At 46.8% G+C, this 144,179-nt stretch overlaps 1 protein-coding gene across 1 annotated transcript; it reads left to right on the plus strand.

The window, feature by feature from the left end:
- Nucleotides 1–23,610: 23,610 nt before the first annotated feature.
- Nucleotides 23,611–117,298, plus strand: HHIPL2 (HHIP like 2). Its single transcript, XM_075337974.1, has 10 exons — nucleotides 23,611–23,922; nucleotides 49,300–49,949; nucleotides 50,162–50,305; nucleotides 57,555–57,886; nucleotides 81,697–81,823; nucleotides 85,945–86,090; nucleotides 88,731–88,812; nucleotides 98,404–98,486; nucleotides 115,585–115,958; nucleotides 116,355–117,298. The coding sequence occupies exons 1-10, from the start codon at nucleotides 23,611–23,613 to the stop codon at nucleotides 117,177–117,179; spliced, it is 3,075 nt and encodes a 1,024-aa protein (XP_075194089.1). The 3' UTR covers nucleotides 117,180–117,298.
- Nucleotides 117,299–144,179: the final 26,881 nt, after the last annotated feature.

Raw genomic sequence — 144,179 nt, forward strand, 5'->3', positions numbered from 1 at the left:
GCGTCGCTGCTGGCTGGGGGCTGGTCACTGGTGAGATCTGCTTGTGTGACAGCTCACCAGCAACCCGTGTAGCGATGCTCCAGCAATCCCTGCCAGGTCAGGTTGCTGGTGGGATCTCTGGAGCGTCCCTTAGTGTGACATCTCACCAGCGACCTCCTACCAACTTACCAGCGATCCCTATCAGGTTGTATCATTGTTGGGATCGCTGGTAAGTTGTTTAGTGTGACTGGGCCTTAATACATGGGGAGGAGCCTTACACAAGGGAGGAGCCTAATACATGGGGAGGAGCTTAATCCAGGGCAGGGGCCTAATATATGTGGAGGATCCTAACACATGGGAAAAGGCCTAACATATGGGGAGGAGCTTATTACATGGGGAGGGACCTAACACAGGGGTAGGGCTTAATACATGAGAAAGAGCCTAACACAGGAGGGGAGCTTCATACATGAGGAGGAGCCTGATATATGGGGTGGAGCCTAACACATGGGGAGAAGTCTAATATGTGGGGAGGAGCCTAACACATGAGGAGGGGCCTAACACATGGAGAGGGGCCTAACATGGGGAGGGGCCTAACACATGGGGAGGGGACTAATGCATGAAGAGGAGACTAACAAAAAGGTGAAGCCTAACACAAGGGTGGAGCCTAACATGGGAAGGAGCCTAATACATGAGTAACCTAACACAAGGGTGGAACCTAACATATGGGGAGGAACCTAATACGCAAGGCAGCGCCTAATACATGGGGAGGAGACTAATGCATGATGAGGAGCCTAACACAATGGTGAAGCCTAACACAAGGGTGGATCCTAATCATATGGGAAGGAGCCTAATATATGAGGAGTAGCCTAACACAAGGGTGGAACCTAACATATGGGGAGGAACCTAATACGCAAGACAGAGCCTAATACATGGGGAGGAGCCTAACACAGGGTGGAGACTAACACAAGGGAGTACTCTAATACATGGGGAGGAGCCTAGAACATGGGAGGAGCCTAATAGATAAAAGGTGTCTAAAACAGGGGAGGAGCCTAATACATTGGGAGGAGCCCAATGCAGAAAAATTAAGTCCCGTCCCTGTGTCATGACCATAATAGGAGATTGTTTTTACATTTCTCCCCCATGTAGTGAGTGGTTGATGATCACCAAGTTTCTCCATATATTTTTGTCAAAAAACAGAGAGCTCGATCCTTCATCTGCAGAGCTTTGGCCGGAGCGTCGCTGTATGTGCACTGATACTGTGGCTCTGGATAATATCTAGCAGCTGAGTCATTGTAAAACAGATGGAAGGTTTTTTATTTTCAGCTGATGGAACAGATTTCCTGTAATCAGAACAAATCCTATTATTACCATAATGCACAAATGATTAAAAGGGTTGTCTAGCCGTAAATACATGTAAATATGACTTAACTAGTAAGTTATGTAACTTTCTATCATAGTTCAGGTGCTCCGATCCTCTGGTAGTCGCTCCGGCCACGGCAGCTTTACTTCTGACCTTGACATTTCCTATGTTGGGATCATATGCATTAATTGCATTTCAAAAAGAATTGTTTTGGAAGTGCTCTCTTCCAGAATATCTGTGTCACATGGAGTTTCGCACAAACTTCATCGACTGTCATGACGGCATTGAGTGCTGTTCACATTGCAGATTCTGACACTCCACCCGATGGTTTCTCAGGTGTCTGGGATCAACACAGGAAACGTAGGCGCCGACCTGCTGTGTGCTGATTCATAGACAGGCTAGCAAGAGTTTAATCTCTGCTGGTCTGCTTACTCCTTTGGTCACATGTTGTGGGGAGACCTATCACATCTGCTCACCTCCTATTTATGCCGGTTGAAACCTTCCACCCATGCCAGCTATAGTTTGTTCTATGTTGGTCTATGAGGTGTGGTGTCCCAGACTTACTGGCGAAAGTTGTGCTCATTGCTTGGTGTGCTTGTGGAGTTTACGCTTGTTGTTTTGTAGCTTCCTTCCTTCTTTTGTTTTTCTCCTGAACCTCTCATTGTCTTTGCCTTTACCTTTGTGTGTGCACGCTGTGGGACAGAGTTTTGGTTTTGCCTTTCTGTCTTTATCGGTGGTTTTAATCACACTCCTGCCCTGTCCCTCTCTGGGGTGAGGATGAATTAGATCTGGACTGGTGAGGAATAGGGTCAGGAAAGAGACTCAGGCCTCTCCATCATCAGAATTATCCCTCAGATTAGGGATAGCATAGGAACCCCTAATTTGAGGTAAAGCTTAAGAGACCCGGTTCCCCACTATCCCGTAGTCATGATGACAGTCTGATAAGCTCCAAGAGTGCTCTGGAAGAGGTTTTATTCCAGGATATTTCTGTACTTGGCCGCATTCATTTTTCGTCCTTCAATTGCAACTAGTCGTCCTGTCCCTGCAGCTGAAAAACACCCCATAGCATGATGCTGCCTCCACCATGTTTCACTGTTTGGATTGTATTGGGCAGGTGATGAGCAGTGCCTGGTTTTCTCCACATATACCACTTAGAATTATCACCAAAAAGTTCTATCTTCATCTCATCAGACCAAAGAATCTTATTTCTCATAGTCTGGGAGTTCTTCTGAGGAGAGGCTTCTGTTGGGCCACTCTGCCACAAAGGCCCGACTGGTGGAGGCTGCAGTGATCGTTGACTTTGTGGAACTTTCTCCCATCTCCTTACTGCGTCTCTGGAGCTCAGCCACAGTGATCTTGGGTTCTTCTTTTCCTCTCTCACCAAGGTTCTTCTCCCACGATTGCTCAGTTTGGCTGGATGGCCAGGTCTAGGAAGAGATCTAATGGTCCCAAACGTCTTCCATTTAAGGATTATGGAGGCTACTGTGCTCATAGTAACTTTTACTACTGCAGAGATTCTTTTGTAACCTTGGCCAGATGTGTGCCTTGCCACAATTCTGTCTCTGAGCTCCTTGGGCAGTTCCTTTAACCTCATGATTCTCATTTGGTGTGACTTGCACTGTGAGCTGTGAGGTCTTATATAGACAGGTGTGCGCCTTTACAAATCAAGTCCTATCAGTTTAATTAAACACAGCTGGACTCCAATGAAGGAGTAGAACCATCTCAAGGAGGATCACAAGGAAATGGCTGTGACTTAAATATGAGTGTCTGAACAAAGGGTCTGAATACTTATGCCCATGTGATATTTTAGTTTTTCTTGTTAAATAAATTTGCAAAAACTTCTACATTTCCGTTTTTTTCTGTCAAAATGGGGGATAGGGTGCAGAGTGTACATTAATGATAAAACAATTAACTTTTGTGAATTTACGAAATGGCTGCAATGAAGTAAAGAGTGAAAAATATAAAGGTATCTGAATACTTTCCGTACCCACTGTACTTCACAGACACAGTGACTCTCCTGCTTCACAGACACAGTGACTCTCCTTCCGCACAGACACAGTGACTCTCCTGCTTCACAGACACAGTGACTCTCCTTCTTCAAAGGCACAGTGACTCTCCTTCCTCACAGACACAGTGACTCTCCTTCCTCACAGACACAGTGACTCTCCTTCCTCACACAGTGACTCTCCTTCCTCACAGACACAGTGACTCTCCTGCTTCACCGGCACAGTGAATCTCCTGCCTCAGTCACAGTGACTCTCCTTCCCCACAGACACAGTGACTCTCCTGCTTTACTGACACAGTGACTCTCCTTCCTTACAGACACAGTGACTCTCCTTCCTCATAGACACAGTGACTCTCCTTCCTCACAGACACAGTGACTCTCCTTCCCCACAGACACAGTGACTCTCCTGCTTTACTGACACAGTGACTCTCCTTCCTTACAGACACAGTGACTCTCCTTCCTCATAGACACAGTGACTCTCCTTCCTCACAGACACAGTGACTCTCCTTCCTCACCGACACAGTGAATCTCCTGCCTTAGTCACAGTGACACTCCTTCCCCACAGACACAGTGACTCTCCTTCCTTAAAAAAAATTTGTTTAAAAGAACAGAGAGTCCTCAGTGGTTGATACCTTTTAATGGCTAACTGAAAAGATGGTAATAATTGCAAGCTTTCGAGACTACTCAGGTCTCTTCATCAGGCATGGTATAACACATCTTATCTCTACTGGCTAACACGGTACAAAGATATATTCTCCTTCCTTACAGACACAGTGACTCTCCTTCCTCACAGACACAGTGACTCTCCTTCCTCACAGACACAGTGACTCTCCTTCCTCACAGACACAGTGACTCTCCTTCCTCACAGACACAGTGACTCTCCTGCTTCACCGACACAGTGAATCTCCTGCCTCAGTCACAGTGACTCTCCTTCCCCACAGACACAGTGACTCTCCTGCTTCACAGACACAGTGACTCTCTTTTCTCACAGACACAGTGACTCTCCTTCCTTACAGACACAGTGACTCTCCTTCCTCACAGACACAGTGACTCTCCTTCCTCACAGACACAGTGACTCTCCTTCCTCACAGACACAGTGACTCTCCTGCTTCACCGACACAGTGAATCTCCTGCCTCAGTCACAGTGACTCTCCTTCCCCACAGACACAGTGACTCTCCTGCTTCACAGACACAGTGACTCTCCTTTCTCACAGACACAGTGACTCTCCTTCCACACAGACACAGTGACTCTCCTTCCTCACAGACACAGTGACTCTTCTCCTGCCTCACAGACACAGTGACTCTCCTGCTTCACCGACACAGTGACTGTCCTTCCTCACAGTCCCAGTGACTCTCCTTCCTCACAGTCACAGTGACTCTTCTTCCTCACTAAGACAGTGACTCTCCTTCCTCACCAACACAGTGACTCTCCTTCCTCACAGTCACAGTGACTCTCCTTCCTCACAGACACAGTGACTCTCCTTCCTCACAGACACAGTGACTCTCCTGCTTCACAAAGTGACTTTCCTACTTCAGAAGAAAAAGTTACACTCTGCTTTTATACAGGCTATGATAGTCCCTCCTGATTGACTGTGTTATACCATGTGATGGAAAATAATTATGGGAAAGACTGAACCTGGAAGAACCCAAGGTTATATGACCCTAACTGATATAATATCTGCAATGTTTAAAATGGTTCTGGCCATCTTAACCCCTTAACCCCAGGGCCATTTTCTGGTTTTCGTTTTTCCTCCCTTTCTTTCAAGAGCCAGAACTTTTTTTATTTTTCCATCAATATTGCCATATGGCGGCTTTTTTTGCGGGACGAGTTGTACTTTTGAATTACACCATTAATTTTACCATATAGTGTACTGAAAAATGGAAACATTTTCAAAGTGCTCTGAAATTGCAAAAAAAGTGCAATTGAAAAATATATATACCGTATTTTTTGCTTTATAAGACACACTTTTCCTCCCAAAAATTTGGGAGGAAAATGGGGGGTGCGTCTTATAATCCGAATAGGTGCCTGTGGCTGCGTGCAAGCGGCCGGGTACCTGTGCTTGCGTGCGGTGGCAGCCAGGTACCCGTGGCTGTGTGCGGGCGGCAGCCGGGTGCTGTCTGCGGGCGGCAGCCGGGTGCTGTGTGCGGGCGGCAGCCGGGTGCTGTGTGCCGGCGGCAGTCGGGTGCACGTGTGGGCGGCAGGCGGCTGCCGCCCTCACACAGGCACCTGGTTGCTGCCCGCACGCAAGCACAGGTACCCTGCCGCTTGCACGCAGGGTGGACGGGTAGTCTGCTGGCGGGGCGGGCGGCTGTGCAGCAAGTTACCCAGTTTATCCGCGGTCCCACTTTCAAATGATGGTGCCGTGCGTGTACGCAGATGGAGCTCTTGGATGAGAGCTCCATCTGCGCACGCGCTGCTCCGGGAGTCAGCGCGTGCGCAGATGGAGCCCTGGGATGAGAGCTCCATCTGCGCATGCGCTGGCTCCGGGCGCCATCACTTGAATCGGGACCGTGGACACACTGGGAAAACACTGCATCGGTTTGCTCCACCACTGAGCCGTCACCGCCGCTGCCACCACTGAGCCGTCACCGCCGCTGCCACCACTGAGCCACCATTTGAACGGGGACCGCGGACACTCTTACTGCACCGGCCTGCTGCACGACTCACCCGCCGCCGCTGCTGCCGCCACCACGGACCCTGCGGGTCCTGCCACCACGGACGCCACCGCACCTGCCACCACGGACCCCGCGACTCCTGCCACCACGGACGCCACCACGCCTGCCACCACGGCACATGCCACCACTGACCCGCCGTGCCTGTCAGCACAACCTGTGCCTCCTGTGACCCGCTTCACCACCACAGCTGTCCCCCTCCGGTAAGAGAACATCGGAGTATAAGACGGACCCCATTTTCCTTTTTTTTACCTTTTTTTATGTCTAAATTTGGGGTGTGTCTTATAATCCGGTGCGTCTTATAAAGCGAAAAATACGGTATATTTTTTTTAATTGACCCTGTTCAGTAAGTGGTAAAACTAACCTAGATAGCAAACATAGATAGTTTTACTTTTATCTAAGTGGTGAAAAAAATCAGAAGTTTGAAAAAAAAAAAATTGCACTTTTGTCGCCATTTTCCAAGACCCTTAGCGTTCTCATTTTTTGGGATCTGGGGCTCAGTGATGGTTTATTTTTTGCATCCTGATTCCTGACCTGATGTTTTTAATTAAACTATTTTTTGCATACATGGGATGTTTTGATCGCCTGTTATAGCATTTTAAAGCAATGTTGCAGCAACCCAAAAAGCGAAATTTTAGCATTTGGAATGTTTTCTCGTGATGCCATGTACTGATCAGATTAAGTAATTTTATATTTTGATAGATCAGGCATTTCTGAATTTCATTATTTTTTTATTTTCAATGGGGCAAAAGTGGGTGATAAGATCTTTTAGTTTTTTTCTAATATTGTTTAAAACTCTTTTTTTTTTACTTTTTTTTTTATTGATTTTACTAGTTCACCTAAGGGACATTATGCCTGCATAGTTTGATCGCTTCTCCTGATCAGAGCAATGCTTCAGCACCGCTCTGATCAGAAGAAATGTTGATCTCCTGTGAGTGCCGGCACTCTGCCAGCACTCACAGGAACCACATCATGACAGCAACAGGGGTGATCGTCTGGTCCTACGTTGTTATGGAATAAATTGGTGCCCTGTGATCACATCATAGTGCCGCCGATGGTGGTGGGGAACAGCTGGAGCACTTTATATTGCGGTGTCAGATTTTGACAGTGCGATCTAAAGAGTTAAAAGGCATGGGATGATCTCTGAACCACCCTTGCTTGTTAGTCACCCTCCTCCGATCCACCCTCGCTTGTTAGCCACCCTCCTTCAATCTCTGATCCACCCTTGCTTGTTAGCCACCCTCCTCCAATCCACCCTAGCTTGTTAGCCACCCTCCTCCGATCTCCAATCCACCTTTGCTTGTTAACCACCCTCCTCTTATCCATCGCTTGTTAACCACCCTCCTCCGATCCACCCTCGCTTGTTAGTCACCCTCCTCCGATCCACCCTCGCTTGTTAGCCAACCTCCTCCGATCCACTCTCGCTTGTTAGTGTGATGCCTGGACTAGCCAGGTAGTCACAGACATGACACCACACACACCCCCTCCCCTGGATAGTTAACACCAGTCAAACAAAACCCTTGTTGCCTCCCTCCAGGGTCTGATGTCCACACCAGGTGGGGCGGAGCCAGGCGGGTTGGCCCCACCCACCGAGGAGTTCACAGGTCTGGAGGCGGGAAAAGAGACAGATTTGAGTAGACAGTCGAAGTGTGAGGAGGAGAAAACTGTCGGTGTCTGGGTAGGGGCCCAGACACAAACAGCAAGGTTGGCAGATGGTGGTGGCCATCTGCAGGAGTTAGTGGACCTCTGCGGAACCGTAGGACCGGGGTTGGGCGGTGGCCCGCCGGTACCGAACCGGGGAGTGGAGTGAAGCTAAGCACAAAGGCAGGGCCATCGGACCCCGACTAGGCTAGGAGCCGCCGACAACTGTCAAATCCGAGAGTGACCAGAACCCCAGGGGTTTCCTAACACCCAAGACCCGACAGAAGGCAACAGTCCACCCAGTGAGGATAAAAAGCCACCGCCATAGGCTAGAGATCCAAGGGCCAGCGCCTGCGGGCAAAGCGGGCTCCTTCGGTACCTATACGCCGGGGAGCGGACTACCGTTGGGAAACCATTGGAGTCAACACATTCTACACAGGTGCAGGGAAAGACAGCCACCATCAACCTGTCCGGGGAGAGCAAAGACACTGCAGCCGGCTGCGGGACCCGTCCATCCAGCCGTTTGGTTTACCAGAGACTCTGTGAATTTGTACCTGAGTGAGTACCACAGTGCCATCCGGCACCGCGCCGCGCTGCCCCTGCAACCCTGCACCCCAGCCATCCAGCCTCCCCGTACAACAACCGGGCCCCGGGATCACCAACCCCTACCCACGGAGGGGACAACATCCTAGCTGCTCCCTACCATCGCTCCCGGGATCCCCGTCACCAGCAGCGGTGGTGCCCATCATCACCACGACCCGTGGGTGGCGTTACGAACTATCTCCCAAAACAAACCACCCCCTTTTCACTTGTGGGCGAGGAGCGCTGCTCGAGTCCCTGGGTCCGGCCCACCGCTCGAGCCACCGAGCAGCAGCAGCAGAAGCCCCGGACCCGAGCGCGGCGAGCGTGGCCCCTCCGCCCGCGAAATTAGCCACCCTCCTTCGATCTCCAATCCACCCTCGCTTGTGAGCCATAACCAAGGATATGTATGTATATATATATATATATATATATATATATATATATTTATACTAGCTGTAGTACCCGGGCGTTGCCCGGGAAAGTAACTATGTAACTATCTCTGTCTATCTCCCAGTCTCTGTGTGTCTGTCTCTGTGTGTCTGTCTCCATCTGTTTGTCTCTCTGTCTGTCTCTGTCTGTCTCTGTGTGTCTGTCTCTCTGTCTGTCACTTTTCCTGTCTGTCTCTGTGTGTCTGTCTGTCTCTGTCTATCTGTGTGTCTGTCTCTATCCATGTGTGTCTGTCTGTGTCTATCTCTCTGTCTGTCTCTGTATCAGCATCTCTGTCTCTCTCTATCTCTGTCTCTCTCTATCTCTGTGTCTGTCTCTCTCTATCTCTGTGTCTGTCTGTGTCTGTCAGTCTCTTTCCCCGTCTGTCTCTTTTCCCGCCTATCTCTTTCCTCGTCTGTCTCTTTGCTCGTCTGTCTCTGTTTCTTTATCCATCTGTCTCTGTCTCTTTCCCCGTCTGTCTCTTTCCCCGTCTGTCTCTGTCTCTTTTTCCGTCTGTTTCCCCGTCTGTCTCTGTCTGTTTGCCCGTCTGTCTCTGTCTCTTTCCCTGTCTGTCATGTCTCTGTCTCTTTCCCTGTCTCTGCTCTCTTTCCCTGTCTATTTCCCTGTCTCTTTCCTTGTCTCTGTATCTTTCCCTTTTTTTGTACATCTGTGCGGCCGGCTGCAATCTTCCTGACTCACTGAGCTGTGAGCGGTGTTTCACCGCTTGTCACAGCCCATCTGCTCCCTGCTCCCTCCTGCCTCACAGCAGAACGCTGCAAGCAGGAGACGCGCTGTGCTGTGAGGGAGGAGGGAGCAGGGAGCAGATGGGATGTAACAAGTGGTGAAACACCGCTCACAGCTCAGTGAGTCAGGAAGATTGCAGCCGGCTGCACGGATGTGACGTGTGCGGAACATGACGTGATGTCACCGGAGCTCAATATAATATCGAACTAGACAATAAAAAATATGGGTGAACCACCCTTTTAAAGATTGACATAGGAGCTCAGGCATTTTTGTTTCTGCCCCTGCATGAGCCGGTGTGTGGCCCTCTCTGCTCTCTGCTTCTAGGAGCCTTTTCTTTTCTCTGGAGCCCATTGAAAGGGTGAAATAAAGAAATGGATTCAACATCAATAAATGTGTTTTCATTTCTGAAATTTAGCCCAAGTCTCGTCTTTGCTTCCAGTCTATAATCTCTTAATTCAAGACATGTGTAAAGTCGCTAAAATAACGTCTCTGATTCTCTGATGGCTTTCATTTAACCAAGTGTTTTTGGAGTTTGTTTTTGCGGCCAAATAAACTAATTCAATTTCCAATAAATTTTACATTTTTAATTTTTTTTTTTTAAATGCATTTATTTCCTTTTTCCAAAACAAATGTTGCTAAGCTAAAAATAAGTTCTCAGAAGATACAATTGCTGCCAGTTGTCACCCTTACGTAGATGAAAGTTTAGGTTTAATGCACGGCGAAGCTTTAATGCACAAGTGTCTTTAGTTATTCTCAGTGGTGTAACGACATCCATGTGTCCTCTATGAATAAACTCTCGTGTTTACATTGAGAGGTTAAGATCGCATTGGATCTAATTGCTGCTACTGTAGTTTTCTCATTGTAACGGATGCTTTCCACCATGGTGGAGAGTTTTGATATGTTTGCCAGACAGTGGGCACAGTTATTACCATATGGAGCAATTTAAAATGATTACGGTACTTGGCTCGTAGGCTATTTTTTTTTTAACATTGATTTTGAAACAAATCCTCCTAAGCATCCACATAAAAAATTATGTTTTTGCAGCAGATACTGAGCAAAAGCTCTCAAAACGCCTCAAAAACTTGGGAGTTTCCACTAATGTGGCTCCAAAAATGTAGCAAAAAAACTTAGGGTGGAATGGAATACCAGCGGAAGCTGCCTGAAAAAGTTGTTGTGTGTCTTGCGATGGTCGGCTCTGCACGCACTTGGTGGCACGGTGGCATCAGACGCTGTTCACACTACAAAGTCTAGCGAGCAGCCTGAATTATTCAGCCAGAGCCGGGTGTCGGCTGATTCAGGTTCACTGGTCTTCAGTCATGCTGGTATTAAGAGAGAGGGGAGCCAGCACGATCTGAATATGGCATGCGTCATATAAAAAGTGCAAATTCACAGATTTATTCCAACTGTACTGTAATATAAATGAGATTTTTAGAAAATAATTGATCAATTATTTGAGCCACCCCTGCCAACGTCACGGCAAATCTCAATAGGGGGGTACTACACTATATTCTGTATTTCATGGGCCATGCGGCCTCCTGGATAAAGTTAAAAGCAGAACCATAATGGAGCACACATACCTGTAACCTGTATATATAACTTCTATGTTGAGATTTGCCGTGACGTTGGCAGGGGTGGCTCAAAGAATTGATCAATTATTTGCTAAAAATCTCATTTTTTTTATTATAGTACAGTTGGAATAAATCTGTGAATTGGCACTTTTTATATGATGCATGCCAATTTCAGATCGTGCTGGCTCCTTTTTCTTTTTTATGCTGGTATTAAGGCCGAAGTCACACTTGCGAGTGCCTCGCGTGTAACTCGCATGAGTCTCTCATTGCATCACCCGACACGGCCGCACACTCTCCTGAAAGAAGCAGGTCGGTTGCATGTATCTCTATGCAGCTGAGACGCTCCTGTCCGGTGAGTGTTTGGCCATGACGGGTGATGCAATGAGAGACTCGCGCGAGTTACATACAAGGCACTCGCAAGTGTGACTCTGGCTTAATTCCTGCAGACTGGTGAGCAGAAACTAGGAGCTTAGGTTGCTAATTGCCTTGTGCAGCTGTCTCTTTCCTATTTAAGGCACGGCTTTCTTCCAGTATGCGCCGATTATAGCTTTAGCATATGCTCCAGCGATCCCAGTCGTTTTGGTGAACCTCACCACTTGTTTGCATTATTGATTACAATGTTTAGACTTTTGGACTGAATCAATCTTGGTTGTATACTGTTAATATGGTGATATTGGTCAACCTTTTGACACTTAAATGATGTATACCTGTATTTCATATTGGTTAATATATGTTTTGGTGAACCTGTTTATGGTGATCTTTGTTGTGATATTGAGTGCTGTGAGCATTCCCCTGTTGTGCATTACTTTCTCCCCTTTTCGCTTTTTCCTTGTACACATATTGTCTCTCCTGTGTGTTTTTAGTGCAGAGTGTACAAGTTTACGTTCTTCCTTGTCTGTCCTTTTTGTGGGGTTTTGTTATTGTGTTTTCTGGCCCACCCTAAGGGAGTAAATCAGGGGTCGGAAAAGAGTTAGGGTCACGTTGGGGGCTTGGACCTGGCTACCATCAAGCCTACCTCTGAGAAAAGGGACAGCACAAGGTCTCGAGTCTCGAAGACCAGCCTAGGGGTCCCTGTCCTGTCATTACATATCCTGTTACACCATGTGCATAAAGCCTTGGAAAGTCTTTGCTCTGAAAACTCAACAGAAAAACAAACTGTTAGGGACATACCTACAATGAGTTTTTCCTGTGTTTTTGTCTCAAAAGCACAACATTTTACAGTTGAGTTTTCTGTGCAGAATTTCTCCAGGTAAGATATAGATTGAAATAGATGTTGTTTCAAAAACAAAACACCTTTATTTATAAGCTATATCACCTGAGGAAGACTACATACTAGTTGTCGAAACGCATTGTGGCTATAACGGACCACCATTAAAAGGTTTGTTTTCTTTAAAAGAACCCTTGGGACTTGTTACGGGGGAACCGGCAGATTAGGACCAGGGGGTATATATCCCAATCGCCAGTCAGGGCCCACCATGCTCCAGATGGCAATGGAGCTGCTGGCACCCTGTGGGTTAGGCGAAGACTATAGAGCGGATGACTCAGAGATAACCCCGGAGACCTGGGAACTGGTCACGTGTGTGGGGACACGTCAAACTGGACGACAACCCAGTTAGCGTTTCGGTGGCGCGGGCGCTACTCCAACCCCGTGTGTAGGGAACACGTCAGGCCGGATGGTAACCAGTTAGCGTTGACCGAGAAGACCGCTGCGACAGTGTGTAAGACACGTCAGGCCGAGCGGTCCTTCGATTAGCGTTTCTGGTCACCACTCGACTGGCCACGTGTGTGAAGGACACGTCAGACCAAGTAGTCACACCAGTAGCATTTGACTGGGAAGCCGAGGAGAGAAATAGGGTTCACACACCCAATCCAGGAACACCCTGTTAACTCCACAGGGGTTCTGGAATACGCTGTCCGTGCGCGTAGAGAACACAACCGGACAAGTAACGCAACAGGTATGCTGTTCGTGTGCGTAGGAGGCACAAATGGACAGGTGGCACAGCAGCCGCAGTCCAGTTAACGCCACTGGACTGCTATAGCACAACTGGCAGCAAGGAAGCACGGTGCCTGACCCTGATGTGCTGAGCCACGAATCTTGGCATGACAGGCACCGTTCGCCTAGCCCTACCTACCGCTTCCAACAAAGCTTATGCCACCATGAACTCTAAATGAAGACTGCGCACCTCCATGTTGTCTCCAGCCTCTTTTATAACCTGGGTCCACCCCAAACCTAGGGTGGAACCACCAAGGTCCAATAGCAGAGTGCCATGTCAGCAGCGACGTCACCAGCGGCCTATCCGGAACCGCCACGTCATTGATGACCTCATGGCAGCCACGCCCCAAACACTTCACCAGTCATCGTCTGATGACCAATCGTGAGGTGCCAGATCATAGGGGCGGGCCTCTGCGAGCCAGTCCGGAGTGGCCACGTCATCAGGACACCTGACACCCTCTGCCCTATCAGGGCCTGCCACCTCACGGACATGCTCAGTGAGGTCCTTACCGGACCTAGCCTCTGATGGACTAAGTGCCTGAGCATGCTCAGTAGCCTGAACAACAGACTCAGAAATCAGACTGCCTGAGAATGCTCAGTAGGAACATCCCAGAAATTAGACCCAGCACGAAGTCCAAGTACCTGTGCAAAGAGGCTGTTAGGATTAATTGTAGGAGCATGCTCAGTAGCCTGAACTGAGGACTTAGTCTCAGAAATGACACAATCAGGCTGAGCATGCTCAGTAGGCAAAACACCAGACTTAGACTCTGCCTGGGGTAAATCGGCGCACGCATGCGCACTAGCCGCCTCTCCACACTTAGATGTGGTGGAAGGAGCAGCCAACTGGACGACCCGAGGCACGGCCAAGAACGGCAGCCGGCGCCTGGGCGCAACAGGAACCGCAGCAGGCTGCTTGCGGCTATGGCAGCGCTGGTTCGTAACAGGACTCTTATTCTCTTTATCAGCGCTCCATGAGACCGATCCCCCTTTTGTCCTTTATTTATAAGATGTCACTCCAAACAGAGACAAATGCGCAGCGTCAAAAATGAGAGAAAGACGCAGCGTCAAAAACACACAAAAATGCAATGAAAAAAAACACAAGTAAACTAAGGTGCGGAGATGGTGCAGAAATTCTGCAGCATCAAAAATCTTAACGGGTACAAATTGCGGGAACATGGCCTTAGTGCACCACTCCATTGGAGGTTTATCACCTCTGGAGTGGTGCATTAACTGTAAGTCCCTTACCCCCCATCCTATACCCAACCTCTGGTATCTTCATCTTCTATCGCCACCGCTGCGGTCAGTCTTCTGTGATTTGTACCTGGTGGAAGTTCCAGTGTTTCATGGAGCACGCCGAAAGTCACAACTCAATGTAAGTCTACGGGAGCCTCGTTCTGGCCTCCTTCTGGCTCTCTAGACTTGTATTGGGAGCTTGTAACCTAACTTCTGACTTTCGGCCAGTTAGAAGTTATGGGCACAAGATGGAGCAGCGCTGAAAAAGCATGAAAAAGCTGGAAGGAAAGTATAACACATGTGCAGGGAACTTGGAATTAAAGCACTAAGGGCAGAGGGGCCAGCTTTTATACAACAGGCGCAATGGGGATGAATGTTATACACCAGGAGCAATGGGGCCAGATGCTATACACTCGGCGGGGCAATGGGGCAATGGGGCTGGTTGTTATACACTAGGAGCAATAGCGCCAGATATTATACACTGGGAGTGATGAAGAGGCGAAACGTACGTTGGGGCGAGGGGGACACACAGAGCACAGCCTTTAGGTAAGCAATATTATAGAGATCCTAATATTGGCTACATTAGCAATACTGGATTATATCTAACTATATGGGTTATCATTAGGATCCCAATACTGGCTATATTGGATCAATTTAATGAGTCAGCATAGTTATTTATTGTTAGCACAAACACTTTATTGAAGACTGACTGATTGTTATTTATAGCGTGCATGTTTTGAAGCTGTTGATACTGTATTGCCCCCCCATGTTTTTATATTTTTATGTAGCACCGGCTATTAATTGATTAAATTGAATATATTTAAATTTTTATATATCTGATGGTTATTTTAAACCTTTTCAATAAATAAATAATATTTTATTGGGAGAATACTCGCTTTTTGGTTTATTTTATATAACCAGGTTTTTTGTGTTGATACTGGGAGTGATAAGGCTGGATGTTATACACCAGGAGCAATGGGACCAGATGTTATACACTGGGGCAACAGGGCCGAATGTTATACACCAGGACAACGGGGCCGGATGTCATACACCGGGACAATGGGGCCGAATGTTATACACCGGGGCAACGAGGCCGGATGTTATACACCAGGACAACGGGGCCGGAGGTTATACACTGGGACAATGAGGCCGGAGGTTATACACCGGGACAATGGTCCGGAGGTCATACACCGGGACAATGGGGTCGGATGTTATACACCGGGGCAACGGGGCTGGATGTTATACACCGGGACAACGGGGCCGGAGGTCATACACCGGGACAATGGGGCCGAATCTTATACACCGGGGCAACGGGGCCGGATGTTATGCACCGGAAGAACGGGGCCGGATGTTATACACCGGGACAACGGGGCCGGAGGTTATACACCGGGACAATGGGGCCGGAGGTTATACACCGGGACAATGGGGCCGGATGTTATATACCGAGGCAACGGGGCCGGATGTTATACACCGGGACAATGGGGCCGGAGGTCATACACCGGAACAATGGGGCCGGAGGTTATACACCGGGGCAACGGGGCCGGATGTTATACCCCGGGACAATGGTGCCAGAGGTTATACACCGGGACAATGGGGCCGAATGTTATACACCGGGACAATGGGGACGAATGTTATACACCGGGACAATGGGGCTGGATGTTATAGACCGGGGGGCAATGGGACCAGATGTTATACACCGGGGCAACAGGGGTGGATATTATACACTCTGAAAATGGGTCCGCAAGTTATACTCTATGGCAATGGGGCCAGAAGATATGCACTGAGGGCAATGTGGCCAGATGAGGAACTGGCATTCAATGATTAAGACGTGTCTCCTAATACTTTTCTCCATGCAGAGTATCTGTAGGTGTCTGTGTATGTATGTGCGTGTTTCTGTATCTGTGTCTCTTTATATACCTTTGTGTATATGATGTGTATGGCGCAGCACCTTAGCCCGTGGTTAGCACTGCCGTCCAGCTCTATTTAATTGCAGCTCGTGAATTCTTGTCCCACCAAGGACGACATCTGCGTGGAGTTTACACGTTCTCCCCGGGTTTGTGTGGGGTCTCTGCCTAGACGCCAAACACATACTGATAAATAGCTCGTATTCTGCGTAATGCTTAATCAATCAGTAAAGGTCACTGGAACACAATTTGTTTGAAAATCTAAGGAGGGGGCGCATAGACTTTCATCTTTCTCTGGTGCCAGGTTTCTGTAGAGTGATGTATCTGTCATCAGTTCAGGTCTATCTGTAGCCTCCAGATATTTGCTTATGTTGCATTCTCACCCTATGTTGGGGATCTCCATGTGCGGTCGTGGCCCCCGGTGAATTCTCTGAACCAATAAACGCCAGGTCTGGATTACGAGGATCGGTGTGTTGGCCTCCGTATATGTTTGCTGAGATGCCCTGATGAAGCTCTGAATTTTTAGGTATTATGTAGTATGGTAGAAGCAGGGATTATACTGGATTATTCGGAGCATGCGGAATGTGTATATTGGATGGAGATCACATGTATTTTGGGGCACTTGATTCAACTCTTTTCTTCTTCCATTTATCCATGTTGTATTGCCTTGGTCCGCCACATAGAACGATGAGTGAAAATTGATTTAGGCAGTTGTAATAGAGCTCATGGGAGCATCAGCCTATTTTTGGCATTCAGGATTCAAGTAAAGATGGGTGTTATGTCCCACCAGGTGAAATGAAATCTCCATTGCCTTGGTCCAAAAGAGTGGTTGATGCGCAGCTCGGACACATCACGCTGGTGCAGCAAGGTGGAAAGGCTGGAGCGATGGAGGTTGTAATAGCAACTGGATGTGTAGAATCCTAGACGACAAGGAAGCCAGACACTCAGGGATTGAATACATGGCACAGCAGAGAAGATTTAGTGAAGAGACAGAGCTGAGAAGATCAGGAGATTCACTGTAGTGATGTAGCAGAGCCAAATAATGTGGTAAAGTTGAGATCAAGAGACTCACTGCAGTGATGTAGCAGAGCCAAATTATGTAGTAAAGTGGGGAAGAGCGGGAGACTCACTGCAGTGATGTAGCAGAGCCAAATGATGTATTAAGGTTGAGAAGATCAGGAGACTAACTGAAGTTATGTAGCAGAGCCAAATGGTGTAATGTGACGCCCTGGGCAAGCCAGGGGTCACAGGTAATGACATCACCACACCCTACACCCCGGTTAGGCACACCTAAGCTAGACCAGAAATCCTTGTTGCCTTCCCCAGGGGCTGATGTCCACACCAGGGGGTGGAGCCAGGCGGTTGGTCTCCGCCCACCAAGGAGTTCACAGTCCTGGAGGAGGGAAAACACAGGCAGTTAGAGTGAAGCGAGGGAAGTGAGAGGAGGGAAAGTAGTGAAAGAGAAAAGTGACAGTTTGAAAGCCTAAAGTTGGTCCGGGTGTGTGCCCCGGACCGAGACAGCAAGGTTAGCAGACAGCGGTGACCGTCTGCAGTGGAGGCTGATCAGAGGTGCCGTAAGGACCGTGGACGGGTGGTGGCCCGGCGGTACCGGACCGGTACACAAGGAGAAGCCAGCACCATTGGCAGGGGCCTTTCGGATCCCGGCAAGGCTAGGAGTCGCCGTGAATTTGCCAAATCCGTCAGTGAAGGGGACCTCCGGGTCTCCAAACAACTAAGTCCCGATTGAAGGCAACAGTCCAACCGTATGAGAGAGACACCGCCATCGCCAAGGCACCAGTTTCTCAGGGTCAGCGCCTGCGGGCAAAGAGGGGCTCCTCCGGCCCATATCCAAGTCGGGGAGCGGGTAACCGGTGGGAACCCATCGCTACCAACATTACACAAGGTGTACAGAAAGAGACAGTCACCGTTAACTACCGGGGAAAAGCAACAGCAGCCTTCTGTGGGAACCGTCCTTCCAGCCGAGTGTTTTACCGAGAACTGTGTCACCGTCTCAGGCTGAGTGAGTACCACCGTGCCGTGAGGCACAGCGCTGCCCCCGCACCTCACCAGGCCCCGCATCTGGCCTGCCATCTCTCATCCTCCTCCCCATCACTGGGCCCCGGGACAACCAACCCCTACCCACGGAGGGGGGAACTAACAACTCTGCTGCTCCCTGTCACCGCTTCCGGGATCCCCATACAGAGCAGCGGTGGTGTCCACACAATCACCACAACCGTGGGTGGCGTCACGGACAATAAATCCCCAAAACTAATCCCCTTTTCACTCACGGGCAAGGAGCGCCGCTCGAGTCCCCGGGATCCAGCCCATCGCTCGAGGCACCGAGCAGCAGCGGCCGCAGCAGCAGAGGCAGCCGGACCCGAGCAGTGGGAGAGCGCAGCGTCCCCTCCTCCGCCCGCGACAGTAGTACTGTTGAGAAGATCAGGAAACTAACTGAAATTATGTAGCAGAGCCAAATGATGTAGTAAAGTTGACAAGATCAGGAGACTAACTGAAGTTATGTAGCAGAGCCAAATGATGTAGTAAAGTTAGGATCAGAAAACTCAATGTAGTGATGTAGCAGAGCCAAATGATGTAGTAAAGTTGAGAAGATCAGGAGACTCACTGTAGTGATGTACAGAGCCAAATGATGTAGCACAGCTGAGAAGATCAGTATACTCACTGTAGTGATGTAGCAGAGCCAAATGATGTAGCAAATTTGAGAAGATCAGGAGACTCACTGTAGTGATGTAGCAGTGATGTGTCCTACTGTTTGATGCATGTGAACAGATTTGCGTAAATCCCATTCACGTACAATGGATGCTGACTTTAGTAGAATATCAGGCAAATTTCAGCACAGAATTTGCATCCAATCTGTATTGCAATTGTGTAAATATGTCGCGGGCGGGGGACAGACCACAACCGGGGGGGGCACTCCGGGCGGTGGCTGTGGCTCGAGTGGCAGCCGGATCCAGGGCTTGCGCAGCCGTCCGTCGCCCACAAGTGAAAAGGGGTTATTTACAGGGGACAGAGTCTTTGTCAGTGACGCCACCCGTGGGTTGCGGTGAGGGATGGTGACACCGCCGATGTCTTGTATGCGGGCGCTCATGGCTGATGGAGCGGGGCAGTAAGGTGGGATCCCCTCCACAGGTAGGAGAGGTGTAGTCCCGGGGCCCAGAGGATGGTGAGGGATTGCAGAGAGCAGGCAACTCACAGTTTGTTGTCGTGGTGCTGGATGAGCTGGTGCTGATTTGGACGGTCAGTAAACACACACAGTTCGTATTGTAAACCAAGTTGCCAGTGACTGGTTGCCTCCTGCAGTTGCATTCGGATCCCACACACAGATATACAGCCAGGGGCCCTTTCTTCTGCACTTTGTCTGTCTCTCTCTTGTCTGGGCTAGTCCACTTGAAACGGCCTCCGGACCGGATCCACTCTCTCGGCACCGGCGGGCTACAACCCTGCCCCGGTCTACTTCAGGTTCCCCGCGACCGGATCTCCATCGCCTATGGCCCTCACTGCCACCTAGTCCGCGTAGCTAGTCCAGTAGTCCAGTGGTCCGGGGCTCCAACCCCTACTACCACCCTCTCCAGGGAGCTCCAACTCCCTCCTGTCAGCTCTTCACTGATTACAGCTCAAACTGCCACTCCACTCCTCTCTGTCACTTCCTGAACTCTTCTCCTCGATCCATCCCATTGTCCTGGGGGGAGGGTGTGACTAGGCCTGATTGGCTGGTGTATACCTGTGTGGGCACTGTGTTGGTGCCAAAGAGGAGATTAGCCTGCATTTTGGTGGATTTGTGCAGGCTCTGTGACAACCTGGTTTTCCCAGGGCGTCACAAATACATGGTAAGACGTAGTGTACTTGGTGCAGATAATGCTGTAACAACGTGCTGTACGATACATATACAATTTACAATCTGTTATGCATATGGAATGAAATAATCTGCAAGAGGTATAAATGCAAATATTTGCTTTGGATTTCTCCCTGTGCAATACAAACAGCGCAGTTTTGTGACCAAATCTTGGAACAAATCCATAAAACTTTAAGTATGCAAAGGATATCAGTAAATTTATCATGGAAATAGCTGTAGTACCCGGCATTGCCTCGGATAGTAACGAAGTCTCAATCTCTGTCTCTCTGCAGAGGTGTATCTAGGCTTTCTGGCACCCGGGGTAAGAATTTAGTTTGGCGCCCCCCCCTCGTTTTGGGTAGTCGACACGTGACCGCTCATCCATATATGATTTGCACACTTAGTCACGTGCAGACAAGCCGCTCTTCCTAACTCTCATTATTCAATGAAAAACAGAGAAGAAGAAAGAGAATCAAATTGTCACATGACTAAATATGAAAATTGCATGAGTGGAGCGGCCATGTGATGGCTGTTGGAACCAGAATGCAGAGCTGAATCCTGACAGGGAGTATATTACACACTATTAGGATTGGGCTTCAGTGCTTAATTTTATAGCTAAAGGGATTCTCCAGATTTATGATGAATGTCTGCAACCACTCTAGGTGAATTCTCACAACGCATGCTCTTCACACTTTTAAGATTCTCCTATGCCAGTGACGAGAGTGTACAGTCATGAGAGCACAAGTATGCAGGGTGCTGCTCATACGCCTCATTGATTTGAATATTATTATTATTTATTATTATAGCGCCATTTATTCCATGGCGCTTTACAAGTGAAAGAGGGTATACGTACAACAATCATAGGAGCAGATGTGCAGTACCCAGCCATGGCCACTATCAGAAGACAGAGCAGATCCGAAATTGAGCACTCCAGCCATCTGCTGCCATCACCGGTGCCTAGAACAGCCGATTGGCAGGAGGTCTGGACCCCATCAGATCAGACATTGATGACCTATCCTGTTCTGGGATAAGGAGGGCGTGCTGCTAGTCGACTACCTTCAAAAGGGTTCCACCATCAATGCAAGATATTACATTGAACTTTTGGACCAATTGAAGACAGCTCTAAAGGAAAAAAGGTGCGGCAAGCTGTCTAAAGGAATCTTATTCCTGCAAGACAACGCCTCCGCTCACACTGCACAAGCGACCACAGCAAAACTGGCAGAGCTAGGCTTCCAGCTGGTTGACCACCCACCTTATTCACCAGATCTAGTTCCCTCCGACTATCATCTGTTTCCAAACCTGAAGAAACACCTCAAGGGTACCAAATTCCACACAATTTCTGATGCCATGGCTGCTACGGATGCCTGGTTTGAGGCACAACCTTCTTTTTGCTAGGCTTACAGAACTTGGAATACAGATGTAAGAAGTGTGTGGACATCAGTGGAGAGTATGTGGAATAAATGTTAAGTTTCATCACCCTATATCGTTTCTTTCTGAGTAAAGCCAAAGACTTATCAACAGCCCCCTCGTATCCACCCCATACTGTGACCGCATTTATATTACTCCCCTCACCCTCCCCCCATACTGTGTCATAGACGATTCCCCCCTCACCCTCAATTGTTCCACTCTGGTGTTTTCAGCTCACACTGGAGCACTCACCACCACCGGTGTTTGCCACCTCTGCGGGCTGCGGCTCTGACGAGTGACGTCAGCAATGTGATCAGCTGACCTGATCACACTACTGTCGCACTGACCCGGAAGTGCCAACGGTCAGAGGGTTCAATTGCACTGGCATCTGAGAGACACAAGTACAATTGATCACAGGGAGCCGTGCACTGCACTTTCTGAGTCTGGCTGTCAGCTTAAGCGCCAGGACTCAGAGAATAGCCTGCTATTACTACGAAGGGCACCAAGACACAGCCGGTGTGGAGAATCTCAGAGCGTGGCATCAGGCGGTCCGATGGCGCCCCCTGGAACTGTGCTTGGGGCACATGCCCAGCCAGCCAACCCAGATACACATCTGCTCTCTCCCTCTCTACCACTCTATCTCGCTCCCACTCTACCTCTCTCCCACTCTGTCTTCTTTTCCCACTCTCCCTCTCTTTCCCACACTCACTCATTCCTTCTCCCTCTCAACCATTCTCCTTCTCTCCCACTCTCTCTGTCTCCCACTCTCCCTCTCTCCCACTTTCTCTCTCTGTCTCCATCTCTCACCCACCTTCCTACTCTCCCTCTCTCTCCCACTCTCTCTTTCTCCCACTCTTCCTCTCTCCCACTCTTCCTCTCCCCCACTCTCCAACCCACTCAATCTCCCTCTCTCCCACTTTCTCTCTCAGTCTCTCTCCTTCTCTCTCCCTCTCTCCTTATCACCACCAAAATCATATTAACTGACAAATAAGCTTCTTATACTAAGAATGTCCTTCGTTGCCTATAGCAACCAGTCAGACCTCCTATTAATGACCTGTAGCAAAATGGAAGCAGAGCTGTGATTGGTTGCTATAGGCCACATGATAAATATCCAGGGTAACTGTCAGAACAGCCAATATATTAAGTGTTATTTTTATGGTGAATAACTGTAAAGTGTGCGGTTAAAATTTCCCCTCCAAACAGTCTATGATGTTCCCTAAGTCAAGTGAGACGGCTGTACAAAATTTGGGACTGTAAATGCGACGGTCTGGATTCCTTTAGCGGACAAACACACACACACAAACACACACATACCACAAACAAACACACATACACACACGCATACTACAAACACACACACACACACACACGTACACACACGCATACCACAAACACACACACACACACACACACACACATACACACACGCATACTACAAACACACACACAGACACACACACACACACATACACACACGCATACCACAAACACACACACACACACACATACACACACACGCATACACACATGCATACCACAAACACACACACACACGTATACACATACACATACACACACACACACACATACACACACACACATATACACATACACACACACACACATATACACACACACACACACAGGTTTACATTAGATAAAGAAATAAATATAAACAAAATTGATTGAAAAAAACAATATAAAGCAGCAAGAAATGCGCCAAAACTAAGAGAAAATAAAAGCTAAAATAAAATATACATAAAAACTACAGAATAATACCTAGAAAAACAGCTCTTCCCTAGGAAATCCACTTGTTCCCCACCTCCCTCGGAGATTATATAATCTTCATTATCTAAAAGAGTTGCTTAACCCATAAATAAAGACACATGGCGAGAGCGCCCTCCAGCTGCTGTTTTGTGGTGTCTTTTCCCATATAGGAAATTGCCTGCAACAACTTAATTTCACAATTCTCTGCCTTCTTTGGAGGAGAAGCTGGTGATGAAGATATATCTGAATTGCTTCCTTCCAAACTTAATAGGGTTAAATTAGAAAGAACGTGAAGGAGGACAATGACCAAGGAGGTGGTAGAATAACTTGGAGTTTGGAAGGGGCTGGTCACAGAGAAACATGAAGGGAAAGGTGATAAAGATGCAGGGGTGGGGAGTGTATGGGGCTGGGATATATCTGAACACACAGGATTTAAGAGCCTGGAGTGCAGCATGTGAGCATCTCATCCTGGGGGGAGATGACTACATCACATCCAGTCTCAAGATGGTCCAGGGTGAAGGAAGAAGCGTTCCTCAGAATGTTCCTCACGGTTCCTGTCTTCTCCAGCATATTCCTGACAGGTGTTCTTGCTCACCCCCAATGCTTGGACTTTGGACCTCCTTTCAAGCCAACCATGCACTTGGAATTTTGCTCTCAGTATCAAGAATTTGGATGCTGCGACCAAGAAAAGGACAACATCATAGCCGAGAAATACTGGTCCATCATGGACCACTATGACTATAAGGAGCAAGAGCTGTGCGGGGGATACGTCAAGGATATTTTGTGCCAGGTAATTGATCATGCATAAGATTTATGGGGTTTAGGTGCCATTGTTTTCTATATGAGTGCTGCTCATCTTCGCTAATTTTTTGGCATTGCACTGTTATAATTTTTAGACTCGCAACCTTGTGATTTCACAAATTTTGCTTCGCTATAGTGTCTATAAAACCCCTATGTACCTCTAGTGGGCGATTTTAGATTTTACCTTGTTTGATGGGATTGAAGAGTAAACATGCAAGTGGTCCCAAAAGGACCAATCAGATTGTAGGAGCCTCCTGGGGAATAAACAAAACAATTATAGTATATATTATATTATAGTACCTTAAATATATACATGCCATATTTATATGTTTGTATGTCTCTATATGTGTGTGTTTATTTTTTTATATGTGTGTGTGTTTTTGTATGTCTATATGTGTTTGTTTTATTTCTATATATTTGTGTTTATTTCTATATACAGTATGTGTGTGTGTATGTGTGTGTGTATGTGTGTTTTTGTATGTTTATATGTGTGTGTTTATTTCTATATGTGTGTGTTTATTTTTTTATATGTGTGTGTGTTTTTGTATGTCTATATGTGTTTGTTTTATTTCTATATATTTGTGTTTATTTCTATATACAGTATGTGTGTGTGTATGTGTGTGTGTATGTGTGTTTTTGTATGTTTATATGTGTGTGTTTATTTCTATATGTGTGTGTTTTTATGTTTATATATATGTGTGTGTGTGTGTGTGTGTTTATGTATGTCTATATATATGTGTGTGTTTTGTGCCAGAATTTCTTCACCGTTTTCTCCGAATACCTATGGATGCCAGCCACTTTAATAGAACCATAGAATCATAGAATGGTGCACCTGTGGATCCATCGGACGTACAGAATGAGTGAGCTTTTGTTTTTTCCTCCTTATGTATTTTTATGTTTAAATACAGGTGCATCTCAATAAATTAGAATATCATCAAAAAGTTAATTTATTTCAGTAATTCAATACAAAAAGGGAAACACATATATTATATAGAGTCATCATTACACACAGAGGGATCTATTCCTATATATTATATTGAGTCACTACACACAGAGGGATCTACTCCTATATATTATATAGAGTCACTACACACAGAGGGATCTATTCCTATATATTATATAGTCATTACACACAGAGAGATCTATTCCTATATATTATATAGAGTCATTACACACAGAGAGATCTATTCCTATATATTATATAGAATCATTACATACAAAGAGATCTATTCCAATATATTATATAGAGTCATTACACACAGAGAGATTTATTCCTATAAATTATATAGAGTCATTACACACAGAGGAATCTATTCCTATATATTATATAGAGTCATTACACACAGAGGGATCTATTCCTATATATTATATAGAGTCATTACACACAGAGGGATCTATTCCTATATATTATATAGAGTAAATACACATAGAGTGATCTATTCCTATATATTATATAGAGTCATTACACACAGCGGGATCTATTCCTATACATTATATAGAGTCATTACATACAGAGGGAACTATTCCTATATATTATATAGAGTCATTACACACAGAGGGATCTATGCCTATATATTATATAGCGTCATTACATACAGAGGGATCTATTCCTATAAATTATATAGAGTCATTACACACAGAGGAATCTATTCCTATATATTATATAGAGTCATTACACACAGAGGGATCTATTCCTATATATTATATAGAGTCATTACACACAGAGGGATCTATTCCTATATATTATATAGAGTAAATACACATAGAGTGATCTATTCCTATATATTATATAGAGTCATTACACACAGAGGGATCTATTCCTATACATTATATAGAGTCATTACATACAGAGGGAACTATTCCTATATATTATATAGAGTCATTACACACAGAGGGATCTATGCCTATATATTATATAGCGTCATTACATACAGAGGGATCTATTCCTATAAATTATATAGAGTCATTACACACAGAGGAATCTATTCCTATATATTATATAGTCATTACACACAGAGGGATCTATGTCACGTTTTTATTATATATTATATAGAGTCATTACACACAGAGTGATCTATTTCAAGTGTTTATTTCTGTTAATGTTGATGATTATGGCTTACAGCCAATGAAAACCCAAAAGTCATTATCTCAGAAAATTAGAATAATTACCACAAAACACCTGCAAAGGCTTCTTAAGCATTTACAATGGTCCCTTAGTCTGGTTCAGTAGGCTTCACAAGGAAGGTAAGCCTCAAAAGGTCATTGCTAAGGAAGCTGGCTGCTCAGAGTGCTGTATCCAAGCATATTAATGGAAAATTGAGTGGAAGGAAAAAAGTGTGGCACAAAAAGGTGCACAAACAACCGGGATAACCGCAGCCTTGATAGGATTGTTAAAAAAAGGCTATTCGAAAATTTGAGGGCGATTCACAAGGAGTGGACTCTGCTGGAGTCAGTGCTTCAAGAGTCATCACACACAGACGTATCCAGGACATGGGCTACAAGTGTCACATTCCTTGTGTCAAGCCGCTCATGACCTATTCACAATGCCAGAAGCGTCTTACCTGGGCCAAGGAGGAAAATAACTGGACTGTTCTCAGTGGTCCAAGGTGTTGTTTTCAGATAAAAGTAAATTTTGCATTTCATTTGGAATTTGCGGTCCCAGAGTCTGGAGGAAGAGTGGAGGCCACAATCCAAGCTGCTGAGGTCTGGTGTGAAGTCTCCACAATCAGTGATGGTTTGGGGAGCCATGTCATCTGCGCGTGTAGCTCCACTGTGTTTTATCAAGACCAAAGTTAGCCCAGCCGTCTAAGAGGAAATTTTAAAGTACTTCATGCTTCCCTCTGTCAACAAGCTTTTTGGAGATGGAAATGTCATTTTCCAGCAGGACATGGCCCCTGTCCACACTGCCAAAAATACCAATACCTGGTTTACAGTATCACTGTGCTTGATTGACCTGCAAATTCGCATGACCTAAACCCCATAGAGAATCCATGAGAGACACCAGAGCCAACAATGCAGACGAGCTGAAGGCTGCTATCAAAGCAACCTGGGCTTCCATAACACCTCAGCAGTGCCACAGGCTGATCGCCTCCTGCCACATTGCCGCATTGCTGCAGGAATTCATGCAAAAGGAGCCGCGACCAAGTATTGAGGCATTTACTGTACAGACTTTTCAGGAGGCGCTAACATTTCTGAGATTAAAATATTTTTTCAGTTGGTCTTATATAATATTGTAATTTTCTGAGATGAAGACTTTTGGGTTTTCATTGGCTGTAAGCCATAATCATCAACATTACCAGAAATAAACACGTGAAATAGATCCCTCTGTGTGTAATGACTCTATATAATATATAGGAATAGATCCCTCTGTGTGTAATGACTCTATATAATATATAGGAATAGATCCCTCTGTGTGTAATGACTACATAATATATAGGAATAGATCCTTCTGTGTGTAATGACTCTATATAATATATAGGAATAGATCCCTCTGTGTGTAATAATGCTATATAATATATAGGAATAGATCCCTCTATGTGTAATAACTATATAATATAAAGGAATAGATCCCTCTGTGTGTAATGACTCTATATAATATATAATAAACACGTGAAATAAATCCCTCTGTGTGTAATGACTCTATATAATATAAAGGAATAGATCCTTCCGTGTGTAATGACTCTATATAATATATGTGTTTCCCTTTTTGTATTGAATTACTGTAATCACTGTAACTTTTTGATAATATTCTAATTTATTGAGATGCACCTTTATGTCTATATAAGTGTGTGTTTATGTATGTTATTTGTACATATTTCAGTGGTATAAAAAGATAAAATCTTGAGCCCACATATGGGCTCAAGATTTTACGTATTTATATCACTGGAAGATGTCCAAAAAAAATCAACTAAATTTTATGGATGATCGGAGTGCCGGAAATTCTTCACCTTTTTCTCTGAATATCTGTGAATGCCAGCCATTTTCATAGAATCATAGAATGGTGCACCTGTGGATCCATCGGACGTATTGGTGAGCCTTTGTCCATTCCCCCCTTCCTATTTTTGTGTTTATTATGTATGTCTATATATGTGTGTGCTGATGTATGTCTATATACAGTATGTGTATCTGTGTTATTTGTGTGTTTAGTTTATATATATATATATATATATATATATATATATATACACTGTATATGTATACAGGATGGTGTATATATACGAGGTGGTCCAAAAGTAGGTGGACAGTATGCGTACTAGGGTTATGAAGGGGGAGATTTATCAAACATGGTGTAAAGTGAAACTGACTCAGTTGCCCTTAGCAACCAATCAGATTCCACTTTTCATTCTTCACAGACTCTTTGGAAAATGAAAGGTGGAATCTGATTGGTTGCTAAGGGCAACTGAGTCAGTTTCACTTTACACCATGTTTGATAAATCTCCCCCTTCATAACCCTATTACACATACTGTCCACCTACTTTTGGACCACCCTGTAAATATATACAGTACAGACCAAAAGTTTGGACACACCTTCACATTCAAATAGTTTTCTTTATTTTCATGACTCTGAAAATTGTAGATTCACATTGAAGGCATCTAAACTATGAATTAACACATGTGGAATGAAATACTTAACAAAAAAGTGTGAAACAACTGAAAATATGTCTTATATTTTAGGTTCTTCAAAGTAGCCACCTTTTGCTTTGATTACTGCTTTGCACACTCTTGGCATTCTCTTGATGAGCTTCAAGAGGTAGTCACCGGAAATGGTCTTCCAACAGTCTTGAAGGAGTTCCCAGAGATGCTTAGCACTTGGCCCTTTTGCCTTCACTTTGCGGTCCAGCTCACCCCAAACCATCTCGATTGGGTTGAGGTCTGGTGACTGTGGAGGCCAGGTCATCTGGCATAGCACGCCATCACTCTCCTTCTTAGTCAAATAGCCCTTACACAGCCTGGAGGTGTGTTTGGGGTCATTGTCCTGTTGAAAAATAAATGATGGTTCAACTAAACGCAAACCGGATGGAATCGCATGCCGCTGCAAGATGCTGTGGTAGCCATGCTGGTTTGGTATGCCTTCAATTTTGAAGAAATCTCCAACAGTGTCACCAGCAAAGCACCCCCCCACACCATCACACCTCCTCCTCCATGCTTCACGGTAAGAACCAGGCATGTAGAGTCGATCCGTTCACCTTTTCTGCGTCGCACAGACATGGTGGTTGGATCCAAAGATCTCAAATTTGGACTCCTCAGACCAAAGCACAGATTTCCACTGGTCTAAAGTCCATTCCTTGGGTTCTTTAGCCCAAACAAGTCTCTTCTGCTTGTTGCCTCTCCTTAGCAGTGGTTTCTTAGCAGTTATTTTACTATGAAGGCCTGCTGCACAAAGTCTCCTCTTAACAGTTAATTTAGAGATGTGTCTGCTGCTAGAACTCTGTGTGGCATTGACCTGGTCTCTAATCTGAGCTGCTGTTAACCTGCGATTTCTGAGGCTAGTGACTCGGATAAACTTATCCTCAGCAGCAGAGGTGACTCTTGGTCTTCCTTTCCTGGGGCGGTCCTCATGTGAGCCAGTTTCTTTGTAGCATTTGATGGTTTTTGCCACTGCACTTGGGGACACTTTCAAAGTTTTCCCAATTTGTTCGGACTGACTGACCTTCATTCCTTAAAGTAATGATGGCCACTCGTTTTTCTTTACTTAGCTGCTTTTTTCTTGCCATAATACAAATTCTAACAGTCTATTGAGTAGGACTATCAGCTGTGTATCCACCAGACTTCTGCACAACACAACTGATGGTCCCAACCCCATTTATAAGGCAAGAAATCCCACACCTGTGAAGTGAAAACCATTTCCGGTGACTACCTCTTGAAGCTCATCAAGAGAATGCCAAGAGTGTGCGCAAGACCTGTCCATTAATATTGACAACGGACAAGATAAAGATTCCCAGATCACATCAGGACTACAAGATCCCAGGTACGTTCAGCTGCACCACAACCAATGTGGTGTACTTAATTATATGTACCAAATGTCCAACTGGGGGTCTGTATGTAGGGGAGACAGGACAACAGCTCAGGACAAGGATGAATTCTCACCGCCACACAATTAGAGAAAAAAGGATGGATCTACCTGTGGCCAAACATTTTTGTAACCCAGACCACAGCATCATGGACATGAAATTGCTGGTATTGAAAGGAAACTTCAAGTCCCAGAGAGACAGGAGACTATGGGAGTACAAACTTATGATGACCTTTGACACATTCAGAGAAGGAATGAATGTGTCTCATGGATTCATGTCTTTTTACATCAGTTAAAAGATGTGCTCCTCTGACCATCCGAGCGTGTCCCAGCCCTGGACCAGACCCTTATCAAAGGACAATAAAACTTTCACACTGAACTGCAGCAGTATTTATGGCTAGAACAGCTTGTCCCCCTGCCATAGAGATAGTTCTGTTTCATATAACTTGTTCTTTTTTTTTTTTTTTTTTTTTTTTTTTTTTTTACTGCACTATTCTAAGTCCTGTTGTGTATAAATACGTGACTCTTCAGATTTTGTGTTATACCATGCCTGATGAAGAGACCTGAGTAGTCTCGAAAGCTTGCAATTATTACCATCTTTTCAGTTAGCCATTAAAAGGTATCAACCACTGAGGACTCTCTGTTCTTTTAAACAATTTTTTTATCTCTACTGGCTAACACGGTACAAAGATATATTTTACTTGTATCAAAATGGAGGATACCAGAATGTACCGCATCTTTATGGAACTAAAGACACTTCTGAAGAAACGCGCACAACTGGACAGCGACATATTTTTCTTATCCAAATGCAAAAAGGAGAATCTGATCCCCAAAGGACTCTGGATTACAAACCCAATTCTACATACCTACAATACCCATTATGCACAAAACCTTTGTCACAGGACTTCTGAGAGACTAAGGAATCACCTTTTGCATGTCTTCTACAGCATCAAGAGTAAAATCCAGAGGGAATTTGAAACACAAAGGAAGACACTTCCAGAAAGCACAGAACAAGAAGTACAACAATACTACTACAGACTACGAACCCTTCTGATCCACAACAAGGAAAAGAAGCTATACAGACTGCGCCTCAATTCAGGACTTAATACAAACAGGTGGAGAACAAAGCCAAAACCTGACAACTTGGAAACCAAGTCCATTCAAGGCACAAAAGCATCTAACTGTGTTATCAATCTCTCGGATTACAAACCAAACAAAATGGAAGTTGCTGTGCTTTCTAGAGGACTCTCATTTTGTCCGACTAAAGCTCTAGACAAAATTGAACTCTGCAGCGACATGGAAGATTACTTCAGGAGACTACGTCTGAGGGAATATTTTAGCGATGCAGATGTTTCAGAATCCTCCCAGACTGAAGGAAGACGGATCTTGACAACCAGGAAAAGATCAGATTGGACACCTCCACCAGGACGCAACCCTCATCTGGATAACTATATAGACACTTTCAGACATTTGGTAAAATCCACTTTCCTAGACACACACAGGAGGCAACCATCCAACATCAGTGCCCAGGAGAGAAGGGCCATAAAATCTTTGAAAACCAACAAAGAAATCATCATTAAACCTGCAGACAAGGGGGGTGCAATAGTCATGATGAACAAATCAGACTACATGAAGGAAGCACACAGACAACTGATGGACACACGCTACTATAAGAAATTGGAGTCTGACCCTACACAGGACTATTACAAGGAACTTAACAAGTTGGCCTCTTGTCTGCCTGACATATCCATAAGAACTGATGAACTGATACCGGTGAGTCCAAGAATAGGCACATTCTACATGCTTCCCAAAATTCACAAATCTGGAAACCCAGGAAGACCCATCATTTCATGTGTGGGCACCCTCACTGAACAAGTCTCTGGATGGGTAGAGGGTATCCTTAAACCCTTGGTAAGGGATACAACCAGCTACATCCAGGACACTACTGACCTATTGAAAAAACTATCAGCAATAGGTCCTCTTCCAGAGGGAACCATCCTTGCCACCATGGATGTGGAATCCTTGTACTCGAATATTCCACACCAGGATGGATTAAATGCTTGCAAAATTTTCCTGGAAAATACAGGAACTGATGCCAATTCTGTGGTGAAGCTTACAAAATTTATCCTCACCCATAATTACTTTGAATTTGACAATGACATATATCTACAGGAGACTGGGACTGCAATGGGAAGCAAAATGGCACCACAATATGCAAATCTTTTCATGGCCAAGCTTGAGAGTGACTTTTTATCCTCTTGTCCTATCAGGCCTCTGGCCTACTACCGTTACATTGATGATATTTTAATCATCTGGACAGAGTCTGAGGAGCAGCTGAAGACCTTCCATGAACAATTTAATCAGTTTCATCCCACCATCAACCTAACACTCAACTACTCCTGCACGGAAATCAACTTCTTGGACACCATCATTAAACTACGGAACAATGAAATACAGACATCCCTGTACAAGAAGCCAATTGACCGTCCAACATACCTGAAATGGGACAGTTTTCATCCAAAACACATAAAAAACTCTATTGTATACAGCCAGGCTATCAGGTACAATCGGATATGTTCCAACAGTACAGATAGAGACAATCACCTTGAGGGCCTCAGAAAAACCTTTTTGAATCAAGGCTACCACCCAAGAACAATTGAAAACCAGATTATAAGAGCCACCAGAATATCAAGAAACCATCTTCTACATTATAAAACCAAAGAAGAGAACAACCGGGTCCCTCTTGTAGTCACCTACAATCCACATCTGGAGGTGTTTAGAGGAGCTGCACGGAAACTACAACCATTACTGCAAAAAGATGCCCGGTTAAAATCTATTTTTCCAGACCCCCCACTTCTGTGTTTTAGACAGCCCCCAAATCTAAGAAGCATCATTGTCAGAAGCTCCCTGTCCTCTCCAACACCAACAGGAACATTTCCCTGCAACCAGAAGAAATGCAAGACCTGTCCATTAATATTGACAACGGACAAGATAAAGATTCCCAGATCACATCAGGACTACAAGATCCCAGGTACGTTCAGCTGCACCACAACCAATGTGGTGTACTTAATTATATGTACCAAATGTCCAACTGGGGGTCTGTATGTAGGGGAGACAGGACAACAGCTCAGGACAAGGATGAATTCTCACCGCCACACAATTAGAGAAAAAAGGATGGATCTACCTGTGGCCAAACATTTTTGTAACCCAGACCACAGCATCATGGACATGAAATTGCTGGTATTGAAAGGAAACTTCAAGTCCCAGAGAGACAGGAGACTATGGGAGTACAAACTTATGATGACCTTTGACACATTCAGAGAAGGAATGAATGTGTCTCATGGATTCATGTCTTTTTACATCAGTTAAAAGATGTGCTCCTCTGACCATCCGAGCGTGTCCCAGCCCTGGACCAGACCCTTATCAAAGGACAATAAAACTTTCACACTGAACTGCAGCAGTATTTATGGCTAGAACAGCTTGTCCCCCTGCCATAGAGATAGTTCTGTTTCATATAACTTGTTCTTTTTTTTTTTTTTTTTTTTTTTTTTTTTTTTTTTTTTTACTGCACTATTCTAAGTCCTGTTGTGTATAAATACGTGACTCTTCAGATTTTGTGTTATACCATGCCTGATGAAGAGACCTGAGTAGTCTCGAAAGCTTGCAATTATTACCATCTTTTCAGTTAGCCATTAAAAGGTATCAACCACTGAGGACTCTCTGTTCTTTTAAACAATTTTTTTATCTCTACTGGCTAACACGGTACAAAGATATATTTTACTTGTATCAAGAGTGTGCAAAGCAGTAATCAAAGCAAAAGGTGGCTACTTTGAAGAACTTAGAATATAAGACATATTTTCAGTTGTTTCACACTTTTTTGTTAAGTATTTCATTCCACATGTGTTACTTCATAGTTTTGATGCCTTCAATGTGAATCTACAATTTTCAGAGTCATGAAAATAAAGAAAACTCTTTGAATGAGGTGTGTCCAAACTTTTGGTCTGTACTGTATATATATAATGTTTGTATGTGCATGTCAGAACCATTACTATACGGGTGTCTATATTTGGCAGTGGGGCATTTTCGTCCCCTCAAGCACCAGTGCATATGTATGTGTGACTGCTACCTTTGCATCACCTATGGCTACAGCCCCTATGCCCTAAGAGGTTTCTGTAAGCCACCTCCTGCTCTGACCTTGTGATGCTACTTTGCCCTTGCTATAATTGTTTTGTGTGTGGCTGACCTTACATATATGATGCACTGTGTAATACCATTTGTTAATGATCCCCACCCCAATGTGGTACATAACTATTTAGTGTCCAACTAGCCATACAGTGTCTAAATATCAGTGTCATACAGTGCTGTACCTTGAGTGGTACTGTTATTGAGCATTATAGGTGGTGCCACACTAAAGTATAGCATTGTTCTGTCTTTTCTTCAGCTCGATCTCGAGCCATGGCGACTTTATGGATGAACGCTCTTTTAGGAAGATTGATAGGTCCACCAGAGTCTTCTCCACCGGTATCTTGATAGTATCAAGCCATCGGGTTGCTGGTCTTCCTCTTCACCTTCTTTCTTCTATCTTACCAACCATGATCTCCTTCTCCAGTGATTACTTTCTTCATATGATGTGTCCAAAATAGGCAAGTCGTAGCCTGGTGATCTTTGTTTCGAGTGACATGTCTGGCTTCCTGCATAGGTTATTTAGGCAATGGGTAAGTATGATTTGGTGAAATTATGGCACTCTTATTTGGCCTCTGTGCAGCAGCTTCCACAACGACTTGACACAAGTAAGAATGTCATATGTGGCAGTACTGCCTAGAGCCAATGAGGAGCCAAGCTTGCTTAAAAGACAGGGGATTTACTGTAATTCCAGGGGTCTGCTTTGGAGTCTAAATATTGGGGTCTGGTCTGGGGTCTGAAATATTGGGGTTTGATTTGGGGTTTGAATATTGGAGTTTTATCTACAGTCTGAATATTGGAGTCTAAATACTGGGGTTTGGTCTGGGGTCTGAATATTGGGATCTGCAGTCTAAATATTGAAGTTTGGTCTGGGGTTTGAATATTGGGTTTTGGGGTCTGAAGATTGCAGAATAATTTAGGACATGAATATTGGGGTCTGAATATTTGTTTTTTTTCTGGTATCTGAATTTAGAAGTTTGTTCTGGGGTCTGAATATTGGGGCCTGATTTGGGAACTTAATACTGACGTTTGGCCTAAGGCCTGAATATTGAGTTCTGGGACCTGATCATTGTGGTCTCTTATTATGAGGTGAGAATAAAGGAGTTTTTTCCATGAGGTCTGGTTTGGGGTCTGAATAATAGGGTATGAATATTGATTTCTGGAGTCTGAATATTGTAGTCTATCTTGGGGCTGAATATTGGGGGCTGAATATTTGAGTCTTTTTTGGGGTCTGAATTAAGGAGTTTATTTTGGGGTCTGAATATTGGATCTTGATCTGAGGCCTGAATATTAAGTTCTTGGGCTTGAGTATTATGGTCTTTAATTATGGAGTCTGTTCTATGAGGTAATTTTTTTGAAGACTGAATAATAGGGCATGAATTTGGACTGTGTTTTTCATCTGAAATATTGTGTTTGGTCTGGACTGGAGTCTAAAAGATGGGGTCTATATTCTGGAATATATTCTAGCACCTAAATTATGTGCTTTGGTCTGGGATCTAAAACTGTAAGGTCTGGTCAGGATTTTTGAGACATTCAAGTCTACAAAAATGACCAACTAACCACAGGATAGGCAGCATAGGCGTTCTGGCAATATATCCTTTGATTCTCTCTTGTCCTCAAGACCACGGCCAGAAGAAATGGAGCGATAGGATGCATGGCAAACTAGCAGCCTGATTCAACTACTGCATGCCTTGTCTTGCAGCAGTGGCAGAACCAGGGGAGACGGGAGACTGAAGCCATATCAGGTCACACCACGATAAAACCATTGTCATGCGTCAGGATACAAACCCTTGACTTTCTGCTCGGTTTCTCTGTCCGCCGGATCCCGATAGATTCACCATTTCTTCAGCTGTTTAGTTTCTGTTAGCTTTGCTTTAGTTCTATTTATTTACTTGTTTGTCTGCCCAATCACCTTTAGGGTGTGGCTTTCAATACTTTCCTCCTGCTGGTAATATTCTCATTTTGAATTCCTGTTAGTTTCTGCCAGTCAGTGGAAGACCACCTAGGATTCTTCTCTGCTGCTTATGTTCTCCCCTCTGCACCTATCTTATGTTTGTTGTCAGTAAGTAGGCGGCGCATTCTTTAGCAACATTCACCCTCTCTGGCATTTTGCTGTTTGTGTTACTCACGCCGGGATCACTTTCTACTTCAACACCTTCCCTTCTGTAGGTATAATGCACTCTGCTCTGCTCTCCGATTCCTTTGGAGGAACGTGAAGCGCTCGACGGCCGTCAGGCAGCATAGACCCAAGGTGCTATAATTTAGTCTGTGGTGAGGGCTATTTCAATTTCCACCGGAATGACTAAGGACTGTGGGGTTTGGATCTCTAGTCTGTAGAGGAACTGGCAGGATCAGTTGCCGTTCTTTAGTGTGTTACCTTTATCCCTTGTCAGTTGCTATAAAAACATAACATTATCACCAGCCCACTCCATTTTTGTGTACTGAAAAGCCATCATGAATGCTGTGGATTCCTTGACTGCGCAATTACAGTCCTTGTAGCTGGAAAACATTAACCCATTCGAGAAATTGGACATACTGAGTACGTCCTGATGGTCAGTGTGTTCTCGACCAAGGACGTACACAGTATGTCCTGTCGATCGGGGGGCACAGGAGCTGTACCCATGTGATGGCCACCAGGGATTTGGCTTACCCAACAGCTGGGAGCCCGGGTCTCACAGCCAGGGATGGTGCTGTCCCGTCCCTGGCTCTTTAACCCCGCAAATGCGCTCACTCTCTTCTACGATTGGGTCTCCCGTGAGGCTCGATAGCTGCCGTGGTGATCTGAGGTCGTCAAGAAGACCTTTAGGTCACCAACGTATGGAAAGCCTTTTGCATCATGCCATGAGCATGATCCTAGGTTCTGTCAGTGCTGCACTGACAGCTATAGTGTATTGCAGTGGTGATGCACTGCAATACATTATATCAGTGATCAGGTCAATAAGTGTAAAATAAAATAAATCATAACATATAAAAAAAATCATCAAAATAAAGAACAAAAAAATCAAAAATGCCAATAAATATGTAATTTCTGTAGAAAAAAAATCCATAACAAACCGATTTATAAAACTGTCACAGTAGTAAACCCCTTCAGTGAAAACCATAAAACAAGTAGTAAAAACTGTCTTTTCATCATACAGCTGACAAAAAAGTGGAAAAAACACAATCAAAAATTCATACATAAATAAAAATGGTACCACTGAAAACGTCATTTTGTCCCGCAAAAAAACCGCCGCCATACAGCTCCATCAGCCAAAAATAAAAAAGAAAGGTATAGCTCTCAGAATACAGCGATGCAAAAACTGCTTTTTAAAAAATATTAGATTTTAAAATTGTTTTTATGGTGTAAAAACATCAAAACATAAAAAAATATATAGAAATGTAGTATCGCTGTATTTGTACTGACCTGAAGAATAAAACTGTTATCACTTTTATGACGTGTGAACGGGATAAAACACCCACCAAAAAACTATTCCTGAATTACTGTTTCTTCTCGATTCTGCCTCACAAAAAGTGCAATAAAAAGCGATCAAAAATATTATACTCATCCCGCAAAAAAGAAAGCCCTCACTTTGTAGGTAGAAAAATAAAAAACTATAGTATTCAAAATTCGGTGATGCAAAAAACCTTTATTTTGTAAAAAAGAATTTTAGTGTAAAAGTAGCTAAACCTGAAAAAAAACCTATATACGGCTATGTGCACATGTGGCATTTTTTTCATGTGTTTTTCCTTGCAGATTTTAATCAATACTGCAGGGAAAACCCGCATCCAAGCAAAGTCTATGAGAATCGTGACTTGCTGTGCACACGCTGCTTCTTTTTTCCTTGCATATTTTGTTGCTGAAAAAAGAAGCAGCGTATCAATTGTTTCTGTGATTATTTCCTGTGTTTCTATAATCCTCTGCAATGCTTTATCACTACAGGGGATTATAACGCAGCACTTCGCATTACTGGGCCCCGATCGCCAGGGAGAGGTAAGCGATCCCTGTCCCTGCCTCCTGAATGCTGTGATCGCAGCATTCAAGGGGTTAAACTACCGGAAGCGGCGCGGGCAATGAGAGCTGGGTCCTGGCTGTAACATCAGCCGGAGACCCGGCGGCGATAAAAGAGGTATAGCTCCTGAACTCCTATAGCGCCATGACTAAAAAAAAAAGCACAAAAGAAAGCAGGAAAAAATAAACGTGAAAAAACAGCAAATGCAATAAAAAATGCGCGTTTTTTCAGCTGCTTTTTTCGTGCCAAAACATGATTTTTTGTGTGCAGAAAAAAAACACATTAAAAAGCAACGTTGGCACATAGCCTAAACCTAGTATCGCTGTAATCGTACTGAGCGGAGGAATGAAGCCACCTAATCACTTATACCGCAAGGTGAACAGCGTAAAAGATAAATAAATCCAATGCTTCAACTGCTGTTGATTACTTTATTCTGCCTCCCAAAGATCGCAGTACAGTGTGGCTAATATTTATCCTGCACTCTTTGCTGAGCGCTTACACCGGGGATGGAAACCCAGATGTAAGTGTGCACCATAGAGCACAGGATAAATGTGAACTGATCCAAAATGTTCTGTACCCCAAATTACCACCAAGTAGCATTCAACTCAACCCACAGAAACACAAGTTCCCACTCAGGTCCATCATTCATTAACAGAAATATAGGGGGCTTCCACATTACTAGTAGCACAAAGCACTATAGTTCCCCCCCCCCCAAAAAAAAAGAAAACCAGCAAAATCAGCACTCCCAAATCTAAATGACCTCTCATTTCTGAGCCCCACAATGGGCCTAAGTCACAGTTAGCATCCACATGTTTGTTGTAGTGAGGAGAGCCTGCTTAATTTACAGTGTGTGTCTCCAGAAGCACAAACTGGTCACAATGTATGGGCACTACAATGTACTGAGCACGACAAGGGCTTATTTGCAATTTTTAATTCTCCAACATTCATTATGTTTAACTTCATGGGTGTTTTCCAGAGATTAAATCATCACTACACCCATAGATGAACTCCCAGAGGGGTGTAATTTACAATATGTGATCACTTGGGGGGTTTCTGCTGTTTTAGCATTTATGAGATCTGCCAATGGAGTCTGCAAACTATTTCAGGAAAGTCTGTGCTCCAAAAATCAAATGCCGTTCCTTCCCTCCTGAGCCTTGAGGTGCAGCCAAACAGTATTGTACAGTCACATGTGGGGTATTGCCACGTTCAGGAGAAATCCACATATTATGGGGTCTTTTTTACCTATTCCCCTTGTGAAAATTGGAAATCTGTGGTTAAAACAACATTTTAGTGGTAAAAATGTAATTTGTTCTGCACCGCCCAATATTATAACATTTTGTGACACAACTGTAGTGTCAATATGCTCACTGCACACCTGGATGAGGTCATTGAGAGGTGCAGTTTGTAAAATGAGGTCACTTGTGGGGAACCTCCACTGTCTAGGCTACTCAGGAGCTCTCGAAATGTGACATAGAACCCGCAACCAATTCTAATGATATCTGAACTCACAAATGGCGCTCAATCCCTTCTTCACTTATTGGCGAACTCAGAAGAAATTGCACAACAATTTCTATGGCCTAAAATACACTTCCGCAAAAAAAACGTCCATATGACACGGTCCGTGTTCTGTATTTTTGGGGCGTTTCTCCGGTACGTATGGCATCCGTGTGATGGCGTATGCGAGCCGTGTGTGCGTGTGGAATGTCCGTATTGACATAAAATACGTACGTGTGCTTTCCGTTTTTAAAGGCCCGCATTCTTACCCAATTAACGATTTTAATCATTCATCATGAGATCCTGGTGTTGTTGTTTGCTTTCAATTGTCCTGATAGATTGGAAACAAGTGTTTCAGATTTCGTGATGAAAAACGGACACGGACGATACGTGCTGAACACGGACAAACTCCGTGTGCAGTCCGTGCAGGCACGGATCCATAGACTAAAGCAGGTCTGTGCCTGCGTGCTGCAGGCCAAAAACGGACATGTCGTCCGTGTAGAAAAGCGCACACACGTACTTACGACACGGACACACGTTCCGTGTGATTTTACGTGTGTGTGCCATCTACCATTGAATAACATGGGTCTCTGTGTGTACGTGTCTCCGGTATGTGCAAATACGTACCGCACACGTACAAAAAAAACGGATGTGTGTTGCGGGTCTATGGTGCATTTTCTCCTGTTACCCTAGTGAAAATGAAAAATTTGGGGTTACAGCAACATTTTTATGATAAAAATGTATTTTTTCATTTTCACTGCTCAACTTTATAACATTCTGTGAAGCTCCTGAAGCTTCAAGATGCTCATCAACCATCTAGATAAATTCCTTGACCAGTCCAGTTTCCAAAATGGGGTCACTTCTGGGGAGTTTCTACTGTTTACGCACATCAGAGGCTCTCTAAGCGCGACATGGCGTCCACTAACAATTCCAGCCAAATTTACAGATTTTTCCTTCAAAAACCTGCCGTGCACCCAAACAGTAGTTTTGCACCACATATGGGGTACATATGGGGTATTGGCATACAAAAAATTGCACAACTAATTTTCTCCTGTGATCCTTGGGAAAAATCCTAAATTTCGGGCTAAAATTACATTTTTGAGGAAAAAAAGTTAAATTTTATTTTTTTCCTTCCACATTGCTTTATCTCCTTGTGAAGCACTTGAAGGGTTAAAAAAAAGTTTGGTTGTGGTTTTGAGCAGTGTGAAGGGTGCAGTTTTTAGAATGGTGTCACTTTTGGGTGTTTTCTGTCACCTCGGCCTACGCAAGTCCCTTCTGATGTGATGTGGTCCCTAAAAAAATGGTTTTGATAATTTTGTTGGAAAAATGAGAAATTGGTGATAAACTTTTGAACCCTTCTAACCTCCTAACCTCCAAAAATTATGTTTCAAAAATTGTGCTGATATAAAGTAGACATCTGGGAAATGTTATTTATTAACTATTTTTTTTGTGACATATCTTTCTGGTTTAAGGGCATAAAATTCAGTTTGAAAATTGCAAAATTTTCACCAATTTTTTTTTTCACAAATAAAAGCAAAAAATATGGTCCAAAATTTACCACTATTATGAACTACAATATGTCCCGAAAAAACATGCTCAGAATTACCGGGATCTGTTGAAGTGTTTCAGAGTTACAACCTCATAAAGTGACACTGGTCAGAAATAAAAAAAATTGGCCGGGTTTTCAGGGTGAAAACGGGCTCTAGTGCAAAAGGGTTAACTATTTTGTGTGACTCTATGGTTTTAAGGCATAAAAATTCAAAAGTTTGAAAATTGCAAAATTTTCACATTTTTTGGCAAACTTCCGATATTCTCTGAAATAAACACAAAAATTATTGTCCTAAAGGGTACTTTACACGCTGCGATATCGGTACCGATATTGCTAGCGAGTGTACCCGCCCCTGTCGGTTGTGCGACACGGGCAAATAGCTGCCCGTGGTGCACAACATCGCTAACACCCGTCACACAGACTTACCTTCCCTGCGACGTCGCTCTGGCCGGCGATCCGCCTCCTTTCTAAGGGAGCGGTTCGTGCGGCGTCACAGCGACGGAACATACCGCCCACCTCCTTTCTTCCGCATTGCCGGTGGACGCAGGTAAGGAGATGTTCGTCGTTCCTGTGGTGTCACACATAGCGATGTGTGCTGCCGCAGGAATGACGAACAACATCGTACCTGCAGCAGGAACGATATTAATGAAATGAACGACGTGTCAACGAGCAACGGTTTTTCATGTTTCTGCGCTTGTTGATCGTCGCTCATGGGTGTCACACGCTGCGATGTCGCTAACGGCGCCGGATGTGCGTCACTAACGACATGACCACGATGATATATCGTTAGCGATGTCGCAGCGTGTAAAGCACCCTTAAGTTTATCAAATCATGAAGTGCAATATGTCACGAAAAAAAGGAATCCGTTGACGCGTTCCAGAGTTATAATGTCATAAAGTGATACCGGTCAGAATTGAAAAAAATGGCAGGGTCAGGAAGGTGATAACAGGCTAGGAGGAGGGGGGGGGTGAAGGACTAGAGAGGATTTACATCACCCAAAACCGTCTTCTGAGCCTAAGGTAAATTTACCGGAGTGTTTCGACGGGGACTGGAGTAAGTTTTCTATCTTTCTTTCTTCGTGTAAATTGTATTTTCGCTCATTTGGGGGAGAGAGTCAAGGTGTGGGTATTATTCTGTCGTTGCTTTGTGGAGACCCTCTAGCTGGGGCATCTTCTCTACCTGAGTTTTTTCTACTTTTTTCCTCAGTTGAGGCCTTTTTCTCTGCTCTGGGGCTCATCTATGACCATGCTGATAAAGTTTCAGTAAAAACAAAAAATGAATGGCAACGTAATCCATTTGTTTGAATTGATAAAAGACTTTATGCATCGTATTTTTTGTTTTGTAAGATGCACCAGATTATAAGACGCACCTCAAATTTGGAGAAAGAAAATTATAAAAAAATTTTGGGGTGAAAAAAAAAGGGTCCGTCTTATATTCCGGTTGTATCTTACTGGGAGGTGGGGGATGGTAGAGTGGGGTTACAGGGAGGCAGGGGTGGTGGTGAAGTAGGTACGGTGGGTGTCTCGGATATGTTGTGGGCGCTGGTAGGCAGGAGCCATACTCGTTGATTGTAGATAACAAAATGTCAGTGGTGCGGGCTTCAAAGAAATGGTGCTCGGAGTCGACACGTGGGCAGATTGAGCTCTCGATTTAATGAAGAGCCGAGATCTCATCTGCGCATGTGTGCCGCCCTGGTGTTAGTCGGGCTGCTCGGATCCAGGATCGTGGCTCAAGGGGGTCCGGACTTGGCTTGGCGGACACTTTGATCCGTAAAAAGGGGATATTTACAGGGGAGACGTTTGTGATGCCACTTGTGGGTTGCGGTAATTTGAGTACCGTCGCTGCTGTAAGGCGTACCAGGGCAGATGGAGTTAGGCAGCCTGATGTTAGTCCCTCCACAGGTAAGAAAGGCCCTGGGCTCAGGGGTGTTGGTGATTATTTGGGAGCGCAGGGTGCAGGGGACCAGGGTACTCACTGTGGGTAGTCATGGTGCTGGATGAGGATTATAAAGGAGAAACACACACTACAAGTAAACCAAATACTCTACTCACACTCTATGTGCCGCTGCCGCTGTGGGAAGCCCATCCAAGTACTCGGTCCCACCGGTGTCACATAGTAATCCGGAGCCTGTCTCCGTGCACTGTTTCATGTCCGTGTGGGTCCCTATAGCCTGAAACTATAAGGTATCGCTCTTCAGTTTTTAAGTGAAGATTTGCTCCCAAGGGCTGGCACTTGGACTTTAATGGGTTGCTTTCTGTGGAAAACCCTGTCCTCCGCAGTGTGGTTTAATCATTGAGGATGGCTCCTGAATCACCGGGACACGCATAGCATCACTCTACTCCTGCCACTGCCATCTGAGCCTGCCCCACACACTCCCACCAACCCCCTTTAAGCTACAACCGGATTATAAGATGCACCCCTCATTTTCCTCCCAAATGTTTGGGAAGAAAAGTGCGTCTTATTATCCGAAAAATATAGTATATTCATGAAGAGAATTCCAGATAATCTTTCAATAAATAAATTAAATAAATACTGTCAGAAGCATAATTCATATTGAAGTCCAACGGTATTAAGCAATAGGAAATACATCAAAGTCCAAGTATTTGATATATTGGAAACAAATCCTCTTACAAATGATTCCCATGTGGACCGCATCTCCCTCCATATAAATGATATCGGCTTTCTTCAACAAATTTTTAAAGGTGTCCATGTGCTTACCATTATGGCAGATGGTGGTCACTGATCTAACATCCGTTAAGTACATTTTCTACATGAAATTCCTATGAAGGATAGTTGACGACCCGAGTTGTCAGCCCAATCGGCACCATATCTACTGTATATATATATATATATATATATATATATATATACTGCTGGAGATCTACTGTTGATGTCTACGAGATATTAGTCGTGGCCGAATGTGCAATACATTTGAAACGTGGCCAGCTTATGGTTGCCTGGAACAGGAGTGATTTACACAACTTGTAGACATACGGCCGATGGTGCAGTAACGCTAATGATGCTCGCAGGTCTGGATGAATGGCTGAACCTGCTGGTCCAAATTGTGCAACAGCGGTAAGCACATGGACACCTTCAAAAATTTGTTGAACAAAGTCAATACATTGGAGGAGATGCGGTCCACATGGGAATCATTTGTAAGAGGATTTGTCTCTATTATATGAAATACATGGACTTTGATGTATTCCCTACTGCTTAATACTTTTGGACTACAATATGAATTATGCTTCTTGCAGTATTTATGAGATTAATTTATTAAAAGAAATTATACATTTTTCTATCAATATGCATAAAGTCTAATAAATTATAACAAAAGGTATCATGTTTTTAGATGCGGCATGTGTGTTCAGACCAACAGATGTCTGACGCACAACAAAAACACACCACAACAACACCACAAACAAGGTAGACATAGTAATACAATAACAACGGAGAACCCTGACACTAGTGAGTGGGTAGATGGGACAGCTCCTGCCTTTACCTGCCGCTGTACCCTGGACGTCTAGCCAGACCCTATACAGGTTCCGCACCTGTCACCGAGCAGGAACCTGAAGCTCTAAAAAGACCCTACGATGGTCCTGGGGCTAGTGAGTGGGAAGGTAAGGCTCATTAGACCCACAGCTGAACTAATACAACACGAGGGTAGGTAAGACAAACAGGGGAATAACAACCAAAAGGGAGAAGATCCACAGCAGCTCCTTCTACCAAGGCAGCCAGAATACAAATAGTTTTGTATAATCTGCAAAGAATGCTAGGAAACCCAGCTACTTAAACACAAAGGGTGAGGCTAAAGAGCAGCTGCAGCTGACCTGAACTAGAGGAGAGCTGCTAGCAGCAAAACTGACATTAAATGTTGAAGCACCAAGAGAAACGAAACAACATTTAAATGTCCCAGATGGAGAGGAGAGGCTCCAGTCCTGAAGTTAGTATCTAAAAAACAGGGAGACAACAAAAGGATTATGTTGTTGTTCATTTTTTCTTTAGGTGATGCCATCGGTTTGACTAATGCTCCAGCAGTGCTTCAGAATATCATACGTTACCGTATATATTTTCTTCTCTAGTGCGTAGATCTGTTGTGAGATACTTGGATGATATCTTGATTTACTCAGGTTCTCGTAAGAAGCATCGGGAGCATATTCAGCAGGTGCTTCAAGTTTCTCATGACAAACATTTATTTGCCAAACTAGAAAAGTGTCAATTTGAGGTGCTGCAGTATTAATTTTTGGGTCATCTGGTTTCTGCTAAAGGTTTTCAGATGGATCCCGGTAATGTACAGGCCGTCATTGATTGGGCACAACCTACTAATCTTAAAGCTTTACGGAGGTTCTTAAGTTTTACTAATTATTACCTTAAATTCATTAATAACTTCTCTGGCATGGTCAAACTTCTTACTGATATGACCAAGAACGGAACTAACTTTTCCTCCTGGTCAACTGAGACTGTTGATGTCTTTGCGTCTCTCAAAACAGTTTTTCTATAGCTCCAGTCCTCAATCAACCTGATTTTGATTTGCCTTTTGTGGTTGAGGTAGATGCGTCTTCTGTGGGGATGGATGCTGTTCTTTCACAGAAGAAGGACAGTTACTTTGATCATTGGGCTTTTTTTTCTCGGAAATTCTCACAAGAGGAATCCAATTATGATATAGGCAAATGGGAACTCTTGACGTTTAAGAGAGCTTTCGAGGAATGGAGGCATTGATTGGAGGGGGCTAGGCATAGAGTAATGATCTTAAATGATAGCAAAAATGTACTGTATGTCAACGCCGCTAAATGCTTGAAGACTAGAGAGGCCCGGTGTGCACTTTTTTTTCTTAGTTTTATTTCCCTGTGACATATCTCCCTGGTATCAACACCAAAAACACAAACAATGTTTGGGAATAAATTCACTTAAATATAAATCACCGACAAATTATTCGATTGCATATAAAACCAATTTTTATTAAATATAAAACATTAAAAATACCAACATAGACAAGATCTCTCCAGCAAACGGACCCCTCAAAGGGTAAATATGTACCAAAAATTTAGGTTGGGAACACCAGGTCAAAGAATCACGCAAAAAATCCCCCCGTATAGACAAAAGAATAATATATATGTATAGATTAAAAGTACAAAATGGTAACACAAGTGTGCGGTGGTAGAATTATAATGGTTACAATTAACGATAAAAAGACATAGTTGCAACAATATACCTACAGGGGAACAGTAGACAAAAGAAAATGGCGTCCCACACCCTCTCCAATGCACGTTTCGCACTTGTAGCGCTTCTTCCAGGAGTGATGTGAATCAGAAACAGGTCCCTCTTTATAGTGCCGATATTCAGTGAAAAGTGTCCATGTAATTGCGCCTCCGGAGCAAGTTCCCATAGTACACCGCTGTTAGTACTGTCATATCCGATCAGCCAGTATGACGATGTGTGTAGTTAAGGACTCGTTGCCAAGCAAGGGATGCGTCATGTCTGATCGCTGCATGTGGCGGGGAGTGTAGTTAAGGACTCGTTGCCAAGGAGGAACTGCATCATATCTGGATATTTGATGTAACGATGCATGTTGTTAGAGACGAGTTAACATGGAGGAAACATCATGACTGGTTAATCCATGCAGCAATATGTGTTAATATCTCCCTGGTACTAAGAATGATAAGGCTGACATTTTGTCACGTAGTTTTATTCAAGAGTTGAGGGAAGAAAATCCACTCAAAATATTTAGTGACAGGATGATGGTAAGTGCTATGGGGATTGATCTCAGACAGCGCATTGGGGGAGCTTAATTTGGTGCACCGAAAGGCTTGCCACCTAGCAAACTGTGTCATCCTTGCTTCGTACTGACCTTTTTAATGAAGTGCATGACTTTGTGTTGGCCAAGCATCCTAGTTCCTCTGCCACCTGGAGATCTATTTCTAGGTTCATTTGATGAGTGGTCAAAAAGACGTTGATGAGTATGTCCATAAGTGCAGAGTTTGTGCCAGGTCTAAAACCTCTTATAACAACTTGGTGGTCTTTTTTTGCCTAATGAGTTCCCTCTCAACCACGGACTCATTTATCCATGGATTTCGTCATGTACGTGTTTGCTTAATTCTGTTGGTAATACTGCAGCATAGGTAGTGGTGGACCGTTTTATCAAGATGGTTAATTTGAATTCTCTACCACAATTGCCTACGTCTAAAGGCTGGTTTACACAAAACGATATCGCTAGCGATCTCGTTAGCGATGTGACACGCCCAGATCGTTGTTACGATTTTCCGAGATCACTCATAGGTCGTTTTGTAGCGGTCACACGTACACATCTGACAAACTATGCTACATCGTTCAGCGATATATTGTTTGACCAAGGCGGTCGAGTGGATGTTGTCCGTCGTTGGCAGGGTGTCAAACGTAGCAATATGTCTGCTGCGTTTCAAACGACGAACAATATTTTGAAGCTGAACAACGTGTCAACGATTAACGATTTTCACCCTTTTTTCGATCGTTCAGAGTCGCACGTAGGTGTCACACGCAACGACGTCACTAACGATGACGGAAGTGCGTCACGAAAACCGTGACCCCGACGACATATCGTCAGATAAATCGTAGCGTGTAAAGCGGCCTTAAGAGTTTAGCTATATTGTTTATCTCTCATGTCATTAAGCTATATGGTGTTCCTACATACATTATTTCTGATAGAGGGGTTTAGTTTAGGGTTAGCATTTACCAAAGCTTTGGTTTCAAGGTTAGAAATTAAGCTTTCGTTCTCTTCAGATAATCATCCTGCATTTAATGGTCAGATGGAGAGAATTAACCAAGAATTAGAACAATATGTAAGTTATTTTGTTTCCTCTAATCAAGAGGACTGAGTGGATTTTCTTCGTCTGGCTGAGTTCGCATTCAGTAAATGCACCTCTACTGCTCTACTGCTATTGGTACCTCTCTTTTTTGTAGTTGGGCTTTTCATCCAGTTTTTGGTAATTTTTCTGGCTTGCAGTTTGTGGTCCCAGAGGAGGGAAAATATTATTTTTGTTTGATTAAGGTCTGGGTAGAAGTTGAAAAAGATCTTTTGATCAGACCAAGAGAACTGCAAACAGCAGACGTAGGAAAACTTCTGTCTTTAAGGAAGGAGATTTTCTGTGGCTATCCTCAAAAAAATTTAGTTCTTTAAGTTCCATCAAGGAAATTTGCTCCTAAATTTGTTGATCCATATAAGGTAATTAGTCCTGTGATGGTCAAGCTCCAACTCCTGGTTGCGTAGAACATTAATAATTCCTTCCATTCCTCGCATATTAAAAAGTTTGAGAGGATGCTGGGTCCTCAGGATATCATTGGGGATGACAAGGAGTATGAGGTGGAACGAGTGTTGAGATCCAGATGTGACAGACGTCGCCTGCAGTATCTCGTTAAATGGAAAGGTTTTGGTGCGGAGTATATTTCCTTTTTTGATGAGGGAGCATTGCATGCAGATCGCCTAGTGAGAGAGTTCTGTCAGCGGCGTCAGTGGTTGGGGATTTCTAGGAGTTCAGTGGCCCTTTGTAGAAGTGGTGGGTACTGTCATCTGTCTGGATTCGAACGCTTGAGTCTGTGCTCTGTGGTCTGTCAGACCACAGTAGATGCATGTTTTCTTCAGGTGTCTTATTTGAGTTATCCATACTTTGGATCTAATAGAATAACAGGTGTATTCATTTACTCATTTGCCTGACCAATCACCTTTAGGGTGTTGCTTTAATTATGTTCCTCCTGCTGGTATCTCCTGCTGGTGATATTCTCATTTTGAAGTCTAGCCATATTGCTGTTTGTTTCTGCGACTCAAGTGTAATGCCAGCTAGGATATTTCTCTCTACTGTTTTGTTCTCTACACAGTATTCACCTTGTATGGTGGTCAGGGCTATTCCAATCCCAACAGGAACACAGGGTGGGGATGTCTAGTCCGTACAGGAACCGGCATGGGCAGATGCAGTTTTTAGTGTGTTACCTTTACCCATTTATGACTTGTTCTACAAACATAACAGCCATAGGATCTCAAAGTCAAATATCACCTAAAACAAATGATCAAAAGTAGAGTAAAATTTCTTAAAAAGTTGGAGACTACGAGACCACAAAGACTGCTGACAATTCTTCAATACTATATATTTCTGATTACATGTTCATCTCTTTCAGGAATGTTCTCCATATGCTGCCCATTTATTTGATGCTGAAGACCCCAGAACACCACTAATGGCTATCCCTGGTCTCTGTTTTCCATATTGTTCAGACTTCTATTTTAACTGCCATAGCACCATCTCACTAATGACGAACGACAAGAGGATATTAGAGTCCGAGAAGGACAGAGATCAGTTTTGCCATCTTCTTGAACTACCAGATCCAGACTATTGTTTTCCAGATGTGATAAAAAACATGGACCTCAATAACAACCTTGGGGCTGTGGTTGAGGATCAAGAAGGCTGCCTGAAAATGTGTCTAGTCGAGGTGGCCAATGGGTTGAGGAACCCGGTATTGATGATCCACGCTAATGATGGCACCCATAGAATGTTTGTGGCCGAGCAAGTTGGTATAGTCTGGATCTACCTACCCAGTGGTGGACGGTTAGAGGAACCTTTTCTATACCTGCAAGAGAGTGTGGTGTCAAGTCCATGGCACGGAGATGAGCGGGGATTTCTTGGAATGGCGTTTCATCCAAAATTCCGTCGGAATGGGAAATTTTATGTTTATTATTCTGTAATAGATGATGAATACACCGAGAAAATCCGAATAAGTGAATTCCGTGTGTTGCCCTATGACATAAATAGGGCGGATCGAAATTCTGAAAGGTAAACAGCTTTATTATATATTTTATGAGGGTCTATTAAAATCACTGATTTGGTCATATAGTGAGATATGGTAATCTCTGACCAATATGTAAGGGTTTACCAACCCCCACTTTAAAATGCATGATTCTTTTAAGATTTATTTTGGGATAATGAATGAAAGACATTAATCATTCCACAATGAAATGTCCCTTTTACATTTTTTAATTTCACAGAATTATTTTGGAGGTTGTGGAACCATATAGAAACCACAATGGGGGGCAAGTACTTTTCGGTTTGGATGGATATCTGTACATATTCACAGGAGATGGAGGTGAACTTGGAGATCCACATGGAGAATTTGGAAATGCACAGAACAAGTAAGAGACAAAATTATTTTTCTATATACTGTATTTAAGAGAGTGTCTACATTTGTACGGTCTAAAAGTTAGAAACTAAGGGCCGCTTTACACGCTATGACATCGCTAGCATCGGCTAGCGATGTCGAGCTCGATAGCACCCGCCCCCGACGGTGGCACAATATGTGGTGATCGCTGCCATAGCGAACATTATCGCTTCGGCAGTGTCACACACACACATACCTGCTCTGCGACGTCAATGTGACCGGCGAACTACCTCCTTTCTAAGGGGGCAGTTCGTTCGGCGTCACAGCAACGTCACAGCAGCGTCACTGAACCGCCGCCTAACAGAAAAGGAGGGGAGGAGATGAGCGGCCGGAACATCCCGCCCACCTCCTTCCTTCCTCCTTTTCCGGTGGACGCAGGTAAGGAGATGTTTGTCGTTCCAGCGGCGTCACATATAGCGATGTGTGCTGCCGCAGGAGCAACAAACAACATCATTACTGCAGCAGCAACGATAATTGGGAAGAGAAGGGCATGTCACCGATGAGCGATTTTGAAGTTTTTGCGACGATTCAAAATCGCTCATAGGTGTCACACACAACGACATCGCTAAAGTGGCCGGATGTGCGTCACAAATTCCGTGACCCCCAACGAGATCGCTTTAGCGATCTCGTAGCGTGTAAAGCCACCTTAAGTCTAAAGGGGGCTTTACACGCTGCGACATCGCTAATGCGGAGTCGTTGGGGTCACGGAATTTGTGACGCACATCCGGCCGCATTAGCGATGTTGCTGCGTGTGACACCGATGAGCGATTTTGCATCGTTGCAAAAACGTGCAAAAACGCTCATCGGTGACATGAGGGTCCATTCTCGATTATCGTTACTGCAGCAGCAACGATGTAGTTCGTCGCTCCTGCGGCAGCACACATCAGTATGTGTGATGCCGCAGGAACGAGGAAGCTCTCCTTACCTGCCTCCCGGCCCCTATGCGGAAGGAAGGAGGTGGGCGGGATGTTACGTCCCGCTCATCTCCGCCCCTCCGCTGCTATTGGGCGGCCGCTCAGTGACGTCGCTGTGACGCCGCACGGACCGCCCCCTTAGAAAGGAGGCGGTTCGCCGGTCACAGCGACGTCGCCGGGCAGGTAAGTATGTGTGACGGGTCTGGGCGATGTTGTGCGGCACGGGCAGCGATTTGCCCGTGTCGCGCAACAGATGGGGGCGGGTACCCACACTAGCGATATCGGGACCGATATCGCAGTGTGTAAAGTAGCCTTTAGTTTTAAACATACTTATGATTCTTTGATTGTAGCACGCGCAAGCAAAAATTTTGTTCTAAAGAAAGAATTGGCATACTTTGAACCAAAATTTTTGGGTTGAACACGTCTGGGTACAATTTCTACTTAAAAATGTGTATTTTTGCAATTCGGACCCACCTTGTCCTCCCCACCACCCTTCTAATCCTCACCGCCACCCACCTAGTCTTCACCATCACCCTTCTACTCCTGACCGCCACCCACCTAGTCCTCACCACCAGCCTCCTAGTTCTCAATACCACCCATCTAGTCCTCACCGCCACCCACCTAGCCCTCACCACACCCTCTTAGCTCTCACCACTATCCAAATAATCCTCACCGTCACCTGCCTAGTCATCACTGCCTCCCGCCTAGTCTTCACCGCCACCCGCCTAGTCCTCACTGTCACCCGCTTAGTCATCACCACCACCCTCCTAGTTCTCAGCGCCATCCACCTAATCATCAGCGCCACCTGCCTAGCCCTCTCTGTAACTTTTGACCCATGAAAATTGCAATGGGATATCCTCCAGGCTCTCACACTACAGCTGTTAGGGCACCTTGAGCTGTGCGTTTGAGCATGAAGGTCACAGAACACATTTTGACGTCATGATTTTGACCTCCCACGTGCTTGTGACACGCCCGCACTGGGGCCTGGGCGTTACTCGTTACCGGGCCAGCTCTGTTCTGCTCGGAGGATGTCACGGTGACAGGGTCTGTTTCCGTGAGCCCGGCGGTGTCATTTTAATAAATGGCTGATGATGGTAGGGGAATATTTACAGGGGAGATGTCGTGATCCCACCTGTGGTATGCGGCAAGATAGGTGCCGCCGCTGCTGTTCAGTTCACCCCTGCGGTTGGTGGTGACATAGAAGAGTTGGAATCGCTCTCCACAAGTAAAGCTGGGCCCCAGGGCTGTTGGGAGTAGAAGCCTTTACTGGTGGGGTGCAGGACCGGAGGCGCAGGGAATAACCGGATGACAGAGGGATGCAATCACAAGGTCTTTACTCACAGTTAAGAGTTCCATGTTAGCATGTCTAGACAAATGCTGCCCTTGGGGTGCTGAATCCCTCTGTGATGGGCTCCAGCCGATCCCGGATAGTTCGGAGGCACAACCCGGTATATCCTTCTGTGTTCCTTTCATGGTCGTCTTCCTGCATTGACCTCTCCCGCCTGTCCCGCGCCTGCACACAGAGCCCCGAGCCGGTGTCCGCGGACCCTGTCAGGTGGCTTGAACTTCTATCCCTTGGCCCTATGTGGTCACCTTTTCACTCAATGTGTGTGGATGTGGCTTCAGCACTTGCAGTAACTTCAGCCTCTGGTTTGCTAGCTGAGCCTTAAAGTTCTCCACTAGTTGAGGGTCAAGTCCCCTTCTGCGGCCAAGTCTCTCCACTCCGGTATGTTGTCTGTGGAACGAGACCACAAATGTAACAAGTGGATGTCGCACTTTCCGTGGGCTCTAGAACCCCTTCAATCGTGTGCCTGGGCCGAGCTGCTGCAGCTCCAGACCACAGGTCTTCACTCCTCCACTCCTACTTCCTGACTGGCCAACATTCTATAGTGTGCTCCCATTAACTAAAACCCCACCCCCCAGCGGCCGCCATTACCCTGGTCTGATGGAGTGTGGCCAAATGAGAGTGCAGCTGTGTTTGTGTGTATACCGATTTGTGACCCCCTCCTTATCCGAGAATGGGATATCACACTTCTGGCTGAAGTGCAGTACCTCTGTGGCGACTGAAGCCTCAGGGGCGCCACACTTGCGCAAAACCCTCCTGGCACAGTATGAGAGGCCCAAAATTCCAGCATGAGATTAGAAAATACGTCAAGGTTGGCAGTGAGCAGCTGAGAGACCAGAGTGGTGAGTAGTAGGATGAGTACACGGATCTTATTTTTTTAACTTTTGGTATTTTTATTATCCTCTAATGCCTGCTTTACACGAGACAATCTATCGTGCGATAGATAGTCGGGGTCACGGTTTTTGTGACGCACATCCGGCATCGCTTGCGACGTCGGCCTGTGTGACACCTCCTAGCGACGCAGTATTGCTCACATATCATCAGTCGTGTACTCGTCGCTAGGTTTCATAAAATTGTTTATGAAACATGGTGCCGGTTGTTCATCGTTCCCGTGGCAGCACACGTCGCTCCGTGTGACACCACGGGATCAATGAACATCGCTTACCTGCGTCCTGCGGCTACCGCTGGCTATGTGGAAGGAAGGAGGTGGGCGGGATGTTTATATCCCGCTCATCTCCGCCCCTCCCCCTTTATTGGTCGGCCGCCGTGTGACGTCGCTGTGACGCCGAACTTCCCTCCCATTTCAGGAAGTGTATGTTCCCCGCCCTCAGCGACGTCGCACGGGAGGTAAGTACGTGTGACGGGGGGTTTACGACTTTGTGCGCCACGGGCAAACAATTGCCCGTGACGCACATACGACGTGGGCGGTTACGATCGCTCGTGCAATCGCACGATAGATTGTAACGTGTAATGACCGCTTTACACGCTGCAATGTATCTTACAATGTGTCGCCGGGGTCACGTCATAATTGACGCACATCCGGCATCGTAAGTTACATTATAGTGTGTGACAGGTACGTGCGATTGCGATTGAATGGTAAAACGTTCATCGCATACACGTCGTTCATTCCTCATGAATTGAATCTCAGATTGTTCATCGTACCCGGGGTAGCACACATCGCAGTGTGTGACACCCCGGGAACGATGAACAGATCTTACCTACGTCTTGTGTCGCGGGCGGGGAGGACGCCGCCGCTGCACTCGCTAACGCTCGGGTCCGGCGCTGCTGCGGCTGCTGCTCGGTGGCTTGAGCGGTGGGCCAGATCCGGGGACTCGAGCGGTGCTCCTCGCCCGTGAGTGAAAAGGGTGGTTGGTTTGTTTGGGGATTTAGTCCGTGACGCCACCCACGGGTTGTGGTGAAGATGGGCACCACCGCTGCTGGTGACGGGGATCCTGGGAGCGATTGTAGGGAGCAGCTGGGATGTTGTTTTTCCCCTCCGTGGGTAGGGGTCGGTGGTCCCAGGGCCCAGTGGTGTGACAGGGAGGCAGGGTTGGTGAGGTGCAGGGTTGCAGGGACAGCGCGGCGCGGTGCCGGATGGCACAGGTGTACTCACTCAGTAAGAGATGCACAAAGTCCTCGGTAAACCAAACGGCTAGATGGACGGGTCCCGCAGCCGGCTGCAGTGTCTCTCCCCGGACAGGTGATGGCGGCTGTCTTTCCCTGCACCTTTGTGTACTGTTTGACTACGATGGATCCCCAACGGTAGTCCGCTCCCCGGTGTATGGATGCCGGAGGAGCCCGTTTGCCCGTAGGCGCTGGTCCTTGGGTCTCTAGCCTTAGGCGGTAGCTGTATACCCTCACGACGGTGCGGACGGTTGCCTTCTAATGGGTCTTTAGCTGTTAGGAAACCCCTGGGGTTCCTGTCACACTCAGATTTGAAAAAATCTCAGAAACTAAGTTTTTTTGAAGGTATCTCAAATCAGTATTATGTCAAAAAATACCTATTCACTTTGAGTGACAAATTTTTTTTTAAAAACTTTTCATCTTTATTCGAATATATTAAAAAGAGAGATTTTTGACCAAGACAACCATAACACCAACACATAAAGTTAGCAATAACACACATAATAAAAAACCAAAGGTAGTCTCAACCACTTCATTAGAGACAACTAGAGAGGTATAGAGTGGAAGACTAACAGTACTTCCATCCGGGAAACCATTAATATTCAAAGAAATGGGTAGGAAAATATTCTATCCTTAGTCTTCCCCTCACACAAGTATCCCTGCCTGTCAATGGAGAACATCCTTATTTAAACGATGCCCCCATTCCTCGGCGGCTCACCCTTAGAGGTCCCTTCTCTGTCCCTCTCAGAAAAAATAGGAGTGTCTCTGAATGTGGTAAAAACCACCAATACCTCTGGCACATAGAAAATACAATGATTTAATTTATACAGACAAGCAATATTTTAAGGGGAGGGGCTATCCCTCAATAGTCTATCACCTGCCTAACAATGGAGTACACTCTTATTTTTACGGTGCCCCCATTCCTCGGCGGCTTGCCCTAAACAAGGCCCTACACTCCTGAAAAATACATATAGTGGAAGTTCTTATTCAAGTACTGTTAGTGTTCGAAGAAAAAAAAAATTTTCAATAATGTCTTGACTCAAAATAAGCTCATAAATCTCAGGAGGAGCACTAGTATTCAAAAAAATTGGGCTTTTCCACTTATCTGAAACTCTGTCTCATATGTGCCTAGAGAACGTCCATCAAGTTCTTTTAACAGAGTCCATGTAATTTCATTTCATCTTTACAGGATCTCATCATATCTCATCTCAACGCGTTTCACTCCATATGAATACACAACGGAGCTCATCAGGAGATTTTTTTCGTTTTTCAAGAAAGCATGATAGCCTTAGATGTTAGAGCCTCCAGGAATCAGAGCGGTGGACTCTGTAAAAAGAATTTGATGGGCGAGATATGACGAGATCCTGTAAAGATGAAATGAAATTACATGGACTCTGTTAAAAGAACTTGATGGACGTTCTCTAGGCACATATGAGACAGAGTTGCAGATAAGTGGAAAAGCCCAATTTTTTTGAATACTAGTGCTCCTCCTGAGATTTATGAGCTTATTTTGAGTCAAGAAATTATTGAAAAATTTTTTTTCTTCGAACACTAACAGTACTTGAATAAGAACTGCCACTATATGTATTTTTCAGGCGTGTAGGGCCTTGTTTAGGGCAAGCCGCCGAGGAATGGGGGCACCGTAAAAATAAGGGTGTACTCCATTGTTAGGCAGGGGATAGACTATTGAGGGATAGCCCCTCCCCTTAAAATATTGCTTGTCTGTATAAATTAAATCATTGTGTTTTCTATGTGCCAGAGGTATTGGTGGTTTTTACCACATTCAGAGACACTCCTATTTTTTCTGAGAGGGACAGAGAAGGGACCTCTAAGGGTGAGCCGCCGAGGAATCGGGGCATCGTTTAAATAAGGATGTTCTCCATTGACAGGCAGGGATACTTGTGTGAGGGGAAGACTAAGGATAGAATATTTTCCTACCCATTTCTTTGAATATTAATGGTTTCCCGGATGGAAGTACTGTTAGTCTTCCACTCTATACCTCTCTAGTTGTCTCTAATGAAGTGGTTGAGACTACCTTTGGTTTTTTATTATATGTGTTATTGCTAACTTTATGTGTTGGTGTTATGGTTGTCTTGGTCAAAAAACTCTCTTTTTAATATATTCGAATAAAGATGAAACGTTTTTAAAAAAATTTTTGTCACTCAAAGTGAATAGGTATTTTTTGACATAACACACTCGGATTTGACTGTTGACGGCGACTCCAAGCCTAGTCGGGGTCCGATGGCCCTGCCTGTGTGTGCTGGCTTCACTTCGCTCCCCGGTCGGTACCGGTGGGCCGACGCCCGACCCCGGTCCTACGGTTCCGCTTTGATTCACCACTCCTGCAGACGGCCACCACCGTCTGCCAACCTTGCTGTCAGTGCCTGGGCCACAAACCCAGACACTCTCCACTTGACTCCTCTCACTTCAACCTCCTCCACTGTTGTGTCACTTTTTCCCGCCTCCAGGCCTGTGAACTCCTCGGTGGGTGGGGCCAACTGCTTGGCTCCGCCCTACCTGGTGTGGACATCAGACCCTGGAGGGAGGCAACAAGGGTTTTATGTTTGGCTAATGTTACTGTCTAGTGGGGGTGGGGGTGTATGTATGTTACCTGTGACGACCTGGCTAGTCCAGGGCGCCACATGTCCATAGACTTCAGTGGAAGGAAAGCATGTGAAAGTGCAGCCGCCTCTTCTGTATGTGGTTGTTATGAGTAGTCTGGTGGAGCTCCAGTAGTTGGATCGGCATCCCAACTACATTTTTTTCTCCAGGGTTATAAATATCAAATTTAATAAGATATTGCCAAAATCTTGAATGTTCATTTTCCTTTCTATTTCTAGAAGTGCCTTGTTGGGTAAAGTTCTGCGGATTGATGTAGATCGTGAAAGAGCTCCTGGAAAGCCCTATGGCATCCCACCAGATAATCCATTTGTTTCAGAGCGCCACGCTGCGCCAGAGGTCTATGCCTATGGAGTAAGGAATATGTGGAGATGTTCTGTTGACCAAGGAGATCCCGTGACGGGGAAAGGAAGAGGGAGGATCTTCTGTGGTGATGTTGGCCAAAGTCGTTACGAAGAAGTTGACATCATTGTGAAAGGTGGAAACTATGGCTGGCGAGCCAAGGAGGGATTTGAATGCTTCGACATAATGCTGTGCCTGAATTCTTCCTTACGTAAGTAAAAATATATATATATATATATATATATATATATATATATATATATATAATTTCACAAACCTGAGTACCCCCCTAACATTTTTTGTAAATATTTTGCTATATTTTTTTATGTGACAACTCAACACACAACCATTCACCATGTTTAACAAAAGTGAGTATACAGAACCAGAATGCTACCTCAATTTAAATTTTATAAAACCAGTCTTTATTGAAATTCATTAAAATTCAAAAATTCCACCTGTGACAACATATAGCACACAAAAAACATAACCCAGGACCATGGGACAGCTCCAAAATATCCGCCCAAAGGAACAAACAATTATTCCATAATAAATCTCAGTAATAATCCTGCCAAGGTATAAGATCTAAATGACCCTCACTCTCTCTTTCCTCTACCTGCCAATGGAGATGCAACATAAAGTCACAATACACCCTAAAGGTGATGAGGTGCCCCCATTCCTCGGCGGCTTTCCCTTCTAGGATATCCCTAGTCTCCCTCGTGTTCAAATAAAGTCTAGAGGTTTTGGTCTCAATTATCAGGAAAGATAGGAAGAATAGACTTATCTGAGAGATACTTGAGTCAAAAATAGTCCCTCAGCAGTCCTTTTTTCATAGTGTAGAGGCGTCCGGGCTTTCCATGGTCCTCAACCCAATAAAATAGATTCACACAGTCTCAACGCGTTTCTCCCCATACAATTGGTTAGGGTTCATCAGGAGACAATAAAAAGTAACTGGCCCAATCGCCTGTGGAACAAACAAATATCAAAACCCCAAATCCAAACCACAACATAGAGAGTCTTTAAGGACACCTAGCAGACGTACCTAATAGCTGTTAAGGGGGCTACTCATTCAGCAGCACACACCTCTCCATGTGGATATATGTAATGGACGCCTTACCCTGTGGCTCACTCTCCTTAAATACCATAAATTAGGGGCTGTCTTCCCAAGTAATTGTCTGCAGGAACGCCCCGTTGCCTGGGAAACCCCAGATGTATACTACACGTGCAGTCACCATTCAGCAAAAACCGGGGCTCATGCCGGAAGTCTGCAGTCCCATACGACCCATCCGGGTCACATGACTCCACATGCTGCGTCACCGTAGCATCACAGGGGCTGTCCTACCAGGCAGCCGCCTCCAGGACCGCCCCGTTACCCGGGAAACCCCGGAGGTATAATACATGTGCATTCACTATTTGGATGTAACCGGAACCCATACCGGAAATAAACAATCCCACATGACCCATCCGGGTCATGTGACTCCACATACTGCGTCCTCGGATCGTCACAGCTTCCTCCTGACAAGTAAGAAGGGGAGCCCGGAAGTGACATGCGGTCCGATCCGTCCCATAGCGCAGCTAACGCTGCCAAAGTGGGCGTCACCACAAATCATTTGACAGCGCGCACCGTCCCCCATACCCTCTCCACACATCCCCGCCCCCTCCAATCCTGGTTACAGCGCTGATCAATTTCAGAGTAAGAACCGGGCTATAGCTTTTCAATGCTGTACAGGGAAAAACTGACATAGATAAATAATGATTTACTCATCCCGGTACAGACATCGCTATTTCAGAAAAACCGGAATTAACGCCGAGAATGAACAAGCCCACATGTTCCACCCGGATCATATGAGGGGGGAGGGGGTTTGGGGGGGGGGGGAGGAAGAGGAGGCCATTGAGGGTAGTTACTGCATAGATGCTGGAGGCCATGAAGATGTTTCCAATACATTGGTTCCAATATACCAGCTAGGCAACCCACATAGATTCGGAAAATGGGGAAAATATAGATAAAGAATAATAAATAATAGAAAAATCATCACAGGATGGTGAAAAGATAATTCCACTCATCCAGACATAGCTTATCCCTTTACGGAAAAATATTAGCCTGACGGGTATAAATCAAATTTCTTTTAATGTAGTCCAGGGTGCTTTTCTTTTTAGGACAGATGCCTCTTATAAGAAACAGCTGAACGTTAGCTGTTCGTTCAGACCTTTTGGGTGTACACAGTCAAAGCGATATATCCATTTGCTTTCTTTTTGTAGCAGGAGTTTATTCCAATTCCCTTTTCTAATTGGCTCCGGGACAACTTCAATGATTTTAAAACTAATGGAGTTCAAATTTCCACCGTGTACCTGTCTGACATGTCGTGAGATCGAGGTATCTCTTTCATTTCGTACATCACCCAGATGTTCCCCAATCCGTTTTCTTAGTTCTCTTTTCGTTTTCCCAATGTAGTCCAAGGGGCAAGTGCATTTAGCCACATAGATAACCCCCTCGGTACTACAATTGGCAAAATCACGAATATCATATTCACGATGCGTACATGCCGACACTACCTTCTTCCCCGGTGAAATCCAATTGCAGAACTTGCATCATCCGCATCTATAAACTCCATTTACCTTCCTATCTAACCATGTACCTTCTTTTTGAGGAGCCTGATACAGACTGTGTACCAACCTGTCTTTTAGGGACCTCCCCTTTCGGAAGGTGATCATAGGCCGCACCCCAATGAAATCCTTCAGATTCGGGTCCGCCCTCAAAATTCCCCAGTGTTTTTCTAGAATCATGTAAACCTCCCGATTATGGTTGTCGAAAGTACCAATTACCCTCGTGATGTTCTCAAGTTCTTCCTTTTCTTTGGCTACTAATAACTCCTCCCTATCTCTTAATACCGCATGTTTGTACGCTTTTTTAAGGGGACCAGCCGGATACCCTCTCTCTGTGAATCTCTGACAAAGATCCCCCGCTTGTCTATGGAAGGCTTCACTTGTGGAACAATTGCGTTTCAATCTTAAATATTGGCCCCTCGGTATCCCTCTTTTTAATGATTCGGGGTGGTGACTGGTCCAATGTAAAAAGCTATTGGTCGCAGTCTTTTTTCTGAAAACCTGGGTTTCTATCTGCCCTTCAGTTCCCCTCATCAGAAGGACATCCAGAAAGGCCATTTTGTCAACTCCTATATCATAGGTGAATGACAGACCAACATCGTTCCTATTCAAATACTTCACAAAATCTTGAAAGGAGCCGACCGTCCCGGTCCAAAGGACCAGGACATCGTCAATATAACGACCCCAATAGGTAATATGTTTAATCCATTCCGAGTGCGGTTCCTGGAACACCATGGTATCCTCCCACCAGCCCAGGTAAAGGTTGGCGTACGATGGGGCACAAGAGCACCCCATCGCAGTACCCCTGAGCTGGTGGTAGTACCTCCCATTAAAGATGAAAAAGTTATGGGTCAAAATGTGTTCCAACAGTTTTAAGGTGAACCTACTGTGTTTCTCGTAATGGGTACCTCTGCTGTCCAAGAAGTATTTTACTGCCTTCAGTCCTAAGTCATGCGGGATGGAGCTATACAGAGCCTCCACATCTATTGAGGCAAAGATAGTTTCTTTATTGATCATGACTCCATTGATCCTTCTCAAGAGATCACTCGTATCCCGAAGATAGGATGACAGAGAAACCACAAATGGTCTGAGAATGGAGTCCAGGTATACACCAACGTTCTGTGTAGGGGAATTGATCCCTGCCACAATGGGTCTCCCTTTTAAGGGAGAAGTCCCCTTGTGAACTTTAGGTAGTGTATAGAACGTTGGTGTAACCGGAAACCTCTCATACATAAAATCAAATTCATTTTGTGAGATAAGGTGATCTCCAAGTCCCTCGGACAAAATGTCAACCAATGCTTTACTGAATCCTAAGGTCGGATCCCGTTCTAGGGTCGCATTGCCGTCATGATCACGTAAGATGGAATAACACATTCTTTGATAAATGTTGTGATCCATGACGACTATGTTCCCTCCCTTGTCCGAAGGCTTGAAGATCAACTCCTTTTTATTAGCAAGTATTGACAGAGCATCCATTTCAGGTTTATTCATATTGGGGGGAAAAACAGCTCTCATATCAGACAGTGCTTTCAAATCTTCAGCAACCACTTTAAGAAAAATGTCTACACTGTCCAGGTCCCCTCTGGGAGGTTGTTTTTCACTTTTTCTTTTGAGAGTAGTAAAAGGTCCCTGTCCAGGTTGTCTGAGACACTCATTATCCAAATCTATCAGATTTTCAAACGTTTCCCTATCTTCTGGGGTAATGCCCAAAAGATTGTATTTAGATGATTCCGTTGTTTTAAAGAATTTTTTCCACTTTAATTTCCTACCAAATAAGGCCAGGTCCTTGGTCCAAGTAAATGGATCAAAGCGCTCAGTGGGCACGAAGGACAGACCCCTGTTCAAGATACTTAAATCCAGGGCAGTCAAAGTCTGTCCAGATAGATTGATAATGTGATTGTCTATTTCCTGTCTCTTCTGTTCGGGTTGGAAAACTGCTCCCGGGGTCTTAAATCGTATGGTAGGGTCTTTCCCTCTAAAAAAGAGGGCTGACCATCCGACACAGAGGGCCCAGAAGAAGAGACAGAGGTCAAAGGTGGTGCTGTAGGTCCCATTCCTTGCCATCTATTCCTATTACGTCTCTGTCTTCTTCCACGGGGAAAATTCCTAAAGTCACCTGGTGCCCCCTTATACCTTTCTGAGTCTGATGACTCTAGGTCGGAGGAGGATGGGTCAACACGTGGCCCAGTTCCTTCTGTCAGGAACCTATAAGCAGTTTTTTCTTTAAATTCACCAAGATCCTTCACGAAATTGTTGTGCTTCCTACTCTTTAGGGTATTATGAAATTTCTCCACGGAGCTTTGTAAAAATCTCTCCCTCCTTTCAAAATCAGGGTCGGTTTTGTATTTCAAAACCGCCTCTCTTTTTTCAGCTAGCTTAGTGGAGGTTTTTACCAAGGTCAATTTCTCCTCCGTGAGCAATAATTGCATGAATCGTATAGATGTTGCTTTTGATTCACTTTCCCACTTTTCAAGTAGGTCTGCACTCCTTGATCTCAGGGCCGGGGCTACGGTGAGCCGCAAACCTTTTGGTACAATCCCCTGTTTGATGTAATTCTCAAGGGATTGTACCTCCCACCATGATTTGATATTTTCCCGGTAACAGCTATAAAGTTCATTAAATAGTTGTTTCAAATTAATAACTCCCCCTGAATACGTAACATCTGTCCTGTCCGAAAACACCCTGTCCACATCCGATAGCCAAGTATTAGGGTGCCTTCACACTTTAGCGATGCAGCAGCGATCCGACCAGCGATCTGACCTGGTCAGGATCGCTGCTGCATCGCTACATGGTCGCTGGTGAGCTGTCAAACAGGCAGATCTCACCAGCGACCAGTGACCAGCCCCCAGCCAGCAGCGACGTGCAAGCGACGTTGCGCTTGCACGGAGCCGGCGTCTGGAAGCTGCGGACACTGGTAACTAAGGTAAACATCGGGTATAGTTACCCGATGTTTACATTAGTTACCAGCGCACACCGCTTAGCTTTGCTCTCCTAGCTACAGTACACATCGGGTTAATTAACCCGATGTGTAATGCAGCTACATGTGCAGAGAGCAGGGAGCCGCGCACACTGCTTAGCGCTGGCTCCTTGCTCTCCTAGCTACAGTACACATCGGGTTAATTAACCCGATGTGTAATGCAGCTACATGTGCAATGAGCCGGAGCCGGCAGCACAGGCAGCGTGAGAGCTGCGGAGGCTGGTAACTAAGGTAAATATCGGGTAACCACCTTGGTTACCCGATGTTTATCTTGGATACAGCTTACCGCAGCTGCCAGACGCCGGCTCCTGCTCCCCTGCTCGCTTCATTTGTCGCTCTCTCGCTGTCACACACAGCGATCTGTGTGTCACAGCGGGAGAGCGCCTTTGAAGAAAACGAACCAGGGCTGTGTGTAACGAGCAGCGATCTCGCAGCAGGGGCCAGATCGCTGCTCATTGTCACACACAGCGAGATCGCTAATGAGGTCACTGCTGCGTCACAAAAAGCGTGACTCAGCAGCGATCTCGGCAGCGAGCTCGCTGTGTGTGAAGCACCCCTTAGTATTAAGAGGTTCAGATAAAAAACCCGCCATCAGTTATAATCAGCTTATTTTAACACTTAGAAACCTATTACGTAGGTAGTAAATCAATATAGAACCAGAATGCTACCTCAATTTAAATTTTATAAAACCAGTCTTTATTGAAATTCATTAAAATTCAAAAATTCCACCTGTGACAACATATAGCACACAACAAAAAACATAACCCAGGACCATGGGACAGCTCCAAAATATCCGCCCAAAGGAACAAACAATTATTCCATAATAAATCTCAGTAATAATCCTGCCAAGGTATAAGATCTAAATGACCCTCACTCTCTCTTTCCTCTACCTGCCAATGGAGATGCAACATAAAGTCACAATACACCCTAAAGGTGATGAGGTGCCCCCATTCCTCGGCGGCTTTCCCTTCTAGGATATCCCTAGTCTCCCTCGTGTTCAAATAAAGTCTAGAGGTTTTGGTCTCAATTATCAGGAAAGATAGGAAGAATAGACTTATCTGAGAGATACTTGAGTCAAAAATAGTCCCTCAGCAGTCCTTTTTTCATAGTGTAGAGGCGTCCGGGCTTTCCATGGTCCTCAACCCAATAAAATAGATTCACACAGTCTCAACGCGTTTCTCCCCATACAATTGGTTAGGGTTCATCAGGAGACAATAAAAAGTAACTGGCCCAATCGCCTGTGGAACAAACAAATATCAAAACCCCAAATCCAAACCACAACATAGAGAGTCTTTAAGGACACCTAGCAGACGTACCTAATAGCTGTTAAGGGGGCTACTCATTCAGCAGCACACACCTCTCCATGTGGATATATGTAATGGACGCCTTACCCTGTGGCTCACTCTCCTTAAATACCATAAATTAGGGGCTGTCTTCCCAAGTAATTGTCTGCAGGAACGCCCCGTTGCCTGGGAAACCCCAGATGTATACTACACGTGCAGTCACCATTCAGCAAAAACCGGGGCTCATGCCGGAAGTCTGCAGTCCCATACGACCCATCCGGGTCACATGACTCCACATGCTGCGTCACCGTAGCATCACAGGGGCTGTCCTACCAGGCAGCCGCCTCCAGGACCGCCCCGTTACCCGGGAAACCCCGGAGGTATAATACATGTGCATTCACTATTTGGATGTAACCGGAACCCATACCGGAAATAAACAATCCCACATGACCCATCCGGGTCATGTGACTCCACATACTGCGTCCTCGGATCGTCACAGCTTCCTCCTGACAAGTAAGAAGGGGAGCCCGGAAGTGACATGCGGTCCGATCCGTCCCATAGCGCAGCTAACGCTGCCAAAGTGGGCGTCACCACAAATCATTTGACAGCGCGCACCGTCCCCCATACCCTCTCCACACATCCCCGCCCCCTCCAATCCTGGTTACAGCGCTGATCAATTTCAGAGTAAGAACCGGGCTATAGCTTTTCAATGCTGTACAGGGAAAAACTGACATAGATAAATAATGATTTACTCATCCCGGTACAGACATCGCTATTTCAGAAAAACCGGAATTAACGCCGAGAATGAACAAGCCCACATGTTCCACCCGGATCATATGAGGGGGGAGGGGGTCTGGGGGGGGGGGGAGGAAGAGGAGGCCATTGAGGGTAGTTACTGCATAGATGCTGGAGGCCATGAAGATGTTTCCAATACATTGGTTCCAATATACCAGCTAGGCAACCCACATAGATTCGGAAAATGGGGAAAATATAGATAAAGAATAATAAATAATAGAAAAATCATCACAGGATGGTGAAAAGATAATTCCACTCATCCAGACATAGCTTATCCCTTTACGGAAAAATATTAGCCTGACGGGTATAAATCAAATTTCTTTTAATGTAGTCCAGGGTGCTTTTCTTTTTAGGACAGATGCCTCTTATAAGAAACAGCTGAACGTTAGCTGTTCGTTCAGACCTTTTGGGTGTACACAGTCAAAGCGATATATCCATTTGCTTTCTTTTTGTAGCAGGAGTTTATTCCAATTCCCTTTTCTAATTGGCTCCGGGATAACTTCAATGATTTTAAAACTAATGGAGTTCAAATTTCCACCGTGTACCTGTCTGACATGTCGTGAGATCGAGGTATCTCTTTCATTTCGTACATCACCCAGATGTTCCCCAATCCGTTTTCTTAGTTCTCTTTTCGTTTTCCCAATGTAGTCCAAGGGGCAAGTGCATTTAGCCACATAGATAACCCCCTCGGTACTACAATTGGCAAAATCACGAATATCATATTCACGATGCGTACATGCCGACACTACCTTCTTCCCCGGTGAAATCCAATTGCAGAACTTGCATCATCCGCATCTATAAACTCCATTTACCTTCCTATCTAACCATGTACCTTCTTTTTGAGGAGCCTGATACAGACTGTGTACCAACCTGTCTTTTAGGGACCTCCCCTTTCGGAAGGTGATCATAGGCCGCACCCCAATGAAATCCTTCAGATTCGGGTCCGCCCTCAAAATTCCCCAGTGTTTTTCTAGAATCATGTAAACCTCCCGATTATGGTTGTCGAAAGTACCAATTACCCTCGTGATGTTCTCAAGTTCTTCCTTTTCTTTGGCTACTAATAACTCCTCCCTATCTCTTAATACCGCATGTTTGTACGCTTTTTTAAGGGGACCAGCCGGATACCCTCTCTCTGTGAATCTCTGACAAAGATCCCCCGCTTGTCTATGGAAGGCTTCACTTGTGGAACAATTGCGTTTCAATCTTAAATATTGGCCCCTCGGTATCCCTCTTTTTAATGATTCGGGGTGGTGACTGGTCCAATGTAAAAAGCTATTGGTCGCAGTCTTTTTTCTGAAAACCTGGGTTTCTATCTGCCCTTCAGTTCCCCTCATCAGAAGGACATCCAGAAAGGCCATTTTGTCAACTCCTATATCATAGGTGAATGACAGACCAACATCGTTCCTATTCAAATACTTCACAAAATCTTGAAAGGAGCCGACCGTCCCGGTCCAAAGGACCAGGACATCGTCAATATAACGACCCCAATAGGTAATATGTTTAATCCATTCCGAGTGCGGTTCCTGGAACACCATGGTATCCTCCCACCAGCCCAGGTAAAGGTTGGCGTACGATGGGGCACAAGAGCACCCCATCGCAGTACCCCTGAGCTGGTGGTAGTACCTCCCATTAAAGATGAAAAAGTTATGGGTCAAAATGTGTTCCAACAGTTTTAAGGTGAACCTACTGTGTTTCTCGTAATGGGTACCTCTGCTGTCCAAGAAGTATTTTACTGCCTTCAGTCCTAAGTCATGCGGGATAGAGCTATACAGAGCCTCCACATCTATTGAGGCAAAGATAGTTTCTTTATTGATCATGACTCCATTGATCCTTCTCAAGAGATCACTCGTATCCCGAAGATAGGATGACAGAGAAACCACAAATGGTCTGAGAATGGAGTCCAGGTATACACCAACGTTCTGTGTAGGGGAATTGATCCCTGCCACAATGGGTCTCCCTTTTAAGGGAGAAGTCCCCTTGTGAACTTTAGGTAGTGTATAGAACGTTGGTGTAACCGGAAACCTCTCATACATAAAATCAAATTCATTTTGTGAGATAAGGTGATCTCCAAGTCCCTCGGACAAAATGTCAACCAATGCTTTACTGAATCCTAAGGTCGGATCCCGTTCTAGGGTCGCATTGCCGTCATGATCACGTAAGATGGAATAACACATTCTTTGATAAATGTTGTGATCCATGACGACTATGTTCCCTCCCTTGTCCGAAGGCTTGAAGATCAACTCCTTTTTATTAGCAAGTATTGACAGAGCATCCATTTCAGGTTTATTCATATTGGGGGGAAAAACAGCTCTCATATCAGACAGTGCTTTCAAATCTTCAGCAACCACTTTAAGAAAAATGTCTACACTGTCCAGGTCCCCTCTGGGAGGTTGTTTTTCACTTTTTCTTTTGAGAGTAGTAAAAGGTCCCTGTCCAGGTTGTCTGAGACACTCATTATCCAAATCTATCAGATTTTCAAACGTTTCCCTATCTTCTGGGGTAATGCCCAAAAGATTGTATTTAGATGATTCCGTTGTTTTAAAGAATTTTTTCCACTTTAATTTCCTACCAAATAAGGCCAGGTCCTTGGTCCAAGTAAATGGATCAAAGCGCTCAGTGGGCACGAAGGACAGACCCCTGTTCAAGATACTTAAATCCAGGGCAGTCAAAGTCTGTCCAGATAGATTGATAATGTGATTGTCTATTTCCTGTCTCTTCTGTTCGGGTTGGAAAACTGCTCCCGGGGTCTTAAATCGTATGGTAGGGTCTTTCCCTCTAAAAAAGAGGGCTGACCATCCGACACAGAGGGCCCAGAAGAAGAGACAGAGGTCAAAGGTGGTGCTGTAGGTCCCATTCCTTGCCATCTATTCCTATTACGTCTCTGTCTTCTTCCACGGGGAAAATTCCTAAAGTCACCTGGTGCCCCCTTATACCTTTCTGAGTCTGATGACTCTAGGTCGGAGGAGGATGGGTCAACACGTGGCCCAGTTCCTTCTGTCAGGAACCTATAAGCAGTTTTTTCTTTAAATTCACCAAGATCCTTCACGAAATTGTTGTGCTTCCTACTCTTTAGGGTATTATGAAATTTCTCCACGGAGCTTTGTAAAAATCTCTCCCTCCTTTCAAAATCAGGGTCGGTTTTGTATTTCAAAACCGCCTCTCTTTTTTCAGCTAGCTTAGTGGAGGTTTTTACCAAGGTCAATTTCTCCTCCGTGAGCAATAATTGCATGAATCGTATAGATGTTGCTTTTGATTCACTTTCCCACTTTTCAAGTAGGTCTGCACTCCTTGATCTCAGGGCCGGGGCTACGGTGAGCCGCAAACCTTTTGGTACAATCCCCTGTTTGATGTAATTCTCAAGGGATTGTACCTCCCACCATGATTTGATATTTTCCCGGTAACAGCTATAAAGTTCATTAAATAGTTGTTTCAAATTAATAACTCCCCCTGAATACGTAACATCTGTCCTGTCCGAAAACACCCTGTCCACATCCGATAGCCAAGTATTAGGGTGCCTTCACACTTTAGCGATGCAGCAGCGATCCGACCAGCGATCTGACCTGGTCAGGATCGCTGCTGCATCGCTACATGGTCGCTGGTGAGCTGTCAAACAGGCAGATCTCACCAGCGACCAGTGACCAGCCCCCAGCCAGCAGCGACGTGCAAGCGACGTTGCGCTTGCACGGAGCCGGCGTCTGGAAGCTGCGGACACTGGTAACTAAGGTAAACATCGGGTATAGTTACCCGATGTTTACATTAGTTACCAGCGCACACCGCTTAGCTTTGCTCTCCTAGCTACAGTACACATCGGGTTAATTAACCCGATGTGTAATGCAGCTACATGTGCAGAGAGCAGGGAGCCGCGCACACTGCTTAGCGCTGGCTCCTTGCTCTCCTAGCTACAGTACACATCGGGTTAATTAACCCGATGTGTAATGCAGCTACATGTGCAATGAGCCGGAGCCGGCAGCACAGGCAGCGTGAGAGCTGCGGAGGCTGGTAACTAAGGTAAATATCGGGTAACCACCTTGGTTACCCGATGTTTATCTTGGATACAGCTTACCGCAGCTGCCAGACGCCGGCTCCTGCTCCCCTGCTCGCTTCATTTGTCGCTCTCTCGCTGTCACACACAGCGATCTGTGTGTCACAGCGGGAGAGCGCCTTTGAAGAAAACGAACCAGGGCTGTGTGTAACGAGCAGCGATCTCGCAGCAGGGGCCAGATCGCTGCTCATTGTCACACACAGCGAGATCGCTAATGAGGTCACTGCTGCGTCACAAAAAGCGTGACTCAGCAGCGATCTCGGCAGCGAGCTCGCTGTGTGTGAAGCACCCCTTAGTATTAAGAGGTTCAGATAAAAAACCCGCCATCAGTTATAATCAGCTTATTTTAACACTTAGAAACCTATTACGTAGGTAGTAAATCAATATAGAACCAGAATGCTACCTCAATTTAAATTTTATAAAACCAGTCTTTATTGAAATTCATTAAAATTCAAAAATTCCACCTGTGACAACATATAGCACACAAAAAACATAACCCAGGACCATGGGACAGCTCCAAAATATCCGCCCAAAGGAACAAACAATTATTCCATAATAAATCTCAGTAATAATCCTGCCAAGGTATAAGATCTAAATGACCCTCACTCTCTCTTTCCTCTACCTGCCAATGGAGATGCAACATAAAGTCACAATACACCCTAAAGGTGATGAGGTGCCCCCATTCCTCGGCGGCTTTCCCTTCTAGGATATCCCTAGTCTCCCTCGTGTTCAAATAAAGTCTAGAGGTTTTGGTCTCAATTGTCAGGAAAGATAGGAAAATAGACTTATCTGAGAGATACTTGAGTCAAAAATAGTCCCTCAGCAGTCCTTTTTTCATAGTGTAGAGGCGTCCGGGCTTTCCATGGTCCTCAACCCAATAACATAGATTCACACAGTCTCAACACGTTTCTCCCCATACAATTGGTTAGGGTTCATCAGGAGACAATAAAAAGTAACTGGCCCAATCGCCTGTGGAACAAACAAATATCAAAACCCCAAATCCAAACCACAACATAGAGAGTCTTTAAGGACACCTAGCAGACGTACCTAATAGCTGTTAAGGGGGCTACTCATTCAGCAGCACACACCTCTCCATGTGGATATATGTAATGGACGCCTTACCCTGTGGCTCACTCTCCTTAAATACCATAAATTAGGGGCTGTCTTCCCAAGTAATTGTCTGCAGGAACGTCCCGTTGCCTGGGAAACCCCGGATGTATACTACACGTGCAGTCACCATTCAGCAAAAACCGGGGCTCATGAGGGTCATTTAGATCTTATACCTTGGCAGGATTATTACTGAGATTTATTATGGAATAATTGTTTGTTCCTTTGGGCGGATATTTTGGAGCTGTCCCATGGTCCTGGGTTATGTTTTTTGTGTGCTATATGTTGTCACAGGTGGAATTTTTGAATTTTAATGAATTTCAATAAAGACTGGTTTTTATAATTTAAATTGAGGTAGCATTCTGGTTCTATATTGATTTACTACCTACGTAATAGGTTTCTAAGTGTTAAAAAAAGTGAGTATACCCCAATATTTTGTGTGGCAACCATTATTTTCAAGCACTGCTTTAAAGGGGGCTTTACACGGTAGCGATATCGCTAGCAATTTCTAGCGATAGCGAGCGTGTAAGTACCCGCCCCCGTCGCGCATGCGATTGTTTGTGATCGCTGCCGTAGCGAACATTATCGCTACGCAGCATCACACATACTTACCTGGTCGGCGGCGTCGCTGTGACCGCTGAACAATCCCTCCTTCAAGGGGGAGGGACGTTCGGCATCACAGCGACGTCACCACAACGTCACACAGCGGCCGGCCAATCAAAGCGGAGGGGCGGAGCTGAGCGTGATGTAAACATCCCGCCCACCTCTTCCTTCCGCATTGGGGTCGGCGGCAAGTAAGGAGACGTTCCTCGCTCATGCGGTGTCACACATAGCGATGTGTGCTGCCGCATGAGCGATGAACCACAACGCTAAACAACCCTTACCGATTTTTGAGTTTGGGACGACCTCTCCATGGTGAACGATTTTCACCATTTTTGAGGTCGCCTAAGGTCGCTGGTAAGTGTCACACGCTGCGATATTGTTAATGACGCCGGATGTGCGTCACTAACAATGTGACCCCGACGATAAAACATTAACGATATCGTAGCGTGTAAAGCCCCCTTAACTCTCTTGCATGGCGTTCAATTACAGGAGCCGCTGGATCCTCTTCCATCCTGCATGACAACATCATATAGCTGGTGGATGTCACATGACACCGGGGAGGGAAAATGGCAAATTAATCATGTTAGACATTTTTTCTTAGGGGTGTACTCACTTTTGTTGGAAATGGTTTACATATTAATGGCTGTGTGTTCTGTTATTTAGAGGGCAACAAATTTACCCTGTTATACAAGCTGCACACTGACACTGTACATTGTATCACAGGGTCAGATCTTCAGTGATGGCCCCAAAAAATATATCAAAAATATTTACATAAATAAGAGGGGTGTACTCACATTTGTGATATAATGTGTATGTTTGTGTTATATAAATTTGTGCTCCGATATTCCCCCAATTATTCGCTACCACTGTTTAAATATGCCTTGAAGCAGAAAGTCCAGTCCCGGCATATCAAAGCAGATGGACAATTGTCCATCTATCATGTCAGCAGATGACTACAGACTCTCAGAACAAAAGATCAAAGAGATCCTTTCTTCTTACAGCAGCTGCCATTTGCATGGTTCAGACGGTGGGAACGTGTGGCTCTTCAAGGCGGCAGTCGTGGGAGAGGGTTTAATTCTCCAAGCATGGGCACTCCAGAAAATTGAGTGTTTGGGTTGAGAATGTGTTGTGGTACCTTCCTTCATCTTCCAGTCTGTTTCACTAAAGCGGGGTTTACACGCTGCGACATCGCTAGCAACGGCTAGCGATGTCGAGTGCGATAGCACCCGCCCCCCATCGTATGTGCGATATTGTGTGATCGAACATTATCGCTACGACAGCATCACACGCACATACCTGCTCTGCGACGTCGCTCTCGCCGGCGAACCGCCTCCTTTCTAAGGGGTTGGGTCGTGCGGCGTCACACGGCAGCCGTCCAATAGAAGCGGAGGGGCGGAGATTAGCGGGACGTAAACATCCCGCCTACCTCTTTCCTTCCGCATTGCCGGTGGAGGCAGGTAAGGAGATGTTCCTCGCTCCTGCGGTGTCACACACAGCGATGTGTGGTGCCGCAGGAACGACGAACAACATCGCTAAGATCCTGGAAACTATTTTTTGTTTCAGGACGACCTCTCCAAGGCAAATGATTTTGCCCTCTTTTGCGATCGTTTAAGATGGCGCTTAAGTGTTACACACTGCGATCTCGTTAAGGACGCCGGATGTGCGTCACAAACACCGTGACCCCGACGATAATTCATTAACGATATCGTAGTGTGTAAAGCCCGCTTTAGTGTGCTACCGACCCATTTCTGTTCAATGAGGAAACCAAGTCTACCTCTACACAGAGTGCCTTTATATATATATATATATATATATATATATATATACTGTATATACAGTGTGTCCACCCATATCCTATCCCCGCCATTAACTTGGGAACGGCGGCAGCTATAGGCATAGAAGTGATATCTAGGTATAGTAAAGTATCCATGCGCTATGCAATTAAACCACCTATAGCGCCACCTGGTGGAAAACAACAGAGTTAGCATTTTTATCTCGAAAACATAACGAGATGGAGAAAAAAGTGACTTACAAAATTTTATGGCATCATCAATTCAATACGAATCGACACCTTGCATACAGAAATGCTATGATTAGAACGTGTAAAACTCACAAGGCTTCGTACGTGAAGCGATGCCTCATGGAGACCTTCCTACAAGTCATTGGGTATGGTGGCTGCGTGGAGTGGCCTCCGCTCACCTGACCTGACCCCATTGGACTTCTTTCTGTGAGGTCACATCAAACAGCAGGTGTATGCGACCCCTCCACCAACATTGCAGACGACGACGTATCACAGATGCTTGGGCAAACGTGTAACCTACCATATTGCACAACGTGCAGCAAGATACGGTATGCTGTGCAGAGGCCAGATGTGCATTGCATAAGCGCCATATGCGTGACCAGCATTCAATGTTTTGGTGGGTCATGGGTGTCATATCATAGCATTTGTGTATGCAAGGTGTCGATTTGTATTGAATTGATGATGCACTACAACTTTGTAATTCCCTTTTTTTCTCTATCTCATTCCGTTTTCGAGATAAAAAGGCTAACTCCTTTGTTTTCCATCAGGTGGCGCTATAGGTGGTTTCATTGCATAGCGCATGGCTACTTTACTATACCTAGACACCACTTCTATGCCTATAGCTGCCACCATTCTCAAGTGAATAGCGGTGTACAGGATATGGATGGACACACTGTATATGGTCAGACTAGTAAACAGAAGGTGACATGATACACATTCTTCATCACGTTCTTTACAATACACCGGCTCCTTCCCTTAAATTACAGATAACATCCTATTTTTCGAAACAGAAACCCTAGGTGAATGGGGAGAACACTGGGTAACCTGCATCTTTCTGGATATAGAGCTACATGGGCCCTTGTGTGTTGCTATGGCTTCTATATGTCACGGGCGGGGGACAGACTACAACAGGGGGGCCGCTCGAGGCGCTCGGTTCCGGGAGGTTGCTGTGGCTCGAGTGGCAGCCAGATCCGGGGCTCGCGCAGCTGTCCGTCGCCCACGAGTGAAAAGGAACAGGGGACAGAGTCTTTGTCAGTGACGCCACCGCGGGTTGCGGTGAGGGATGGTGACACCGCCGCTGCCTTGTATGTGGGTGCCCGGGGCTGATGGAGCAGGGCAGCAAAGTGGGATCCCCTCCACGGGTAGGGGAGGTGTAGTCCTGGGGCCCAGAGGATGGTGAGGGATTGGAGAGAGCAGGCAACTCACAGTTTGTTGTCGTTGTGCTGGATGAGCTGGTGCTGATTTGGACGGTCAATAAACACACAGTTCGTATTGAAACCAAATTGCCAATGACTGGTCACCTTTGGCGGGAGTCTTCGGGTCCCACACCCAGATATACAGCCAGGGGCCCTTTCTTCCACACTCTCTGTCTGTATCTTTCTTGTCTGGACTAGTCCTCTTGAAACGGCCTCCGGACCAGATCCCCTCTCTCGGCACCGGCAGGCTACAACCCTGCCCCGGTCTACCTCAGGTTCTCCGCGACCGGATCTCCGTCACCTCTGGCCCTCACTGCCACCTAGTCAGCGTGGCTAGTTCAGTCGTTTGGTGGTCCGGGGCTCCAACCCCGACTACCACCCTCTCCAGGGAGATCCAACTGCCTCCTGTCAGCTCTCCACTGACTATAGCTCAAACTGAACACTAAACTCTGCTCTGCACTTCCTAAGTTCTTCTTGATCCCTCCCTCGGGAAGGGGTGAGTAGGGCCTGAATGGCTGGTGTATATCTGTGTGGGGCTGTGTTGGTGCCAAGGAGGAGAATGGCTTGCACTTTGGATTTGTGCAGGCTCTGTGACAACCTGGTTTTGCCAGGGCGTCACATATACCCCACCAATTGCTTATCTTTGCCCTCAGTTCCTCTCTTAGAGACGATACCCCTATTACAGTGTCCACACCCAGGTGCAAGCATTTGACGACAAAGGCCCCCTTTATGCTGTCCAACAGTCATCCAAGACATGTAAATGTTTCTTGCAGGACTCCTCACTCACCTGTCACCAACCCTCAACTGACCGGCTCCCTTCCACGGTCTTCAACTGTCCCTTTTTAACCTTTACCTAGACCTACACAACACCTGGAGCCCGGTGTCCTGCAGGCACTCACTGGTCCTTTCACTTTCACTTTCTGTACACACTTTGCAGTATCACATCCTACATCACCTATACACACATTAGGCTATGTGCACACAGTGCGTTTTTCTCGGCGTTTTTGCGCGTTTTTCGGGTGCGTTTTTGGCCTCAAAACTGCATGACTTTGCTTCCCCAGCAAAGTCTATGAGTTTTCATTTTTGCTGTCCCCACACAGCGTTTTTTTTCAGCTGCGTTTTTGTGGTGACCACAAAAGCGCAGCATGTCAATTATTCCCGCGTTTTTCACTGCGCTTTTCATCAATTGAGTGCAATGGGATGTTGAAAGACGCAATGAGAAACGCAAATAGCTGCGTTTTGGTGCGTTTTGGTGCGTTTCTAAGACCAAAAACGCAGCTATAAACGCAGGAGGTGGGTAGTAAAGTGACGTGTACAGGAAGAGGATTCCTTCTGTCAGTATATACAGAAGCGTGAATCCTCCCGGTACCGTCACCGCCGCTTCCATCTCCCGTGCTGTGCATGTATGCTGCCGTGCGGCGCCATGTCTGGGTGGGAGGTGGAAGCGGCTGCGAATACAAAAGTTAACAGTAGAAAAAAAAAAAAAAAAAGTTATACTCACCTGTCTGCAGACTCCCGGTGCCATGCCCGCTCCCAGATCCTCTCACTGTATCGCCGCTCCGGCTGTGTGCAGTCTCCCCGGGTGCGTATGCCTGCAGGATGCAGGACCTGGCGATGGATCACCTGATGCAGTCACCTGACGCATCAGGTGATCGTAAGTATCGCGGTGATGCGGGCGCCCGGCCGGTATCAGCGGATGCGTCAGGAGACTTCATCCCTGATTACCGGCAGCTGCTGCAGCGATCGCACAGGATCAGACTCCGCTCCAGGAGCTGCCGGTAATCAGCACATAAGTGAGTATTATTTTTTTTTATTTTTTTTTGCACCGATGCATCTGCTGATTGTTGAATTGGCTTTTATACAATCAGCTGATGTGTGATGGGATTCAGGCACTTGATCCTGACACATCATCTGATCGCTTTGCCTTCCAGCAAACCGATCAGATGATATTGGATCCGGATTGGACGGCGCGGGACCCTTGACCCAGGATTACTGCGGAGGGGGATTCTTTATTTCAATAAAGATGGAGTCACTAATTGTGTTGTGTTTTATTTCTAATAAAAATATTTTTCTGTGTGTTGTGTTTTTTTTTTTATCTTTACTAGAAATTCATGGTGGCCATGTCTAATATTGGCGTGACACCATGAATTTCGGACTTAGGGCTAGCTGATAATATACAGCTAGCCCTAACTCCATTATTACCTAGCTAGCCACCCGGCTTCAGGGCAGCTGGAAGAGATGGATACAGCGCCAGAAGATGGCGCTTCTATGAAAGCGCCATTTTCTGGGGTGGCTGCGGGACTGCAATTCACAGCGGGGGTGCCCAGAAAGCATGGGCACCCTGCACTGTGGATTCCAATCCCCAGCTGCCTAGTTGTACCCGGCTGGACTCAAAAATTGGGCGAAGCCCACGTCATTTTTTTTTTAAATTATTTCATGAAATTCATGAAATAATTTAAAAAAAAAAAGGGCTTCCCTATATTTTTGGTTCCCAGCCGGGTACAAATAGGCAGCTGGGGGTTGGGGGCAGCCCGTACCTGCCTGCTGTACCCGGCTAGCATACAAAAATATGGCGAAGCCCACGTCCTTTTTTTTGTTTGGGGGGGCAAAGAAATCCTGCATACAGTCCTGGAAGGAGGATGCTGAGCCTTGTAGTTCGACAGCTGCTGTCTGCTCTCCTGAATACACTATTGGATGGAGGATGCTGAGCCTTGTAGTTCGACAGCTGCTGTCTGCTCTCCTGCATACACTATTGGATGGAGTATGCTGAGCCTTGTAGTTCTGCAGCTGTCTGCTCTTCTGCATACACTAGTGGAGAATGAAGAACACATTGAAGAAGGAAATGACATCAGACCTTTTTTTTTTTGTTCACTGATAAAAAACGCATAAGGACGCAGTGAGCAAAAACGCAGCAAAACACAGCAAAAAAACGCACCAAATCGCGGCAAAACGCGTGCGTTTTTTGCCGCGTTTTTTCGACGTAGGTGCGTTTTTGTGCGTTATTAGCGGCCAAAAACGCACAAAAACGCAGCGTCAAAAAAACGCAGTGTGTGCACATAGCCTAATAATGCCTTCCCAACATTACTATGCATTACACAGTGCTTTACAACTTTGCCTAATACACATACATTACATTATCAGCTCTGCTACATCTTATACATTACAATACCTTACACTATATATTCCTATATTACACTACATCTTACGTTATATTACTATACTATTCCTATGACTCCTCCCGATAGATGAATATATAGAGGGACTAGCTGTAGTACCCGGGCGTTGCCCGGGATAGTAACTGTCTTTCTGTCTCTCTCCCAGTCGCTGTCTGTCTGTCTCTCTGTCTGTGTCTTGCTTTGTCTGTCTGTTTCTATTTCTCTGTCTGTTTTTGTATCAGTTTATCTGTCTCCATCTCTGTGTCTGTCTGTCTCTCTCTATCTCTGTGTCTGTCTCTATATGTGTGTCTGTTTGTCTCTCTCTTTCCCCGTCTGTCTCTTTCCAAGTATGTCTCTTTCCAGGTCTGTCTCTTTGCCCGTCTGTCTCTTTCCAGGTCTGTCTCTTTGCCCGTCTGTCTCTGTCTGTCTCTCTTTCTGTCTGTCTTTCAGTCTGTCTCTTTCTGTCTCTCTTTCAGTATGTCTCTTTCCAAGTCTGTCTCTTTGCAGGGCTGTCTCTTTGCAGGGCTATCTCTTTGCCTGTCTGTCTCTTTCAAGGGCTGTCTCTTTGCTCGTCTGTCTCTTTCCAGGGCTGTCTCTTTCCCCGTCTGTCTCTTTCCAGGTCTGTCTCTTTCCAGGTCTGTCTCTTTGCTCGTCTGTCTCTTTCCAGGGCTGTCTCTTTCCCCGTCTGTCTCTTTTCCCGTCTGTCTCTTTCCAGGTCTGTCTCTTTCCAGGTCTGTCTCTTTGCCCGTCTGTCTCTTTCCAGGTCTGTCTCTTTGCCCATCTGTCTCTTTCCAGGGCTGTCTCTTTCTAGGGCTGTCTTTTTCCCTGTCTGTCTCTTTACCCGGCTGTCTCTTTCCAGGCCTGTCTCTTTCCAGGTCTGTCTCTTTGCCCGTCTGTCTCTTTCCAGGTCTGTCTCTTTGCCCGTCTGTCTCTGTCTGTCTCTCTTTCTGTCTGTCTTTCAGTCTGTCTCTTTCTGTCTCTCTATCCGTCTCCCCACCGATATGATATTACCTCACACATAAGCTTCTTATACTAACAGTTTATTTTTTTCCTATAGCAACTACTGACAGTTGCTATTTATAGCCTTTAGCTCCCACCTCGATTCAGTTTAATGGAGGCAGGGTTTTGGAGAGTAACTGTAAAGTGCGGGGTTAAATTTTCCCATCAAAACAGTCTATGACGTTCCCTGGGTCACATGGGACGTCTTTGCAAAAGTTCGTGATTGTAAATGCGAAGGTGCATATTCCTTTAGCGGACATACACAGACACACACACACACACAGACACACACACACGCACACACACACACACACACATACACTGAGCTTTATATATTAGATAGATAGAGAAGTAGATATATTGATAGATAAATAGAGGGGTAGAGAGATAAAAAGAGGAATAGATAGATTTATTGATAAATAGATACAAGGGGCTGCTGATAAGTATTTGGCTTTGTGATCTTTTTTTGTTTCTATGGTCACAAATGTTACATCACATGAAAGGCTTGTGTGTCTGTGGCGCCCTGGACAAGCCAGGACGTCACAAGCACTACACCAACACACCCCACACTCCCAGTCAGGCACACCAAAGTCAAACAAAAACCCTTGTTGCCTTCCTCCAGGGGCTAATGTTCACACCAGGGGGTGGGCCAGGCGGTTGGTCCCGCCCACCGAGGAGTTCACAGTCCTGGAGGCGGGAAAAGCAGGCAGATGAGTTTTGAAGTGAAAGTGAGAGGAGTGAAGTGGCAGTTGAGGAGCCTGAAGTTGGTCCGGGTGTGTGGCCCGGACGGAATAGCAAGGTTGGCAGACGGTGGTGACCGTCTGCAGGAGAGGCCTATTGGAGCTAGCCGTAAGGACCGTGGACGGGCGGTGGCCCGGCGGTACCGGACCGGTACGCAAAGAGAAGCCAGCACCATCCGGCAGGGGCTTACGGACCCCGACAAGGCTAGGAGTCGCCGTGCAATTTGTCAAATCCGTTAGCGAAGGGAACCTCCTGGGTTTCCCAGCAGCCAAGTCCCGACAGAAGGCAATAGTCCAACCGAGAGAGGGAAACACAGTCACCGCCAAGGCTAAAGTTCCCAGGGCCAGAGCCTGCGGGCAAAAGGGGCTCCTTCAGCACATAACCAAGCTGGGGAGCGGGTTACCGGTGGGAACCCATTGGAACCGTACACACTACACAGGTGCAGGGAAAGGCAGTCACCATCAACCTGCCGGGAGGAGAAACACCGCAGCCGTCTGTGGGACCCGTCCATCCAGCCGTTTGTTTTACCGGAGACTCTGTGTTCATCATTGGCTGAGTGAGTACCACCGTGCCGTGCGGCACAGCGCTGCCCCCGCGACCCTGCACCTCACCAGGCCCCGCAATCCGCCTGCAATTCATTCCTACCCCTTCGCCGGGCCCTGGGACAACCAACCCCCTACCCACGGAGGGGAGAACTAACATCCAGGCTGCTCCCTGTCATCGCTCCCGGGATCCCCGTCCAGAGCAGCGGTGGTGTCACCAATCTCACCACAACCGTGGGTGGCGTCACGGACAATATCAAATCCCCACAATCAAATCCCCCTTTTCACTCACGGGCGAGGAACGCCGCTCGAGTCCCCGGGATCCGGCCCACCGCTCGAGCCACCACCGAGCAGCAGCAGCCGGACCCGAGCAGTGGGAGAGCGCAGCGTCCCCTCCTCCGCCCGCGACATGTCTAATATGTTTTCAAAATTTTGTGTCTGTTGCTTATAGAAACAGTGTTCTACGCACACAGGAAAACAAAATGGCAGAGTCTAATGCAATATTCGCCGCAATTGAGAGCAGAGGGGGGATAACATTTTTGTTTCTGGAAGGAAAGTCCACAAAGGATATACATGGTGATATGTCGCAGACATTGGGGGATCAATGCCCTTCATCTTCCACAGTTAAGAACTAGGTTGCCCAATTAAAAATGGGCTACTTTAGCACCAATAATGAGGAACGTCCTGGACGACCGAGAGTGGTTGTTGTTCCGGAGATCGTCGATGCTGTGCACACCGTCATACTGGAGAATCCACAAATTTCAGTTAAAGCAACAGCAGACATCATGGGGATTTCCTGTGAACGTGTTTGAGTCATTATCCATGAACATTTGGACATGAGGAAGCGATCTGCAAAGTGGGTCCCCAAATGTCTGACAACAAATTAGAGAAGCATGCTTCCCGGTTAATTTGTCAGCGTTTCCGGACTGATAAGAACTTCCTGGATCGACTGGTCACTATGGATGAGACCTGGATTTATTTGTATGACCCTGAAAACAAGGAGTTGAGGCACCTTGGTTCTCCTCGTCCAAAGAAGATCAGGGTGCAAAAATCAGCCACTAAGGTGATGGCGTCGGTTTTCTGGGATAAGGAGGGCGTGCTGCTAGTTGACTACCTTCAAAAGGGTTCCACCATCAATGCAAGGTAGTACATTGAACTTTTGGACCAATTGAAGGCAGCTCTGAAGTCCAAAAGGCGTGACAAGCTGTCCAAAGGAATTTTGTTCCTGGCAGACAACACCTCTGCTCACACTGCACAAGTGACTACGGCAAAGCTGGCAGAGCTGGGCTTCCAGCTGGTTGACCAACCACCTTATTCACCAGATCTAGCTCCCTTCGACTATCATCTGTTTCCAAACCTAAAGAAACACCTCAAGGGTACTAAATTTCACACCATTTCTGATGCCATGGCTGGTATGGTTGCCTAGTTTGAGGCACAACAGAAATCCTTCTTTTTGCTAGGCTTACAGAACTTGGAACACCGATGTAAGAAGTGTGTTGTCATCCGTGGAGAGTATGTGGAATAAATGGAAAGTTTCATCATCCTATCTCGTTTCCTTCTGGATAAAGCCAAAGGCTTATCAGCAGCCCCTCGTAGATAGAGGGAAAGATAGAGGGATGGATAGATAGATGGATAGATAGATGATAGATAGATGGATAGAGGGATAGATAAATAGATAGATGATAGATATAGGGATAGATAGATAAATAATAGTTAGATAGATAGATAGATAGAGGGATAGATAGAGGGATAGATAGATTGGTAGATAGAGGGATAGATAAATAGATAGATGATAGATGGATGGCTAGAGAGATAGATGGATAGATAAATAGATAACAATATTTATGTATCATTTACATTAATTGTTGGGTGTTGGTAGCGGGAAGAATGAAGGTATAGGTTATTAAATGCTATTTGTGCTTTTTTTATATTAACATTAGGGGTATTTTGTCTTTAACAGATGATGTTCTACCAATTTTTGCTTATGGCCACAATGTTGGTAAATCGGTCACCGGCGGTTATGTGTATCGAGGTTGTGAATCTCCAAATCTGAATGGACTGTACATCTTCGGGGACTTCATGAATGGGTATGTATAGAAGTAACGAAGAAAAGGTCATAAATCTTATCTAAATCTGCTGTTGATAGATAGATATATAGAGAGAGGATCCATAGATAAGAAAAATAGAAATACATTTGATAGAGTAATTAGATAAATATGCGAAAAATATGTGTATAACTATATTTTATCCATAGATAAATAAACAAATAGATGGAAAGATGGTAGAAAGAGACAGACATATAGGCAGACATTGTAGACAGATTGATAGAAAAATGAAGAAAGATATATATATGATATATAAGCTACATATATGATGTATAGATAAGTAGATACATACATGATGATAAAAAATAGATTATGCAAAAGATCGATATATGGAGAGATGATTAAGGAATATATAAATAGAAATAATATTAATACAGGAATTAGATAAGCAAAATATAGATAGATATACACAACTGTGTAAAAGTTTTAGGCAGTCAGAAAAAAATGCAGCAAAATCAGAAGCTTAAAAAATATGTGTTAATAGTTTATTTTTCACAATTAGCAAAATGCAAAGTAAATAAACAAAGGAGAAATGTAAATTCCATCAATATTTGGTGGCCGCCCATATCACTTCTTCATAGTCATTTACACAATGGACTCGGCAGGAGGTTCTTCCAAACATCTTGGAGAACTGACCCCAGATCTTCTGTGTATGAGACTTGTGCGGATCTTTCTGATATAAGATCAGGGCTCTGAGGGGGCTGGATCATCACCTCAGGATTCTGTGGGGGTCAGATCATCACCTCATAGCTCTGTGGGGGCTGGATAATCACCTAATTGCTCTGCGTGGGCTGAATCATCACATCAGAGCTCTGTGGGGGCTGGATTATCACCTCAGGACTCTGTGGGGGCCAGATCATCACCTCAGGGCTCTGTGGGGGCTGGACCTCAGAGCCCTAAAGTGGCTGGATCATCACCTCAGGGCTCTGCGGGGGCCGAATCATCACCTCAGGGCTCTGCGGGGGCTGAATTATCACCTCAGGGCTTTGCGGGGGCCGAATCATCACCTCAGGGCTCTGCGGGGGTCAGATCATCACCTCAGGGCTTTGTGGGGGCCTAATCATCACCCCAGGGCTTTGCGGGGGCCGAATCATCACCTCAGGACTCTGCGGGGGCCTAATCATCACCTCAGGGCTTTGTGGGGGCCTAATCATCACCTCAGGGCTTTGTGGGGGCTGGATCATCACCTCCAGGATTCTTCATTCTTAATGACATTGGCTGGATGTTCGGGTTCATTGTCCTGCTGCCAAATAAACTTGGAGCCAAATAGACACTTTCCTGATGATATTACATGATGGATAAGCATTTAACTGGATTTGTCGGTATTGGGGACGTTTTTACTAAATTTCCAAGTCCATTTTCTGAAATTCTGAAATGCAGCTGCAAATTTCCAGGACCCTCCACCGTGCTTCACTGTTGCCTGAGGACACTCATTATTGTGCCGTTCTCCAGCCCATTGGAAACAATCTGCCTTCTGCTAAAGCAAAATAATTCCTATTTTGACTATTCTGTCGAGAGCACCTGCTGACATTTTTCTACCCCCCCAGTTGCTATGTTTTTGTGCATAGTCGAGTCACTTGGCCTTGTTCCCACGTTGGGAGGTTTGAGCTATTGGCCGCAGTTCTTCCATGAAGACCATTTCTGGCCAGAATTATCTCAACAGTAGATAAGTATATCAGCGTCCAACTAGTCACTGCAGGCACTGCTGGACATCTTCTGATTTAGAAGGGGACTAAGCATCACGTGTCTTTCGTCTTCTGCACTGTTTCCCTGGATGACCACTACATCAACAGTCTTCGATGTTACCCATTTCTCACTGTCCTCAATGCTGAGAAATACAGGCTGATACTTATCCATCATGTAATGCCATCTGGGATGATTCTCATTAGCTCAAAATTTATTCTGCAGCCGTACAACAACCCCAAAAACAATGCTAATGTCATTAAAGGGAACCTGTCACCACTTTTTTGGTCTATAAGCTGCGGCCACCACCACCGGTCTCTTATATACAGTATTCTAACATGCTGTATATAAGAGCCCAGGCCGCTGTGACAACATAAAAAACACTTTATAATACTTACCTAACAGACGCGCGGTTAGTCATGTGGGCATCTCTGTGACGCCCTGGACCCCAGGGGTCACAGAATAACATCACATACACGCACCCCCTCCCCTGGTCAGGAACACCAGTCAAACAAAACCCTAGTTGCCTCCCTCCAGGGTCTGATGTCCACACCTGGTGGGGTGGAGCCAGGCGGTTGGCCCCACCCACCGAGGAGTTCACAGGCCTGGAGGCGGGAAAAGTAGTCAGTTTTAGTGGAGTTGAGTTTTGGAGTGGAGTGGAGAGGTAGTAGTGAGAGGAGAAAGTCTGTGTGTGTCTGGGTCGGAGCGCAGGCACAATCAGCAAGGTCGGCAGACGGTGGTGGCCGTCTGCAGGAGTTGGTGGAGGTTTGCGGAACCATAGGACCGGGGTCGGGCCGAACCGGGGAGCAGATTAAAGCCAAGCACCAAGGCAGGGTACACAGACCCGACTAGGCTCGGAAGCCGCCGCAAAGGTCGAATTCTCTGATTGCGGTTTGGACCTCAGGGGTTCATTCCCAACCAAGTCCCGTCAGAAGACAACAGCCCAACCCGTCCGAATAAGAGCCACCGCCAACGGCCAGAGATCCAAGGGCCAGCGCCTGCGGGTAAAATGGGCTCTCTCGACACGTACACGCCGGGGAACGGACTACCCGTGGAAATCCATAGGAGTCAAACACTTACACATAGGTGCAGGGAAAGACAGCCACCATCAACCCGTCCGGGGAGAGTGAAGTCACCGCAGCCGACTGCGGGCCCCGTCCATCCAGCCGTTTGGTTTACCAGAGACTCTGTTCTTGTCTACCTGAGTGAGTACACCAGTGCCATCCGGCACCGCGCTGCACCGCAACGTCGCACCTGCGTCCACGCTTCCTCCCCGCATCGGCACCTGCACCTATCCTTCCTCCCTACTTCCCAACCGGGGCCCCGGGACCATCAGCCCCTACCCACGGAGGGGTCAACACCTTAGCTGCTCTCCGCCATTGCTCCCGGGATCCCCCGTCACCAGCAGCAGTGGTGCCCACCATCACCACAACCCGTGGGTGGCGTCACAACTGACATCCCACCACCAAACCTCCCCCCTTTTCACTCGTGGGCGAGGAGGCGCTGCTCGAGCCCCTGGGTCCGGCCCCGTGCTCGAGCGACCGAGGAGCAGAAGCACCGGACCCGAACGCCAGCGAACCCCCAGGCGAGCGGCGTTCCCGACCCCCTCCGCCCGCGACATCTCCGTTGTTCGGCGCCGCCTTTTTCGGCCTTCTTCATCCTCTTTCTGAAGTCTGTGTGCATGACGCGTCTACGTCATACATACTCGCCGGTCCTGCGCAAGCACACTACAATACTTTGATCTGCCCTGCTCAGAGCAGATCAAAGTGTGCCTGCTCAGGACCTGAATGCCGGCGAGTATAGATGACGTCGGACGCGTCATGCACCGCGGCTAGAGAAGAAGGAGAACAGGGATGGCCAAAAGAGGCGGCGTCGCCACCGGAGAACGGAGACGCCCATCTGGCCAACCGCGCGAGCGTTAGGTAAGTATTATAAATTGTTTTTTTATGTTCTCACAGCGGCCTGGGCTCTTATATACAGCATGTTAGAATGCTGTATACAAGAGCCCGGTGGTGGTGGCCGCAGCTTATACGCCAAAAAAGTGGTGACAGGTTCCCTTTAAGAACGAGAAATCCTGGAGGTGATGATCCGGCCCCCACAGAGCCCTGATCTCACATCATCTCGTCTGCCTGGGATCCTATGAAGAGACAGAAGGATCCGTACAAGCCTCAAACACAGAAGATCTGGACTCAGTTCGCCAAGATATTTGGAGCCACCTCTTGCTGAGTTTCTTCAAAAACTGTGTACACATGTTTCTAGAAGAACTGATGAAGGCGACTGTCAGTCACATCGAATATTGGTCTGATTTACATCTCTTTTTTTTCATTCACTTTGCATTTTGTTAATTGATCAAATAAACTGTTAACTGTTCTGTTTCTAAGGGCATTGCATTCTGAGTTTATGTGTTGTTCTCCATGTAGACGACTGATGGCGTTGCACGAGGATGAAACCACCAAACAATGGACCAAGCAGGACATCTGTATGGGGGACAAAAACGTCTGCGCATTCCCGAAGTTGATCAACAAGTACAGCAAGTTCATTATCTCTTTCGGAGAGGATGAAGCTGGTAATTCTATGAAGTGCCACATATAATGCCAACTTATAGCGACATAATGTGCCCAAATACCACTGCCACATACATAACATTAAAACCAGTGTAGTTATATTTGATTACTTGGTGAAATTGGTGCCCGTCATAGGGGGATACATCAGGAAGCAAATAAACAGTCAGGAGGTGTCGGAAGTGGGAAGTAGGAAGAAAGAGAGAAGTGTACGGACCTGAGGGAATATAACCTAAACTGTAATCTCTGGCTGACTGGGTCAGATCATCTTTAAAATGAGTTGTAGGAAGTTCCTAGTCTATAGTGGTTGGTATCTACCAAAAGTGGTCAAATTGGTGAACCAGTGACAAAGCCATGACTGCCAATGTTCATGGACGAGCATCCCATTCATTAAGGACTTCCTCATAGTCCTGGGAAGGGAGTTTTTACATGGTCCACTTTTTGTCTTTTAGAGGCGGTCAAGTCCTTAAAGATAACAAAGTCCTAAACATTGAAAAATTATTGATCACTGGCGGTCCAACGCCTATAACTCCTGCCAGTCAGCACAGTGAAGGCACAAAAACCATATGGGCTGGCACTTCACCTAGTCACCCTATTCAAGTTAAGTTACCTGCACTTTGTTTTGCTGATGTCCAGGAGGTCAATTCTCATTCCCCCCTAGGTCAATCCTCTTTCCACCCTGGGTCAATGCTCATTCCACCCTAGGTCAATGCTTATTCCACCCTAGGTCAGTCCTCATTCTACCCTAGGTCAATCCTCATTCTATCCTAGGTCAATTCTCATTCCACCCTAGTTCAATGCTCATTCCACCCTAGGTCAATGCTCATAAGACCCGAGGTCAATCCTCATTCCACCCTAGGTCAATGCTCATTCCACCCTAGGGTAATGCTTATTCCACCCTAGGGTAATGCTCATTCCACCCTAGGTCAATGCTCATAAGACCCGAGGTCAATCCTCATTCCACCCTAGGTCAATGCTCATTCCACCCTAGGTCAATGCTCATTCCACCCTAGGTCAATCCTCATTCCACCCTAGGTCAATCCTCATTCCACCCTAGGTCAATCCTCATTCCAGAAAAACCACAGAAACAATACCTCTAAAATTATAACTTTAATTATTAAATCTTAAAAAAGACACACAGTGTCTCTCTCTGGACAAACATAAAGGACATATAACAGTGCCAGAGGGTCAGCCACCTGGAACGTGGGGGTGTCCTACAACTTATGACACCCTCCGTAGTTAGGTAGGGTAAGCAGAGGTTGTTAGCTAGTACTTAGACATCCCTGGCAACCTGTCTATCGCTATTTATTTCCTCACGCTGACCTATTCCTATCTAACATTCACTGGCACTGTTATATGTCCTTTATGTTTGTCCAGAGAGAGGCACTGTGTGTCTTTTTTAAGATTTAATAATTAAAGTTTATAATTTTAGAGGTATTGTTTCTGTGGTTTTTCCGCTACCATACCTCGCTTCTCCATTTGTCGTGGTTCCACACAATCCTCATTCCACCCTAGGTCAATGCTCATTCCACCCTAATGTTAGGCTCTCAGGATAGGTTGAATGTCTTCTTATATGGCAGAAGAGCATTGTACTCAGCTACTAAATTATTTTTTATTCAACCCTTCCTTTAAAAAGTTTTTCCCAAAATTTTAATTCCTTGGCTAGATGGTAACTTAAGGATGATTGGTGGTCCAACATCTGGGTCCCATACTGATCGAGAATGGGGCTTCATATTGCTGACATCCAGGAGGTCAAACCTCCTTCTTTCCAAAGGATGAACCATTAACTTTTAAGAATTTGTTATGAAACTTAAAAGTTACCTGTTGTTTGTCACACTAGATACATGGAATTACTAAGCAGATGGCAAAAGGGAAGGGAAACCCTGTGTCTAGAGAAGGGAGAGATGGTGACCCCTGACCATGCCTAGCGCTGGTACCTGGCTTCCCTCACCACCCTAGATAGGTTCCGCATCTATGCGCCAAGCTGGATACCTGGCTCTAGGCTGACCCTGATCCGGGCCCTAGATAGGGAGCGGATGGGATGAGCTCTTTGTCAACCCCAATAGGCACTAAAAGACACACGGGGTAACCAATAAGTGAAAACAACAAACAACTTATCTCCATTTGCCTCAGGTATATAAAGGAACAAGGGAAGTACTGATGACAAGCAACTGACAAGCTGAAGAACGCCAAAGGGTCCTAAAGGGAAAGGGATGAACACCAAGCAGAAATGATAGGAGGTCAGGGAACAGTTTGCGCAGCCAACTGCTGTGACCTTCTATAGTTGGACAACACAGGGGTGTGTCAGGGGTGACAGACAGGGGTGACTGTCTGTCACCCCTGACACACCTGTGACATTGTTCTAGAGATAGATGATAACTTGAGGATTGGTGATGATGACGACCACCAGGACCCTCACTGATTTCGAGAACGGGGCTCTGAAATGCTCCATCAGAACGAAACAGTGACCACCACTTGATTTATCGTTCCAACCAATCCATAAGTTATCACCTTTACTTTGGATAGGTAATAACTCTTAATTTTTTATAATAACCCTTTAAGTCTTTTTAAATAATAATAGTTATTAAAAGTAGTGATTTAACTGGCCCCTAAAACATTATTTTTACTCTTTCTAATTTTCTTAGGAGAATTGTATTTTCTTTCCACATCGGACCCAACATCATTATCCCCGTATGGAACATTATATCGACTCGTGGATCCTTCTAGGTGTGTACATTTTTTCAGTAATTTTTTATTTTATTCTTTTCTTCACGACTGCCACCAATGAAAGTTCTGTTCCCCATGGACTCATATCCTAAGAATTGGAATAATTGAGGATTCCTTCCACTTTTGTTGGAGCATTGTGTGAACTTTAAAATTTGTTGTGGTTTTGAAAATCTGGTCAATGTGAACTTATCCTAGGACAATGATTGCCACAGTTTCCTTTCTCTGCTCTTGCACTTTTTAAGGGGTCACATTCAGCATTGGACTGGAGTACCCTGGGCCCACCAGAGAAAATCATTCTTGGGGCCCACAATGTAACTACATAGAAATAAATACAAGACCACCAATTGTGTGCTAAAACAGCTAAAATCAGGGTATAACCTTTAACTTGTCAGACAGCACAATAATTTAGTAACATAGCCATGTATTTTGTAATCTTAGAAACAATGGACTGTTATATGTATAGGATCAGAACCAATAACAGCACAAAAATACATCACCAGAACTCCCCTCAGCACAGAAATACATTGCTAGATCCTCCATCAGTACTAAAGCACATCACAACTCTCATGATAGTAATACATCACCAGAACCACCATCAGTACAGAAATACAGAATCACCATCAGTACATGAAAACATCACTAGGACCACCATTCGTACATGAGTTTCATACCAGAACTACCATCAGTACATGGTACATTATTTGTAATGTCAGGTGAGACCCATGTACAATTGTTTCGCTTGAACCTACATCTCTCAGTATGTCCTTAACAGTGGTAAGGAGATACTGGGAGTTGTTGTTATCAGTACCATACTATGAAGAAAAAAGACATGGATCGCACATCCCAAAAATACATTGATCTAAAGCCGCTAGGCAAAAAATTAAATAGAACATGAGGTTCTTTTGTTACCATTCTGATCAGATTGTATTAAGCCCACTGCCACGTCACGGCAAACCTCTTGAGTGGGTCCCTAACCTGACCTTTTTGTGTGGCACTGTGCACTGACCACCGCCGCGGCGACAAAACGCCAGCAGGGCGGGCGACCTGGTGCCTCACAGCACCCATGCTGCAAGGCGAAGCCCCCAAGGCTCCAGGCCGCGCCGCCCCACTGACACGACACCACCACGACAGCAGCCACCACACAGCACCAGCACACAGTGAGAGGAGCTGTGCACTCACCTCCCACTGGCTCCCATATGTGAACTGGGAGCAAAAAGAAGGCTGGCCCCTCTTGCAGTCTCCTGCTGATTAAAAACACCTGTGTCAAATGGGGAGAGTGCAGATCCAAGCAAAAAAAGAGGGGGATAGCCTGATATAAATACCATACTATGAAGAAAAAAGACATGGATCGCACATCCCAAAAATACATTGATCTAAAGCCGCTAGGCAAAAAATTAAATAGAACATGAGGTTCTTTTGTTACCATTCTGATCAGATTGTATTAAGCCCACTGCCACGTCACGGCAAACCTCTTGAGTGGGTCCCTAACCTGACCACATATGGGAGCCAGTGGGAGGTGAGTGCACAGCTCCTCTCACTGTGTGCTGGTGCTGTGTGGTGGCTGCTGTCGTGGTGGTGTGGTGTCAGTGGGGCGGCGCGGCCTGGAGCCTTGGGGGCTTTGCCTTGCAGCATGGGTGCTGTGAGGAACCAGGTCGCCCACCTTGCTGGCGCTTTGTCGCTGCGGCGGTGGTCAGTGCACGGTGCCGCACAAAAAGGTCAGGTTAGGGACCCACTCAAGAGGTTTGCCGTGACGTGGCAGTGGGCTTAATACAATCTGATCAGAATGGTAACAAAAGAACCTCATGTTCTATTTAATTTTTTGCCTAGCGGCTTTAGATCAATGTATTTTTGGGATGTGCGATCCATGTCTTTTTCTTCATAGTATGGTATTTATATCATTCTATCCCCCTCTTTTTTTGCTTGGATCTGCACTCTCCCCATTTGGCACAGGTGATTTTAATCAGCAGGAGACTGCAAGAGGGGTCAGCCTTCTTTTTGCTCCCAGTTCACATATGGGAGCCAGTGGGAGGTGAGTGCACAGCTCCTCTCACTGTGTGCTGGTGCTGTGTGGTGGCTGCTGTTGTGGTGGTGTCGTGTCAGTGGGGCGGCGCGGCCTGGAGCCTTGGGGGCTTTGCCTTGCAGCATGGGTGCTGTGAGGCACCAGGTCGCCCACCTTGCTGGCGCTTTGTCGCTGCGGCGGTGGTCAGTGCACGGTGCCGCACAAAAAGGTCAGGTTAGGGACCCACTCAAGAGGTTTGCCGTGACGTGGCAGTGGGCTTAATACAATCTGATCAGAATGGTAACAAAAGAACCTCATGTTCTATTTAATTTTTTGCCTAGCGGCTTTAGATCATTGTATTTTTGGGATGTGCGATCCATGTCTTTTTCTTCATAGTATGGTTGTTGTTATCAGTGATCATTAGACTGCGGTCCATACAGTAACCACAGTACTGATGAGAGGCAGTATCACAAACCTTTACATCAAGGTACCTTATAGATGACATCTTCTTTGACTGGTGTTTTTTACTTTTTTTTCTTCTTCTTCATTTTGTCCAGATGCCATGATGACTTTCACAGCTCATCTCTGCAGACTTCCATCTTCTCTGGTCTTCTGCAGTTCATCCCAACACAGTGTGCTTAAAAATAACAGTGTCATTGTAATGCTCCTGAATAAGACTTTCTCTATGCCGTGCACCTGAATAAATAATTACCCCTTGCTTTGTTCCATGCACAAAATATGACCTACACACTGTCCCTCTTATGGTACATTGCTTCCACAATGCCCTCTCCTTTCCATACTGGTTCCACTTTTCACACTGTCATGTCATACTGTCATACTCTGTCCCCCAGTCTCTGTATTGTGCCCCCTCATCACACTCCCCCTCTTGGCATCCCCTTGCTGTGACCTCACAATGTCCCCCCGTGCTACCCTCTCTGTATACTGCCCCACACACACTACCCAGTCTTTATTCTAAGCCCCTTTATCCCCCCATACTTTCTCTTCACACGACTCCCTTCAATAACCTACTCAAACTTTTTTCCCCCTCATACTGTCTCCTCATACATTTCTCCCTGCTAACCATACAGTCTCCTCACATATTTATCTCCTCACTCTTCATACTGTCTTCTGACTCATCCACCCGTCACCCCATACTGTTTCCACACCCATTCCCCACTTCCTTACCATACTATCTCCTCACACATTCCCCCTTGATCACTTTGCCGTCTCCCCATTCTACATAATGTTTCCTCATACATCCCCCTCCCCACACTGTTTCCGCACCCACTCCACCCATACTCCTCACACTGTCTCCCTACACAGTCTACACTCCCCATACTGTCTCCTCACATAACCACTCGTTTCCCATACTGTCTCTTTATACAGCCCCCCTCCTCATACTCTGCACCCATCCCCTACCCTGCTCCTCATACTTTTTCCCTCATAAATTACCCCCCACCCCACTCACCATGCTGTTTCCTCACACATTTCCCCCAATTACAATAAATCTTCAATGTCTTACCAGGCGCTTACTACATCAACGTTCTTTGTACCTGTGCGGCACCAGCAAGTGACGTCAACAGGGTGATCTCATGATCCGATCACACTGCTGATTTCACCCTGACCCGAAAGTACCGGCGGTCAGGGCTTCAATTGTCCTTGTTACACCTCTTCTGAGCTGTCAGCTTACCTGGTGCAAAGAATGGCCAAACCAAACTACATGGAGTGGCAAAATGCAGCCACATGGGAGACATCTCAAACCTCCCTATCAGTCTGTCCGATGGTGCTGCTCTGATGGTTGCACCCTGGGCAAATGCCCCATTGCCACCCCAGATATTCCTTGGTCCTTTGCACACGCTCATTAGATGCTTCAATACCAAAAATAAGATTGGGACCTGTCCAAGGTTTATTGTGATGGTTGATTAATTGAACAAGTTCAAGAAAGGCCTCGATGCATTTCTGAAAATTAATATTATTACATGTTCTAGGTAGTAGATACTGCAGATAGGTCGTCCATCCATCATATTTGGTGTCGCGGTGGAATTCTCCTACTAATATGGGGCAAATGGGCGTCTTATAAATCTTTCCACTCACTGAAAGCAAGCAGAGATCTTGAGATCGTATTAGAAAGTTGCAGAACTTTTCATTAAGATTTATTTCCATATAATTTATGCCTCATATATTAATCTTTGGTGTCCGGCTACATGAGAAGCGCATTAAACTGAAGTCTACATGGGATCTGGAAGCCGTAAATCAGAGAACAGATCATTGTTCCCCGTGCCGGGAGCTGACACTTTACAGAATGTCGCCCTGCGCTCTCCCGCCAGCTCGTATAAAGCAGCGGCATGATAGATTTCCAAGACATTGGAAGGTAAATTCAATATATTTTGTTATTACGAACACTTCCTTGATTCCCTGCAGCTGTCTGCGCTCACACAATCCGGAGGCTTTTTTTTTTTTGCAAATATAACCAATAACGTTCTCACAGACAGAGAATTAACTTTTCTTTCCCAAAATCGTTATTACTGAACTCATCAAAAAATAATAATAATAGTAATAATACTCTTCAAGACAACCCTTCACCATAAGGCTGTGTTCACACAGAGTTTTTGAGACGCTCATAAACTATGACAGTTTTTCACGAAGAAATCTCTTCCAGAACAGCTGTTTTTAAAGGGAATCTGTCAGCAGGTTTTTGGTATGTAATCTGAATACAGCATGCTGTAGGGGATAACACAAAGATTTCAGAGATGTGTCTCTTATCACGCTGTGTACTGTTGTAACGGGGGTAGGGGACGCCTCAGGGGGTGTAGTCGTGGTTTCCTGCCCCAAGGGCGACAGGCTGACCCCCGGCCAGACCGTCACTAGCAAAGCGGGAGTGTTGTTGGGGCAGAGTGTGGATGGCAGGGACACATTCATGTCAGCATATTGGCTTTCAGCAGCATCTCCCTCTTTCAGCTCTCCAGCTTCTTTTTCACTCACAGACAAGAGGCGGCTGCAGGCAGCTGATAAACCAAACAACAATTTATTGTAAAAGGCTTCCATTCTTTGGTTGCCCTCACTTCTCAGCAGCAGGTTTACTTCAGTACCACAATTCTACGTTACAGGTTCTTTATACAGACGGTTCCCCTTTTTCCTCCGGATACTTTCCTTCACCTGCAGGGGCCACGTGTTACCCCCCTGGTAGCTGCACTCCAACCCGGGTTTAGTCAAGCCCTATCTCAGGGGTTTTTCAGACTATGGGGCGGCTCCAGTACACACTACCGGCTCCAGTACACACTACCGGCTCCAGTACACACTACCGGCTCCAGTACACACTACCGGCTCCAGTACACACTACCGGCTCCAGTACACACTACCGGCTCCAGTACACACTACTGGCTCCAGTACACACTACCGGCTCCAGTACACACTAACGGCTCCGGACAAGTCCCGACTTTTCCACCTTTCCTCAAAGGTTTATTCTGTTTTCTCGCTACGGGCGTTCCCGTCTCCCGAAGGTCCCTTCTACAGGCATTCCTGCTGACCTCCACTTCTCTGCCAAAGCACCCACTCCCACACTCTGCCCCGTCACCTCAGACTGAGCTCTCTGGCATGTCACGTCTGACTAAACTCTGGCCCTGCATTCAGAGCCCATCCCCCAACTAGCCTACACTACTCCTCCTTCCCTGCCACTGTTACCAGGGGAACCACCTACTATGTACTGGCACCTTCCCTGAAGAAGCTACAACAACTTGTGTCGCGAAACGCGCGTAGGAGGGTATTTCTTGCTGGTGTGGGATGCTCTGGTGACCACCTTTATTATGTGTAAGTCTTGGGACTTTTATTTATATTATGTGACTGACTCGTTTGGTGCCTCTTCTTTGCTTTGACTATGGGACATGGATTAGGCCTGTGTGATTCCACATATATTATGCTGTGAATAGAGGCTCCTTACCTGTCAGCCACTTATGATTGTTCCTTCATCTGATTCCCTCTCAGACTAACCCTTTTTTCCTACGGTGGTTTTTCGCCTCTTGCTCCCCATCAACATGTGGGTTTTCACCTATTTTTCACTATTAGCACCACTATATACTTGTTAAAAATGATTCTTTTAATATTTGTATTCAATAAAGAATTGATGTTTTGTACATTCAGCCTTTGAATACTCCGCTTCTTTGTTTCTCTTGAGCCTTTATGGAGTGGCATATACATTGATACGAGATGTGCTTTAGTTCAATATCTTTGTGTCTTATGTACTGGCACCTAGTGGGGAAAACCGTTTATCACCTAACACAACAGGTCACATTTTATTATTACTGTCGACATTCGCCACCACACCATGTGGCGTCTTCAGGGGGGGAATTCTCTCTTCCTGCTCGGGGGTCCGACTACCCCCTTACACTGTTATTTACTGACAATGTTCATTTTAGCTTTAGGAGATAATCAATGCTGGAATAAGGGGTACTTTGCACGTTGCGACATCGCTACTGCGATATTGTCGGGGTCAAATCGAAAGTGACATACATCCGGCACCGGTAACGACGTCGCAACGTGTAAAGCCTAAGAGAGAAGATGAATGAGCGTGAAACAGTCAAAAATCAGTGATCTGTGTCACGTCGTTCATTTTCATAATGTCGGTGCGTCCGCAGGTACGATGTTCTTTGTCGTTCCTGCAGCTCCACACATCGCTGTGTGTGAAGCCGCAGGAGTGACAAACATCTCCTTACCTGCGCCCGCCGTCCACCGGCAATGCGGAAGGGAGAAGGTGGGCGGGATGTTACATCCCGCTCATCTCCGCCCCTCTGCTTCTATTGGCCGGCCGATTAGTGACGACGCGGTGACGCCGAACGCACCGCCTCCTTGAAGGAGGGATTCTTCGGCAGTCACAGCGACGTCGCCGGCCAGGTAAGTGCGTGTGATGCTGCCGTAGTGATAATGTTCGCTGCGGCAGCTATCACAAGATATCACATGTGAGACGGGGGCGGGTACTATCGCGCTCAACATCGCTATCCTCGGCTAGCGATGTCGCAGCGTGCAAAGTACCCCTAAGTCAGTTAGTTCAACACACCGTCTGTTGTAATTAGCATCTCACTGTTTCTAGACATTGTACATACAGAAGGATTCCAGTGAAAAAATTGACACATAAATGGAAAAAAAAATATTTTGTGTATGTTCAGTCTTTTATTATTTTGTATAATTTGCTTCGGAGTTCAGAAACCATGAAAAAGTTAAAAGAAGCAGAAAAGAAGTGATCGAACAATGGCAGGTTCAAGAGGCATAAAAAAGTAAAACTATGAACAAAAATAATGTGTAAAAACAATAAAAAATATATAAAAGTTTAAATCATTGCTTTTTTTCCTATTCAGAAATAAAGAATATTAGAAGAAAACAAAAATACCTATAAACATATTTGGCATTGTTGTGTATGAAAAAGTCAAATTTTTTAAAATATAAAATTATTTGAATTGTACGATAAAAACTAAAAAAAAAAAGGTCACTGTACTTCCCCAAAAAAACCCGAATGTGAAAAAACATAAAATGTCCAGGCACAGTATGTATGTACCGCCCCGCAGGCTCGGCTGCGACCGCCGAGCCACTTGGATCCATGCTCGCACTGCGGGTGGTGGCTCGAGCCTCTCACGGACCCGGGGATCACGTCGCTCTGCAAGGGAGTTGGCGCCACACGCCGGGATTTGGGTGTTTGGTTTCAAGTGATAGTTCGTGACGCCACCCACGGGTTGTGGTGATTGTAGACACCACCGCTGCGGTGAACGTATGGGGACCCCTGGCAGCGGTGTAGTAGCGCAGCTAGGTGTTGACCCCTCCGTGGGTAGGGGATGTTGGTCCCGGGGTCCGGCGGGCCAGGGCCCAGGTGCAGGGTGTAGTGTTGCGGTGCAGCGCGGCGCGGTGCTGGATGGCACTGGTGTACTCACTCTGACACAAGACACTGGAGTCACTGGTAAACCAAACGGAGTGATGAACGGGGCCCGCAGCCGGCTGCAGCTTTCCCCAGATTAGGTTGGTGGTGTCCACCTTTCTCCTGCACCTCTGTATGTGAATCTTGACTCCTGTGCCTAGACACCGGTAGTCCACTCCCCGACGTGTATCTGTCGTAGGAGCCCGTTTGCCCATAGACGCTGGCCCTTTGGATCTCTTGCCCTTGGCGGTGGCACTTATCCGGAATGGTTGGGCTGTTGCCTTCAATCGGGACTTAGGTGGGAATGAACCCCTAAGGTCCAGACCGCAATCAGTTAATTTGACTATGGTGGTGGCTTCTAGCCTAGTTCAGGGTCTGAGTACCCTGCCTGGTGCTCCGGTATCCAGTTGGCTCCCCGGTTCGGTTCCGGCGGGCCACTACCCTGTCCCGGTCCCTTACGGTTCCACCGGTCAATCGTCTTCCCGGTCTCCTGCAGGCGGCCACTACCGTCTGCCTCCTTGCCAATGGTGACTGGGCTCCGACCCAGCCACCGGTAGTCTTTGGCAGGCCCTAGCGCAGGTCTGCCTGAGTACTCAACCTCCCTCCTGTCCAAACTCCTCTCCAACTTGAACTTGAGTCTCCCAGAGCCTGAGCTAGACTCGACTCCTGTGTTTTCCCGCCTCCAGGCATGTGAACTCCTCGGTGGGTGGAGCCAACTGCCTGGCTCCACCCCCCTGGTGTGGACATCAAACCTGGAGGGTGGTGACAAGGCTTTAAAATTGACTGATGTTACCTAACTGGGAAGGGGGGTGTGTAGTGTTGTTGTGTCTACCTGGGACGACCTGGATAGTCTAGGGCGTCACATTTACACCTGCCCTTTTAATTATATATGCAATTTGTAGTATTGCAAAATCTAGAGACAGATCTGCCTTAAAGGGGACCTGTCATGAGGTTGAAAAGTGTCTAGTTTACAATCCTATCTTATTCCTGTTGTTCACCTTAATTTTCTTTTTTTTCTCAAAAAATTCCACCATACATTTCCAGAAATACGGCCAATTTAATGACTCACAGGATCCTCGGGGGTGTGTCTTTAGGCTGATCTGCATAATTACCCTGTAAGCACCGCCCCCTTAGCAAAGACTGTAGCACAAAATAAAAAGGCCCGTATCTCTGCAACCATATGGCATATTAAGAAAAAACAAAAAACAGAATACTCAGAGGAGCAATGGGAATATAATAAAAACAAAAACTGGTCATTTTTTAAGTGGGGACAGGTCCTCTTTAAGGTGTTGAGCAGCATAGCCTGCTGTGATTGTACAAAACCATCACATTTTTGTTTCGGTGAACGGGTGGTGTGCCATGAGAAAAGAGCATGGTCTCTGCAGGAGGCCTCCACTGATTAGAGAATACATTCTGCGGTTTTTAATGTGCTTCACCTGCTATAGTCAAATTTCAGGCAGTTTAGGAGAATCGATAACAAGGCTTCAATTACCGTCTGTGGAAATTCAGATGGTTTCAAATCATTCCCTTTTGTTGAGAAATACATACAGATGTTTTAAGCCATGATTTGTCATTTTGGCCGTCCTGCCACGTAAAGAGAGAAGGAACGTTGGAGCCGGATCTGGTAAATTGTGCCGGTGTTTTTAATTTATAAAGTTGTAATAGAAGTATCTTATTGTGTCTTTTACTTTAGGAGAGCACCCCCCGGAAAATGTACAAACAGACCTATGCCAGTCAGGATAAGAAGTAAAGTCATTCCATTAGTCCCACGTGAAAGTAAGTATATTTCGTGGAAAATACCCGCTGACAGTCTATTTTTATATATATATATATATATATATATATATATACATATATATATATATATATATATATATATATACACAGAAAAAAGGAAGAAATACTGTACAACGGCAATTTTGTGAAATTAGAAAATGAGTTTATTGAGTATTTAATATAAACAGGAAAATTGCATAAAAGGATTAAAAAAGACTTTGGTGAGAGGACCAGCATGTGGCGTACTCACTCCACAGCTCAGTAGTATTGTAAGAAAAAATAGAGTGAAAGAGACATAAAATTGCAGCTAGACAAAAGCACCATACAAAAATGTCCACCAGCCACCACTTACAAAGTTAAATGTAAAAGGCTACTGCCACATACCATAGAGATTAGGTATCCAAGGTAAAAAATGGTGGTATTTGGAGGACATCAAGCAGGTGCAATTGAAAAAAGCAAAAAAACTCTCAAATTCAGTAATAATATAACATATACCTGAGTCGTGGAGTGAGGATCCAAGAAACCCCGACCTATAGGTTTCAATCTAATGCCTTCTTATGGGGGGGTTGGGAAGAAGGCATTAGATCGAAACCTATAGGTCGGGGTTTCTTGGATCCTCACTCCACGACTAAGGTATATGTTATATTATTACTGAATTTGAGAGTTTTTTTGCTTTTTTCAATTGCACCTGCTTGATGTCCTCCAAATACCACCATTTTTTACCTTGGATACCTAATCTCTATGGTATGTGGCAGTAGCCTTTTACATTTAACTTTGTAAGTGGTGGCTGGTGGACATTTTTTTATGGTGCTTTCTTCGGCGCTCCATTGGGAGACCCAGACGATTGGGTGTATAGCACTGCCTCCGGAGGCCACACAAAGCATTACACTAAAAAGTGTAAGGCCCCTCCCCTTCTGGCTATACACCCCCCGTGGGATCACGGGCTGCTCAGTTTTCAAGCTTTGTGCGAAGGAGGTCAGACATCCACGCATAGCTCCACTGTTTAGTCAGCAGTAGCTGCTGACTATATCGGATGGAAGAAAAGAGGGCCCATACTAGGGCCCCAGCATGCTCCCTTCTCACCCCATTCCTATTGGCGGTGTTTGTTAAGGTTGAGGTACCCATTTGTCAGGGCCGGGCGGTCGGGCAGACCCAGGAGGTGGATCCACTGGACCGAACTCTAAGATGGTGGTAGGGAGTCCGGTAGCTGAAGCACTGATGGGCAGCAGAACAGTCCGTGCAAGTGAAGGTAGCGAAGGAGTCCCTGGGACCACGGAGTCACAGATGGTAGTCCGGGTGACGTAGCTCAGGTTCGGAGGCCGAGATGATGTCAGGCGGGGTCCGGAACCTTGGGAGCGAGATGACAGGTCACCGCAGGGATCCGAGATGGTACGGACTGTCAGATGGCAGACGGACAGCGTGCGGGGCTCGGGATTCAGCAGGACTGGATGGCGAGGCGGGATCAGCTCTAGAAGAGAGATACGTAAGTATGGCAGGAAAACACAAGGAGACCTGACTCCTAGCTCAGAAAACACGAAGATCAGGCCCCGCCCCCTTGGACAAGGACCCCCTTTATACCCCGTACCTGTCTAACCTCATTTCCTGTTAATGGGCGCTGGCCCTTTAAGAAAGGGTCAGTGACCGCGCGCGCGCCCTAATGCGCGCGCGCGCGGCCCGGGTGCCAGAAGCCAGGGAAGGAGGCTGAGAGGAGGACGCAGGGGAGCCGAGCAGGGCCTGGGAGGCCGTCGGGCGCCGGGATCGGCGGCCAGGAAGCCCAGGAAGGACGGGCACAAGGGACTGGGACGCGGGGAGCGTGGCAGGTGAGCCGGGGAGCGGGGCAGGAGACCCGGGAAGGGGAGCCGAGGACCCGGGGAGCGTGACAGTACCCCCCCCCCACGCCCCCCTCCCCGCAACCGAGACATGAAGGCACGGATCAGAGGAGTGCCCACATTCTCCCTGGGTTCCCAGGATCTATCCTCAGGACCATACCCCTCCCAGTCCACCAGGAAGAACTGCCGGCCACGAACAGTCTTCATGGCCACGATATCTCTTACCGCGTAGATGTCGTCCTCAGCAATAGGAGGAGGAGCCGGGCTGGCAGCAGCGGAGAAGGGACCAAGGAACACCGGCTTGAGGAGAGAGACGTGGAAGGAGTTGGGTATTCTCATCGTGGCCGGAAGCTTCAGTTTGTAGGAGACCTCATTGATCTTGCTGAGGACCTTAAACGGCCCGATGTAGCGAGGACCCAGCTTGTAGGAAGGAATCTTCAGTCGGATGTACTGGGAAGCAAGCCAGACCAGGTCACCAGGAGAGAAACACGGAGGGTCTAGACGCCTTTTGTCAGCGTGTTTCTTCATCCGCTGGGAAGCGCGCCCAAGGGACGCCTTGACAGAGTCCCAAATGGTAGCGAAGTCACGGGCTACAGTATCAGCAGCAGGGACATCCGAAGAAGGGGATATAGGCAACGGGACGGAAGGCTGTAGTCCGTAAACGACATGGAAGGGAGATTTGGAGGACGACTCACTGACGTGGTGGTTATGGGAGAACTCAGCCCAAGGCAGAAGCGTGGACCAGTCGTCGTGATGGGCGTTGACATAGTGACGTAAGAAGGATGTCAAGATTTGATTGACCCTCTCCACTTGGCCATTAGACTGAGGATGGTAAGCGGAAGAAAAGTCTAGAGTCACTCCCAGATGTTTGCAGAGAGCCCTCCAGAAGCGGGAGGTGAACTGAGTTCCTCTGTCGGACACGATGTGGGAAGGAAAGCCATGTAAGCGAAAGATGTGTTGTATATAGGCTTCCGCGAGTTCCTGAGCAGAGGGCAGTCCAGGCATAGGGACGAAGTGAGCCATTTTGGAGAACCGATCCACCACGACCCATATGACTGTGTGTCCGGAGGATACTGGCAAGTCCGTAATAAAGTCCATCGCTATGTGTTGCCATGGAACTGAGGGTATCGGCAGAGGCAGAAGACGGCCATAGGGCAGGTGTTTGGGCGTCTTGTTCCTGGCACAAGAGGGACAGGCAGAGACAAAGGCGGCAACGTCCGTGCGAAGGGATGGCCACCAGTAATGGCGTACAATCGCACCCCATGTTCTCTTCTGGCCTGCATGGCCGGCTGTTTTCGAGGCATGACCCCAGTGTAACACTTTTTCCCTGTCGGTCTCAGAGACATAGGTCTTCCCGGGTGGTATCTGGGCCAGAGTGACAGGAGCCACCGGAACAATCTTGTTAGGAGAGATGATAGGTTGGATAGTCTCTTCCTCCTGCTCCAGGGGCATGAGAGACCTAGACAAGGCATCAGCGCGTATATTCTTGTCCGCGGGTCGGAAATGAAGCTGGAAGTCAAACCTGGCAAAGAATAAGGACCACCTGGCTTGCCGTGGGTTCAGTCGCTGAGCGGACCGCAGGTATTCCAGGTTCTTGTGGTCCGTGTAGATAATCACGGGGTACACTGCTCCTTCCAGGAGGTAGCGCCACTCCTCCAGAGCCAGTTTGACCGCTAATAGCTCTCGGTCACCGATGGTGTAATTACGTTCAGGTGCTGAGAAGCTTTTAGAGAAGAAACCGCAAGTCACCATCTTCCCGGAGGAGGATTTTTGCATGAGCACGGCTCCGGCTCCTGAGGAGGAAGCATCCACCTCTAAGGTGAACTGGCGGTTTAACTCTGGTCGGTGGAGTACAGGAGAGGAGGCGAATGCTCGCTTCAGGGAGCAAAATGCGGCGTCGGCCGCAGGTGACCAGTCCTTTGGATTAGCCTCCTTTTTGGTCAGAGCGGAGAGAGGAGCAGTCAGGGCGGAGAAGTGAGGAATAAACTGGCGGTAGTAGTTGGCAAATCCCAGGAACCGTTGGATTGCCTTCAGTCCAGAAGGGGGAGGCCAGTTGAGAATGGCGGAGACCTTCTTGGGATCCATCTGCAGCCCAGTCCCCGAGATGATGTATCCCAGGAAAGGAAGAGAAGACTGCTCAAAGACGCACTTCTCATATTTGGCGTAGAGACGATTCTCTCTCAGTCTTTGTAGAACCAGCTTTACGTTCTCTCTGTGGGTCTGGAGGTCCGGAGAGAAAACAAGAATGTCATCCAGATAAACTACTACACATACGTATAGGAGGTCCCGGAAAATGTCGTTCACCAGTTCTTGGAATACGGCAGGAGCGTTACACAGACCGAAGGGCATCACACAGTATTCATAGTGCCCATCGCGAGTATTAAACGCGGTCTTCCATTCGTCCCCAGAGCGGATACGAACTAGGTTGTAGGCACCCCGAAGATCCAGTTTGGTGAACACACGGGCTCCTCTGAGCCGATCGAACAGTTCGGGGATGAGCGGTAGGGGGTACTTGTTTTTTATAGTAATCTGATTCAAGCCCCGGTAGTCAATGCATGGGCGAAGGTCACCCTCTTTCTTCTTAACGAAGAAGAAGCCTGCTCCCGCAGGAGAGGAGGATCTCCGGATGAATCCCTTTGCCAGGCTTTCCATGATGTAGGTGGACATGGCCCTGGTTTCGGCTGGAGACAACGGATATATCCGTCCTCGAGGTGGTGTTGTTCCTGGGAGCAGGTCGATGGCGCAATCGTAGGGACGGTGTGGCGGAAGTACCTCAGACTCCTTCTTGTCAAAAACGTCCGTGAAGGACCAATAGGCCGAGGGCAGACCCGGTAGGTTCTCAGGAACCGGAGGTCGTCGGACTGGTTGTATAGACTTTAGACATCTCTCATGACAGGCAGAGCCCCAACGGGTGATTTCGCCAGTACCCCAGTTGACTGAGGGTTCGTGTGTTCGCAACCAAGGAAGTCCCAGCAGGACTTGGTGGGACATGTGTGGAAGGACGTAGAGAGCGATGTTCTCGGTGTGCAGAGCACCGATACGCAGTTCCACCGGCTTCGTGATCCAGGAGATGGTATCAGAGAGGGGTCTCCCATCCACCGAGGCAATCAGTAGGGGCTTCTCGAGTAGAGTAACAGGCAGCTGGTATTTGTCCACCGAGGCCTGCTGGATAAAATTGCCTGCTGCTCCGGAGTCGAGGTATGCCTCAGCCGTGAAGCGCGTCTCTCCTGTTGATACTTGTACCGTCCACATAACTGGGTCGGAGAGAGTCCCAGCACCTAGGGTGGCCTCTCCTACCAACCCTAGGCTTTGGAGTTTCCCGGCCTTTCCGGACAGGAGCGTAGGAGATGTGTGTCCCCTCCGCAGTAAAAGCAGAGGCCCTTGGCGAGCCGCTCTGCTCGACGTTGGTCAGACTGTCGTACTCGATCAACCTGCATGGGTTCGTGGACAGGAATCCCAGCTGTAGATGACTGTGGCACAGAGGACTTCTGTGGCGGAGAGGAGTGCCGTACCGCACGTCGCTCACGAACCAGCTCTTTGGAGCGCTCCTGAAAACGAATGTCCACTCGCGTGGCTAGGGCAATCAGGGCATCTAGGGTGGAGGGCATGTCACGACCCGCCAACTCATCTTTGATGCGACTTGACAGTCCTTCCCAGAAAGCGGCTGTCAGGGCCTCATTATTCCACCCGAGTTCAGAAGCCAAAGTGCGGAAACGGATGGCGTATTGGCCCACCGTCAGTGTTCCTTGACGTAGGCGGAGAAGTGATGAAGCAGACGCCGAGGCGCGTCCCGGCTCGTCAAAGGTACTGCGAAAGGCCTGCAGGAACTCTTGAAGATCCTTGGTCATGGGGTCCTCCTTCTCCCACAAGGGGTTCATCCACGCCAGTGCCTCGCCCTCCAGGTGAGACATTATAAAGGCGACCTTGGCTTGGTCGGAGGCGAACAGATGGGGCAGCTGCGTGAAGTGAAGGGAGCATTGGTTTATGAAGCCCCTGCAGGTCTTGGGATCTCCAGCATAACGAGGAGGTGACGCCAAACGGAGTCGGGAAGCATCCGACGCGGCTGCCACTGGTGCGGGAGCCGTGGATTGCCTAGTGGGAGACCTGGGTGCTGCAGGCGTCATTGATGCTTGTAATGTGTACAGGCGAGTGTCCACGGAGGTCATAAATTGCAGCATGCGGGTCTGGACTTCACGCTGGCGTTGGAGTTCCTCTTGCAGGGCCAATAGTGCTGCAGCGGGATCCATGGCCTGATCTTACTGTCAGGGCCGGGCGGTCGGGCAGACCCAGGAGGTGGATCCACTGGACCGAACTCTAAGATGGTGGTAGGGAGTCCGGTAGCTGAAGCACTGATGGGCAGCAGAACAGTCCGTGCAAGTGAAGGTAGCGAAGGAGTCCCTGGGACCACGGAGTCACAGATGGTAGTCCGGGTGACGTAGCTCAGGTTCGGAGGCCGAGATGATGTCAGGCGGGGTCCGGAACCTTGGGAGCGAGATGACAGGTCACCGCAGGGATCCGAGATGGTACGGACTGTCAGATGGCAGACGGACAGCGTGCGGGGCTCGGGATTCAGCAGGACTGGATGGCGAGGCGGGATCAGCTCTAGAAGAGAGATACGTAAGTATGGCAGGAAAACACAAGGAGACCTGACTCCTAGCTCAGAAAACACGAAGATCAGGCCCCGCCCCCTTGGACAAGGACCCCCTTTATACCCCGTACCTGTCTAACCTCATTTCCTGTTAATGGGCGCTGGCCCTTTAAGAAAGGGTCAGTGACCGCGCGCGCGCGCCCTAATGCGCGCGCGCGCGGCCCGGGTGCCAGAAGCCAGGGAAGGAGGCTGAGAGGAGGACGCAGGGGAGCCGAGCAGGGCCTGGGAGGCCGTCGGGCGCCGGGATCGGCGGCCAGGAAGCCCAGGAAGGACGGGCACAAGGGACTGGGACGCGGGGAGCGTGGCAGGTGAGCCGGGGAGCGGGGCAGGAGACCCGGGAAGGGGAGCCGAGGACCCGGGGAGCGTGACACCATTGTGGGTACGGAGGCTGGAGCCCACATGCTGCTTTCCTTCCCCATCCCCCTGAGGGGCTCTGAGGAAGTGGGATCTTACCGGCCCCCAAGCCCTGAGGCCGGGCTCCATCCACAGACCCGTAGAACCTGCTAGATACGGAGCTGGGTACCGTTCAGGGACAAGGCCCTGCAACATTCAGGTATTCTGTGTCCCCGTATGGACAGGCCGCGCACACTCCAGACTTGCTGGGTGTGCTAGTGCGCCGGGGACAGTAGCGCTGTGCGCTGGGGTTACAGTCACTGCAGTTTCTCTGAGGGACTTTATGTGTTGGGGACTGCCGCGCCGGCCGCCCCTGGAGCGGCGGCGCGGCTGAGACTTGTGGTGCGCCGGGGACTTAGCGCCGACCGTGCTTTTACGACGGCGGCGCTTATAAATCTAGTCCCCGGCTTTTGCGGCCTAGCTCCGCTTCGTTCCCGCCCCCACCCTGTCAATCAGGGCAAGGGAGAGACGCTGTACGATAGTCAGCGCCGAGGGCTGGAGTCTTATTTACATACTCCAGCCCTCTCACTGAGCACAGTGGGGCGCAGGTTTCCCGCACTTTGTCTGCACACGCCCAGGGCCCGCCCCTCTCCACAGGGCGCCGGCAGCCATTCCTACATGCAGTCTGGCTGGAGAACGGACACAGGCTCTGGGAGACCCAGACAAGGGATTTCTGGCGACCACACACCCGCGTTAAGCGGGCGGTAAGCAGCACATTAGTGCTGGCCCCACTAGTGCCACAGTGTTATATTGGTGTATTTTTTTCTCTATACCATATATATATATATATATATTGCACTGTAAGGTCGCTTCTTGGCTGTATACCCTATATTGCTCTGAGAAGACGACAACATGTCATCCGCAAAACGCAAGGGTGCCAAGACACAGGCTGTATACGCTACTTGTGCCGCTTGTGGGGCTGATCTACCGGCAGGTTCCAATGACCCCCATTGTGTGCAATGTTCGGTCCCTGTGCCACTTCGTCAGCCGGAGTCTATGGTGGTAGTGGCCCAGGCAGAGTCACCGGTGAACCCTGTCCCGGTGACGGGGACAGAGTTTGCAGTTTTTGCTGACAAGATGTCTGTCACTATGACAAAAATCCTAGAGACCTTGCAGGCCAGGCCAGTTACTCAGACCATGGACACTGCTGCGTCAATGTTCCCCGGTCCCCCTCAGTTGGAGTTAATCCGTGCTTCAAGGGGGTCCCAGGCATCTCAGGCTGAAGGCTCTGACTCAGATGACAGTCCCAGGCAGCCTAAGCGAGCTCGCTGGGAGGGACCCTCCACGTAATCACGCGGATCAGGGTCTCAGCGAGAAGAGTCTCTGCATGATGAGACAGAGGAGGGTGATCAGGAGTCTAATCCTGAGACCGCTCTCAATCTGGATACTCCTGATGGTGACGCCATGGTAAATGACCTTATAGCGGCCATCAATAGACTGTTGGATATTTCTCCCCCAGCCCCTTCAGCAGAAGAGGCAGCTGCACAGCAGGAGAAGTTCCATTTCAGGTATCCCAAGCGTAAACTGAGTACTTTTCTGGACCACGCTGACTTCAGAGATTCAGTCCAGAAACACCATGCTTATCCAGACAAGCGTTTCTCCAAACGTCTTAAGGATACACGTTATCCCTTTCCCCCTGACGTGGTCAAACGCTGGACCCAGTGTCCAAAGGTGGATCCCCCAATCTCCAGGCTTGCGGCTAGATCCATAGTTGCAGTGGAGGATGGGGCTTCACTTAAAGATGCCGATGACAGACAGATAGACCTTTGGTTGAAATCTGTCTATGAAGCTATCGGCGCGTCGTTTGCTCCAGCATTCGCGGCCGTGTGGGCACTCCAAGCTATTTCAGCTGGTCTGGCACAGGTGGACTCTATCATACGTCCAGCAGTGCCGCAAGTGGAGTCCTTAACTTCGCAAATGTCTGCGTTTGCGACCTATGCTATCAACGCTGTCCTGGACTCTACGAGCCGTACCTCAATGGCGTCTGCCAACTCGGTGGTTTTGCGCAGAGCCTTGTGGTTAAAAGAATGGAAAGCGGATTCTGCTTCCAAAAAATGTTTAACCAGCTTGCCACTATCTGTAGACAGACTGTTTGGTGAGCAATTGGCTGAAATCATTAAACAGTCCAAGGGTAAAGACTCCTCCTTACCCCAGCCCAGATCAAGCAAACCTCAACAAAGGAGGTGGCAGTCGAGGTTTCGGTCCTTTCGAGGCTCCGGCAAAGCCCAATTCTCCTCGTCCAAAGGGACTCAGAAGGAGCAAAGGGGCTCAGATTCCTGGCGGGCTCACTCACGCCCCAAGAAAGCAACCGGAGGAACCGCTTCCAAGGCGGCTGCCTCATGACTTTCGGCCTCCTCCCTCCGCATCCTCGGTCGGTGGCAGGCTCTCCCGCTTTTGCGACATTTGGCTGCCACAGGTCAAGGACCGGTGGGTAACAGACATTTTGTCTCACGGGTACAGGATAGAGTTCAATTCTCGTCCTCCGCCTCGGTTCTTCAGAACTTCCCCACATCCCGACCGAGCAGATGCTCTTCTGCAGGCGGTGGGCTCACTAAGAGCAGAAGGAGTGGTGATCCCTGTTCCTCTTCAGGAACAAGGGCAAGGTTTTTACTCCAATCTCTTCGTGGTTCCAAAAAAGGACGGCTCGTTCCGTCCTGTTCTGGACCTAAAGCTGCTCAACAAGCATGTGAACGCCAGGCGGTTCCGGATGGAATCCCTCCGCTCCGTCATTGCCTCAATGTCTCAAGGAGATTTCCTTGCATCAATAGACATCAAAGATGCTTATCTCCACGTGCCGATTGCTACAGAGCACCAACGTTTTCTACGTTTTGTGATAAGAGACGAACATCTCCAGTTTGTAGCTCTGCCATTTGGTCTGGCGACAGCCCCACGGGTTTTCACCAAGGTCATGGCGGCAGTGGTAGCAGTCTTGCACTCCCAGGGACACTCGTTGATCCCTTACTTGGACGATCTACTTGTCAAAGCACCCTCTCGAGAGGCATGCCAACACAGCCTGAATGTTGCGCTGGAGACTCTCCAGACTTTCGGGTGGATCATCAACTTTTCAAAGTCAAATCTGTCACCGACTCAATCACTAACGTATCTTGGCATGGAGTTTCATACTCTCTCAGCGATAGTGAAGCTTCCGCTGGACAAGCAGCGGTCACTACAGACAGGGGTACAGTCTCTCCTTCATGGTCAGTCGCACTCCTTAAGGCGCCTCATGCACTTCCTAGGGAAGATGGTGGCAGCAATGGAGGCAGTCCCGTTTGCACAGTTTCATCTGCGCCCACTTCAATGGGACATTCTCCGCCAATGGGACGGGAAGTCAACTTCCCTGGACAGGAAAGTCTCCCTTTCCCAGACGGCCAAGGACTCTCTGCAATGGTGGCTTCTTCCCACCTCATTATCACAGGGAAGATCATTCCTACCCCCATCCTGGGCAGTGGTCACGACAGACGCGAGTCTGTCAGGGTGGGGAGCAGTTTTTCTCCACCACAGGGCTCAAGGGACGTGGACTCAGCAGGAGTCCACCCTTCAGATCAATGTTCTGGAAATCAGGGCAGTGTATCTTGCCCTACTAGCCTTCCAGCAGTGGCTGGAAGGAAAGCAGATCCGAATTCAGTCGGACAACTCCACAGCGGTGGCATACATCAACCACCAAGGAGGGACACGCAGTCGGCAAGCCTTCCAGGAAGTCCGGCGGATTCTGTTGTGGGTGGAGGACAGAGCATCCACCATATCAGCGGTTCACATCCCGGGCGTAGAAAACTGGGAAGCAGACTTCCTCAGTCGCCAGGGTATGGACGCAGGGGAATGGTCCCTTCACCCGGACGTGTTTCAGGAAATCTGTCGCCGCTGGGGGGTGCCGGACGTCGACCTAATGGCGTCGCGGCACAACAACAAGGTCCCGACGTTCATGGCGCGGTCTCGCGATCAAAGAGCTCTGGCGGCAGACGCCTTAGTGCAAGATTGGTCGCAGTTCCGGCTCCCTTATGTGTTCCCACCTCTGGCACTCTTGCCCAGAGTGCTACGCAAGATCAGATCCGATTGCAGCCGCGTCATACTCGTCGCCCCAGACTGGCCGAGGAGGTCGTGGTACCCGGATCTGTGGCATCTCACGGTCGGCCAACCGTGGACACTACCAGACCGACCAGACTTACTGTCCCAAGGGCCGTTTTTCCATCGGAATTCTGCGGCCCTGAACCTGACTGTGTGGCCATTGAGTCCTGTATCCTAGCGTCTTCAGGATTATCCCAAGGAGTCGTTGCCACCATGAGACAGGCTAGGAAGTCCACTTCTGCTAAGATCTACCACAGAACGTGGAGGATTTTCTTATCCTGGTGCTCTGCACAAGGAGTATCCCCCTGGCCATTTGCGTTACCTACTTTTCTTTCCTTCCTGCAATCTGGGTTGGAAAAGGGCTTGTCGCTCGGCTCCCTTAAAGGGCAAGTCTCGGCACTATCCGTGTTTTTTCAGAAGCATCTAGCAAGACCTTCTCAGGTGCGCACGTTCCTGCTGGGGGTTTGTCATATCGTCCCTCCGTACAGGCGGCCGTTAGATCCATGGGATCTAAACAGGGTACTAGTTGCTCTCCAGAAGCCGCCCTTCGAGCCTCTGAGGGATGTTTCACTTTCTCGTCTCTCACAGAAAGTGGCCTTTCTAGTGGCGGTCATGTCTCTTCGGAGAGTGTCTGAGCTAGCAGCGCTGTCATCCAAGGCTCCCTTCCTGGTGTTCCACCAGGACAAGGTAGTGCTGCGCCCCATTCAGGAGTTTCTCCCTAAGGTGGTATCCTCTTTTCATCTTAATCAGGATATCTCCTTGCCTTCCTTTTGTCCTCATCCAGTTCTTCGGTATGAAAAGGATTTACATTTGTTAGATCTGGTGAGAGCACTCAGAATCTACATTTCCCGCACGGCGCCCCTGCGCCGCTCGGATGCACTCTTTGTCCTTGTCGCTGGTAAGCGCAAAGGGTCGCAGGCTTCCAAAGCCACCCTGGCTCGATGGATCAAAGAACCAATTCTTGAAGCCTACCGTTCTGCTGGGCTTCCGGTTCCATCAGGGCTGAAGGCCCACTCTACCAGAGCCGTGGGTGCGTCCTGGGCATTACGACACCAGGCTACGGCTCAACAGGTGTGCCAGGCAGCTACCTGGTCGAGTCTGCACACTTTCACCAAACATTATCAGGTGCATACCTATGCTTCGGCGGACGCCAGCCTAGGTAGAAGAGTCCTGCAGGCGGCAGTTACCTCCCCGTAGGGGAAGGCTGTCTTTGCAGCTCTAACATGAGGTATTTCTTTACCCACCCAGGGACTGCTTTTGGACGTCCCAATCGTCTGGGTCTCCCAATGGAGCGCCGAAGAAGAAGGGAATTTTGTTACTTACCGTAAATTCCTTTTCTTCTAGCTCCTATTGGGAGACCCAGCACCCGCCCTGTTGTCCTTCGGGATTGTTGGTTTTGTTCGGGTACACATGTTGTTCATGTTGAACGGTTTTCAGTTCTCCGATGTTACTTCGGAGTGAATTTGTTTAAACCAGTTATTGGCTTTCCTCCTTCTTGCTTTAGCACTAAAACTGAGCAGCCCGTGATCCCACGGGGGGTGTATAGCCAGAAGGGGAGGGGCCTTACACTTTTTAGTGTAATGCTTTGTGTGGCCTCCGGAGGCAGTGCTATACACCCAATCGTCTGGGTCTCCAAATAGGAGCTAGAAGAAAAGGAATTTACGGTAAGTAACAAAATTCCCTTCTTTGTCTAGCTGCAATTTTTTGTCTCTTTCACTCTATTTTTTCTTACAATACTACTGAGCTGTGGAGTGAGTACGCCACATGCTGGTCCTCTCACCAAAGTCTTTTTTAATCCTTTTATGCAATTTTCCTGTTTATATTAAATACTCAATAGACTCATTTTCTAATTTCACAAAATTGCCGTTGTACAGTTTTTCTTCCTTTTTTCTGCATTTATGTTCTGTATATGGCTCTATCCATGTACACACTATGGCACGGCTCGATAACCCGTGTATGTTGTATGTTCTAACTTCTAATATATATATATATATATATATATATATATATTTCGATTAGATTTAGTTATTATTGAGCAGAACTCAATCCATGCACTCATAACCTTGTCTGCTATCAAAGAGCTTATTAATGGTGGTCTAAGGAATGTTCTGCTGCTTGATCAAATCATCAAGATCCACTGCTGGCAGCTTCTGTGTAATCACCAACCAATGATGTCCCAGATGTGCTCGATGGGAGACAAGTTTGGAGATGCTACAGCCATGGGAGCAGGTTTAAGCCATGCAGGCTACTCACAGTAACACGAGGAACATGTGGCCTGGCGTGGTCATGTTGAAAAACGGCTCCTGGAACACTTGGAGAAATGGACGTACTACTGGTTCTACCATTGATCCATTCTGTACAGCAAGTGTAATTGGACATCACATGCCAAGACTAAGGGGTACTTTGCACGTTGCGACATCGCTACTGCGATATCGTCGGGGTCAAATCGAAAGTGACGCACATCCGGCGCCGGTAACGACGTCGCAACGTGTAAAGCCTAGATGCGCCGATAAACGATCGCAAAAGCGTCGGAAATCGGTGATCTGTGTAGCGTCGGTCATTTTCATAATGTCGCACCAATAGGAGACATTGGAGACATCGCTGTGTATGAAGCCGCAGGAGCGAGGAACATCTCATTACCTGCCTCCACCGGCTATGCAGAAGGAAGGAGGTGGGCGGGTTGTTTACGTCCCGCTCATCTCCGCCCGTCCGCTTCTATTGGCCGCCTGCCGTGTGACGTCGCTGTGACACCGCACGACCCGCCCCCTTAAGAAGGAGGCGGGTCACCGGCCAGACGACGTCGCAGAGCAAGTAAGTGCGTGTGAAGCTGCCATAGCAATAATGTTCGCTACGGCAGCTATCACAAGATATCGCATGTACGACGGGGGCGGGGACTATCGCGCTTGGCATCGCAACAATCGGCTTGAGATGTCGTAGTGTGCAAAGTACCCCTAAGGCATGAAACTGCATCTACACAAACCATCAAAAGACGTTTGCACAGCATTAGGCTACAAGCTAGACGTCCGGCTACAGGTGTCCACTGATCTCAGAGGCTATCATAGTGCAGAGTCAGAGAGCAATGAAGGCTGGACTGTAGCTCTGTCCTCTACAGTGATGAGTCCTACTTTTGTTTTGGATGCTATGATAGTTGGAGATTGGTGAGGAGACCTTATGGGCAACACCATAAAGAGGTCTTCACGAGAGAATATCACACCGGTCCTACTCCCTGCATTATGGTGTAGGGTGGCATAATGTATTGTAGCTGGACCCCTCTAGTCTTCATTCCAGGTACACTAACAGCTCTGCATTACATTGATTTGGTTATGGAACCAGTGGTGCTGCCATTTCTTCAAAGTATCCCAGGAGCTGTTTTTTTTAACACAACAATACCAGACCACATGTTGCTTGTGTTACTAAGATAATCCTGCATGGCGTAAAGGGTGCTTTACACGCTGCGATATCGCTAGCGATTGCTAGCAATGTTGCGAGCGATAGCACCCGCCCCCGTCGTTCTAGTGACAGGTGGTGATCGCTGCCGTAGCGAACAATATCGCTACGGCAGCGTCACACGCACATACCTGTTCAGCAACGTTGCTGTGGCCGCCGAACAATCCCTCCTTCAAAGGGGAGGTGCATTCGGCGTCACAGCAACGTCACAGCGGCGTCACTAAACGGCCGCCCAATAGAAGAGGAGGGGAGGAGATGAGCGGCCGGAACATGCCGCCCACCTCCTTCCTTCCTCCTTTCCGGTGGACGCAGGTAGGATGATGTTCGGTGTTCCTGCGGTGTCACACACAGCGATGTGTGGTGCCGCAGGAACGATGAACAACCTGCGGAATGAAACACCAATTACATTATGATTAGGAGCGACGTGTCAACGATCAACCATTTTTGCCGTTTTTGCGATCGTTGATCGTTGCTCCTAGCTTTCACATGCTGCGATGTCTCTAACGACGCTGGATGTGTGTCACAAACACCGTGACCCCGACGATATCTCGTTAGCGAAGTTGCAGCGTGTAAAGTACCCTTTAACGTGCTCCCATGGCTGCCGGACTTGTCTCCCATGGCTGCATCATTTCTGGACTTGTCTCCCATGGCTGCATCATCTCTGGACTTGTCTCCCATGGCTGTATCATCTCTGGACTTGTCTCCTATGGCTGCATCATCTCTGGACTTGTCTCCCATGGCTGTATCATCTCTGGACTTGTCTCCTATGGCTGCATCATCTCTGGACTTGTCTCCCATGGCTGTATCATCTCTGGACTTGTCTCCTATGGCTGCATCATCTCTGGACTTGTCTTCCATGGCTGTTTCATCTCTGGACTTGTCTTCCATGGCTGCATCATCTCTAGACTTGTCTTCCATGGCTGCATCATCTCTAGACTTGTCTCCCATGGCTGCATCATCTCTGGACTTGTCTCCCATGGCTGTATCATCTCTGGACTTGTCTCCTATGGCTGCATCATCTCTGGACTTGTCTCCCATGGCTGTATCATCTCTGGACTTGTCTTCCATGGCTGCATCATCTCTAGACTTGTCTCCCATGAAGCACAGCTGGGACATCATTGGTCAGCAATTGCAGAACATTTCTCAGGCAACCATTAATAATCTCATTGATAGCAGCTGTAAGTGCGGGGTTTTCTGCACGTGGCTCATACTCCAGACTGAATAAATTGAGATATTTTGATTTTTTCCCCCAAATTTTCCATTATCTACATATCAGTATCTAGTCTATCGGTCCTTTAATATTCTCAATTTCACGATTCTTCTTTCTTGGTGTTGAAACTTCAGTGTTGAGAAGGGTTTATGATAAAAAATGCCTGAACCCGATGATTTTGTTGGGATCAACTGATCATCTAATGTGTATGGGGGTCTCACAATTTATTCCTGACAAATCATATTGGGGAATTTAAAGATCAGACAGTTGGAGTTCAATCGCTTGATCCTCTTGTTTGGCAGGAAGATACCAGATGGTTCCGGCAGAGGCTCTTTCATAGAGAACAAAGGAATCCCCTGAAAAATCGAGATGTATTTGGGAGATGGGAGAAATAGTTGTCAGCCAAACGATTGTTCATCTGACAGCTATCTAATGTGTATGACCAGGTTTAGTGAGATAGCCATTGAAATCTTGAGAATGACGGCAGCAGAAAAAGAGTGTTGAGCTTGTAAAAAGCAGTGACCAGTCCACTCATGCAATTATAGTAGAAAAACAGGACAGTTTAATAATGTGATGTGGGGCACTGTGTTAAGTTATTATGACAATGGACTATGGGGATAGCAGGAAACCGGGGCCCCTAAGATGACCCTCAGACTGGGGGGGAAGCCTGTGCTTTCCCTATTCTCAGAGATACCCCTAATGGTGGGGATGTCTGAGTCTAATTCCTGGCCCTGCTCCTGACCAGACCTGATGTTATACTCCCTCCTCCAGGGGGGTTGGGACAGGAGTAGGATTTAACCTACAGAAATTGACAAACAGGGGAAATCAAAACTCTGTTACACAGCACACGCAGAGGTATAAAACAGTAAGAGATTAAGAGGGAAACAAGAGCAGGGTGGAAACAACAAGACGACGGGTACACTCCACAACAACACCAAGCCAAAAGCAACTCTTTCCCCATCAAGTCTGGGACACCACAATTCACAGACCAACACAGCATAAACTATAGTTGGCATAGGTAGAAGATTTCCTCCAGCCTAAAAATGAGAGGAGCAGAAGTGATTGGCTTCCTTCTATGTGTTCATAGAAGTCTAACAAGCTGGCTAATTGAGGTTAACTCTTGCTAGGGTATCTATGGGTCTGCCTGAGTTGATCAGAAACACCAGAGAATCCATCGGACGGAGTATTAGACTCTGCAATGTGAACAGAGCATGACACCGCCATGACAGTCGGCGAGTTTTGAGCAAAAGTTCACGTGACAGTTATAGACTGAAAAGTAGATCATGGAAGAATTTGAGTCCTATAGTAACCCAGTTGCATGAAATAAGTCGTCTTCTGGAATCTTGTAGTGACAAGTGGATTTCATATGACAGGATAGTGTCCTATAACGGCTAGGGGTTGCAGCCAGTAAGATATCAATTTACATGCTGAAATTCATCAGCATGATTACACTTCTCAGATTTTCACTTACCATCACCCAATTTATACCAACCTCTTATTATTTTTCAGAGACTGCTCTTGAACTACTCAACGAAGAAAGTAAACCAGTAATCAAGAAACCCATTAAAGAAATTCCTATACAACAGAAAACTACCACTAAAGCTCCCGTTAAGGCTACCACAGCAAAAAAACCCATTGTGACTCAACCTTCACCAACCGAGGTCATAAAGAGGTCTACAGAGATGACTGTCAACAGGATAGAACCGACTCAGGAAACAGAGAGGTCCTCTGTGACTATTACGCAGCCACCATCTACAAATAATGGATTAAAGAAGCCAACAGAAGCTACTAATGTTCAAACATCATTAACTAAGGATAAAAAGGCAATGAAAACTACACAAAAGCCTACTCGTACTACACCTACAAAGAAGCCTTACAAGGAAGTGGTCAAGAAACCATCTCCAACCAAACATTCCAAAAAGCCAATGAAAACTACACAAAAGCCTACACGTACTCCACCTACAAAGAAGCCTTACAAGGAAGTGGTCAAGAAACCATCTCCAACCAAATATTCCAAAAAGCCAATAAAAACTACACAAAAGCCTACACCTACTGCTCCTACAAAGAAGCCTTACAAGGAAGTGGTCAATAAACCGTCTCCAACCAAACATTCCAAAAAGCCAATGAAAACTACACAAAAGCCTACATGTACTCCACCTACAAAGAAGCCTTACAAGGAAGTGGTCAAGAAACCATCTCCAACCAAATATTCCAAAAAGCCAATCAAAACTAAACAAAAGCCTACACCTACTGCTCCTACAAAGAAAGCATACAAAGAGGTGGTCAATAAACCATCTCCAACTAAACAACCGAAGAAGCCAACTGAGAACCTATTGACTAAACCACCACATGTTGAGCACCTACCACCCACCATAGACACAGTTATCCAGCCTTCAGTGACCAAAAGTAGTATATCACCTTCTAAGTCAGAAATAAACAAATCTGCACCCACCAAGACTTCCAAGAAAATCAAGCCAACTAAAAGTACAAAGAACAAAGCAAAAGATAAGAAGTCAAAGCAAAACGAGCGAAAGCCAACTAAATCTAAAATTGATAACAAAGAAAAAAGTGAAATCTTCCTGGAAGAAAATACCAAAAACCTAAAGAAAAAGCAAACAAAAACAACAACTAAACCTGCTGTCCCATCTTCAGAAGAAAGCAACTTGGCATTTTCCCCAAGAAAGAAAGCAAATAAAAGAAACACAAATAAAAAAAGTGATGAGAAAGAACCATCTCTGATCTGGTCAACGATGAGGCCGTATGAGAATCTGTTGACTAAACCTTCATACATGGAGGAGGCAAAGCCCACTGTGGCCAGAGACAAACAATTCTCAAAAACAAAAAATACCACATTGACTTCTTTAAAAAGACCTTTTCCGGCCAAGACCTTGGAGAAAGTCAAGCCTATAAAAATTCTAAAAGTAAAAGATGTCAAAATCTCAAAACCAACTACACCTCAAAAAAAGAAACCGCAAATTGTAGCAAGCAACAAGGACAATAATGGGAAAAAGGACAAAATAAAGAGCCTAAATAAGAAAAGAACCATCACGACACCTCAACCCACTAACACATCCGCAGCACAACTCAATTTTGATTTTAATTAGACGTTACTGTTTTATTGGTAGTGGAATGGGGACCATTGTCAGGAACTGGACTTTAACCCCTTCACCCTGGGCGATTTTCCGTTTTTCCGGTTGTCTTTTTTTGCTCCCCGTCTTTCCGAGAGCTGTAACCTTTTTATTTTTCCGATAGTCTTGCTTATTTTTGGCATGACCAGTTGTACTTTTAAATGAAACCATGAGTTTTACCATATAGTGTACTGGAAAATGGAAAAAAAATTCCAAGTGTGAAAAAAATTGCAAAAAAAGTGCGATCGCACAATGGTTCTTTGGATATTTTATTCACCTTGTTCAATATATGGTAAACCTGATGTGTGGGTGTGATGGCTCAGGTCATTATGAGTTCATAGATACCAAACATGTATAGGTTTACTTTTATCTAAGGGGTTAAAAAAATTCACAAAGTGTCCAAAAAAGTGGCACACTTTTTGTGACATTTTCTGAAACCTGTAGCGTTCTCATTTTTCAGGATCTGAGGCTCAGTGATGGCTTATTTTTCGCATCTCGAGCTGACGTTTTTAACGGTACCATTTTTGCACAGATGCAACATTTTGATCACCTGTTATTGCATTTTGCGCAAAATTTGTGTGACCTAAAAATTTAATTTTGGCATTTGGAATTTTTCGCGGCTACGCCATTTACTAAGCAGCTTGATTGATCGGGCATTTCTGAACTCGGCGATACAAAATATGTGTATATTTTTTATTTCTTTAACTCTTTTTTTAACTTTTTTTTTTTTCATTTTACTAGTCACTGTAGGGGACTATAAGGATCAGCAGTCTGATCGTTTGTTCATTTTTGTAGATCACAGCTGCACAGCTGAGCTCTGCTGAAATGCTACTTTCCTCTTGCAGGGCGCGGTCTCCTGGCAGTAAGAGGAAGTGACTCATGATAGCTACAGAAGTCATCACTTGACCCTGTGCTACCATAGCAATCATCAGCTCCACATGATCACGTCACGTGACTTCCGATGAAGGCGGTAGAGTACACGCTTACTGCTGCGGGCATGTACATCGGGCTGTCACATTTTGACAGCGTGATGTAAGAGATTAACAGGCATGAGTGGATCGGGGATCCACTCATGCCTGGGAGGCACACATGTCAGCTGTTCAAAGCAGCTGACATGTGCGGGGATCACTGCAGGCTCACCACGGCAGCCAGCGGTGATTACCCTGACAGGATCCATGATTCATGTGTCATGAAGAGGTTAAAAATGGCCAGTCCCTTGCATAAATATGGAATTTCCTTAGTGTAAATGCCTGTCATGCAAGGCACGGGGAAGTACCAAGCGAATAGCAAAAGAGAAGGAAAGCCTTGTGTCTAGAGAGGGTGAAGATGGTGACCACTGACCAAACCTACTACTGATTCCTGGGGTCCCTCACCACCGAGCCTGATACCTGACCCTAGGTATCCCAAGTGCTGGACCCTAAATAGGGAATGGATGGGATGAGCTCTTTGTCAATCCCACTAAACACTATTGACGACACAAGGAGGACACACAGGGGGAAAATGCATGAACTATGTATCCACAGATGACACAGGTAGAAGTTCAGCAAAGTTTTCAGCAACCGTACCACAGAGGAGTGCAAGCCACCTGCTTGCAACCAAGGCTTGAATGAACTGAAAATATCATCAGCACCAGTCCAAAGGAAGGATGGGGTTTTTAAGCACCAAGAGAATACTGATGATCAGCAGCTGGGTGGAAGGCGAGCTCCTGCTGGGTCCAAAAGGGGAGAGATTAATACAGCAGGAAAGCTACCTATACCAATGAAAACAGACCACAGGAACAATGGAGAGTCAGGGAGCATTCTGCACAGCCAGACACTGTGACCTTCTATGGCCAGAAACCACATAACTGTCACCCTTGACACACCCGTGGCATTGCCACTATTCTCCTGAATCCTGTGATACCTTTCCTTTTACCTGCGCCTCTGCATTACTGAGATATGGGCATCTCTTTCTTGTATATAAGTCTAGTATTGTTAGCCAAATGGGCGTGGCCATTTAGAACACTCCCCCCACAGATCTGAGCTGACAACCACCCAACTGGCTATAAGAACTAAACTTATATACTGGGAAAAGGGGGGCCGTGTCTGAGGAACAGAGAGGAGCAGTAGAAAAGAAAAACAACGCTGGATTCAGGAGAAAATAATAATTTACACCAGGTTAAAAAAAATACATATTCATGGCATGCGACAGGTCCAATGTAAATGTATAGCATGGTGTTTTTGTATATAGGCTTGTTTTCCCAACTATATTACTATGAATGTAATGATCTGTATATATTTGTCTCTTGTTTGTATAGATAGATCATTGCTCATCTTGCATTCATATTTTGGGTAATAAATGTGTAATTTATAACTCTGCGTTTGGAATTTCCATCATTGTATCTGATTAAATGGAAATGCATTAAATGGAATTGAAATATACCTGTTCATTTGCCCTGGTGTAAAGAGCAGGGTGTAACGGATGACCAGGGGAGATAGGGTAACCTACGGAGACCCTAATGCTGGGGTCACTGAACTCACCATCACACCCGGAGGTACCCTTGAAGGTAGGGAGGTCCGGGCCCCCAACTTGGCCCTGACTCCTGTACTAACCCTGATCCTCACCCACCACCCAGGGGACTGACCAGGACAGAGCTCCCCAAAACCCCTAGAACAACAAACTACAGACAGGGGTATAATAAATGCTAATACACACCTAAAACCTACACCAGGGAAACACCAAGGATATACAGGTAAGGAATAACAAGGGAAAGGAGGTAGTACAAAAACAAAACAACTTGCAACAAACCACAGCCAACAGCATCAGCACCAACAAACCACATCCTCTCTGCTCCCAGGCTAGCTCCTAACTGAATAGAATAACCAGCGCCAAGTCCAGGAAGCAGAGGGATTAAATCCTGTCTGGAAGATGATTAACTGCTGCCAACTGAGCAGTCTGCTGCTGTATCAGAAAAGGAATTAACCCTTAAAGTGCCCAAAAGAAAAACTATGTTTAAAATGCATGGTCTAGATAGTAAAGTAAGAGCTAGCCCTGAGCCTGTTCCAATACAAGTGACAACTGGGGATCGTTATTCCAATGGCGTTTGCGTCTTAAAGGTCATTTTACACGTGTCAATGATTGGGCCACAAAACGATCGTTATTGACCACTTTTGCTTGTATACATATTAACCAATCAAACAAGCAAATCCTTGTAAGATCATACTAATGAATATTCAGTCACATACAATGGCGGTAATTGTAACCATTTCTGCTCCAAATGAGCACCAATTGAGGGGAAATTGATTGTTTCTAGCCCACGGAAGAGGTCCCCTAGATGAAGATTTTCCGTACAATTCTCAAGATGCCGGGCACCATGTATGCCAGCCACAAAAGTGCATGTAATACCCATTCAAGGATCCCAAAAGTGTGTGTATCACCCTGATGGCAGGTCCAGTTGTTATCAGTGTTGGTGCTCAGGAGAGATGAGCACATATTTTGAAATTCTAATTCACCGACTTTGCCAAATTTTCATCCAAAATTAAATTTATGGCAAATAAATTTGCACCAATTGCATAATTAAAAAGACTCTAACTGACCAGAAAATATGTGTGGAATCAACTGGATGTGTTTGGAGCTCTGTAAGGCAAACACAGCCTTATATTTGCTATAACTAACAATGATCCCTTTTAGGCCCCCTTCACACGCACGTGAAAAATACATGCGTGTCTTACGTTCCGTTTTTAGGGTCCGTGTTCCGTATTTTATGTCCGTTTCTCCAGTACGTGTGACATCCGTGTGATGGCGTATGCTAGCCGTGTGTGCGTGTGATACGTACGTGTAATGTCCGTGTGTTGTCCGTGTGAAATGTTCCGTGTGTTATGCACAATGACGTTTCTACATACCCGCTGACAGCAGACAGCGACGCGCGATGAGAATGAACTCGGGTGAACTTCACCCAACTTCGCTGTCATATCACGGCTCTATCTGTGTCGCGTCCTCATTAGCGGTCACCCATGAAGGACTCACCGGTGACCGCTAATCCCCTGAATGACTTAAGTGAGAAGCGCGATTTTCGCTGCTGTCACTCAGGTTATCCGCGGCTAGCTGGAGTCCTCCACCCGAGACCGCAACTCACCTGTGACTTCTTCGCTCATCGCGCAGTGCACTTCAGTCACTCGGGAGACTTGCTGTCACAGTTGCAGGATCCAGCGGTGGCCGCGAGTGACCTGAGTGTCATCATCGTTGATCACGCTTCTCTCCTCAGTTGCTGCGTGGAGCTGACAGGAGCGGTGGTGTTCTACTGCAGCTCCTGTCACCTTCATGCTGCAGAGCTGAGAGCGTCGCGGAACCTCCGTGGATTACACCGGACATGGATGGGTTTTCGGGGCTTAATAAAGTGGTGAGCGAGGGTGGGGTTTTTTTTTGATTATTTCAAATAGAAGATTTTTTGTTGTGTGTGTTTATTTTCTTTAACTTACAGGTTAATCATGGAAGGTATCTCGGGGAGACGCCTTAATCTTGAATGATGGGAGAGAAGCAGGTTAAATACCGCGCCAAACCACAGGAATCAGGATAAAAAACAGTAAATCTCTTTTCTTTATTTTCACAGGTCTACGCGTTTCAGGGACATATCCGTCCCCTTCCTCAGGACAAATGTAGAGAACACTATGTTGGACTTAATGGCAGCTATGGGCTGCTGCCATTAACTCCTTATTACCCCATTTGCCACCGCACCAGGGCAATTCAGGATGAGCCGGGTAGAGTCCCGGGACTGTCGCATCTAATGGATGTGGCAATTCCGGGCAGCTGCTGGCTGATATTGTTAGGCTGGGGGGCTCCCCATAACGTGGAGCTCCCCATCCTGAGAATACCAGCCTTCAGCCGTGTGGCTTTACCCTGGCTGGTATCAAAATGGGGACTGCACGCCGGTTTTTCTTAATTATTTTTTTTTTTACTGCTCGATATTGACACGCCCACCGGTGGCTGTGATTGGTTGCAGTGAGACAGCTGTCACTCAGCGTGGGGGCGTGTCTCACTGCAACCAATCATAGGCACAGGTGGGCTGGAAAAGCAGGGAATACGAGATTGAATAATGAGCGGCCGGCTTTTTCAAAATAGTAAAAGCCGCCGGAGTTTTTTTAACAACTGTGCAGCGCCACGCCGGGGATCGGGGAACAGTGAGTATGAGAGAGGGGGAGACTGACCGACAGACTGAAAGAGGGACAGACAAGAGAGAGAGACCGACCGACGGACTGAGGGAGAATGACTGACATACACAGAAAAAAAAGATTGACCAACATCGCTTCAAAAAAGCACAAAACGTACACGGACCATACGGAGATGTATCCGTGTCACGTACGTGTGCTCACGGACCCATAGACGTTCATTGGGTGCGTGTGTGCGTGTTCCGTGCAGAAAACTGACATGCATCCGTGTAATACATATACACATACTGTACGTATCACGCACACGGACCGTACAGAAAAACGCACGTGTAACTCCAAACATTGAATAACATTGGAGTACGTGTGTCCGTGTCTCCGGTACATATGGAAACGGACCAAACACGTACCAGAGACACGTGCGTGTGAAGGGGGCCTTAAGGAGACATATGCATGAATTCATGTTGTTTATAGAAAGGTGGTGCAAGAAGCTGTGGAATTTTCACACAGTTGGGTGCACTAATAATCCCTGTAGCGGGGGTATAAAGAGCATTACACTTTGGTAAAAAAAAGGAAGCATTATGTTTATTAAAAGCTAACCAAAATCTATCCTTTCAATAGAGAGTCAAAACAGGTGTACTGCTTTGAACATGAAGTAATGGCCTCTCAGCCAGAAGTGAAAAAAATATATATATTTTTTGTGGTTCACAACTAGTTTGCCAATCAAAAGATCATTAGGAAATTACAAAGGCATTTTATCGAGCTGTCAAAAAAAATATCTCTCTTTAATGCTGGAGAATAAACAGGTGAACTGTTTTGAACATGAAGAAATTCTAACTTTTTAAAAAAATTGCCCTTTTTTAAGAGCTGTATCTTGTGTGTAAAAAATGCATGGGACTGCATTTCTCAGCATCAGTAGTACAGTCACACACGATGGAACACTGGGCAGCTATGAGGTTTGTGGCTGGCTGTGCAGCAGCTGCGGCTGGAGCAGCACGACAGCTTGGCAGGCATAGCAGCAGTACAATCAAGCACTATGAAACACAGCAGTCAAAAGGTGTGTGGGTGGCGTGGCAATGCAGCCATGCTCAGCACCCTCTTTGACATTTTACTTGATAGTACGCTGATAGGAAATTAAGCCATTCCTTCTAACTAATCCAATTTGATGACTCAAAAATCCATTACATCGGGGCTTAGCTTTAATTTAAGGAGGTCTTCTTTGCATCGGGTGCGTAACTTGGGGGTAGGGTCTTCTTTTGCTTCTCCTCCCCTCCGCATGCCTCCTCTGTTTCTTTCACTCCTCTGCTTCCTTTTTGAAATTCCGAGCTTCCACCACCGCCATCATTGCAGTGGACGGCAATTTCACAATGTGATTCTGCGGCCAGTTAGTAAGTCTTCAAGAAAATGGCATTGGAGGTGGTGCATGCGCAGATTGAGAAATTAGCTCAATGACCTCTCCATTAAGTAGAAATCTTAATTTGCACATTCGTTGAGTCTGGTGCCGTTTGATTGAAGACCATGTGCAGTGTGATTCCATAGACAGTCTCTGATGAAATGGCGTTGGAGGTGGTGCATGTGCAGATCGAGACTTTAACTCAATGACCTCTTCATTAAGTAGAACTCTCGATTGCGCATGTGACGCTCTGTCCTATCAGGTCGCCACAGGGTATTGTGCAATCTGCCCTTCTGTACAATATCCATCTCCTCCTTGGTTAAGGGTCCCTGACCTTTGGTGTTGCCAAAAACAAGCTAATCAAAATCCTAGGAACACTCTGCACCACACCCACCAGACACACCAGTGGCTGACCTGAAGGGAATAGGGTCTCCCACTTGGGGGGTTGGTTAAGGGGAGGTCAGGAGTGTTAGGAGCAGAACAGTGTAGTATTGGAGGTGAAAGTGAGAGGAGGTCAGGAGCTGGGCTCCTTGGTGACTAGGTGGCAGACGTTGGTCTGGGCCTGGTAGGAGCTGGACCCCAGTCACAGGGGATCGTGACAAGGGGCACGGACTGTCGAGGAGGACAGCAGGCTGCTTTGTGCCATCACCGGGCAGGGTCCAGGGCACGACGGGGTACGTGGACGCTAGGTCAGGAAGGAGCTTCAGGCGTCCTGGCAATTTACCCGACGAGGACGGAGCCTTCAAGATCCGTTCTCCACCCGCTCCAAAATTGGGGTACTAGTGCATCGAGGGGGATAGGACTTTCCCAATAGATAGTCCAAAAAATCTCAAGCGTGAACCCTGAGAGCAAGCTCATCCAGTTAGCCACACTGGTGAGCGGAACCCGATAGTTCTATGCTAAAGGGACCAGTTAGAAGTAAGGTGCCACGGAAGAGGCCACAGGCTAATAAGCAACACCAACGGGCACGGGATCCAGGCGTACTCCCTCCCTGCTGCAGCGATATCAAGAACTTTGGTTTACCACGGTTGTCGGTGTCAGCGTTATTGGACTGAGTGAGTACTTAAGTGAACCCTGATCGTCCCAACAGCACCTCCCTATCCCCTACACCGAGTCCCGGGGCACCAACCCTATCTGTGGAGCGGTTAAACATCTGGCTGCCCACACCATCGTCTCCGGGTACTCCCCATTTCAGCGGTGGTACTCCATCTTACCACGCACCACGGGTGGCATCACGAACTGTTCTTACAATCCCCTGTAAATAACCACCTTTATTCCGCGTGGCCGCGCGACCGCGACCCCCGGGTCCGGAGACCCCTCGAGCCACCGCGGATCCAGATCAATCCGACCAGCGGCGGCAGGCTGCTGATGCGGGAGCGGTACACGCATTCGCCGACTCTGGTGCCATTTTATTAAAGAACGTGCGTCGTGTAATTCCACAGACTGTCTTAGATGAAATGGCGTCGAAGGTGGTGCATGCGCAGATCGAAATTTCAGCTTAATGAAGAAGTGATTGAGCTAAAATCTTGATCAGCGCATGCACTGCCTATGGTGCTATTTTTTTAAGACCTACAGACCAGCCGCAGAATCACACTGAACACACACCATCCACTGCAATGATGGTGGCGTCACAGAATTTAAAGAAATCCTAAAAACAAAGGAGTGAAACAAAACAGAAGAGGCAGGTGGAAGGGAAGCAGAAAGACCCTCCCGAAAGCAGAGAAGGCATCATTATATTAAAACTTAAGAAGATGATTATTCAACAACCAAAGATTGGAGTCCTTCACTGCAGGTGTCCATTTAATCAGCGTCACGGCGCCATTATGGCACTGGCTTTACTTTATACTGCTAAATATGGATGAGTGAACCTGAAAAGTAAAGTTTGGGGTTTGTACCGAAAACAGAGTTTACTAAAAAACAATCAGTGTTTGAGTTTGGAGCTCAGGTGCTTGACGCATCTATAGGGATAAGCGGGTCTCCAATGTAAAACTTGCCCTTACCAACTGTACCTAAAATAATGACTCAGACTACGACTTTATTGCACGAATGGCCACAGCTTTATTGAACAGTATATATGTACCCAAACTCGTGGCTCAACATGCCACCCATTGATAACACATAACCTGTACATATATACTTATTCTCCACAAACCACACCTGATAGATCCGTCCGAGAGGCCAACCATCATTCCTATCCCCCGGCCGTAACCTCCAACCGGCCCAGGTGACCACCTCGGCCGTGACCAACCGACCCGAGGTGTGGGGTAATAACGTTCCATCGTTAATTACCCCTCCCCAGAACCTGCAGGATCTCCGCCCACAAGTTCCCATCCAAACCGAAGCCAGTCCCCCTGAGTGGCTTCATACCAACAAACCGACTGTCGGTACTCCCAACCTCTTTGAACAGACCTATCACCCCGCTGTGACAAAAAAACCTCTTTTTTTTTTTTATATGATACTTCCACCCCCATATAACTTATGTTTTTTTTTTTTTTGTTTTTTTTTTTTTTTATTTATTTATCTAATTATTATTATTATTATTATTATTATTATTATTATCTTTTTATATATATATATATATATATATATATATATATATACACATTATTGCAGGGCGGGCGGGTGGGACACACTGGTTGTAGGACAAAAGAGGCAGTGACCTATGCACAGCCCCCTTTATACCTGCTGCAACACCCCACCCCTTCCAGTCTATCCCCCAATCCCCTTTGCCATTTTTCCCACCAATCCAAAAGCCCCCAAATACAACCCTCTAGCCATATACCTTAACCCTTTCCTACCCTGAACCCTCCCGATCGTCATGGGGCCAATTCACTCCTATGGGGCTCACTGCCTATCTTTACGTATGCCAACCACTCGATCGAGCATTGGTGTGCTCAAGAACGCTCAGTGCTGAGCCCAGTCAGAGCCGCTTGCAGTGTTTGATCAGCTCACATTGGGGGTAACAAGAGTTATTGGATGTCGTGTGTCAAAAATGGAAAAACCCCTCTCCCGGAAGTGATCTGTTTATGATTGGCTGCATGTGGGCTACTTCCAATGAGGTTCAGGTCAAGTCCAGGTCCCGAATCAAACATTTTCTAAAGTCCAGTTGAACCCGCTGAACTCACTGAACTCACCTTCCACGGGTCCGCTCTTCTCTACTTCTAAATCCTGCTGACAGTGTATGTATGACTGGACCTGGGAGTTCAGGTGGTGCAACTCTGCTGATGTTCATCCATTTTTTGGCACAAACAGATAAACCATCTGATCCATCATGTCATATATATATATTGTAATCTGTGCTGCTGACTCAGATAGTTGTAAAATTGTTAATTTTTTGAAAGAATATTGCAATTGCAGAATTCATATAATTTGGCTTTGAAAATTTAAACAATTTGGCACACACAGAAGTGTGATTCTGCAGGAAGCACATAGAGGCCACCTAATAATACATGCAGTTGGCAACCGTCCGCAGGGCAAAAGTTTCACCAATTAGGAAACTCACTGTTAATACTGTCATTGGGATGGACTTCCGGCTCCTGCGCTGATCATGTAGGACACAGGACGCCTGAGCTCTGTCATTCCCTGCAGCTCTGACATATATACCGGACAACCCACCAGCCTCCCCCGCTCCATTCCACCGGTGAGTGAAGTTGCTACATGCAGGGAAGTTCATGGGGAGACGTGGAGATAATCACTTGAAACAGCGCGGTGAATTTCGCTCTCCCCCTCCCTCTCAAGATCTGGCAGCGTGATAAAGATGGCGCCGGAGCCTGCCCTGCACTAAAATCAGATCTGTACACAGAGAGCAGGACGCAGCTTACCTTGCACTCACTCCCCCAGCACTAAACAGTTAACCGGCAGCAGAATAATAAATCTCCTGGAGTCCTGATAAGATATCAGCAGCAAACAACGCTACTGACAAGTTCTGCAAAGAGCTAAGAGTTAAAAAGCTGGGAATCCCTGGGCCCTTCCCCCATCTTGTCCAGACCTGTGCATAAGCAGGAGCTGAATCTCTAGGCATACAGACTCAGTGCAAAGCTCTGGAGAAAGTGAAAGAAGCTGAAGGAGGGAAGTTTAAACATACATCCCTGCAAAGTTTCAGGACAGTGAGAATTCATATAACTCTGGCAGCGGGGAGAAAGGGGTGAAAGTGAGAATAAACAAAAGGGGGAGCAGAATCAAGATTTGTCTGACAACCCACACTAAATCAGTGTCAAAACTTACGTCCCTTCATTCACTATTTGATGGAAAGATACCTGCTGCGCAGCAGCTCCAAAACACAAAATCCTCATACATCCAGCGTACAGTGTGAAAAAAAGATTGTGACTGCCCATACAGAATTAAGTGTCCCTCGGTCACCTGAAAATACTCATCAGATGGAGATGGAGGATTCCCCGGGGACCCCGGATGTATTCAAAACAGTGGAGGGTATGGATTATAAGCGTCTGGCTGATGAAGTCGCCAATCGTTTGCTACCTGACATCTCCGCTACAATTAAAGCATCAATAGCAAAAGCTCTCAGTGCCATACAGAACCAACTTGATGAGACGGTGGAACAGGTTGCGGCTATGGAAACCAAAATGTCGACGTTAGAGGAGGACTTCAGCTCTGACCACACTACAGTCATGCGTCTGGCTAGGGAGAATCTGACCCTGAGGGACCGTGTGGACGATCTAGAGAACCGCTCCAGAAGAAGCAATTTGCGCATTGTCGGCCTGCCTGAAACATACCCGGTTGGTGAGCTACGTACATTGTGTGAATCCACTATTCCTACAACCCTGGGAGTAGCAGGAAGGAGAAAAGTGGAAAGGGTGCACCGCATTGGTCCGCCAAGGAGAGGTGATGAGAGTGAACATAACAGACGCCCAAGACAAGTCATAATGAAATACTTGGACTTCTCCGATAAACAGGAAATATTACAGGCATACAAGAAATTGAAACATCCCTTGGAGGTGAAAGGCTCGCGCATCTTGCTCTTCGAGGATTTTTCTGCGGAGGTCACACGGCAGCGGAGGGCATTCTCATACATATGCTCTGCCTTATTTAAGAGAAATATACGCTTCCAGTTAAAGTACCCGGCAACGTTGATTATCAGACATCAGGATGGATCCTACAATTCTTTCTCAAGTCCAAAGGAGGCAGAGGCCTTTATTGAGCGGATCAGCAGTCCTCGTGATCTCAGGAATTCTCCAGGACCAGGGCGCAACGACTCACCGAACCAGAGAGTGACCAAAGGGAGCTCTGTGAAGCTCGCTACAGCTTCCCCGAAGGACCGGAGACAACAAAACAAGGAACTTAAGGGAACCTGAGACAAATAGACAAATGTCGGATGTGTAAAGTTCAAGGTGGGACACCTGTTTTTGATTTAGGCTGGAGAAGCCGCAGTGGAAAAAGTTCAAGAAATCTGAGGCGGAGGAAAGGAAAGAGAACTTTTTTTTTTTTTTTTTTTTCTTCCTTCTCTCTCTTTCTTTGTAGGTGGGACACTCCTTTATATTGGTTAAACGCTATAAGTATAAGGTTGACTGAGCTTGGAAAATGATCAGAAAAAAGTGAAGTCTGAGTATTATGGTATAGTTGGGGGGGGAGGGGAGGGAGATGTTTGAAATGTTTGGGGATTTTGGATTCAAGTGAAGTAGCAAAGATTTTACACAGAGTTATTATTATTACTACTACTCTCACTATTGCAAGTGAGCACTATGTTCAATTGTCTAATTGGTTGAATTTTTTTTTTTTGGCAAGGGAGGGCAGCAAAAACATGGTAAACGAAAGGCAGGATTTCCATTTATTACATGTGCTTTATGAGAATAGTCACCTGGAATGTTAAGGGGTTACGTTCCCCCCAAAAAAGAATTAAGATATTACGCCACCTTAATCGCCTCAAACCGGACATTGCGCTCCTTCAGGAAACTCATCTGGAAGGTTCAGACATGCAGAGGATGGGGAAATTGTGGGTTGGAGGAGTCTATGGGTCATCTTCAGTTAAAAGGAAAGCAGGGGTTATTACATTAGTAAGTAGGAGATTACAACATCAAGTCCTGGAAACATATGCGGACACGGAAGGTAGGGTTCAGATGATCTCAGTGGAGATACCTGGAGGAATTTATAAAATCTTTAATATTTATGCCCCGAACGAAAACAACAAATCATTCTTTCAACGACTTGAGGCCAAAATTTTAGAACATGCCCATTTTAATCTAATAATTGGGGGGGATTTCAACTCGGTGGTATCTGTGCTAGAGGACAGGAAAAATGCTAAAGGCCCCCCAAATGTACCGCGCGGCCATGATAAAGTTATGCGTCCTCTGTTAAATGCCACGGCCTTATGGGATGCGTGGAGACTACTGCACCCTCAGGATAGGGAATTTACGCACTATTCACATGCTAATAGCTCCTGGTCTCGCATTGACTACTTTCTTATTTCAGGGAACCTGGTACGTGCGCTCCACTCAGCTACTATCCAGGATTTGGTGATTTCTGACCATGCCCCGGTGGTGCTAGACCTAGCAAACATTTATCCCAGAGGAACGGACTATCTGTGGAGATATCCTTCCTTCCTTAAAGATAACGAAGATTTTTCCTTGAAATTAAAGGAATGGTGGATGGAATTTATGGTACATAATGATCAACATAAAGACACACCTATGTTATTATGGGACACGGCGAAGGCAGTATTACGGGGCAGAACGATAGCACATGTTTCCTATTTGAAGAAAAAGGCTCATCTTAAATTTACTGAAACCTCCCATAAATTGAGGGAAGCATATACTTCTTTTCAAAAGCATCCTGATAGGGACCATAGAGATAGATGGGTAATAGCCCAAAGAGCTTTTAATGAGTGGGCGGAAAAACGGGAACAAATGGCTAGGTCAATGCAAGAAGCTACATTACATCGCTTTGGAAATAAAGCAGGGAAAATACTGGCCAACTTAGCGAAAAATAGGATTATAACTCAGGGACCCATGGAAATAAAAAATCAAAAGGGGGAGATACACAAAAACCCTAAGACAATAATTGAGACTTTAGGCACGTATTATAGAAACCTTTATTCGTCGGAAAAGCGAGACAAATTTCCTGATAATAATCTTTTATCTAAAGTGACACTACCTCGACTCACAGAAGAGCATCGCACTTTTCTGAATGCCAAAATTACGGGGGAAGAAGTATTGGGGACAATCAACTCCATGCATAATTATAAAGCCCCTGGCCCTGACGGATTTACGGGAGAATTCTATAAAACAGTAAAGGAAGAGATCTTACCTACATTACTAGAGCTGTATAATAGCATACTAGACGGTAATGCGTCTTTCCAAAATAATAACCGGGCATATATAAAATTGATCCCTAAACAGGGGAAGGACCCGAAGGAGCCGGGTTCGTATAGGCCCATATCACTTATCAACCTAGATATGAAGATAATGTCAAAGATTATGGCAAATCGTCTAGCTATAATTCAGGGACACTAAATATTAGAAAAGTTCTTCTTGTCCTGGATAGGGTTAACCTTCGGCCTCTGAAAGGAGAATCTCCCGCTTTGCTTACAATAGATGCCGAGAAAGCCTTTGACAATATTGAGTGGTCATGGCTTTATAGAGTTCTAGATGAAATGCGTTTTTCGGGGTCATTTTATACCTACATTAGAGAAATTTACACAAATCCGAAGGCTCAAGTTTACATTCCAGGATATCTGTCAGCCCCTTTTCCGTTACTGAAAGGAACCAGACAGGGTTGCCCCCTTTCCCCATTACTTTTTAATCTGGCTCTGGAACCATTGGTACGATTGTTATCTACACATAGCACCTTCCAGGGTATTTCTGTAAATAATAGACAAATTCAGTCAGCTTTTTTTGCGGATGACATTTTGCTTTTCCTTTCGAATCCAGCTCAGCAGGTCCCCGAGATTTTACAAATTTTGCGAGAGTTTGGAGCGTACTCAGGCTTCAAGATTAATGCGTCAAAGTGCGAGCTCCTATACCTGGGAGGGACAAATGTTCAAACACGGGAGCAGAACCCTTTTGAAGGAATTACAGTGGCTAAGTCATATATCACATACCTGGGAGTTAAAATAGGTAAGGTTCCGGCAACCCTTTATAGTCTAAACTATCCACCCCTTCTGAGCCAAATAGAGCAAGATCTTAAAAGATGGCACGACCTTCCATTGAACATAATTGGTAGAGTCCACCTAATTAAGATGATGTCGATATCAAAATTAATGTATCATCTTCAAACACTTCCCCTGCTTCTCAAGCATAAAGATATTGTCCAGCTAAATAGAGCTTTTTCACACTTCATTTGGAGGGGGAAACGCCCTCGTATAGGGCTTAAGAAGCTGATGGCATCTAAGGTTCATGGAGGTCTGAGTTTGCCGAACATTCGGGGTTACAATATAGCCTGTTTGACTAGATATATATTGGATTGGATTAAAGGCTCTAGGCATTATTCAGCGTTGGAGCTTGAGAGAGACTATGCACAACCTTGGGATCTGGTGGCATTACTTCATACTAGGCAGGCTAATCTCCCAGTGAAAATCAAGCACTCTTCCTTATTTAAAGACACGATTGCAGCGTGGAAGGCGTTGAGGAAAAACTACAAACTTCCCCATAAAATATGCAAATACTTGCCTATATGGGGGAATCCAGAGTTTGTGCAGGGGACAAGCAATAAGCTGTTTGAAGAGTGGAAGGTGCGGGGTATAAGGACTGTTGCTCATCTCTTGCACACCTCAGAGCCTAGATGGTTGAGTAGAGACGAAATTATAGCGCAGTATGGCCTGGGGCCTAACCAAGTAATCCAATATGACCAAGTGAGATATAGTATTATGACTCAGTTGCATGATGTGACCCAGGAGGTAGTATTTAACTCTTTTGATTGTCTGGTAAAGAACTCAATAACTTCATCATCTATCTCTTTTCTTTATGGAGCCATGCGTGATCTATTAATAGGACAGCACCCGGAAGGTTTATTTAAATCTTGGGAAAAACAATTTGAAGACCCGTCTATGGGGGTAAAAATTAGGGGAGGGTGGAATGCTCTTCGTAAATCAATTTTAAATGAGAATTGGCGAGAAACCCAATTTAGAATTATGCACAAGGCAATTTATGGTTTTAATCTCCCTCCATCAGCAACAAAGCCAGACAGGCTTACGTATTGCCCTAAGTGTAAGAGTAGTGGAACTGATCTCCTTCACGGGTTGTGGTCCTGCCCCCATTTGAGTCCATTATGGTCACAGATCAAAAGTTGTATACAAAAGGTCTGGGGTCTTGAAGTTCGGCTCTCACCTGGGTTCGCTATTTTTCACCATTGGGAGGAGGGGAACGATACCAAAGGGAAGATGACTAACCCACCCAGACTTATACATGTGATACTTCTGGCAGCCAAGAGAGCGATACTAAAAAATTGGTTGGAGTCTAGGGTCCCCGCGATTGAAGAGATCTTGGGTCAGCTCATGCATCTTCTTGAAATAGAAGGATTGGATGCAGAAAGGAGGGCGGATAGAATACGACAGCACTTTAACAAATGGAAGAAATTCATACTGGCCTATTGTACTCGGGAGGAGATAGTCAGGATTATGTCACCTTTCAAAGACACAGTCTGGTATCATACTGAAAAATTGAAGGATACATTGGATGGCTTGGAGGTGGGGGAGGAAAGGCCGAAAGCTGACTAAAAGGAGAGGGGGAAATAACCGATTTGAGTGGGACTTCTTTATTGTATGTCATTACCATGTTCACAAGGGTTCAATGGGGGGAATGATAAGAATGATGGGTTAAGGGGTCGCTGCTTTCCTTTGCTTTATCTTGCCATGTTATGGTTATTGATTTTAAAAATTGGTATGGAATTTGGGATGATCAAACATGACAATGTAATGTTGAATTTACAATGCTGAATTCGCTTATGCCAATGTTATGTTATTGAAAAATTTGAATAAAAATATAGTTAAAAAAAAAAAAAAATACTGTCATTGTTAATCCTGTTAATACGCCAATTGCCCCAAAAGAGACAATGTTTGTTTGAAAAAAAGATTATTTATTTTTTTGCAGTAAATTTAATTTAAGGAATTCAAAGAATTTTGTTGTAATAAATTTAAAAGCAATTTTTTTTTTTGCACACTCAGGCCTAAAACACACTTTTGCATAAAAAACGTACGTGTGACACGTTCCTTTTTTCGGGTCCGTGTTTCGTTTTTTATGGGCGTTTCTCCGGTACATATGACATCCGTGTGATGGCGTATGCTAGCCGTGTGTGCGTGTGGAATGACTGTGTATGCGTACGTGTAATATCCGTGTTAAATGATCCGTGTGTGATGCTCAATGTCGTTGATACATGTCGGCTGACAGCAGACAGAGTCGCACGATGAGAATGAATTCGGGTGAACGTCACCCGACTTCATTGTCATACCGCGGATCTGTCTGTGTCGCGTACTGATTAGCGGTCACCCGTGAAGAACTCACCGGTGACCGCTAATCCCCTGAGTGACTGAAGTGAGCAGCGCGATTTGCGCTGCCGTCACTCAGGCTACCCGCGGCCACAGCAGAAGTCCTCCCCCCGAGACTGCAACTCACCTGTGACTTCATCGCTGTCACTCGGGCGACTTGCTGTCACAGTTGGAGGATCCAGCGGTGGCCGCAAGTAACCTGAGTGACATCATCGCTGATCGCGCTACTCACCTCAGTTGCTGTGTGGAGCTGACAGGAGCGGCGGTGTTCTTCTGCAGCTCCTGTCACCTTCATGTAGCAGAGCTGGAAGCGACGCGGGACCTCCGTGGATTACGCTGGACATGGATGGGTTTTTGGGGCTTAATAAAGTGGTGATTGAGGGTATTTGTTAGTGTTTTTTATTGCAAATAAAGGATTTTTCGTTGTGTGTGTTTATTACCTTTAAATTACAGTCTCATAGACGCCTGCAATGATTAATCTAGGACTTAGTGGCAGCTATGGGTTGCTGCCATTAACTCCTTATTACCCCGATTGCCAACACATCAGGGCAAATTGGAAAGAGCCGGGTAGAGTTCCAGAACTATCGCATCTAATGGATGCGGCAATTCTGGGCGGCTGCTGGCTGATATTTTTAGGCTGCGGGGCTCCCCATAATGTGGAGCACCCCATCCTGAGAATACCAGCCTTCAGCCGTATGGCTTTACCCTGGCTGGTATCAAAATGGGGGGGACCGCACGTCGTTTTTTTTTAATTAATTCATTATTTATTTTACTGCACAGTATATACCCGCCCACCGGCGGCTGTGATTGGTTGCAGTGAGACAGCTGTCACGCAGCATGTGGGCATGTCTATTGCAACCAATCATAGGCGCCTGTGTGCGGGGGAAGCAGGGAATAGTAGATTGATTAATGAGCGGCCGGCATTTTCAAATTAATTGAAGCCGCGTATCTTTGGAACAGCTGTTCTTCGCCGCCCTGATGATCAGGGATCGGTGAATATGCGACAGGAGAAGATACAGACCGAGCGTCAAAGGGATGATAACTGAGAACAGCAGACCTTGACCCGTGACCTCGAGGTGTCCGCAAAAGGGGAAGAGTATAAGGGTGGTGGAATGATGAGGATATTGGAAGAAGTAGTTGTCTCGCGACGTCACCTGTGGTGTGCGGCCAGGGATTAGCTGCCGCTGCAGGTGCTGGCCTCTGGGGCGGATGGTGTCGCAGCCGGGATGGCTCAGCTCCCCACAGGTAGAGCTAGGCCCCAGGGAGGACGATGGGGGCGGTAGTGGCCATTGGCACCGGAGCGCTGGGCGCCGGCAATGAAGGGCTGACTCAGTGGTTGCCGGTCAAGGTCTTTTACTCAAAGTCCGGTTGTCACCCTTGGAGTGCCGGTCTCTGCCATGATGGGCCCCAGCTGATCCCGGATAATTCAAAGGTCACCGCCGGTGTTCCCACTGTATGTCCTTTCTGGTCGGAGTCCCTCCAATCCTGTGGCTGGAATGTGGAACGGGCTGCACTCTCCGCAGACCCTGTAATTCACTGTGTAGAGCCCGGGCTGAGCTATCTGCTCCAAGCCACGGGTCTTGCAGTGCTCCAGAAGTGTGTGGCAGAAAATGCATGGACCGAGGTCCTGACTGTGCTCCTTCTCCCAAGATGTGCCCGGCGTCAAACTGCTCAAGTGTGAAGATGCTCCTTCATTTTCCCCAAGTGGTGCCCGCCCCCCAGGTGATTGTCCTAGTGACCGGGAAAGTTCCATGCCGCGTGATGGCCACCCTCCTGTCTACCCTAGGCCAATCCCGGTGGGAAAGCACCTGACTTTGTGTGGTTTGTGAATGTGGTGAACACCAGTAATTAACCTCTTCCTTAAACAGGATAAGTACTGCACCTTAAGTGAGATGCAATACCCTGTGGCGACTGAGGCCTCAGAGACACCACATATGTGTCATTTCAGAAGCCTTGTTGTGAATAAATTACCTTTGATCACTTTAAGTAAATGAGCTCTTCCAGGCTATGGGGCGGATGCTACCTGGAAGATAACCCCGCCTCTAGGAATCATGAGAAATACAGGGGCGTTACCAGTTTGATGAGTGACGGCCGCTCTCTGCCCTCACTAGATAACTGTGTGTGATTATAGTTGACACTTCTGCAGGTTCCTTTCTGTAATACTCACGCCAGTGTAGGGGCAGCAAGTGCGGTTAGTTAACCCACTGGACCACAGGGGGGACCCGGGCTTACCCTTTAGTGGAAGTGGCATCACTAAGTGCCTACCGCTAGGCAGATGCCAGGTACAACTCTGGGACTGTAGCTGTACCGCTCAGCCCAGGCATAGACAGAAGGGTCCCAGAGCCAACAGGAATTCCTACATTAACCCGTGGACTTTTTCCACATATAATCAACGAGTGGAGGGGCACGGTCGCAATTCGGGAACTGGTCCCCAGGCTCGAGGAGCTTAAATATCCTGCAGTATTGCCTCCATCAGCATTCACAAATCCTAGATACACTTCGCACCACACCTGTCAGGCACACCAGTGGGCTGCTTAAGCAGGAATAGGGCCGCCCACCTAAGGGTTAGACAGGGAGGTGGGAGGTGTCAAGTTGAGTCGAGTGGTAGCCCTCGAGCTGAGAGGAGCTCTGAGGAAGCTGGGAGTTGTAGCTACCAGGGGAGAAGCAGACTAGGTCGCAGACGATGGTTTGGACCTAGAGGAGTCAGACGCCCTGTCGCAGGGGATTGAGGCTAGGTGCCTGGGACCTGTCAAGGAGGACGGTCAGCAGCCTGGTCCTATCACCAGTCCGGGACCGAAGGCACGTCGGGGTACATGGACCCTGGGTCGGGGAGAAGCTTCAGGCGACCCGGCAATTAACCTGCGGAGGACAGGGCCTTTATGGACTGTTCACACGAAGCTCAGAGATCGGGGGCACTAGCGCAACGAGGGGGATAGGGCTTTCCTAGCAAGCGGCCAACTGAAATCCCAAGCGTGAGCGCCTGAGAGCAGGCTCCTTCACTTAGCCACAGTGGGGAACGGGGCCTGGAAAGCTCCAAGCTACCGGGCCACAACGGACAATCTAAATTGGTGCCAGGAGGCAGGTTACAGACCACCAGGCAGTGCTGCAGGGGACGGGACACGGACGAGTTCCCCTCAGGAGACAGCAGCAGTCAGAGACTTGGCGGCAATGTGAGAGGTGGGCTGACCGAACCACAAGCCAAAAGGGTGAAGTACGGACGGCTTGGTTGGTGGCTGACCCCTGGTAGATACCCAACGAATCCCCTCACCAGGCTGAAGGTCAGTGGGCTCCGCAGAGGGAGTAGGTCCTGACAACTGGGACAGAAGAAGTGCCGTCCCCAGGAGCCCACCATTCCACAGTGGTGGCATTATTATGTGTGGAGCATAGTGGTGGCATTATTATGTGGAGCACAGTGGTGGCATTATTATTTGGGCAGTATAGTGGTGGCATTATTATGTGGGGGGCACAGTGGTGGCATTATTATGTGGGGGGCACAGTGTTGGCATTATTATGTTGGGGGCACAGTGGTGGCATTATTATGTGGGGGGAACAGTGGTGGCATTATTATGTGGGGGGCACAGTGGTGGCATTATTATGTGCGGAGCACAGTGGTGGCATTATTATGTGCGGAGCACAGTGGTGGCATTATTATGTGGGGAGCACAGTGGTGGCATTTTTATGTGGGGAGCTCAGTGGTGGCATTTTTATGTGGGGAGCTCAGTGGTGGCGTTATTATGTGGGAGCATAGTGGTGGCATTATTATGTGGGAGCATAGTGGTGGCATTATTATGTGGGGAGCACAGTGGTGGCATTTTTATGTGGGGAGCTCAGTATCAGTGGTGGCATTATTATGTGGGAGCATAGTGGTGGTATTATTATGTGGGGAACATAGTGGTGGCATTATTATGTGGGGCACAGTGGTGGCGTTATTATGTGGGGAGCATAGTGGTGGCATTATTATGTGAGGGAGCACAGTGGTGGCATTATTATGTGGGGAGCATAGTGGTGGCATTATTATGTGGGGAGCATAGTGATGGCATTATTATGTGGGGGCACAGTGGTGGCATTATTATGTGGGGGTACAGTGGTGGCATTATTATGTGGGGGGCACAGTGGTGGCATTATTATGTGGGGGCATAGTGGTGGCATTATTATGTGGGGGCACAGTGGTGGCATTATTATGTGGGTCGCACAGTGGTGGCATTATTATGTGGGGGCACAGTGGTGGCATTATTATGTGGGGGGTACAGTGGTGGCATTATTATGTGGGGGCACAGTGGTGGCATTATGTGGGGAGCATAGTGGTAACATTATTATGTAGGGGCATAGTGGTAACATTATTATGTGGGGAACATAGTGGTGGCCTTACTATGTGGGGGGCACAGTGGTGGCATTGTTATATGGGGAACATAGTGGTGACCTTACTATGTGGGGGGCACAGTGGTGGCATTATTATGTGGGGCAGTAAGAGGAGCACTGTTGTACCGCACCGCAGGTGCAGTGATAGCGACACATACAGCAGCGGCTCAGTATTGGGGCGTCAGCAGGATTTGGAGTTTGTGCAGGTTGGGAATAGGTGGGGACAACGCTGGAAATGTGAGACGTCAGATGAGTCTGTGTTGTCATCTCTGCAGATGATTCCTGGCTGGAGAAGTTGTCGTGTCGGTCTGAGTCGGATGGAAAATATGAGAAAAGTGAATGACTCCATCAGAAAGAATTTCACCTGCAAGTCGCCAGCTATACCTGTACTATAATGCCTCACATGTTCTGCAGGATGGTATCCACAACTAAATAGTCACCATATGGCGGTATTATCGGTTTTGGTCTTTGTGTAGAGATTAATTTTTAGTAACAGAGCAGCCATCTGAGGTTCCCCTACACCCACGATTAGGGTGCACCATCACAGTTGTAATCATGGTTATCTGGTTAGGCGGCGCACACTTTTTTGCTTTCATCTATCATAACATTTTTTTTAAAATTTCCAAACTGATTTTTAGTAACACGGTATCATTGAAATAATGATTATGTATTTCAGATGTTGTGACCCATAGAACATAATGGGAACATCCTCTAAATACGAAGTGTGTAATACCCAGGCAGTAACACTAGGGGGCGCCATTGTCCCATTTCTGCGGTGTGCGGTGTATTGCCAGTGATCCTGCAGGCGGTGCACACAGCGCTAAGGATCAGAGCAGATGGCAGAGTGACTGCTGGGATAGTTGTATTGTGAAAAATTAATTTATGCTCCAAAAAAAAAAATCTATAAAGAGAATGGAAGATGAGGCGTGAGCGGGATTCAGTGCTAATATAATCCGAGGTGCGGTGAATTACCGGTGAGGTGGACAACACCGACACGTGGGCAGTGGAGGAGCAAGGCTTGAACCCATTGAAGTGCCTACTTCTCCCTAACATCACTTGTACCAGATCCACCCCAACGAAAAATAAATTCTGGCCATGTTAACCCTTTTGTAGATTAGGGCTCTTTGCAGAAGTCACGACGCCCCCCTTCGCCCCTTTAATCCATTAATGACGGTGACACAGTTCAATATGATTTCCATAAAGTTGACAACGATGGCGGCATTAGGTTGAGTTAATCATTCTTGCATGGATTACCTCTATCATCCGCCTGCCATCTCCACCGGAGTACAAACCTCCAGTAATTACTTCTCCCTCTTTGCTCCGCAGCTTTCATCGAGGACACATCCCAGGCGTACAACAATTTCATGTATTCACCCGGCCTAATCTATTATCCTCGGCTCTCGCACCACATCCTCGCTGCGCGGCGCCTGAACGAAGCTCATTACCTGTACGCCGCGCTGTACATGTTTAACTTATTAAGGATCTCGAAAGAAGCGAGTCTTAAAAGTTCAAGATGACAATGAAGAAGAAGAAGCAGATGCAGACAGTCTACCGTTTAGACGTCTGGTAAAAAAATGACTGCCGAAAGTAAAAAACGTGGGAATTAAAGGGACGGGCGTGATTTTATTCTGTTATAGAAGAATATGACTCGCCCACCCCAGGGTTATGGGACACCCGGTGCCGGGCCGGACTAGTCCGGGGGACGTCAGTGGTGGCGGGGCCCGACTCCGTGGCCCTGGTGGGTGTCAGTTTAATATGGCTGGTGACTTGGGAGCAATTAAAGTATTTGTTTCGTGACGCCACCTGTGGTCTGCGGCTATTAAGCCGCCGCTGCTGTGTGAGGCCTCCGGGGTCATGATACGGCAGCAATGGTGGTACTGCTCCCCACAGGTGGAGCGGAGCCCCGGGGACACTGTTAGTGCGCGTGAAAGTCTATGGTGTTGTGTGGCTAACACGGTGCAGGGCCGACAGGCAATGAAAGAACCAGGCACAAACAACAGTCTCTTTACCTTCTCCTCTTTTACTTTAGGAACAGTCCAATCCTGGGAGACCGTCACAGGTGGTGAAGGGGATCCGGTCGGCCTGGAAGTACTTGGGGTTATCTTTCTGGCCAGCTGAGTATGAGGCCTACTCCTGTTCCTTTCTTTACTACGATAGGACCCTGCTTCTCTGGATCCAGCAATGGCCCTCTTTGCTGCTGGGACCGGTGGTACGTCCCTTTCCCTCTGTGGTAGGCTGCGCAGGCCCTCTCTGGTGCTTCTCTGCTGGAGTCCACACCGGGCCCTGATGCTGCAGCTGTACCTTCGGGCTGTTTATGGGCCAGGTGCTTGCAGCTCTCCTGCCCTTCGGATTCGGCTACCAGGGAGTATTTTAACCCCTGATGGCCACAGACTCCGATGTCCGAGTCTCTTCTTTGCCTCTCTGCTACTCCTGCTTCCCTGGGCCAAGCTGTTCCAGCTCCAGGCCCCAGATCCACAGGACAGCACACTCTGCGTCTGCTTCCTTTCACTTCTCTCTACAGACTGAACACTACTTCCTCCCTCAGGTCAGACTTAAGGAATGCTCCCTGGAATTCCAGGTTCAGAGCTCCCCCTGCTGGCCGGAGGGAGAACTGCATTGGATGTTAAACTTGCTGGCCAATGGACCTCCCAATTACCTCCAGGCTCAGCATTAACCCTTTGGGAGGGCAATGCTGTTGTGGCGACCAGGTCCTGGGGCGCCACAAATATTAACCCCTTAACACACCTTGTGCTATTCTCACGGGACGAGCACTGCATTAGTGGGTCCAATGGACCAAAGGTACCATTAATTTGCCTGAGGGAGTGAAATGGAGTGGCCAGTCTTTAGGTAGAAGCGGCAGCAGGCGGAGTAGGGGATTCATCCGGGATGGATGGATGATACTATAGCCCCCGGGATATGGGGTACTTGGTTCCGGGCAGTTTCTCTACAGGGGAATGTCACGATGCTGGCCGTTACCCGGTTCCGTGCCCTGGGCCCTTTTTGTAATGGGGATATTTACAGGGGAGTTATGAATAAAGTTATTTGTGACGCCACTTGCGGTGATGCGGCTAAGGGTAGGGAGCCGCCACTGCAGAATTTGCTGGGGCTGATGGAATGTGCAGCTCTGATGACTTGGGCCCTCCAAAAGTAGGGTATTACCCCAGCGGGTGTAAAGTGCAGTGAGCGACGGAAGAAGGAGTCCAGACAGGTATTCAGTGCAACTGGTTTACTCACTGTTGGTTTCAAAAGGTTGCCTGAGGCCAGTTGGTTTCGCCTCCAGGTCTCTTCATCCCAGTGCCAGTCTGGTTCTCTGGTACCTTCTTCCCCTGCATCTGTCTCTGGTAAGTGGGTCCCCGTGGTATGGAACAGTGGGGGTCCCCGGTCTTTGGTTTGTCCACCTCTGTCCGTCATATGGTAGCATGAATCCTGTGGGGATGGAGTCTCTGGTCCTGTCCCCGGTTCTCCCTTTGCTACTGAGTCTTCGGATTCTTTTGAGTCAGCAAGGTCCTTGATGATCCCCTTTGCTGTGAAGGTGTTAACCGGTTGGCTTGGAGCTCTTTCCTGTCCTAGGGTCCTGTACCCCATTGGTGCGTAGTTCCGGGAGTATTCCACCGTACTCCACCGGCAACCACTTCTGCTGGGTACCAGGTCACCGTCAACCCGAGTCAGGACGTTGCTCAGTCACCACTCCAAGCACCTCCTTTCAACTCCGTTCTGAGTACTCTCCACAGTCTACCCCTCCCACCTGTTCAACTAGTGGACTGGAGTGGCTCCACCTCCAGGCGGCCATTCATGGTCCCACCCTAGCTGGGTACCACTCTATGGGGGATTTGTTGGGATAACTGGGATTACCTGGGTTCTTGGTGTTACCGGCACTGGGGTTCTGGGTCCCTAAGGGGATAGGCCCTGCATCCTTCAGGAGATGCAGAACCTTGTAGCACCCTGATGGGTTCAGGGGTGCTACAATACGACAGCAACGACCGGCATGTATACTTGCAGTAGCGAGTATCGTGTTAGCCAGCCGCCATGGATGGTAGCGGTAGCAGCAGATCAGCAAAGTGGCTCTGCACTGAAATAGAAAACAATGTCAGGAGCAGCACATAACAGAATTCCAGCAGCAGCACTAAGTGACCTGACAACTAGCAATGTGACTAATTCATTGCCCAGGCACTTCCCTTACGGGGGAAGTGCCTTAAATACCTGCAACCTCTCAGCTGACTTGAGGGGCACTTCTGGGTTAGGGTGCGATGGCCCTTTAAGAAAAGGGGTGTGGCCTCACACCCACCCTTCAGGCAAAACCAGAAAGCATGTGACATGCACATGGGCTCTGGAAGGCAGCAGCGTGGAGCCAGGACGGGACAGCCACCACAGGAAGTCCACACAGGTGTGAGAACCAAAATCCCCACCGGGGGAGAGAGGCAGGACAGGGTAGGGACGCCGGCATGGGCATTACACCTTGACATAATAGTATAGTCGGGCTCCAGATCATACTATGTAACGCCCTGGACTAGTCAGGTCGTCCCAGGTAGTCACACACAACACCACACCCCCTCCCGATTAGGTGACAGTCAAACTAAAAACCTTGTCACCACCCTCCAGGTTTGATGTCCACACCAGGGTGGGCGGAGCCAAGCGGTTGGCTCCGCCCACCGAGGAGTTCACAGGCCTGGAGGCGGGAAGACATTGACTCAAGTTCAAGTTGAGGGGGAGAGTAGTTCTGACAGGGAAGGAGGAAAGTTGAGTCCAGAACAGACCTGCGCCCAGGTCTGCCATAGACTACTCCGGTGGCTGGGTCGGAGCCCGGTCACCTTTGGCAAGGAGGCAGACGGTGGTGGCCGCCTGCAGGAGCTGGGATTACAGCCGGTGGAACCGTTGGGACCGGGGTCGGGCGGTGGCCCGCCGGTACCGAACCGGGTAACCAATTGGAAACCAGAGCACCAGGAGGGGTACTCAGACCCAGACAAACCCCCGAACCGACAGGGCCGAGTCAAATCAACTGATTGCGGACTGGACTTTAGGACCTATCCCACACAAGACCCGTTAGAAGACAGCCCAACCATACAGGGTAAAGCCACTGCCAAGGCATAGAGACCCAAAGGGCCAGCGTCTGCGGGCAAACGGGCTCCTATGGCATATACAAGTCGGGGAGCGGACTACCGGTGTCTAGGCATAGGATTCAAACATTTACACACAGCGGTGCAGGAGAAAGGCAGAAACCACCAACCTATACCGGGAGAAGCTGCAGCCGGCTGTGGGCCCCATTCATCACTCCGTTTGGTTTACCAGAGACTCGAGTGTATTGTGTCAGAGTGAGTACACCAGTGCCTTCGGGCCGCGCACTGCTCTGCATCGCACCAGCGTCCAACCCGCTCCACCGCCTCAGCACCTCCTTCGGGCCCCCGGGACCATCGCTCCCTTACCCACGGAGGGGTCAACACCAAGCTGCGCGACACCGTCCCCGGGAGGCCTAGTTAACGGCAACGGTGGTGTCCATCCATTCACCACAACCCGTGGGTGGCGTCACGAATTTACAATCCAAACCAAACAACCGTGGCCCCGGCCGTGGAACCCCTCACCCAAGTCCCCGCGTGTAACGCCAACTCCCTTGCAGAGCGACGTGACCCCCGAGTCCATGAGAAGCTCGAGCCACC

Source organism: Anomaloglossus baeobatrachus, chromosome 3, assembly GCF_048569485.1.
Source record: "Anomaloglossus baeobatrachus isolate aAnoBae1 chromosome 3, aAnoBae1.hap1, whole genome shotgun sequence".
NCBI lineage: Eukaryota > Metazoa > Chordata > Amphibia > Anura > Aromobatidae > Anomaloglossus > Anomaloglossus baeobatrachus.

What these genes read in the sequence shown, in the direction of transcription:
- HHIPL2 (XM_075337974.1), top strand. Translation starts at nt 23,611, where the DNA reads ATGACTACATCACATCCAGTCTCAAGATGGTCCAGGGTGAAGGAAGAA. An exon ending in GCGGATCGAAATTCTGAAAG is followed by an intron (nt 49,950 to 50,161) that starts GTAAACAGCTTT and finishes TTAATTTCACAG; the next exon opens with AATTATTTTGGAGGTTGTGG. An exon ending in CGACTCGTGGATCCTTCTAG is followed by an intron (nt 88,813 to 98,403) that starts GTGTGTACATTT and finishes CTTTTACTTTAG; the next exon opens with GAGAGCACCCCCCGGAAAAT.